General features: G+C 36.0%; 1 protein-coding gene across 4 annotated transcripts; it reads left to right on the forward strand.

The window, feature by feature from the left end:
• The first annotated feature begins 33,740 nt into the window (after positions 1 to 33,740).
• Positions 33,741 to 115,497, forward strand: LNPK (lunapark, ER junction formation factor). 4 transcript variants are annotated; one of them, XM_082690274.1, is made up of 14 exons: positions 34,031 to 34,169; positions 40,458 to 40,546; positions 42,106 to 42,147; positions 43,355 to 43,542; positions 61,831 to 61,889; positions 69,082 to 69,122; positions 75,524 to 75,607; positions 75,689 to 75,740; positions 94,723 to 94,935; positions 103,501 to 103,606; positions 105,033 to 105,103; positions 106,098 to 106,268; positions 107,912 to 107,994; positions 114,480 to 115,497. In XM_082690274.1, the coding sequence occupies exons 2-14, from the start codon at positions 40,520 to 40,522 to the stop codon at positions 114,486 to 114,488; spliced, it is 1,146 nt and encodes a 381-aa protein (XP_082546400.1). In that variant the 5' UTR covers positions 34,031 to 34,169; positions 40,458 to 40,519; the 3' UTR covers positions 114,489 to 115,497. The 4 variants fall into 4 exon arrangements, with proteins under 4 accessions (XP_082546399.1, XP_082546401.1, XP_082546398.1 ...); XM_082690273.1 differs by lacking the exons at positions 34,031 to 34,169; positions 107,912 to 107,994 and adding an exon at positions 33,741 to 33,830; XM_082690275.1 differs by lacking the exon at positions 107,912 to 107,994 and having other exon boundaries at positions 34,011 to 34,169; positions 40,458 to 40,551.
• Positions 115,498 to 144,179: the final 28,682 nt, after the last annotated feature.

The raw sequence follows: 144,179 nt of genomic DNA on the forward strand, positions 1-144,179 counted from the left end.
TTTGTTATATCTTACAGAAAGTTATTAAGAAATCTATTCAAAACTATTGAACTATTCTGGAAATCTGTAGTACAGTCTTTCAAGGCATGGAATTTAGCCATAATTTCACTGTAGAGCAAGGTCCTCTTGAAATGCCATTTTTCTCCCACATAGTCCTGTGTAAACGAGTTTAATTTCTCACGTTTCACAAGTCATTTCAGAACAATTCTGCTGCAGTATCTTCTTTAAAATATTTTTTTAAACAGATTTCCTTCCATATCATATTTTTCAGAATATATTTTTAGCATATATTTATGCTATTGCCATACCGTTATGTTTTGAAATAGGAAATTTTAACATGGAAAAAAGGAAATCTGACAGAGTAAAAAGTTAAACAGCTTATGAAAATGCCAAGGACTGCTCCAGGTGGCGTAAGAGATTGGTGTTGGGCTCTAACTGTGATTTTGTTATTTATTTCATTGCTAAGAAAAATGCTTGTGTAATTCAATTTTTAAAAGAAAACTTGATATAATATTAGCACCCACAACCTTATTAGTAGTAGAGCCAATTTCAGTAGGGACATGGGAACAGGCAAAAGACTCATGAATTATCTTAATTTTGAATATGTCTATTACATTGATCTGCTATTTTTGGTCAGAGATTTTCCTCCTCTGACTCAGTTTCTTTTGCTTTTACAGTTATTAATTTGAAGGAATAGCACAGTCTATTTGGGGTTCCTTCCTTCCCCTGCTCTGGGACATACCAGTAAACTACACTTTGTAAGAAACAATGTGATGATAATGTGGTAATATGATGATCGCAGGATATCAGGACTTGGCGAATAGGAAAGAAAATAGACTTTAGCTGCAGAGATCAATTAGGAGAAGGGAGCCCAAGATTGGACACAAGAAGCAGCACATAAAGTTGTCTTCTTTTTCACAAAAATATGAGCTTATGGGCCGCACAAGTTCCAAATGAAATATACAGACACATTTCCTGAATTTCTGTACTGGTCTTTATTTTGAAAAGTCATACCCATTTTCTGTGTGTCAAGTTTCTTGGCAGTGATTGAGAGGAATTTTGGCACATGAGCAATGTATTTGAATGACAGTATCAATGAAAATATGGCTGTTTTCCTTTATTAACAACCAGTCAATTAAGTACCTCTAATTTTCCCAAGATAACTAACAATGGAACTTATAGCTGAGACTTGTAAAAATTTTTTAACTGTAAACACACACACACACACCACAACAACAACAGCAGCAGCAGAAAAAAAGAATCCTTGCCTTGAGTTGAGTTTGAGCATTTCAAAGCTAGTATTTGCAAACTCAGAAAAAAGAGCCTTTCATTAATCCACGATTTTGGAAACAGTTAGTCTAACCCACAACCACATACAAATACAAAAATCCTAATGGGACTATTTTCTTACTAAGCCTGTAACAGTTTACATTCACCTAATGGCCTGGGGTTATGAGCAAACTACTCAATTAGAGAATTTAGGCTGGTTGCCCACATATTTTAGAGCAAATTATCCTTTCACAAATGCAGAACCCCCTATATAAAACGCCTAACCAGTATTTCCTGTAAAAAAATACTATTCCCTAAATTCCCACCTTGAACCTACTAAGAATTTCTCTTTTTGCTAGGGCAAAGATTTTATGGAAATATTTGTTTTTATATCACATACCTTACTGTTGGTCTTCCTGTGGGCTTGTGTTTTGACCTTAAAGCAGCTAAGAAATTATAATCAAGACACTTCTAAATAAGATATTTCTTTTCTGGGTACTTTTGCTGAGTACTTGAGCTAAGAACCTTAAGTTGGAAGGCAAAGCTCCTGCCAATTCTTTGATAACAGATCTTCTGCTTGGGGGGTTAAATGAATTTCATGGTTATCCTTAACACTTACTATTTCTTCTTAGGCCTCTTTCATTTAAAAGGGGGTCGGTGCTTCCAATCTATAAACACCCATTAAAAGTTCTCCACCCTTTTTACTTGGCTGCTGGTCTTAATTGTCTGCAGATGGGTGGGTCACTGCATTTTTATTTCAAAGGTAGATATTTGCAAAATGTAAACGAGCCTATTAAAAGTTCTAAAATCAAAACTCTCCACATCCATTAAAGGGATCCACGTATGAATGGAGATAGAACGCATTCTGAAAATGTCTTTTTGTAACGAACATTTTCACCCATTTCTAGGTAAAATTGTATATCTCCACCGATGTTTTACACATGTATCTGACATAAATACTGTGTTGTTAGAGAGGTATTTAAAAATTTCAGGCAAAATTTGGAAATAACGTGTTTGTAGAAAATTATTTTTTCTTATATTATCGTTGATAGATAAGAGCTGCCACATAACTTATCCCACGTTATACCTTTTTACTGGGTTGAAAAGAAACAAAAGCACTTTTTAATATTTTAGACAACAAAATTGAAATTCAATACAATAGAGAACTGCGGTACTAACCAACCTATTTTTATTGCACTGAATATAAAATCTTAAAATGTGACAATTTTTGGTTCACCTACTAAATTACTCTTTTCTATCCTGGTAAAATTCCTTTTTAAAAAGTAAACCTCAATTCACAGTTGCTTGTGACTGAGAACTGAAACCTGAGCTCGTTGTTCTTGGCACTGGGGTGTTCTGGCTTATCTTGCCTAAGGGACTGACAGTTTATCTCAGATTCTACGGTTTCTTCCATTCTTCTTTCACTAGCATTTCCCCTAGTCTTGCTTTTCATTAGCCCACCCTGATGGCCAACCACTTCTAATCTATAAATTAAACAGAAGGAAAACACAAAACGGGGCTTCTTTTATCTCTGGAAGTCAACCCCGCTACAAACCCAATTGAGTTTGATTTCTCTGGGTCTAAAATAAAATAACCCAAGTAGCACAACGTATTTGCTAGAGGACCTGCACCAAAACCCAGCCTTAGATAGTCTTTTTCTTCATCTTACCACGGAAGATGCAGTGGGATTGTTTTGGACTATTTTAGTCACTTTGGTTTTGATCCCCATAATCTGTACCCAGTAGTCAAATTAAGGTTTGACATCTGACAACTATATTTCCTTCATCCTTTCTCTAAATGCAATGAATAATTTATTTAATTTTAGGGGAACGGTGTTCTCTCTAAACTCCAGTTTTAATATACTGATTACAGTGACAATATTTAAAAGGTGGTCCAGTCTTTGAGACCCCATTTTCCTTTTTGGCTTAATTTTTCTTGTGACAAAAGGAAGCAAAAGTTGGGTATCTAAATAGAAACAAACAAAAAGACCCAATTTAGGCTACTCTCCTTTAGCTTGCAAAAATACATTTACAAGCTCTCAACAAAATTTTATTTTTAAAAGCCATTTTAGTATTTGTTATCTTTTTCTGAGTAAAATAAGCTGATGCCTTTACATGTGGATCTTATTATGTGAAAAGCTGTCTAAGCCTGCTATTGAACATAATCATATGAATTACGAACTGTGACTTTATTTCTTTTATAATCTTTGTAGTTCTTGCCATTACTTTTACATGTCTATGTCTGGCATTATGTAGCTTTGAAACTATGCCAAAAATATTTATTGTCGTATATCTGGCATTCTCCTACTACGTGGCTGAGTTTGGTTTCCAAGCTGGGCAAAACTTATTAGCAGATACAGTTCTTGGCATTTGTTCGGAAAAAAAAAAAAATCATAAGTAATTTTAGTACCCTCCTGAAACACAACCTTTTGCACTCTTTGAAACATGTATGGAGTTGAAATTCCAATGCTTGAACTATCTTCTTTTCCAATGTTGAGTAATTTTTCTGTTATGGGTCACATAAAATAGAACAAAAATAACCACAACAAAAGAAACAGAAAAGATTGACTCTGTGGTTACAGGAACCAATTATGATAAAAAACAAAATACATATGAATACTTCTTTTGCTAATCTCCTTGCAGCTTGACTGGTAGAATTCTGTGAGGAAGTGTTAGGAAGATAGTCAGTTCCCATACTTGTTTATTATGCTCAGCACAGCACGGCCCTCTTCATGAAACTTGTCCTCAGTATATTTTTGTGTAGATAGAGTGAACCATTAGTGCTATTAAAGATGTTTTTAAGGTATTATTAAGATGTTGAGGGATATTTCTATTTCTTATAAAGATTATTGATTTTAGAGAGAGAGAAAGAGAACACACTTGAGCAGGAGGAGGGGCGGGGAGGGGGAAGAGGGAGAGAAGCAGACTCCCCACCCAGCCCAGAGCCCAATGTGGGGCTCTATCTGAGGAACTTGAAACCATGACCTGAGATCATGACCTGAGCTGAAACCAAGAGTTAGACACTTAACCGACTGAGCTACCCAGGTGCTCCTAAAGGATATTTCTTTCTTTTCTTTCTTTCTTTTTTTTTTTTTTAAAGATTTTATTTATTTATTTGACAGACAGAGATCACAAGTAGGCAGAGAGGCAGGCAGAGAGAGAGGAGGAAGCAGGCTTCCCGCTGAGCAGAGAGCTCCATCCCAGGACCCTGAGACCATGACCTAGAGCCAAAGGCAGAGGCTTAACCCACTGAGCCACCCAGGCGCCCCTAAAGGATATTTGTAAAAGAAGGTAAAACCAACTTATACAAATCTAAAATGAACCCATATCAAGTATTTTGCTTAATGCATTAATTAATGAGGGAACCAATAGAATGTTACAAGGAGAATTCAAAGAACTATATACACGTGGGCAATATGGAAAGCTATAACATTTATAAACAAAGGCAAGACTGATCTATATAGAGAACAATAATCAATTGTGTTCTACTAGATATACTTTGTTTGCCTTTTATTGGGACAAAAATATGAATTATCCATTTTCTATAACTTATAGAGTAATAAATAATAATACTTGTACCATGTGCTTCAAGTGGTAAAGGTTTTATTATTTTAAATTTAATATAAATTATATTATTATAAATTGTTCTGTAAATATTCATTAATTTTGATTTTGATTTTGGTACTATAAATCAGAAACCCATTTTTAAAAATTCTATCTTATTGAGTCACTCATAACAAAACCTAGCAATTCTCTAATACACAAATAAGTTTAATATTTACATACTTCAATATTGTAAAATTACTGTGTTACATAAACTTCTGTGTTAATTTATTAATTAGGATCATAAAAGAGAATTGTTGATGGTTACAATTAGTAGAGTCAAAGCTAACTCAGTTGTTCCTTCTGAAGTCCTCTCTCCTATCCCACGGTACCCTTGTCCAAAACAATTATTTGTGATATATCTGGCCCCCAGAAAGATGTTACTTTTCAGCATTTTAGTTAATTTAGAATCCATGGCCTCTTGTATTCTGAAATACTCTAAGTCTCTGATGGGTTTCCCAGGGCTCAGTATCACTGAGCACATTTGCTGCCTCTTCCCTCCATTCACCTAAGTGTATTCCTTTTATGTTCAAAGATACACTTAGAAGAGTGTTCACTTTTTTTTTTTTTTTTGGTTGTTGTTGTTTTTTAAGTAGGATCCACAACCAGTGTGGAACCCAACACAGGGCTTGAACTCATGGTCCTGAAATTAAGACCTGAGTTGTTATCAAGATTTGGATGCTGAACAGACTGAGCCACCCAGGTGCCCCCAAATGCATTCACTTTTTGAAGTTTGTAGAAATCCACATCACAAAAGCTATATATGTATACATATATATGAATGTGACCCTAGCAAACAACAAAAATACACATTTTAGTTTTTTTTTTTTTTTCCATAGTAGTAATGATAGCTATGAGCTAAGTCATTCACACTTGACCAAATACTCCTTTTGATCTTAGGTGTGGAGCCACTAAAAATAATCCAGCACCTTTAACACTTTACCTTGTGTCTTAGATCAGGTTTCCTAGATGCAGGCCATTAGATGAGGATTCCTATGCAAGTGATTTACTAAGAAAGTACTCCTGGGGGAAAGCAGTAAAGGGAAGTGGAAAGCAGCACAGAAAAGATAGTCAAGCAAAAATGAGTCTCAGGCCAACTCCTGTAGAGGGTAGCTTCACCATGTGCCTGCACGGGAACTTTGGGAAGAAGTCATGCCTCAGAATTGTCCTGACTGGAGGGGTCTTTCATACTCCTGCACCCATCAATCCCCCTTGGGTGAAGTAGAATGGTGGGGGGAGTAAATTCCTAGGCACTTTCCAGTGTTGGCATGGTGAGATCCTGTTCCCCTAGGGTATTTCCCCCAAAACAGCCCATTGTTTGCTGCTGGAAGCAGAAACACACAAAGAGGTAAAAAGGGATCTGAAGGGTGCCTGGGTGGCTCAGTCAGTTAAGCAGCTGCCTTTGGCTCAGGTCATGATCCTGGGGTCCTGGAATCGAGTTCTGCATTAGGCTACCTGCTCAACAGGGATTCTGCTTCTCTGTCTGCCCCTCATCCTGCTTGTGCTCTCTCTTTGAATAAATAAATAAAATCTGAAAAAAAATTAAAGGATCTGAAGATTTTGGGGAGAAACCCTGATAGTGTTTGCTCATACTGTATCTGTCCCCTAACATCTATTTTCTTCTTCCTGGGTACATGGTTAGGCTACATTTCCCAGTGTCCTTTTTCAAGTGTGGTCCTGCAACTGTGCTCTCATTAACACACAGAAGAGAAGTGATGGGTGCCACTTCTGGACCCAAGATAGCTCCATCCATACTATCCTTCCCCTCCCTGTTGGTTGGAACTCAGAGTGACTCAGCTTTTATACTATAAAGATAAGGACAGTGACCTAAGGTTTGATGGTGCAACGTGATAGATGGCCTGGGGTCTCTCAATGACTTCACGGAGCAGAACTTCTTGATGATCCAAAGCAGTCACACTGGAATGTAAGGTAAGAAGTAAACCTCTTTTCAAACCCACTTAGTTATTGTTGGGTCTCTAGCACGGCAGTCTGGTCTTTTTCTAATTACTACAAGATACTTTATTCTCATCATAAAGTTGTATTATAGATCCATTTTTTAATTATTCTTGATTTCTTTTATTAGAATGCATATTGTAACATTGTAAGAGAGCAGGAGATATGCTTATCTTTTTCTTGCTGACAAAAAATACTTAATAAATAATTATTTAGGGAATAAATGAAAGTGCAGTTACCTTGTATGTTACCTTGTATTACCTACAATAATTAAAATTTATAAAAGCACAGTTCAATTAAAGAGCTTGCTATAATACTAAGTTAGGAGTGTTATAGAACAAATGGAAAGGGTTTAATGAAAAGTAATCCAAATGATTAATGAGATAAAATATTGATATATTAAAGATGGATAGAAGATAAATGATATAACCTTGAAAAAACAAAGCTGAAGGGCACCTTGGAAAATGTCTTTTCGAACTGGAAAGGTGATTAGAAAGAGGTTGCCGACCAACTGTTTTCCATGTCTGCAGAGGAAAAACTAGCAGAGAAGAGCTTAAACTGACTTGACAGAAATAGTGATTAAACATTAGAAAAGGCTCCAGAGTAATATTGTAGAATCTCTGTCCCTGGTGAATTTTAAGGACAAACCATCTGTCTTAGACATTTCAGGCAGAGCCTTGCAGGAAGAGAGAGGTCTGGATTAAATGACTCCTTGATCTGGCTCCCTTTCAATTCCAGAAGTCTGTGCCACTCTACAGGGCATCAGGGGATCTGGCAGTGACATCTTTCACTCCAGTGACTGGCCAGACTGATGAATAGGCATTCCCATCTATAACTTGAGAGAGTTATTTCTCCGCATGAAGCTGATGGGGTGGGGTGGGTCATAGGGAGTAGAAAGACTAATTTTCTAAAATAATGATATTAAAAAGTTTATTTTGTACATAGAACTCTAAGATACTAAGTAATTTCCATATAACCAATACAAACTGGAAAAGTCCTAAGATTTTGACACCTTTCAAGTGCATGGTTTTATTTAATAAAATTCACTTAAAAAAAAAAAGATTTTATTTATTTATTTGACAGAGATCACAAGTAGGCAGAGAAGCAGGCAGAGAGAGAGAGAGGGAAGCAGGCTCCCCGCTGAGCAGAGAGCCCGATGGGGGGCTCGATCCCAGGACCCTGGGATCATGACCTGAGCTGAAGGCAGAGGCTTTAACCCACTGAGTCACCCAGGCGCCCCAGTAAAATTCACTTTTATAGCAATGATGGAAAGGCAATGATTTAATGTTGACTTTGAAATGACACAGAACAGAGAGTAACACTACTTAATATCCATTTACAGTACTTATTTACATGGGTATTGTAACACTAGCAACAATTCTATTTGTGAATTCTGCACGAAAACTTATACTATATTTATATTACTCATCAATAATAATCTTAGAAAGTCCCTAAAGACAAACTTTCATTAGGAAAAATTTTCTTAGTCTTAGAAGTTTGCATTTTCATTACTGAATAATATGGAAGCTATTGTTTTAAAGGAAAACGTTTTTCCAATTAAGGTATATATTTTTTGCATTTCGACACTGAATCATAAAAAAGACAATCATAACGAATGATATAGGGGCACCCAGGTGGCTCAGTTGGTTAAGCGTCTGCCTTTGGCTCAGGTCATGATACCAGGGACTGAGATCCAGCCCTGCATCAAGCTCTCTGCTCAGCAGGGAGTCTGCTTCTCCCTCTGCCCCTCCCCCCACTCATCCTTGCTTTCTCAGTCTCTGTCTCTCTGAAATGAATAAATAAAATCTTAAAAAAAGATGAGGGGTGCCTTGGTGGCTCAGTCATTACGTGTCTGTTTTCAGCTCAGGCTGAGATCCCAGGGTACTGGGAGCGAGCCCCATTGGGCTCTCTGCTCTGTGGAAGGCCTGCTTTTCCCTCTCCTACTCCCCCTGCTTGTATTCCCTCTTTTGCTGTATCTCTGTTAAATAAATAAATAAAATCTTAATAAATAAATAAATAAGATGAAGGATGTATATATATATTGTGGGTATTTCAAACTTTACTAATAGATAGTTTCAGCGAAACTTTCCATGTTTGTTATAAATCCAAACATAAACTTTTTCTTTTTTTTAGGATTATTTATTTATTTATTTGACAGAGATCACAAGTAGGCAGAGAGGCAGGCAGAGAGAGAGGGGGGAAGCAGCCTCCCTGCCGAGCAGAGAGCTCGATGTGGGGCTTGATCCCAGGACCCTGGGATCATGACCTGAGCAGAAGGCAGAGGCTCTAATCCACTGAGCCACCCAGGTGCCCACAAATATAAACTTTTGAATTCTTCCAGAAAAAGTGGGAAACCCTGCTTTTATATTCTAAGATGTTGTAGTGATTGATTGATTGACTTAGTTAGTTTAGTTAGTTAAATCGTAGACCATAATAAGTTACACCTCAATGGGAGGTTTTTTTCACTGAGGGGGGAAAATCTAATCAAATTTAGAAGGAAATACTGACTCCTTTTTATGTAATGAATCTTGAAAGTAAATGTTGCTCTTAAACACATGAAGTGATGTTCAACCTACCTTATAATTAGAAAAATGCAAAACTACAATGAGATACCATTTTTAAAAACATCACACTGTCGAAAATAAAAATGTGACCATACATTGCATTGTCTAGGGTGAGGAATGTGATTTAGTGCACTCTCTCAATGGAGGGTAATGGGAAATAGCTATTGAAAGGATAAGTTACACATATCCTTTACAGATGTATACTGACACACAAAGATACGATGCATACACAAGGTTTTGGACTGCTGTGTTGTTTGTAGTGATACGAGATCAGAAACAACCCAAATGTCCCTTAATTGAAGAAAAGATGAAGAATGATACATTCTTTCTGTTGAATGCAGCCAGTAAGACTGCTGAGAATTGATTCTTAAGATATATGCAGTATCATGTATAGAATAAACTACTCTGTGTGCAAAAAATAAAAAAGAGAAATAAATATATCCATATATTCATAAAATATATCTGAAAAGCTACCCAAGAACTGCCAACAATGGTTGCCTCCAGGAAGGGGAATTCTGCATCCCGAGGCCAAGGTGAGAGAGAGAGACTTAATTTTTCTCTTTGCGCTTTTGCAACCTTTGAATTTTGTATCATATGCATGTATTATGCATTCAAAAATAAACAAAATGGGGTGCTGGCTGGCTCAGTCGGAGGAGTGTGTGACTTTATCTCAGGGTTGTGAGTTCGAGCCCCATATTGAGTGTAGAGATTACTTAAATAATTAAAACATTAAAAAAATAAACAAAATAATTAAGAAAGGGAAATACTGTGAATAGTATAACAATTCATTTATTCTTAATTTGAGGATTTATTACATTTAATACAAAATTATCTTCTATTTCAAAAACGTAGAATTAAGGCAATTCCAAAAATTTTTAGACTCTGTTCACACTTTTTGTGTGGGTTATAATGATGGATTATAATTAATATTTAAAATATGGAAACACACCTCACAACAATTTAAAAATATGCCCTATGTGTATATGTAAAATATGCCCTATGTATGCCCTTTTCTCCTTCACCCTTAAAGTATGAGGACCTTGAAGCTAGGGACCCTGTACTCATTCACCTTGAAGAAGCTTCTTCTTTAAAAATTTTTTAATTATAAAAAATTTTTTTTTAAATTATAAAAGTAATATATATTATACATATTTCAAATTTGGTAGTTGTTTTCAAATTGACCTTAAGCAACTGCCAATTTATACTTCCACTAACAATGTACTAGAGTACAGATTACAGATCACATCTCAAGTAGAATATTTGAAGTATTTTACTCTACCATCTCAGAGGAATGGTCATAAACAAATTTGACCAAATGATTTAGATGGAAAATAAGAACGACTTATTGATATATAGGTAGAATTCCTAAAGGAAGCATAAAGTCTCTGAAGTGCTCTGAAAGATCCATTCTGTCAGAGCTTGAGTGAGAAATTTAAACAGCTTCAGTATATGAAAAAAATGGAGTAGCTCATTCTCCAGTGATGTCATCTCAACAGAAATTACTGAAAGATTTCCAAAACACTAAGTTACTTCTCAATAGTATGAACAATATTTCTAAGATATGACGAAGGCACTTTGTTCAGATTCACGTATTGTGGAGGGTCAAGCTTTAATGCTATAAAAATTATTATCAGGAGTGTTGAAAGATGGCATCTATAAAGACAACTGAATGTAATGAGAATACTTTAAATTTGCTATGAATCATTATAAAGAGAAATAATATTCCAAAGTGTTCCATCAAGTACTTTTTCCTTTCTTTGTTTACTTCAAGTTTTGATCACCAGTGAGCCATGCTGGAGCCTATAGCAAAGGGAAAAAAATCAGTAATTCTGATCCTGTCCTTATTTACAATTTTGATATTTTATTCATCATGAATTCATTTGCACTGATTTTTAAAAAATATTGAATTAAATTATTATTTATATTGATTACTGAGTCCTTTGACACCTCTCTAAATTTTGGACGTGAGGCAAATACCTCAGTTACTTCATCGTACTTCCTGTCCTGATGTCCCCCAAATCACAAAGTGTTGTCAGAAGAGAAATAAGTAATTTAAACCTTCTCTTAAGCACCATTTTCCCCATGTTCCCAATATTCTATGAGAGGATATTAAAATAAGAAAGAAATTGGTAGAATTTTCTATCACTTGATAGAATTGATAAAATGCTAATTAAATTTTTTTTTACAAAGTCAGCAAGGTATATTTTCTTATTTTATTATATATATTTATATTATATTATATTATGTTTATTATATATATTTTATAGATGAAGGAGAGGCTCAAAGGAGTCAGTAATTTGCTTGTGACACACAAACAACATGTGACCTAGCTAAGACTGAAAACTAGATTTGTCTTTTACCAGAGTCCCATTTCTTTTCAATGTACAAGGTTCTTTCTCAGGGAATTATTGACATTTGAATCAAGCCCTGAAAGAAGGATAGGGATTTGCCAGGAGCAGAAAAAGGAATAAGACAGCACAGGCAGTGGTGGAAATTGTGGTTAATGCCTGGAAGTAATGTCCATGGACAGATAGATTTACCATGAAGCTGGGGAGGCTGATGTGTCATGACTCCTTGGAAGAAACCGTTACAAAGCTTCTGGACAGGGACTGCAATGATGTGTTCACAAGATCATATGTTGTCTGCTAGATTTGCCCAAGTAAGATATTTAAGGTCAGTCAGCGAAGATTGCCGTATCTTTCCCTTCTGGCTTTCCCTCCAATGCATTTCCCCTTGTATTAGGTGGCTTTGGAATTGCTCAGGCACTTTGGGGATGCAGGTCAGGGATAGTTGGAGGTATGATTTTTGGGGTTTAAAGGGACGTATTTACATGATTTATAGCCACTCCTGTGGCTAGACTTCTCAGTGTAAGAATAACTTCTAGGCTTACTCCCATTGCCCATTCTGATGCACTTGGCATGGTGGTATGAAAGTGCAAGGTCAAAGGCTATCACAAAATGAGTGGGATCTGGGTAGGGAATAAATTGTTAGTGGAGCAGACACAAAATTTGCAATATATGGAGCCAGAAGCTAGTCTGCAGAAAATTCTTTCAGTCATCAGACAAGTAAAGTTGTAAGTGGAGGATTGAATTCTCATTAACATCTAGTGAAATTCAAAGTTCTTTCCTATAAAAAATATACTTGATAATGAGGCATATGCAATTATACATAATTCACACTTTTTTATGGGAACTGTGCAAAATAGTTTACCAAAATTTTTCTGTTTTTAGGGTACATATCTGTACTAAAATAACAAGCATTCTGTGTATTTTCTGCATCCCAATGTATTATAAGTTCTTTTAGCCTAACTGGTTTATCTTAACCTGACAAAGTCTTGTGGTTTAGGAGAGTAGGCATGGAAAGCTAACATTAATACAGTGAGACAGTCAGAACACACAAGTGTTCCTGCACTGCACATACTATCAAGAAACCCATGTATGTAATAGGAGTGATAGCCTACACATTTTCCAGTTCATCACAATATAGTAACAAATTTAAAAATGCATTTGTATTGCTCCTTCCCATATTTTAACTTCAGGGTTTTAACAAGTTTTTTTTTTCTAAAGAATTAATTAGTTATTCTAACATTCAAATTTATCTGGAGGAAAGTATTTTTTTGGAAGCCAAAGATTTAGATGGAAGTTTCACAAAAGCCTCAAAACATCAAAAACTATCTTATTATATTGGGATTTATGAAAACGGTCTAAATTGTGCAGGAAAGAAAGCATTCATGAAGGCCAGGAAAATATACATTATGAAAATTACAACAGAAGAGTTAAAGATTATGAGACTCAGGACACTTCCAAAGAAGAAATGAAAATAGCAGAAGAAATAGAAAATAGTAAAGCAAAAACAGAATTGTGTAGTCAACGAAGGTTGGCAGCAGCTTCAGGCTGATGACTTTATTTACTTGCCCATATTTTGGAAGAAGTTTTCTTTTTTAAAGCTTTTATTTAAGCTCCAGTTAGTTAACATACAGTATAAGATTAGTTTTAGGTTTACAATACAGTGATTCAACACCTCCACACAACAGCTCGGCCTCATCACAGCCACTGTTCTCCTTCATCCCATCGCATACTTCACCCATCCCCCACCTTCCCTTTGGTAACCATCAATTTGTTCTGTACAGTTAAGAGTCTGTTTCTTGGTTTGCCTCTTTCTCTCTTTTTTCTCTCTTTTTCTGTTTCTTAAATTCCACATATGAATAAAATCATATATTTGTCTTTCTCTGACTGACTTATTTTGCTTAGCATAATACTTTTTAGCTCTATCCATGTCATTGCAAATGACAAGATTTCATTCTTTTAAAATGTTATTTATTTATTTTTTAAAGAGAAAGAGAGCATGTGTGTGAGTGTAGGGGTGTGGAGCAGAGGGAGAGGGAGAGAGAGAATTTATTTGTTTATTGATTGATAATTACGTTCAATTAGCCAACATATAGTAAGTACATCATTAGTTTTTGATGTAGTGTTCAACGACTCACTAGTTGTGTATAACACTCAGTGCTCATCACAACACGTGCCCTCCTTAACACCCACCACGCGGTTACCCCATCCCCAACCCCTTCCCTTCTGTAACCTTCAGTTTGTTTCCCAGAGTCCAGAGTCTCTCATGTTTTGTCTCCCTCTCTGATTTCTTCTAATAGAGAATTTTCCCTCTCTTTTCCTGTGGTCCTTTGTGCTATTCCTTATGTTCCATATGAGTGAAATCATATGATAATTACCTTTCTCTGCTTGACTTATTTCACTTAGTATTTATCCCAAAGATACAGAGGTAGTGAAAAGAAAGGACACATGCACCCCAATGTTCATAGCAGCAATGGCCACAATAGCCAAACTGTGGAAGAAGCTGAGATGTCCTTCAGCAGATGAATGGATAAAGATGATGTGGTATATATATATATATATAATGGAATATTATTTAGCCATTGGGAAAGATGAATACCCATCATCTGCATCAATATGGATGGAACTAGAGAGAGAATTTTAAGCAGGTTCCACACCAAGCACGGAGCCTGCCCTGGGGCTCCATCCCATGACCCTGAGGATCATTATGTGAGCCCACAGCAAGAGTCAGACGTTTAACCTATTGAGACACCCAGGTGCCCAAGAGTTCATTTTTTTTTTAATGTACGTGTATACATTTTCTTTATCCATTCAACAGTCAATGGACACTTGGACCGTTCACATAGTTGGGCTATTATAGATAATGCTGCTGTAAATATGAAGGTGCATGTATCACTTTGAATTAGAACTTTTGTATTCTTTGGATAAATCATAGCAGTCCAATTTCTGGATCATAGGGTAGTTCTATTTTTAACTTTTTGAGGACCTCCATACTGTTTTCCAGTGAATAGACATTTTTCTGAAGAAGACATACAAATGGCCAACAGATACATGAAAATATGGTCAACATCAGCCATCATCAAGGAAATACAAATCAGAACTACAATGAGATACCACTTCACACCCGTCAGAATGACCAAGTTCAAAAACGCTAAAAACAATAGTTGTTGGAGATGATGTAGAGAAAGGGAAACCTTCTTGCACTGCTGTTGGAATGCAAACTGGTGCAGCCACTATGGAAAACAGCATGGAGGTTCCTCAAAAAGTTAAAAATAGAGCTATCCTATGATTCATTGACTTTAATAAGGACTGTGGTCTTTCATTATGGCCTGTTACAAAAAGTAATGTCACCCAATACTTTACTTTTTTTTTTTTTAAGATTTTATTTATTCATTTGACAGAGATCACAAGTAGGCAGAGAGACAGGCAGAGAGAGAGGGAGGAAGCAGTTTCCTTGTTGAGCAGAGAGCCCGACGAGTGACTCAATCCCAGGACCAAGAGATCATGACCTGAGCTGAAGGCAGAAGCTTTAACCCACTGAGCCACCCAGGCATCCCCCCAATACTTTAATTAAAGACTTTTTCCCTTCAAAATTGTGATTCTAATATTTATATAGAATCAAACAATATAAAACAGGCAAAGGAATGTTTCTCAAAAGGATATTTAAAAATATTTTAAATCGTTATATTCTTGAGAGTCTCTTCTAAGGCAGGAAAAGGTAATACATGTTGTTTTGTTTGTAAATTATTTTCAGCAAGCCAGACTTCGCTTACACTGGATGGGTTTTCAGACGCAATGAATATATTGAAAGTCCTCAAAACCTGTGGTTATTCTAGACAACACAAGATGACTAGAGTTAATAGGAGAATATACATATAATGAAAGTGTTAACAAATAAATAAACCAGACGCCAGATACTCTCCATTGATGTGGAGTCCGTTGATGTGTCCAACACTGATTAGTTTGCCATTATTGTTCTCTACTGCTGTGACTGAAAACTCAGTGTATGGCTTTAAACTTTTTTTTACCAACTGAAAACCTGCCTGTGGCTTATCCAACAATGGGAAATAACTTTTTGACAACAGTAACCTGCAGTTGAAAACACCCATGCCGTGTTGTCCAGCAACAGGGCTGCTGTGAAAGGTGAGGAAAAGGGCTCCTAGCGCTCTTTAAAGATATTAATAAGTGTGCAGGATGTTCACCATGTGTAGCTCATTCCTTTAATCTGTAAAAGAAAAATCTGCCTCCACAGTTGTTAACCACATTGGCATTTACAACAGCTATTTGCCTCTCAGTTTCCTCTCATCAATGGAGTATTTTACATACATATATCAACTTGGATTAAAAAAAAAAAAGGCTATGTAGGGGTGCCTGGGTGACTCAGTTGGTTAAGCGTCTGCCTTCGGCTTGGGTCATGATCCCTGGGTCCTGGGATGGAGCCCCACATCCAGGGTCCCTGCTTAGTGGCGAGCCTGCTTCTTCCTCTCCCTCTGTCTGCTGCTCTCCCTGCTTGTGCTCTGTCTCTCATTCTGTCAAATAAAATCTTAAAAAAAAAAAAGTCCAAGTATAATATAATGAGTGGTCCATTATAAAGCTTTTCAAGCCTTGCAACACAGGCCAAAGACATTTTATGCACTCTAAAACATATTTCTCAAAGATTGGGAAGAAAAACCGCAACAGAAAAAAAAAAAGCAAAAATCTTACTCAAAAAGTTGAAAAAAAAATATCTAATTTTAATCGTAATTCAGAAGGACATTTTGAAATGTTTTCATGAGACATTTAAGAAATTGAGTCACCTGGGGCACCTGAGGGACTCAGTCCATTAAGCATGAGACTCTTGCTTTCAGCTCAGGTCATGATGTCAGAGTTGTGAGATGGAGTCCCACATGTGGCTCTGTGCTCAGTGCACCGTCTGCTTGTCCCTCTCTCTCTCCTCTTCCCCCGTTCATGCTCTTAAAAAAAAAATTCATCATTTTAATAAAAGTTTATTTATTTTAGAGAGAGAGAGAGGGAGAGAGGGCGCACCTGGGGGAGAGGGCCAGAGGAAGAGAGAATCTTAAAAAGACTCAATGCTGAGTGTGGAGCCTGACAGAGGCTCAATCTCACAACCCTGAGATCATGACCTGAGCTGAAACCAAGAGTCAGTTTCTTAATCGACTGCACCATCCAGACATCCCAGAAGGGCACCATATTTTCTTATCTTTAAATCTATTCATAAAGAACTAAAAATAATTTCAGATAAAAATTAGTGGAATATAAAATCGATGTAAAAAATGGTACACAATCAATAAAAATTATTCTGACAAATAACAAAAAAGATTTCAAGTCATCACCAAATGCAGGAATTCACTAGAAGGAAGAGATACATTTCAAAGATAAGTATTGAAAAGGCTCTAGGATTGTCTGATAATCCAACTAATGAGAGGAGGGAACTATATGAACATACTGAAAAAGGATTTAAAGTTCTTGATTTGACTCAAAATGGTTACTCTGAAAAAAAAATAATATAAAACTGGGTGTGATGCATAAACAATGAATCTTGGAACACTGAAAAAATAAAATAAAATAAAATGTAAAACTCATGCCATTAGAACAAGGACATCAAGGATGAGTAGTAAGTTTCATTGATTAAAAGAATATTTCAGATTAATTAGTGCACAAGGACACTTCAAAGTCCCAGACATCTTATAGCACATTCTAAGAAAGCTAATAAATAGCTTTATTTAGATAGCACTCTCTCTACATTTGACAGCCATTCTAAAAATTTATGATATTAACCCAAAGCTGAAATATTTGCCTGAACTGTCTATAATGCAAAAAAGTTTTTAATCAACCAGAAGACTGAATCATCTTTCTACTTTTTATAGAAAATGATATTACAGGGGCATCTGAGTGGCTCAGTCAGTTAAACATCTGGCTTCAGCTCAGGTCATGATCCCAGTGTCCTGGGATCCAGCCCCATGGCAGGCTCTCTGCTCAGCGGGGAGTCTGCTTCTCCCTATCCCTCTGCCTGCTGCTCCCCCTGCCTGTGCTCCCTGCCTCTTTCTCTGTCAAATAAAATAAATAAAAGCTTTTTAAAAAAAGAAAATGATATTACAAAATCATTGTTACATGGAGAGACAATTAAAAAGTATGCAGGTTCAACTTTTATGGCCAAGATGGAGAAGGACTACTAGACCCTAGCCCTCTGATGATTACAGCTAAAATCTCTCTCTAGACAAAATACAAAACCCAACTATTTGAGGACTTTGAAAAGGAAAGGAAAGCAGACAGATTGGGGAAGAGAGTCAAAACCTGGAGAAGTGAGCTGTACGGGGGTGAGTTTCCCATTTTCCCCCTCTTTTTGCTCATGGTCTTAAGCCAAGGGTGGGCCCCTGGCAGAGCTGGGGCATTCATACAGCTAAACTCAGAGAAATTCTTCTTGTCCAGAAGACCAGGGAAGGGGATCCCTGTGGGCCAGAGAATGTGAGAGTAATACTTTTTCTTTCACATCCTCTTAGAACTAAGGAAAACAATTTGCTTTCTTTTTCTTTTTTTTTTTTTTAAGATTTTATTTATTCATTTGACGGAGATCACAAGTAGGCAGAGAAGCAGGCAGAGAGAGAGGAGGAAGCAGGGTCCCCACTGAGCAGAAAGTCCGATGCTGGGCTCCATCCCAGGGTCCTGGGATCATGACCGGAGCCGAAGGCAGAGGCTTTAACCCACTGAGCCACCCAGGTGCCCCAACAGTTTGCTTTCTAATACTAGTTTATTATAAAGAATACAACTCAAAGCCAGCCCAATGGAGAGATGAGTAGGGAAAAGTATGGGGCAGACGGGATGGCACAGAACCACCATGCCCTCTCCATGCCCTCTCCAGGCTGGCCACACTCCCAGCACCTCCACTGTTCACCAATCTGGAATCTCTCTGAATCCTGCCATTTAGAGGTTTTTCTAGGGAGTTTTAAGTATTATATAAATATCAGGCTTCCTTCGACCCTCACTTTATAGTACATTCAAAAAGAACTCAGAATAGATCAAAGAACTGAAGGGTTAAAATGACGAAACTCTTAGAAGACCTATGGTCCAAACATAAAACTTTTGTGTGTCAAAGTACAATATCAAAGGAGTGGAAAAATAACCCATAGAATGGGAGAAAGTGTTTGTACATTATATATCTTTTAAGGGTTTAACACATGGAAAATATAAAGAAACTCTAAACTCAAGAAGGAGTACTCTTCAGGTTTAAAGATTTTATTTATTTGAAAGAGAGAGAGGAGCAATCCAGGAACCCTGGGGTCATGGCATGAGCCAAACGCAGACACTTAACCAACTGAGTCACCCAGGTGTCCCTCCTCAAACTTTTTAAGTTGTTCACAATTCAGCTGCATTCAGATCGGCATAGAATTTTATTTGTGTATTCTATCTGTTATAGGTGGAATAATACAGCTTGAACAAGAGGTTTGGTTTAGTATCTACTGGAAAATTAGCTCTTAAGTTTTATTTTTTTAAAAGATTTTATTTATTTATGTATTTGACAGAGAGAAAGGTCACGAGTAGGCAGAGCGGCAGGCAGAGAGGCAGACAGAGAGAGAGGCAGGAAGCAGGCTCCCTGTTGAGCAGAGCCCCAGCCTGATGCGGGGCTCCATCCCAGGACCCTGAGATCATGATCTGAGCTGAATGCAGAGGCTTAACCCACTGAACCACCCAGGCGCCCCAGCTCTGGGGGCTTAAGTGGGTAGGAGAAGAATAAATGAAACAAGATGGGATTGGGAGGGAGACAAACCATAAGTGACTCTTAATCTCACAAAACAAACTGAGGGTTGCTGGGGGGAGGGGTTTTGGGAGAAGGGGGTGGGATTATGGACATTGGGGAGGGTATGTGCTTTGGTGAGTGCTGTGAAGTGTGTAAACCTGGTGATTCACAGACCTGTACCCCTGGGGATAAAAATATATGTTTATAAAAAATAAAAAATTAAAACAAAACAAAACAACAACAACAACAAAAAAAAAAAACGAATTGTATAGTTAGGATCTCCAGTTGTCTAATTTCAGAGATTCGTCAAGGAAATCAGTCCTACGTTCTTTCTCATGTATTGGTTCATGTCTTGCAGCTGCAGATCTTTTCTTCCATCTTCATTTTTTTCCCCTTTCCCCTCTTTCCTCATTTCTTAGAACTTTCTTTTTCATTTATCTCCTCTCTTTTTCATTCTTCCTTCAGCTTTTGCCATTTCCTCCACCACCCCCACCCCCACCCAGCCACCAAATCCCTGGCATTTTCCAATTCTCTCTTTTAATAAGACATTTTTTCTATATCCAGTTTTCCATTGGTGGTCACTTTGTAAATCATCATGACCTAAATCCTGTTAGCTACTGCCTACACATGTTTTACTAAGCTCCTGAGGGCAGAAAATTTGTCTTTCAATATTTTATGCTTTGTAAAACACCATATACTCCTGTAACTCCTATTAACAATAAATCCCAGTATAAATTAGCAAACGTTACATCTTCTTTGTTTTATGTTTAAGCTTTAAATGCAGAAGAGTGAAGACTCAAGTTTCCCCAGGTACCTGATTTGTCACAGGTATCATTAAGTTTTAGGTAGCATTAGAATGCCACCTTTTGGAATTACTGGGCACCAAGACAAGAATTTATTTTAACTTAGTTTATATATAATTTGTTCCAGAATAAGCAAAAGAATTTTTTTTCTATTTTAAGAAGAAAATGCTGCTCTCTTTTTCAATAACTAGATTGAACTCACATAGCATTGTCTACATGCCGGGATACGTTGGGTTCTAGTTTTAAATCTTTCAGAACAAATGGCTCTAAGATTATGTCTTAATGATGAGAGTAGGAATCTTTACTATTCGACTTGATAAGTGTCAATATCAAAATATACAAATATTTTCAGAGTTATTTCACACCAGTCTAGGCTCTATTTCCTCAGTTTTTTATTGGAACGTAGGAACCACACTTAGCACATATTTACTTTAGAAAGTTTGTGATGCACAGGTCCCACCTTGAAGTGAGTAAATGTTGAGGACCTGCACTGTTCATTCTGCGGTACCCCAAGTTCTTGGCTTTTGGTGCTGTGCTTTCCCCAACTTCTTGTCCCACTGCTCCAAGGTATTACTTATCTTGTCTCCCAAGCCCGCCTTCAGGAGGTAGCTTCCAGGACTGCCTCTCTCTTGGGCATTTTTAGTCTGGATTCTAAAAGGCACAACAGGGGCGCCTGGGTGGCTCAGTGGGTTAGGCCTCTACCTTCGGCCCGGGTCATGATCTCGGGGTCCTGGGATCAAGCCCCGCGTCGGGCTCTCTGCTCGGTGGGGAGCCTGCTTCTTCCTCTCTCTCTGCCTGCCTCTCTGCCTACTTGTGATCTCTGTCTATCAAAGGAATAAATAAAAATCTTTAGAAAAAAAAATAATAAAAGGCGCAACAATTGCCAGCCACAGGATTTGAAGAGTGTGACCTTTCTGGTATCATCAAGTCTTACTTGATGAACCACCGAAAATATTTTGCTTAATAAGGTGTGTATTGGCCACAGTGATTTTTTTATTATATTGTTAGCCACCATACAGTACTTCATTAGTTTTTAACATAGTGTTCCATGATTCATTGTTTGTGTATAACACCCCGTGCTCATTGCAATACATGCCCTCCTTAATACCCATCACTGGGCTCACCCATCACCCCCCTCCTTCCTCTCTGACACCCTCATTTTCTTTCCCAGAGTCCATAGCCTCTCATGGTTCATATCCCCCTCTGATTTCCCCTCCTTCAGTTTTCTCTTCCTTCTCCTAATGTCCTCCTTGCTTTTCCTTATGTTCCACATATGAGTGAAACAATATTATTGTCTTTCTCTGCTCGACTTATTTCACTAAACATAATCCCCTCCTGTTACATCCATGTTGATGTAAATGATGGGTATTCATGCTTTCTGACGGCTGAGTAATATTCCATTGTATATATGAACCACATGTTCTTTATCTATTCATCTGTTGAAGGACATCTCGGCTCCTTCCATAGTTTGGCTATCATGGCCATTGCTGCTCTGAACACTGGGGTGCCTGTGGCCCTTTTTTTCACTCCCCCTGTATCTTTGGGGTAAATACCTAGTAGTGCAATTGTTGGGTCCTAGAGTAGCTCTATTTTTAACATCTTGAGGAAACTCCATACTGTTTCCCAGAGTGGCTGTACCAGCTTGCATTCCCAGCAACAGTGTAAGAGGATTCCCCTTTCTCTGCATCCTCACCAGCATTTTTTGTTTTCTGTCTTGTTAATTTCAGCCATTCTAACTGCTGTGAGATGGTATATTATTGTGGTTTTGATTTCCCTGATACCAGGTGATGGGGAGCATTTTTTCTTGTGCCTTTTGGCCATTTGGATGTCTTCTTTGGAAAAATATCTGTCTGTTCATGTCTTCTGCCCATTTATTGACTGGATTATTTGCTTTTTGGGCGTTGAGTTTGAGAAGTTCTTTACAGATCTTGAATACCAGCCCTTTATCTGTACTGTCATTTGCAAATATCTTCTCCCATCTGTGGGTTGCCTTTTAGTTTTGTTGACTGTTTCCTTTGCTGTGCAAAAGCTTTTTATCCTGATGAAGTCCCAGAAGTCCATTTTTGCTTGATTCTCTTGCTTCTTTCAAGACATGTCTCCAAAGGCTAATTGAACATAATAATAAAAAATTTAAAAAGAAAGGTATGAATTAGCTTTCTTTTGATGCCATAAAACATTAACACAACTCTAGAATCTAAACATTCATTTATTCTCTCACAGTTCTGTAAGTCAGAAGTCTAGTGACTCAGCTGGCTCTCTGCTTTGCGTTTTACCAGGTTGAAATCAAGGTATCAGCAAGTTGTGTACCTTTCGGGAGACTCAAGGGAGATTTGTTTCTAGGTTCATTTAGGTTGTTGACAGAATTCACTTCCATGCATGCAGTTGTACGACTGAGTTTCAGTTTGCTTGCCAGCTGTCAGCGAGGAGACATTCTCAGATGCTAGAACGTGCCTACATTCCTTGGTTTGTGCTCCTTTTCCTCCATTTTCAAAGTTAACCACAATGGGTCAAGTCCTTCTCTGAGTCTCTGACCTCCTCTTCTACCTCATCTTTCGACTTAGTTTTCCTCTTCTGCCAAAACTGACTCCAGCTTGAGAAATTTCTCTTTGCAAGGGCTCAAGTGGTTAAATTAGGCCCACCTAGATTATTCAGGATAATTTTTTTTAAGTAATCTCTACACCCAATGTGGGGCTTGAACTTAAGACTCAGAGATCAAGAGTCAGATGCTCTACCAACTGAGGCAGCCAGGTGCCACTATTCAGAATAATTTATAACTTTAATTATATCCATAAATGTCTTTTACAGCAGTACCTGGATTAGTGTTTTACTGACTAACCAGGGGATGGCAATCTTGCAGGGATATCTGGAATTCTGCCTACTATAAAGTATGAGACCTATATGATGAAAATGACAATTTTTTTTGGAGAATGTATAAAGACACCTGAACAAATATAGAGTTATGCAATATTCCAGGAAGGAAAGGCTCATGTGGAAGGATATTATTACTCCTGAAATTAATACACACAACTAAAGAAAGTTTTATAAAAATCTAAATGATATTGAAGGGGTTCTTGATAATCTATTTCCAAAGATAAAAAGAATAAATTTAAAAAAATGACATTTGAAGGGAAAAAATCTATCTCCCAATTCATTTTATGAGGCTAATTAATGTAACTTTTATGGTCAAACCCAAAGAAGGACATTACCAGAATGAAAAATTACAGATCAGCTTCATTCTTTCTCATCTATTGGTTTGTGTCTCACAGCAACAATTCTTTTTTTAAAATTTTTTATTTTTCAGTGTAACAATATTTATTGTTTTTGCACCATACCCAGTGCTCCATGCAATCCGTGCCCTCTCTAATGCCCACCACCTGGTTCCCCCAACCTCCCACGCCCGCCCCTTCAAAACCCTCAGATTGTTTTTCAGAGTCCATAGTCTCTCATGGTTCACCTCCCCTTCCAATTTCCCTCAACTTCCTTCTCCTCTCCATCTCTCCTTGTCCTCCATGCTATTTGTTATGCTCCACAAATAAGTGAAACCATATGATAATTGACTCTCTGCTTGACTTATTTCACTCAGCATAATCTCTTCCAGTCCTGTCCATGTTGCTACAAAAGTTGGGTATTCATCCTTTCTGATGGAGGCATAATACTCCATAATGTATACGGACCACATCTTCCTTATCCATTCATCCGTTGAAGGGCATCTTAGTTCTTTCCACAGTTTGGCAACCGTGGCCATTGCTGCTATAAACATTGGGGTACAGATGGCCCTTCTTTTCACTACATCTGTATCTTTGGGGTAAATACCCGGTAGTGCAATGGCAGGGTCATAGGGAAGCTCTATTTTTAATTTCTTGAGGAATCTCCACACTGTTCTCCAAAGAGGCTGCACCAACTTGCATTCCCACCAACAGTGTAGGAGGATTCCCCTTTCTCCACACCCTCTCCAACACACGTTGTTTCCTGTCTTGCTAATTTTGGCCATTCTAACTGGTGTAAGGTGATATCTCAATGTGGTTTTAATTTGAATCTCCCTAATGGCTAGTGATGATGAACATTTTTTCATGTGTCTGATAGCCATTGGTATGTCTTCATTGGAGAAGTGTGTGTTCATATCTTCTCCCATTTTTTGATATGATTGTTTTGTGTGTGTTGAGTTTGAGGAGTTCTTTTTAGATCCTGGATATCAACCTTTTGTCTGTACTGTCATTTGCAAATATCTTCTCCCATCCCGTGGGTTGCCTCTTTGTTTTGTTGACTGTTTCCTTGGCTGTGCAGAAGCTTTTGATCTTGATGAAGTCCCAAAAGTTCATCTTCGCTTTTGTTTCCTTTGCCTTTGAAGACATATCTTGAAAGAAGTTGCTTGCTGTGGCTGATATCGAAGAGGTTACTGCCTATGTTCTCCTCTAGAATTCTGATGGATTCCTGTCTCACGTTGAGGTCTTTTACCCATTTTGTGTTTATCTTTGTGTACAGTGTAAGAGAATGGTTGAGTTTCATTCTTCTGCATATAGCTGTCCAGTTTCCCCAGCACCATTTATTGAAGAGACTTTTTTCCACTGTATATTTTTTCCTGTTTTGTCGAAGATTATTTGCCCATAGAGTTGAGGGTCCATATCTGGGCTCTCTACTCTGTTCCTCTGGTCTATGTGTCTGCTTTTATGCCAGTGCCATGCTGTCTTGGTGATCACAGCTTTGTAGTAAAGCTTGAAATCAGGTAACGTGATGCCCCCAGTTTTATTTTTGTTTTTCAACATTTCCTTAGCAATTCAGGGTCTCTTCTGATTCCATACAAATTTTTGGATTATTTGCTCCAGCTCTTTGAAAAATACCAGTGGAATTTTGATCGGAATGGCATGAAAAGTGTAGATTGCTCTAGGCAGTATAGACATTTTAACAATGTCTATTCTTCCAATCCAAGAGCATGGAATGGTCTTCCATCTTTTTGTGTCTTCTTCAATTTCTTTCATGAGTATTCGGTAGTTCGAGTACAGATCCTTTACCTCTTTGGTTAGGTTTATTCCCAGGTATCTTATGGTATCTTTGGTTAGGTTTATTCCCAGGTATCTTGGTGGTATAGTAAATGGAATCGATTCTCTAATTTCCCTTTCTGTATTTTCATTGTTAGTGTATAGGAAAACCATTGATTTCTGTACATTGACTTTGTATTCTGCCACATTACTGAATTGCTGTATGAGTTCTAGTAGTTTGGGGGTAGAGTCTTTTGGGTTTTCCATATAAAGAATCATGTCATCTGCGAAGAGAGAGAGTTTGACTTCTTCATTGCCAATTTGGATACATTTTATTTTTCTTTGTTGTCTGATTGCTGTTGCAAAAAAGCAAAGGACTTCTAATCCTATGTTGAACAAGAGTGGTGAGAGTGGGCATTCTTGTCATGTTCCTCACAGCAACAATTCTTTTGCTCTGTCTTTATCTTCAGTTTTTCCTCTTTCTTCAGTCCTTAGACAAAATATGAGAGTCTCCCAGATCTTAAACAAAATATTAGCACACCAAATCCAGGAATATATAAAAAGGAAAATACACCTCATGGAACAGAGTATCAAGGTCAGAAACAAATCCACACATATATGATTACTTACTTGGTTTAGGACCAAGATAGCACTGCAGGATAAGGTACAGAGGACAACCTGTCAGTAAGTGGTGCTGGTTTAATTTTCCACATTGAGGTTGTGGGTAGGGGTAGGGAAACAAAAGGTGCTGTCCTTTCACCATTAATAAAAAAGTTAACTGCAGGCCTGCTTAGAACTAAATTTTAAAAGCAAAACAATACAATTTTAGAAGACAACAGAAGAGACTATCTTAATGATCTTAGAGTAGGAAAAGATCTCTTAAACAGGATACAGGCACCATTGCTCAAAGGAAAAGAGTGATAAATTTGATTCCACTAAGAATTTTTCATCAAAAGACATTATTAAGAGAGTGAAAAGGTAAGTCAGAATGGGAAAAAAAATATTTGTAACACATGTAATCAACCAAAGACTTATTTCCATATTCTATAATCAATTAATAGACATCAATAAGGCAATCAACCCAATATAAAAATGGGAAAACACCTGGGAAAACACATGGGGAAGTGCTTATATAAAAAGAAGCTATTCTTCATTAAAGTAAGGGAAATGCAAACCAGTAGTTCAATAAGTAGGTATTACACATCCATTCGATTAGCAAAAATTAAAATGTTGGACAATTCAAGTGTTGAGGAGAAGGAGCAAAAGAAATGTTTTAATGTCACTGTTGGTTATATAAACTGGTAAAATGTATTTAGCATAGCCTTCAAAAGCTGCCCTTGAATCAGGAATTCCATACCAGGGTAAAGATTCTATAGAAATCTGTGTTTTTGTGTTCCAGGATAAACACACACACACACACACACACACACACACACACACACACACACCAGCATTGTTCATAATAGCCCAAAGCTGGAAATAGCCTAAACCCATCAAGAGTAGAATAGATGAGTAAATTATGATATTTCCATGTAATATAGTAACCTACAGCAACAAAAATGAACTAATAGATACATGTACATGGGTGAAACTTAAAGACATAACCTTGACCAAAACAATTCAAGACATGAGAAATACTCTTTGATTCTATTTACACAGGAGTTCAAAAACAAGCATAAGCTATATTTTTAAGAATGAGTAATTAGGGGGGCACCTGGGTGGCTCAGTGGGTTAAGCCTCTGCCTTTAGCTCAGGTCATGATCTCAGGGTCCTGGGATAAGGCCCTAAATTGGGCTCTCTGCTCAGCGGGAGCCTGCTTCCCCCCCCCCCCCCGCCCCCTGCCTGCCTCTCTGCCTACTTGTGATCTCTCTCTGTCAAATAAATAAATATATTTTAAAAAATGAGTAATTAGGATGAAAGAATGTGAAGAAAAGCAGAAAGTAAATAGGCTAATAATCATGTGAGTGGTTATCTCTGGGCATTTGGGGGTTATAAGGGAAGAGGTACACTGGGTCCTTACAGGGTATTGGCAGTATTTTGCTTTTTGACCCTGCGGGGTCACATGAGTGTTTGGGTTATAGTTTTCAAGTAGTACACTTCTTTTTTATGAACTTTTCCTTGTTTGCCAAATTTCCATCACAAAAAATATCCAATCTTCTTTCTTCCCCACACTTCCTGATTCTTCTGGTTAGAAGCATCTACAGTGCCTCATAGAGACTTAGAGTTGTTATAGTAAGACTACAGAGAGTACAAACAATTTAGTCTTTAAAAACAGAAACACTTCTGAAGTAGGTTCTCAAGGATAAAAAAAGCTTTGACAAGAGTGAAACATAGCATTTGACCCTATTTTCCTTCTAGTTCTGTCCAGATTAGCTTAAAAAACTCCTGAATTGGGAGGAATATATGCATTGTAACTCTGAAGAAGATTGGGGATGGGGCAAGACAGGGAAGTATGAGGCTTGGTGGGAGTGGTGGAGAGAGCAGTGTGGCACCTGGCTGGCTCAGTTGGTTGAGCATCTGACTCTTGATTTTGACTCAAGTCATGATCTCTGGGTCGTGAGATGGAGACTTGCATCGGGCCCCCTGTTCAGTTCATAGTCTGAGATTCTCTCTCTCCCTCTGCCCTTCTCCCGACTTGCTCTCTCTCAAATAAATAACTATAAATTATTATAAATAAATAGGTTTCATTTATTTGAGAGAAAGAGAGAAGGCCTGAGTGGGGGTGAGGGGCAGAGGGAGAGGGACAAGCCGACTCTGCTGACTGGGAGCCTGACGTGGGGGGTTCCATCTCCATCCCAGGACCCTGGGATCATGACTTGAGCCAAAGCCAGATGCTTAATAGACTGAGCCTCCCAGGCACCTCTAAAATTTAAAATAAAGAGAGAGAGAGAGAGAGAGAGAGAGAGAGAGAGAGAGAGACAGCATCAGAGTTAGTGGAGTGCCATTTTGGTAGACACGGCCACAGCAGGAAGCCTGGGCTAAGAGCTTTCCTGCTGTGTCTTTCCTGTCTGCATATGTATCACCCAGTGAAGAATCCAGCTTGTCTCTGAACCGCCTGGTGGAGATCCTAGGACACCTCTGTCAGAGACAGTGGGTGAGATCTTAGACCTCATGGTACTGTAGTTTATTTTCCCTCTTTCCATTCCTCTCATCCCTTCTACCTCAGGCCCAAGAGTCTTTTTAAATTTAATTTTATTTATTATTATTTTATATTTTATTTACTTATTTGACAGGAAGACATAGAGAGAGGGAACACAAGCAGGGGGAGAGTGAGAGGGAGAAGCCGACTCGCTGCTCAGTAGGAAGCCTGATGCGGAACTTGATCCTAGGACCCTGGGATCATGACCTGAGCTGAAGGCAGATGCTTAACTGACTGAGTCACCCAGGTGCCCCATGAGTGCCCACTTTATTTTATTAAGTGCCTTGATAACTCTTATGTAGGTGACCTCTGGCACTGACTACCATTACCCAGAAAAACTTCCTGATAAGAAGAGTCACCAGAGACACTTGTTATCAGCACCACGCTCTAACCAACTGAGCTAACCGGCCACTTACCAGAGACACTTGTTAAAAATCCAAATTTCTGGGCTCCATACCAGACATGTAGAATTAGAATCTCCAGGGAAGGGGCCTGAGAATTTGTTTTTTAAGCCAAGGCCCAGGTGACTCACAGAGAATTCTGGGAAATAGCTTTAAAGACTTCTACCTTTTATTTTGTTTTCCATAGTGTATTTACAAACAAAATATTTATTTATAAATAGTATTTTCTTTTTACATTTTGAAAAAATAAGTACCATGTTGAAAAGGAAAGATTCCAAACTGTAAAATATATATATATATACTTCTCAGTGCTGGACAATAGATCTATTTACACATCATCTCTCTCCTTGAAGTCACAAAAACATCTTAAACTCAACAAGTTCAAAATGAGATCACCATCTTCCCTCAAACCCAACTCTCTTCCAGTGTTTCCATATCTCAGTGATAGCATTATTATCAACCCACCACGCCTAGCAGAGATCCCATCATCTCAGACTCCTTCCTCTTCTTTAACCCCCAGTCCATCCGAGTACTAACCAGGCTCAACCCCGCTTAGCTCCTGAGATCAGACGAGATCAGGCGCATTCAGTGTGGTATGGCTGTAGACATCAGGGAGATTCAAATTAAAACCACATTGAGATACCATTTTATACCAATTAGAATGGCTAAAATTAACAAAGGGTAACCCTCTTATACCATTGGTGGAAATGTAAGTTGGTACAGCCACTTTAGAAAACAGTGTGGAGTTTCCTTAAAAAATTAAAAACAGAGCTACCCTACGACCCAACAATTGCTCTACTGGTATTTACCCCAAAGATACAGATGTAGTGAAAAGAAGGGCCATATGTACCCCAATGTTCATAGCAGCAATATCCACAATAGCCATACTGTGGAAAGATCCAAGATGCCCTTCAACAGACAAATGGATAAGGAAGAAGTGGTCCATTCACACAATGGACCAGCCATCAGAAAGGATGTATCCAACTTTTGTATCAACATGGATGGGACTGGAGGAGATTATGCTGAGTGAAATAAGTCAAGCAGAGAAAGTAAATTACCATATGGTTTCACTTACTTGTGGAACATAAGAAATAGCATGGAGGACATTAGGAAAATGGAAAGGAAAAGTGAAAGGGGGGAAATCAGAAGGGGAAATGAAACCAGAAAAGACTGTGGACTCTGAGAAACTAAACTGAGGGTTTTAAAGCGGAGGGGATAAGGGGATGGGTTGGCCTGGGTATGGGTATTAAGGAGGGCACATATTGCATGGAGCACTGGGTATTATATGTAAACAATGAATCTGGGAAAAGTACATAAAAAACTAATGACATACTGTATGATGACTAATATAGCATAATAAAAAAATTTAAAATAAAAAAATAATCCCCAGTCCACTTCACTGATGTGGGTAACAAAAGCCGAAAGATTAAATTTCTGTACTACTTACAGCCCACTGACAAGTCCTTGAAACAGGCAGAGTAATCTTCCTCTAAGAGCTCACCTGCCTCAATGTTGACACTTTGCTAAGGGCAAAAGGCAATCTTAGCCTGACCCCGCAGGATCTTATGAGTATATATACTTTTAACATACAGAGATTCCTTTGGAAACATCCTTTATCTCTACCCCTCAACATATATATTAGCAATCATACTCCAAGCATAAGGCCCCACTGATACTCATCTGAAGGGTCTCATGACTGAGTTATAACAGTAATAAATGACCTTTTCTTAACAATAGATAGCCCCCTCAGGGTCCTGGAAACCTTATTTCCAAAATACCTTGACGGCTTGTACTGTCCCTAACTCCCTCCCAACTTGAAAGTTTGTAACCAGCTACCCCTCATGACCTCCCACCAACTCTTTCTGACCATGGGTCCTGTCCCTGTGCTTTAATAAAACCACCTTTTTGCACCAAAGATGTCTCAAGAATTCTTAAAAAAAAAAAAATTTGACAGAGACACAGCAAGAACACAAGCAGGGGGACTGGGAGAGGCTGAAGCAGGCTTCCTGCCAAGCAGGGAGCCCGAAGCAGGGCTCAGTCCCAGGAACCTGGGATCACAACCCGAGCTGAAGGCAGACACTGAGCCACCCAGGCGCCCCTCAAGAATTTTCTTGACCATTTGCTCCTAACCCCAATATTTCCACGTCACCCACCATATTTAATTCCATCTTCAAATCTTCTATTTTACTTCCTAAATTGTTCCATTTTCTCTACTTGTCTTTATCTCCTTGTGCCCACCCAATCCATTTGAAATACCACCAACACTAACTACCACCCATAGACCCTAATTGGCCCTGTTCATATTCCCCCATTGCAGTTGGAATGAGCTTTTCAAAACACAAATCTGTTCAGGTTAATTCCCTTCTCTGTTTCTCAAGAAAAAGACAAACTGTCTCAGTATGGTCGGCAAGATCTGGTATCTAGTTTCATACTGTAACACTCCCTGTGATTCTCTGTGCTAGCAGCATTGGGCTTTCAGTCTCTCAGGCTTACAGTGTTCTTCCCTGACGAAAGGTCTTTAGACATGATGTTCTCTGTTTCCTTTTCTTCATTTTTTCAGTATCTCATCCTTCAGATCTCCAATCCAGTATGACTTCAAGGAATTTTTCCCTAATGTTTCTGACCAGTTTAATGAATGACCCTCTTATAAGCTCTCATAGCACATATGTCTTGCAATTTTCATTTATTCCTTTAAATAAGTGTGGTTTACTTATTTGTTGAATTAGACCTTTTAGCATTCCTTTAACTAGAGTAGTTTGTTTCCTTTCTCATCTTCTCTGGTGTTTTCCTTTTTTTAAAATATTTTATTATTTAACAGACAGACACAGCAAGAGTGGGAATACAAGCAGGTGGAATGGGAGAGGGAGAAGCAGGCTTCCCGCTGAGCAGGGAGCCTGATGCAGGGCTAGATCCTGGGACCCTGGGACCATGACCTGAGTCCAAGGCAGACGCAGAAGTATAGTGTTACGACTAACGACTGAGCCACTGGGTGACCCTTCTGGTGTTTTTTCCTGATTTCACTTTCTTAGAATCTATCCCAGGACAGTTTTAGGATTAGTAGGGAATAATTCTTTAATATCTGGACTCAGCTGAAGCACCACCTTCATTGGTTTTCCATATCCTCTCTGGCTGCTGCTGCTTTCTCATTTTTCACTCTCTTGAACATTTGCCTCTATCATAGTACTTATTTACCCTGTATTTTTTGGTTTGTTTTCTTGAAGGTTTCTCTCACTAGTGTTAGCTGCTTTAGGGCAGCTCTGTTATTTATCTCTGTATCCTTACACTTAACACAGGATTTTGTCCTCAATATTTGGTCTTCCCTCACTGCCTGACAAAGTGTTTAATATAAAGGAGGCAGACATATAGTGTTACTTTCAACAATATACATATTTCTATTCAATTTCCCCATCTGAAAAATGATACCTAAAAAGTTGTTTGATTTAAAGTGCTACTGATTCAATACATCTCACCCTCCCCTTCTCAGGCCTAGTCTCTCCTCTTCTGGAGCAATTAACTAGGAATTTTGTCTCAGGATTAGGTATTTGGGATATCTGGCACCTGGCTAGTTCTTCTTTGTTTCCCCCACCCTGTTTCTTTCCCCCTTTACAACAGACCATGATGGCTCAGTTAAAACTAGAGAACAAATCACTAGCAAGTAGAAAATATTTCTTCCCTGTTCTCTTAGAAAAGGATACTCCTGAGGTGAGGAGATATATTTGCATTAACTGCACAGGCCTTTTAAAAATATGCTTTGAAATAGCAAAGGATGAAAAATGAATGGTTAAATTTTCATATTGAAATAGATGAAATGTTTTCCTATTTTCTTCTAGATTTGTAAAATACCTGACTCAGAGTGCACAAGAAGTAAACTTTGGCCCCCCCTCTTCCCTTCATCCTTTCAAGCTTACAAAGCTGTAACTAAAGATTTAACAGTGAGGATAAAGAACTCCACAGTGAATTATCTGGTAGCTCCCAGTATATTATTCTTACCAATCAGATCCTATGTTCAATTTCTTAAAATCTTTAAAAAAAAAAAAGGGGGGGGGTGCCTGGGTGGCTCAGTGGGTTAAAGCCTCTGCCTTCGCCTGGGGACATGATTTCAGGGTCCTGGGATGGAGCCCCACATGGGGCTCTCTGCTCGTCAGGGAGCCTGCCCCCCACCCCCACTGCCTACTTGTGATCTTTGTCAAATAAATAAATAAAATCTTTAAAAAAAATCCTATGCTCAATTTCTTACTTCACCTTACCTGGTTGCTTTGCCAAAGTTTACATGTAGCACATGAAAACAATGCCACTCTTCAAAAACTATGGAAAATTTAAAAACATGTAGGTAAATAAACAAAATAGAAAAACCCCACGAAAAATGTTGACACAAAGGGTTAAAACATGTCCCAGAGGTAAACCATGACCAAAGCTTTTGCTTGCTTTTCAACCCTTCTTCACTGTTTACCTTGTGTGGTTCAAGATCTTTTGTTATTTAGACTTTTCACTTCCAGGTGACTAGGAAATCGAACGCTCTCTAGCCAATGTTTCAAATCTGGAGTAAACGCAGCCTGGGTGGTTTATTCGTGGGCCCACGTATCACGACCTCTTGAGTTCAGAGTTTTAAGATAGAAAACTCGGCTTATGTTATCTAAGGGTTTGATATCATCATCATCTGGTATTTGAAGCTTACCACACACGGGTGAGGTAAGCGTCCTGTCATCAAATGACCCTTTTTGACGTCCACGAGTGATGAAAGCCTCAAGCACTTCTGGAGTCTAGGCTGAATTTTCTCCATCGTTTTGTTTGGGAACCGGCCTCTTCTAAGCTGTGTGGTTTTATCAACTTGCTCTGCGGCCGGCTGCATGACCGCGGATCGTGGGATCCTTTAAGGAGGAGTCCTTGCCAGACGCACCCATCTCCACCCTCAACCCCACTCGTCTCTCTCCCCCGGTCTAGGACCACCAGGATCAGTTTCGGGGTTGTCTTTCTCCAGTGAGAGCTGGGAGAACAGGCTTGCAAAGAATAAGAGGAGGCAGAGGAAAAGAAGTAACAGTTGCGGTAAGACTCATAATCAATGGCAGTATACACCCCCGAGACGCCACGATGAGCACCCTACTGAGCCGCGGAAGCCAGAGGGACAAGCGCCCTCCGGCCAACCGCCCGACTGGCCCGCCCCAACTGCCCGCCCCGGTCACCGTCACGTGACCGGGGAGCGGCGCGCGCCGGCCGTGGCGCCGATTGGCCCGCGGCGGGAGCGCGGGGTTTGATGGGAAGGAGTTGGCCGGGCCCATCGCTCTGTCGGTGGCGGCTGCTGCCTGCTTTGGAGGCAGGCTGCGCGGTGGCCGCCGAAGCTGGCAGACGTGGACGCAAGCGCCGGGCTTTGCCCGCTTCTTGCAGGTAAAACGTTCAAAATGAGGGCAGTTGGGAGGGCTTGGCAGGGGGGAAGCGCGCTGGGCTCTTCTCGGGGAGATAGCTCCGGTTTCCCTGCTTGCCTCTCCCGGGCGCCCCCGCCCCATTCCGAGTGGCCTGAGAGCTCTGCGGCGGCTGCTAGTGCGACTCCCGCCGGGCTGCGCGCTGACCAACGTCGCCTCCTGCTCCCCTTGATTTCCCAGCAAAGTGCCAGGGGTGACTCTGGCCACCACCCGCCCCCACCTCCCGCAACGGGAAGGTAGTTTCCCAGCCTTGTTGTCAGAGAGACCGCGGGGTGAATAGGTTGAGCTGAGCATCGGCTCTTTGGCCCACCTATGTCGAGACGAAGGGTCAGAAGGTTCAACGCTAAGCTGTCGCTTGGAGTATTTTGTCCATCTCTTTTTGTCTGAGTTGTGCGGAGGCGCCACGAATTGGACGGGTCGGGAGAGACGGAAAACTGTCAGTGTCATGCTGCTCGGCCCAGGCATGTGGGCGTGGACTACGTGGTGCTTAGAGAAGCCTGTCTGCGGCTGTTGTCGTTATTTGAGGGAAGGTGGGCGGTGTAAGGGGTGGAGGAAAGGGCGAAGTTGCGTAGGTGTCACAGGCGCGTCCCAGGAGAAGAGCAGATCTGAACGACATCAGTCGTTGAATTGATGGCTGGCTCGGTTGGTGGAGTATGGGACTCTTAATGGGGGAGGTGGGGGTTGTGAGTTCGGGCCGCATTGGATGTAGAGATTACTTAAAAATAAAAATCTTTAAAGAATAGTTTAATTCTTTAATATTGTGTATGACGATTGAGAGAGTTGGTATTAGTGAACTCAGTTTTGCTGATGGTGCCCTCATGGTAGTAAAACCCGTGACTCACGGAGTTTTCCATGTTCCGCTTTTCCCAGTTGGCGTCTGGTTTATGTCAATTGTTTTCTCCTATCTCTTTGGCCTGGGTGTCACCATGAATATAACTGACCCTGTTCAACAGCAGTGTGTGTGCATGTGAGTAAGCTTGGCTTCAGGCATGTGTTCAAACTGGCAGGGAATGGCAGGGAGCGATAATCTCTTGTTCTCAGCAGCCCCCATAGTTCCATTTCAGGAGGAAGTTGATTTTGAACACGTTTTTAAAAACAAGAGTGCATTTAAAATTAGAATGTTAAGTTTCTCTGTCACCTGTTAAGATTAGCTCACCGCTCTTAAAAAATTTACGGTGTTTATATATTTTTAACTTGATAGAGAATCTAAGAAGTTATATGGCTATGAACCAGACATGATTTAATATCCAGATCTTTCTACTTAAATAGGCATTTTTGGTAGTGTTTAGTTCAGAATGAACATCAACTTACCATGAAGACCATGGTAAATCAGCATATAATAAAAGTGCTTTTAGAGGTGTACTTCTTTTCAGTAATTTTATTTTTGATCAATAAATATGGTGATTTAGGATATTTCAGAATTGCTTTTTCAGTTAGAATAGTTGAAAGAGTTCTAGAACAAATCACTTTTTATCTTGAATAGTACAATAGAGAGGCACTGTTGATGGTGACTGAGTACTTTGCACTTAGGTTTGGAACTTGATAAACATAAAAGTTAACTTTCTTTGCTGTTTTAATGGAAGAATATGCAGAGTATATATATTTTTTATATACTAGAGCACATGAATACAATTTCCGTTAAAATACAAACTAATTTATTTTTCCAATTTTAAAATTATGAAAATAGGTACCTTTTTTTTTTTTTTTTAAGATTTTATTTATTTGACAGAGAGAGAGGGAATGCAGGCAGGGGGAGTGAGAGAGGGAGAAGCAGGCTTCTGGCTGAGTAGGGAGCCAGACCTGGGGCTGGATCCCAGGCCTCTGGGATCATGACCTGAGCTGAAGGCAGACACTTAGACTGAGCCACCCAGGTGTCCCCCATATAGGTACTTTATAAGAAGATAGAAAGGTTCTGTGTGAGGATTATTGTCTGTACTACATGTGCTTCCTGATAAATAATGATAATAATGGCTAAGATTTATTATGTGCTCACTACTTGTTGGACACTGTGCCAAGTGATATTTAATTTCATTTTATTCACACAACAGTTCTGTGAAGTGTAGATATTTTCGCCACTATGTAAATGTAGAAACTGAGGTTAGAGAGTTTAATTTACCTCAGATCACATTGTTAGTATGCATCTGAGCCATATTTTGATTCAGACCTTTTTTACTCCATTATTTTATTTCTTATAAAGACTTATTTATTTTAGAGAGAGAGTGGGGTGTGGCGGGGGAGTTGAGGAGCAGAGGGAGAGAGAATCTTAAGCAGACTCTGCACCTTTCACAGAGCCCCACGACCTTGAGATCACAACCCCAGCCAAACCAAGAGTCAGACGCTCAACCAACTGTGCTATCCAGGTTCCCCTCCATTATTTTAATATGATTTGAAGTGAGCTGAAAATTTGAGAACAACATGACCCAAGGTTTTAAATTCTGATGCCCAAACCTGAGTGTGAATATCAGTTAGTAGGACACATTGAAATAATATAGTGGGTATTATTATTTATTGAAAAACACATTGGATGTATCCAGCTCTTAAGGTCATGTCAGATGCCATTGTGATATCAGAGTGAAAAGAGACGACATATTCGTGGAAGAGTTCTTGGGGATAAGCCATTTGAGACTGAGCAATCAGTCCACTCAAGGGCAAACATTGATTTATGCTTCAGAAAGAAATGCTAGTTATTTGCTTCTCATATATCTTGGCGTGTGTTGGAAGAGATGGACTAGGAAAAGGCAATGGCCACAGCAGTAAAAACAGTTTGTTTTGAGAAATTAGTTATATGTTGGGCACTGCTGTAAATACTTTCAAATGCATTATGTCATCATTTCAGCCTTTCAAAATTTAAGAGTGTCCTTAACTATCCCTCTTTTCCTGAGATACTGAGTAACTGAGAGGTTAAGTAACTTATTTGCCCAAGGTTTCATAGTAAGTAATGGGCCACAGGAATTGGAGGTTAAGTAACTTATTTGCCCAAGGTTTCATAGTAAGTAATGGGCCATCTAAGATGTTCGTGTGGCAAGGAGGGAAAAAGTGTTTGAAAATAGAAGAGGTATGAAATTAAAGCTATATAGAAAGACTGAGTGTTATGTTTCATATCTGTTGGAAAGTACTACCATTACATGAGTATTATAGCAAATCAGCTTCTTTAATAAATACAGGAATTTGGAATTTTAGGAAAATTGCTGGAACAATGAGGGTTAACTCATTCTTTGATTATGATCCTGAAAGCATGGATAGGCATTTAATGACTATTTACCCTAATGTTTTAGAGGACAAATCTTAAAGCATAATACTCTGTTTCAGGGATCTTAAAGACTAAGCCATAGTTTGAGTCATTAACTTCAAAACAATTCTCCAAGCAAATAATTGATGTCAAGGTTGGTATTAATTGCAATATTATGCAATATTTCATATTACACTTAAAAAGTGATGTGCAGTAAACAAGTAAAGGCAGTACTTGCAGACTTTCAATACCAATTCTGCCCCTTGCAGGTGCTAGCTGCCAAAATGATTTGGCAAATCATTTAGCTTCTCTTCCATGCAGATTTAAGCATTCAGATTTAATCAAATGAGGAGTTGGGCCACATGATACACTGTACCAACACTGTCTCTTGTGTTTATAACTTACTTTCCACTTCAGTAGCTCTGTTTACCAGTGATTTGAGAATGTCAGAGGTGCTTTCATGTATTTGATATATAAATATTCCAATCTAATTTATACAAAGCAAACTTTAATTTTGATTTTATGTTATCGAGAATAACTGTTTGCTTCATAAAAAGCCACAACTAAAACCCTGTGTCTGGCTATGCTACTTAGTATTTTTGGAAGCAAATTTCTTCATTTCCCTAGCCTCAGTTTCTGACATTTATAAAATGGGATGATAATGGTATCTAAATAATAAAATTCATGTAAAGCATTTGTTTAGGGCATACCAGAGATAAAGTATTTATCAAATATTTAACTGGTATCTTTACTGTTGTCATTACTTTTTTTAAATGTTGTCTTAAAAAATTATTTATTTATTTATTTTTTAGTGAACTATACCCCCAACATGGGGCTTGAACCCGTGACCCCAAGATCAAGAGTCCCATGCTCTATCGACTAAACCAGCCAGGCACCCCTGTTATTACCTTTAAATATTAAAAATTCCAATTTTTAATATGTATACACTTAACTCGGAGGCATATAACTGTTACAAACCAAAATGTGTAGGTCAGTTATGTATAAAACACTGTGCTAGTTACCATACAATTAGTTCCCAAACACTATATACTTTTAAAGTACCAAGTTCAATGGTTCATATAAATCGCCTCCAAACCAGTCACCTTTCTTGGTGAGTATTTTTAGCATCTTAAGAAGGTTTTAAGATCTATTTAATGTTTCAACTGAGAGATTTATACTTCTATTCATTAAAGTTTCTGGATTTCCTACCACTGCATTTTAGAAATTTGAATACTGAGTTAATATTGAAGGATTAATAGTTCTTAGGTTGCAATTTAAATGTGACTTGTAATATTCGTTTATAAACACCAAAACTTTTTAGGACAGTTCATAGCTATTTCTGGTCCTAGAAATCACTTTGTAAAGTGGAAGTATTTGTAATTAGGATCTTTGTTATTTTTCTAAACAAGAAAGTCCAAGATTGGTATGCCTTATGCTAATTCTAATCTGTAAAGAGTGTTGTGGAGTGAATGTATTTCCTTAGAACTGGCGTCATTTTTAATTACATTAATGGTCTTAAAAAACCTGAGAATTATGGCGTAACTTCTTTTGTGTGTGGAATGAAGTAGTTTTATACACTGAGAGTATCTAACTATTTCTGGTAAAAATATGTAAATTTGAAAGTGTACTTTCACTATTTCTATATAAAAGAATAAAAAAGATCCATAATTTTGGGCTGCTAAGTTGATTTAGAATCTAAGATGGCTGATACATTTTCATCCACATGGTAATATTGTAATACATTTCAGAGTCATAGAAAAATGATTATAAGAAGGACATAGATACACAGCTAGCTCACATGAAGGTCAACTGGCTTTAGAGACTTAAACACAATTTTTTTTTTAAGATTTTATTTATTTATTTGACACAGAGAGAGAGTACAAGTAGGGGGAGTGGCAGGGAGAGGGAGAAGCAGGGTTCCACAGAGCAGGAAGCCCAACGTGGGCCTCAATCCCAGGACTCTGGGATTATGACCTGAGCTGAAGGCAGACACCTAACCAACTGAACCACTCAGCTGCCCTAACTTAGACACAATTTCAAAGAGAAATGTTTGAGTATTGGATCAGTAGTGAACAGACTGGAAGTCTGAAGATAGGGTAGTTTGTGTGGTTTTTGTTTGTCTCTCTCTCTCTTTTTTTTTAATTAGAGAGAGAATGACAGAGGGAGAGGAAGAGACAGAATCCCAGGCAGGCTCCATAACCAGCACAGAGCCCAACTCAGAGCTCCCATTTCACACCCTGAGATCATGCCCCGGCTGAAATAGAGAGTTGGATGCTCAACCCACTGAGCCCCCCAGGTGTCCCTGAAGATAGTAGCTTTGAATCCTGTTACTTCTGAGCCAATCGCTGAATGTCTTTTCCCTTAATTTTCTTATCTGTAAAATGGTAATAATGAAGGCTATCCTGTGAGAAGTGCTGGTATATTAAGTCTAATTTACAGAAAAGAAAATTAAAGCTCAAAAGCATTAAATGATTTGCTCAAGCTCACTAGTAGTCTTGTAACCTTTATTTTCTTAGTCAGAATCCATGGGCTTTCTGTTATTACTTGTAAAATAACATTATTCTAAACATTGTAAGATACCCCTAATTCTGAATAACTAGTTTAGTTGGGAGACAGCTGAATGATGGAAACGTTGTATCTAAGAATGTAGAATGAAAGTAGTATGGTAAAACTTTTCTTACAACATTAGGGGACCTATTTTATTTATTTTTCCCACTCACGAGGAGACTTACTTTAAAGAACAGCAAGTTGCAAAGTGGTATGAATATACACTCCTAAAATGCCTTGCCTTTTTAAAAGCCTTTTCAGCTATATTTTCACTTTTAAATGTGTCCTGGCATGGAAGAAGGGATTTCTTGAAGGGTAGATTTTATCCCAAGACTATCTGAACTAAACTTCCACATAAACGGAGTTCAAAGAAATTAATATTGTATAGTATTTTAGGCAGTATTGCAACATCTAAATTTTAGAGTGGGTATAGTGTGTGTTTAACTTAAATTTTTTAAATACTTGCTTTATTTCTAGTTGTGAATTCCTTTGGACAATTGATGATATTTATCACTGTGCTCATCTTCTACACATAAAAGATGGGTGGATTATTTTCTCGATGGAGGGTAAGTTTTCTTTACATCCAATTCTTAGTCTAATATAAAGTGTCATATAAACCTACTTGTAAAGTCTCCTTTGTGCTATAGCCTTGAGTAGAGCTTGATATTACCCCTAATTCTATTTAATTTTCTTCTCTGATGAATTAGTTGTATATTTGGACGTTAATAGTTCTACTTGCTATATAGGTATCTTAATGACTGTTTAACATGATTATGTCACTTTGACTTGTGGATTATTTTAATTTATTTATGCATTCACATGCAAATGGTTGTATTTTCTTGTTTTCTTCTTATATTGCTTACATTTCAATCTTATTTGAAAAATAGTTGAAATTACTGTTATTGTTGAACTATTTGAAATTATAGTTGTATGCTGTGTAACACTTAATGTTTTTATGGGCTATATCTTTTATTATGTATTTGCTGAAGTCATACTAAGTATACTTTTAGGAATTAAAGCTTAAAGAAAATTTGAAATGCAGTTTGATTTTATTGGTTAAGGCTTTAGAGGAAGTATCTCCTATTTAGTGCTATAAAATATAAAATATATTAATAAATGTTCTTTCTAATATGAGAGAGGATAGTGTAGTCTCAGAGAAATTACTTTGCTTATTTTTAAGTCCTTTTTACCATAAGGAGTCTTGCAATACTTGGTAGACTAATTTTGGGACTGTTATGGAAATGCTTTGTTTTGGATTGATATTCTATTGACTCTCTGCTCCTCCCTTTAAAACTCTATTACAGTTCTGCTTGAGGAGCAAATTTGTTTACCTTCCCTTTGTCTTTGTTAGGTTGAACCATATGAAATCGCCAATATTCAACTGTTTTGACTTACATAAAAAGCAATTTCATATGGTTCAACCTAATGTTAAAAACTCTTATGGGAACTATAATGAATTGATATCCACTGCCCTCTTATGTTATTGAGTATATAATTGGTATTGTATGAGACATTTTGCATGAGATAATTTGGCTGGTTTTTATTGTGGGTGCATAAAAAATATTTTTAACAAACTGTGCTATAATGAAGTATTCTTAGATGTCTTTTACAAATCTGATCTTCAGAAAAATACTTTAGGAATTCAGAATGAAGGTAACCTGTTAATTTTGACTTTCAGAGTCCTAAGTGAACTTTTAGCAATAGTAGATCAGACCATCTTTAGTCTTGAGCTTTTAAATATATGATTTCTTTTGAATAATCATATCTAAGAATAAATTTTTCTTGGAGGAAAACTTTCTCTATAAAAGCATGTTCTATTGGGATTAGGAATGGTAGAAATTAAAAAAAAAATAAGAATGGTAGAAATTGAGCTGTTGGAGTTGAAAGCACCTTTAGGACTAAAAACCCAAGTAGGAAAATGCTTACTTCTGTAACCTTATGTAGTTCTGTTTATAATTATAATTTTATTTAAATCTAAATCTCATTAATAAACAAGAATACATATTACTTCAGATTTGAAAAAACTTATTTTTGAATTAAAATGTTCTTTTATGATTTTATAAGTCAAAGTGTTTCTAAGTTTGCAGTAACAAATTTTAATGTCTTATATCTGTTTTTATAACAGACAAAACCTTCAACTGTAGAAGTTCTGGAAAATATAGATAAGGTATGATTTTTGGCTCTGGGGTGTTTTAATTCATCTGGGTATTGCATAAATATTATTTTAGTATATTATTTTGGAGACTGGATCTGGCTTGGGAATTTAGAGATGATATAGAGTAAGCCTGAGAACTTTAATGTTATATTATCTAAAAAAAAAAAAAATCAGAAATCTCTCAGGGACTTAAGAAGTCTGTATCACTAGAACCTGTTAGTATGAAATTAGATTAGATGTATAGAATGGTGTAAAACAATGTTGCAGATGGGATGAAGTAGATTATAAAATAGTCTGCAACGTTTTATCAGTCCAAAAACTTCATAAACTTCATTATCAAAAGTGCCTATTGCTTAGGAATATCAAGAGTGGTGAATAGATTGAAAGAATCTAGTATGGGTCAGTGTTTTCATTTGTATTAACTCTTTCTTTTTGTAGCCAGATTTTTAAAATTAATTGATTAATTTCTAGCCATTTTTTTAGACCTTATACAGCGAGAATTATTATTTAGTTTAAGAAGTACTATTTATTGGTGTCAATTCCATGCTTGATCTTTGCTAATTTGGTAGGTCAAAAATAGTATCTTAATTTTTTAAAAATTTATTTTTAAAGATTTTATTTATTTGTCTAAGAGAAAGAAAATGAGAGAGTGAGCATAAGCAGGGTGGGTGGCAGCCTCCCTGCTGAACAATGATCCTGACATGGGGCTCCATCCCAGGACCCTAGGATTATGACCTGAGCTGAAGGCAGATGCTAACCTACTGAGCCACTCAGGCATCCCTTAATTTTGCATTTGAAATAGTGATTTGTTGGGGCGCCTGAGTGGCTCAGTCCTTAAGCATCTGCCTTCGGCTCAGGTCATGGTCCCAGGGATTGAGCCCCACATCAGGCTCCCTGCTTGGTGGGAAGCCTGCTTCTTCCTCCCCAACTCCCTCTGCTGTGTTCTCTCTCTCTCTGCCAAGTAAATAAATAAAATCTTTAAAAAATAAAATAAAATAAAATAGTGACTTGTCAGAGTAAGCATTTTCATGTGTTTTTAACTTTATTTCTAATTTTCTTTTTCATATTATGTTCTTTTTAAAAATATTAAGATATATTTCATTGACTTTTCAGAGTTCTTCATATATAATTGATCATTTAAAAATTTTTTGTTACTATTTTGATTTCTTTATGAAATTTGAGATTCAATTCAATAATATAGAACAATTTCTCTTAACAGGAAATTCAAGCATTGGAAGAATTTAGGGAAAAAAATCAGAGATTACAGAAATTATGGGTTGGAAGATTAATTCTCTACTCTTCAATTCTTTATCTGTTTACATGTTTAATTGTATATTTGTGGTATCTTCCTGATGAATTTACAGCAAGACTTGCCATGACACTTCCATTTTTTGCTTTTCCATTGATGTAAGTAAATTGTTCTTTCAGTTGACTTTCCTCTTTTTGACCGGTTAAAATGTATTCAGTATCTCTTTATTGTGAAATAGTAATGTTTCATATTGAGTAAATTTGCTTTTTTTCCTTTTGCAAAGCATTTCTTTAAAAAAGTAAACCACCTTTGTGTGTTAAACCTTAATTTACAATTCAGCATACCTGAGGAATATGACTCAGTGACGTTAGTAATAATGGCTCTATATGGGAATCTTTTGTAATTCTCTAATAGATGGTCCCCCCCCCCTTCCCTGGCCAGGCATATAGGGCAAGGAGTGGGCATTTCAGATTGTGGGTAGTTGTGAGAGAAGGTTTGTAAAACAAACAAACAAAACAAACAAAAAACTGCCCCAGTGATTCTGAATATATTCCAATCATCCATTCTCTTTTCCTCTCTTTTCAGTCACTGCTATAAAGCAACTGACCCTTATAGCAATATTTTATAATATAGCATTTTACCGAAGGTGTGTCATGTTTGAGACTGTGGAGAGACAGATGAATAAGAAATTGGTTCATTCACTCTATAAACATTTATAAGTAGCAGTTTTGTAGGTGTGGGAATATAATGGTTTATGGTATACAAAGATACAAAATCTCTGAATGTAGATCTTAGGCAGCATACATTAAGTAATAAGTATGATGCATATCATGAAAGAGAAGTGTCACATGCTATGGGAACATTTAACAGAGGCTCTAACACTATCTGTGGTGGAGGTGGGGGTCAGGGAAGTCTTTGTATTCATTTTCTATTGTTCCCACAAGTTTAGCAGCTTAGAGCACACCCACCCATCTGTTGTATCACAGCTTGTGTAGATCAGAAGTCCAGGTGGCTTGACTAGGGTCTCTGCTAAAAGTCCTGCAGGCCTAAATCAAGGTACTCAGTCAATTGGACTGGGATCTTACGTGGAATCTTTTAGGGGGAGAATCTTCCAGGTTTAGTCAGGTTGCTTGCTGACTTGTGCCGCATCTCTCTGACTTCCAATTCTGCCCTCAGCCCAGAGAAAGCTCTGTTTCAGGGTTTAACTGATTATATTAGACCCATCAGGATAATCCAGGATAATCTCTCTTGCTTAGAATCAGCTGAGTAATACTTAATTATATTTGGGAAGTCCTTTCACAGCAATACCTAGATTACTGTTTGATTGTATAACAGAGGATGGAAATCTTGGGGAGGAAGAGAGATAGCTTTAGATTTATGCCTACCAGAGCCTCCCTGAGGAAATGGCCTTTGAGTTTGAGACCCAAAGGATGATTATGTGTTGCAAGGGTGGTGTGACTTGGTGGCTAACCCTTTAGGTGGAAGGAACAGCATATATGAAAGCCATGAGGGGAATAGAGAATGGTAGGTTTAAAGAATTGAAAGAAGGCCAAAGACTGGTTTATAGGGAAAGTCTGGGTGGTTAGGCAACGAGAATTTCTTGTGGGCCTTATAATGCATGATAAGGATTTTAAGACTTAATCTAAGAGTAATGGGAAGCCATTGAAGGTTTTTTTTTTTTTTTTTTAAGATTTTATTTATTTGTCAGAGAGAGAGAGGGAAAGAGAGCGAGCACAGGCAGACAGAATGGCAGGCAGAGGCAGAGGGAGAAGCAGGCTCCTTGCCCAGTGAGGAGCCCGATGTGGGACTCCATTCCAGGATGCTGGGATCATACCTGAGCCGAAGGCAGCTGCTCAACCAACTGAGCCACCCAGGCGTCCTAACCATTGAAGTTTTTAATGAAGGAATATGATGTGATCATACTGTTATTTTGAAAATATTGAGGCTACACCATGGAGAATAAATTAGAGGGGAATAAGAATGGTTCTAAAGCAGCAAGTTCGGTTATTACAGTTGTCTGGGGAAAAATGAGTGACAGTGGAGGCAGGAGAGTGGAAGAGAAGCAGATGGGCTGAATGAGACTTGAATGAGTATTGAAGTCTTAGGAGGTACAATTGAGATAGTGTGGAGAGGTTCTTGGTGATTCAGTGGGTGTGAGGTGAGGGGGAATAATTGCATCAAGGATAGAATTTAAATGTATGGCTTGGGAAATTTGTTTGATGGTAGTGTCATTTGTCTAAATAGGGAATACCATCTAAATAGGGACTCCTATGATGAAGAACAGGTTTGCTCACTGAGACTAAAATACTTGTTTCTATTTAGACAAGTAGAATGATTAAGTATGAGTATGAAGCTCAGGAGATAAATTTGAATGGGAGATATTAATTTAGGATTTGGCAGCTTATTAATGTTAAACAGCTACCATCTGTTCATTCGGTAAATATTGGGCACCTGCAGTGTGTTCAGTCTTGGGCTAGACCTTCGTGATTGAGAAATTAGTGACAAGATCTCTGCCTTCATGGAGCTTACATTCTATGGGGGACTGAACAGATAAAAAATGAGAGACAAGTAAACAAAGAAGTGCAGTGAAGAAAATAAACAGGGTGATATAGAGAGGAACAGACCCTCTTTTGAGAAGGTGGTATTTGAGTTGAGAACTAATGTATGAGAAAGAACCAGCTTGGAAAGAGTTGGAATTTATGGAAGATTGATTATATATACAGTATATAATAGCATATGAATCCATAGAGAGATGTAAGAACAGATTATCCTCAAAGTATTAATGGAAATTCTCTTTGGGTAGTCATTCTTAGTAGTTGTTTCTTTCCATATGGTTTTTTGGTATTGTTTGAATTTTTTACATCAATATGTTCTTCAAATCCTAAAAACAAAAACTAAAACAAAAATCCAAGAGTTGAGGGAAGGTCTTTATAGGAAGAGAAAACGAAAATACAAAGGCTCTGCATGAGGTAGGAGAGAGCATGACTAATCTGAGAGTCAGAAAGATCAGTGTATATGGAATGTGTGATGGAGAGAGAGTGAAAGGAGGTGTGCTTGCAGAATCAGAGTATCTGGATCATGGGAGAGTCATGGCCTAGGAGTTTGTATTTTATTTTGAGTGAAATGGGAAGCTTGTAATGGTTTTGGTGGAAGAATGGCATGATGAGATTTAAGTTAAGAGGATCATGTGTGCTGCCTGTGGAGACTGAGTAGAGGAGGACAGGGGCAGAAACAGGGAGATCAGCTAGGAGGCTGCTACAGGAGTTTAAAGGTAAAGATGGATTTAACATCCCAGTAGCAGTGGAGGTGAAAGAGATGCCAGTATTTCAGAAATACAAGTGAGACAACTTGGTATGAGGAAATGGAAGGTAAGGGAAAAGAAGGAATTGGGTGATATTCAGGTTTTTTGGATTTGATATTTGGCAGGTGTCTGATCTTTCTTAGGGACTGCTGTAGTAAAAAAAAATTTCATTTGTTTAATCTTTAGTACAGGGCATATTTTCAAATTGGAACTGGAGATCACAAAATTTTAGCTTTGTATATAGATAAAAGAGCCAAAAATTGAGTGCATGCATATTACCAAATAAAATCTCTGCCGTTTGCTTTCTCTTTTGGAGTTTTTTGGAATGCACCTTATCCCAGGTGTAACAGTAGATTTTATAATGCTGAGCTCCTTTTCCTTGTTCATTTCTAGTGTTTTATAAAAAGAGGGGAGAAAAATTTAGAAAGGGAATAAATGTGATATTTACTTGACTGAAGCATCCTTAAAAACTTAGAAAAAACCTCAGCTGACCTCCATTTCCATATCAAAATTGACTTTTTAAAAAATATTTTATTTATTTATTTGATAGACAGAGATTGTAAGTCGTCAGAGAGGCAGGCAGAGAGAGAGAAAGGAGGAAGCAGGTTCCCTGCTGAGCAGAGAGCTTGATGTGGGGCTCCATCCCAGGACCGGGCGACCATAACTTGAGCTGAAGGCAGAGGCTTTAACCCACTGAGTCACCCAGGTGACCCCAAAATTGATTTTTTGATTATGAAATATTTTTATCTAGTTGCAAAAGAATGTCTTACAGGGAACTTTACTGTGCTAATTCTAATGGCTTTTCACAAACTGATCTACTGGATCTGGTATGCTGCAGAAGACTTTTGGGCAAGTAAATCATATACTAATTGTTTTTAAAAGTAGAAAAACACAATTTCTTTCTTTCTTTTTTTTTTTTTTAAGGTAAGACATTGTTCTTTATTTTTTCTTTCTTTGCAAATATACATATATCAACATTCCCTTAGTAAAGGGAGTTTTTGGACCTAGAGTCCTTCCTACAAATAGCAAATATTTATATACACATACATACACATCAATTTCTTTAAAAATGTTTATTATTTCTTCAGGGGTACCTGGGTGGCTCAGTGGGTTAAGCCTCTCTGCCTTCGGCTCAGGTCATGATCTCGGGGTCCTGGGATCGAGCCCCGCATTGGGCTCTCTGCTCAGTGGGGAGCCTGCTTCCCTTCCTTTCCCTCTGCCTGCCTCTCCGCCTACTTGTGATCTCTCTCTGTCAAGTAAATAAATAAAAATCTTTAAAAAAATGTTTATTATTTCTTCAGTTGGATCTTTCTCCTATTTTGAGTATGAGGCTCTATTAGCCTTACTGTGTCCTCCCTGTTCTGCATCACCTGCATCTAGTATTTCTTGATTTGTTAAGCTTCAGAGCCATTTCTCACTTAGTCTCATTCACATTTGTGACCTGGTTCTCAACTGCTGCAGCTTCTGTTTCACTGAGCTCTTCACTTTTGGAAGCACAGGCCAGTCCTCAAACAAAGAATAGAATTGTCCTCCTGATTGATGACAGTCAAAACAGCATGAAATAAAATACAACAATGAGAAAGTAGATGTTGTGGTATGTAGAAAGAAGACTTACCACAGGACATTTTCTTTTGTGTGATCTGTAGTCTTAGCTTATTCCTGGACTTTTTTCTTTGGAAACAAAAATTTTGTGGTCTAGACTAGTGTTTACTTAAAGAAATGGAAGTGGAAAGAGCAGTAAAATGTAGTGTTTTACTTAACACTGTCAATGCTGATTAATAAAGCTTAGAAATCTACCTGATAACTGCAAAAAGTGACTGTTATTTCTGCATTCCAGATTTCCCAAATGCTTTTATTGGACAGAGAAGTCATAGATTCAGTACTGAGCGTATATTATGTAATCATAACTATCTTCAAGTTATCTTTTGTTATACAATATCAATATTCTGTATAAGGTACTTTGATTTTTACTATATCTTCTTTCCTTCATATGGAGGAACTTGGTATGATTCCAACCTATTATTTTTTTGCCTTTCAGATTCAATAATTAACTTACATCTCTGATCAACTATTTTAGTATATTTCAATATATTGAAATATATTTCAACTATTTCAATATATTTCAACTATTACTGAAATAAATTACAATCTAAACGCTGAACCTATTTCATAAGAGTCATTAAGGCTATGGTCCATGGTGAGGGAAGGTTTGGATCATAGTTTAAGTTTTGTATTTCTTGATTATGCTGGCAAGTATGCATTACTGTGGGAATTGGTTCATTTTCTAAGAGTGAACAGCCATTAAGCTTTGTCTCTTAACCTAACTCTATAAGCAGTCTTAGACTTTACTCCTGGATACTTTATTCTTTTTTTTTTCCCCCCAATTATAGCAGGTTTTTAAAAAATTTTATTTTTTATTTTTTATTTCTATTCAGTGTAACAGTATTTATTGTTTTTGCACCACACCCAGTGGTCCATGCGATACTTTATTCTTACAGATTGTAACTTCCTAGAAATTTCATTCTCTATAAGATCATTATAGAGGCTTATTGGCATAAAACATTGACCTTCCCAGAACATTTAACCATATTTTCCTTCTGTTTTGTTTGTTTGTTTTTCTAAATTCCTCTTTAAATGGAGTTAGGGAAAGAAAAAGTTCAACAAAGAAACTGAGGAAGGTTGTCTTATCCCTGTTTTTTATGTTTTCTTTTTGTTTGTTTGTTTTCCTACTTGAATTGAAGGCCATTTGAGGATAGGGCTTTGATCTTACACAGCTTTCAATGTCTCCTTTCTGCCCCCCTCAGAACTAACTGGCAAAATATATTTTCTCAATCCATCTAGAAGAGTTGACAGGTATAATTTGACAAACCTTTTGAGGAAAGTTAAACATTTCTTTCATGGCACTCTAATAAGAATACAAAGTATCTGTCATCAACCAAAGTTGGTTCTTAAAGGAGAAGGTATCTGTGAACATCTCTTTGTTATTTACTCAAAGAGAATATTTACTAAGAGGTTTTGGTAGGTAAGAAATCATTTTGCAAGCCATCACTTTTGCAATGTTGATAGATATTTGAATATTGATGGTTATTCACTTAATAGAATTCTATACTGAAAGAATTATGTACTGAGATATAATTAAGAGACAGATCCTATTCTTAGATGGGAAGATTTAGTATTATTTTGAGATCAGTTCTCCCTAGATTAATCTAAAAGTGTGTGTTCACATTAAAAATACCAACAGTACTTCAAAAATCTGGGCACACTTTTTCCATACTTTTTAAAAAAGATTTACTTAGTATTTGAGAGAGAAGGGGGGAGGGGCAGAGGGAGATGGGAGAGAGAGAGAATCTCAAGCAGACTCCCTGCTGAACATGGAACCCAATGAGGGGCTCAATCTCAGAACACTGAGATCCTGACCTGAGCTGAAATCCAAGAGTTGGACGCTCAACCGAGTAAGCCACCCAGGTGCCCTTCCATACTTTTTAATGAAAAATAAACACATAAAAATTGTTCTGAAAATTCTAAAAAAGGAGAGGAATAAGGAGCAGGGGTGTGCCAGGCATTAAATACATTATAAAACTTCATTAATTAAAAGTTTGCTATAGAATATAAATAGTGTATAAATTAAAAGTTTGGCACAGTGCATAAATAAATAGTGTATGAATTAATTAGAAGTTTTCCATAGACCAAAGAGACACAAGAATCCAGAAATAAAGTCTCAAAGGAATTTTTGTATATAATATGTATATAGTATGGTATGATCTATATGGTTTTTATATATGATAAAATGACATTTCAAATCATTGGGGGAAAATGGTGTTGGGTTATACATATATATATATGTAAATTAAAGTCAATTAAAGAAAAAAAGCTTGATTCCTGCCTTGTTTCTTATAAGGAATAAATTATTGTTACTAGTTTGTCTGAATGTGAAGGTAATTCTTCCTAAAGCCTTTGATAGTTAAACTGACAAAGTAGTCAACATAGTTATAAATATTGACACATGTATATCTTTTAATTTTTAGCTTTATATATTGCTAAATCTCCTCTAAAAACAGTAAAATGGATGGGGGTGATGTGATTGTTGAAAAAATAGCACCTGAGTTTGTCAGAAAGTGCTTCATATTTGAAGGTTGATGAAAAACCTTCATGTTTTGGGTGGAGGTTTATGGAATGTTAATCCTTTAGTACAAGTGAGGAAGGTGTGATTATGTTGATTGAATTTTAGATTTTCTGCTATATTTTAACATCTACCATTTTTAATTTTAGTACAGTAAAACACTAAATATTAGGGATTTAAAATATTTACTATAATTAAAATGTAATTTTGTTATATTGAGGTTACAAGTATTCCCTGTTAGTATACCTTTGTAATTTTATGGTGTAAGTCACTAGATTATGTATAACAGAAATTCATGCTGTACTAATGTTTCAAATAGTATCATTTTCATTCAGAAAAGAAAACCGGGATGATTTGATGAAATAGGTTAAGGGAGAGTTTTTAGTATATTCTAGAACCGATTGTATATATATATATATTTTTTTAACTTTTTATTTTTTATAAACATATATTTTTATCCCCAGGGGTACAGGTCTGTGAATCACCAGGTTTACACACTTCACAGCACTCACCAAAGCACATACCCTCCCCAATGTCCATAATACCACCCCCTTCTCCCAAACCCCCTCCCCCCAGCAACCCTCAGTTTGTTTTGTGAGATTAAGAGTCACTTATGGTTTGTCTCCGATTGTATATTTGAACTTACTAATTTTCCATACTAATTCTGTATTCAACTACAAGAATCATCTCGTTTTTTAAAATTTTGTTTTGTTTTATATTTTTTTTTTCAAGATTTTAGTTATTTATTTGATAGCAAAATCAGGGTTCCCACTGAGCTGGGAGCCCAATGTGGGGCTGGATCCCAGGACTCTGGGATCATGACCTGAGCCAAAGGCAGGTGCCCAACCAGCTGAGCCATCCAGACACCCCCATCTTGTTTCTAATAAGTTTTTCAGTTGATTTTTTTGAGTTTATAGTTACTGGGGCACCTGGGGTGGCTCATTCAGTTAGGTGTCTGCCATTGGTTTAGTTCATGACGTCAGGGTCCTGGGATCAAGCATTGCCTTGGCTCCTTGCCCAGCTAGCTGGGAGTCTGCTTCTCCCTCTCCCTCTGCACATCACTTGTGCTTTCACTCTTGCACTCGCAAATAAATAAATAAATCTTAAAAAAAGTTTGAGTATTCAAACATTTGTTAACAGCAATAATTTTACCACCTTTCATATTTTTTATCTGATTTTTTTTTCTTTTGGCTTATTTTGTTGGCTCGTACCTTCAGGACAATGTTAAGTTATTGAGAAAATAGTGAACATTCTGAATTTGTTCCTTGGGAATGCTTCTGATGTTTCCCCTTATCATGGGAATTATTTTGACTTTTGCATTGGAACATTTTATCATGTTAAGGAATTTTCCATTCAGATTTAGTTTTCTTTTTCATCAAGAAAGATTGTTGAATTTTGTTAAATGTTATTTCATTGTCTATGGAAATAGTAATTTGATTTTTTTCATCTTATATCCCTTAATATGATAGATTATATTACGTACTGAATTCAAAGATTGAAATCCTGAATTCCAGGAAAATTTCTTCTTTCATAGTTGTAATCATTTTATATAAACATTAAGTTTTTATTTTTTAATGCTTTAGATTAGTTTAAATAGTACTGGCATCTGTGCTTTGTAAGTTTGGTAGTATTCTGAGCTTGGGGTTTTTTATGGCGTGTAGGTCTTAACAACTTTTTAAATTCAATAGTAGTTAATCTTTTTGGTTTTCTGCCTTGTCCAAGGTTTGTTTTGTTAAAAATATATGTAATTACTCATTCTACAGTTTTAAAGATTTATTTCTTGTGAGAGAGAGAGCGCGTGCGGGCACGCATGAGCAGGAGCAGCAGAGGGAGAATCTGAAGTAGATCCCATAACTGAGCCTGAAGCCTGATGTGGGGCTCATCCCACAGTCCTGAGATCATGAGTCTGAGATCACGACTGGAGCAGAAACCAAAAGTTGAATGGTCAACTGACTGTACCATCCGGGCACCCACTCATTCTAGTTTTGAAATGTATTTCTGTAGAGTGTTGTAATAGTAGTAGTCATTACTGTCAGTAATTTAATTTTTTTTTTAATAGGGCACCTGGGTGGCTCAGTTGGTTAGCTTCTGACTCTTGATCTTACCTCAGGTCTTGATCTCGGGATCATGAGTTCAAGCCCCTCATTGGCTTCTGTGCTGGGCATGGAGCCTAATTAAAAAAAAAAAAAGCTAAAAATTTGTTTTGTATCTGTGATTATTGCTTCCTTATTGTTTGTTATTATGTATATTTGTACATTTTCCCTTTTGTGATTGTTTTCCTTAGTTGTATTTATATCTTTTTTCTCTCAAAGAACCAGCTTTTAAGAAATTATTTCTTTTTATTCTTTTTTTCCTCTTAGGCTTATTTCATTCCTAAACTTAAATTATGTACATCATACATTTATTTTTTTCTTTCTTTCTTATTTACTAACAATAAATAAATTATATGTGTATTTGAGGTCATGATAGTTTCTGATCACTGCTTAATTTTATTCCACATGTTTTGATATGTAGTGATTTACTTTGATTATATTCTAGATATCATGATTTTTAAAATTTAGTATTTAGAATTTAAGCATTTTTTTTAGGTGACAAATGTGTGTTTGTATGTTTGGCTTCTGGTTTAGTTACTGTTTCTAGTTTTGTTGTATTACTTTCAGAGCATATTGTTTAATAATATTTCTACTTCTTTGAATTGAATTTTTTTTGGTCGTGTGCTATTTGGTCAATTGTTGCCATTCACAAACACTTGAAGATACATATTTTTTTCCCCAGGTACATAGAGCTTAATAACACCAATGAACGCTACCTTATTATGTTGTATAGTTCTTTCGTATTCTAGTAATTTATTTCAACCTCTCTCTGTTCCGTTTTGCTTTATGAATTTTCCTTTAAAAGAAACCTTTTTATTTTGAAATAATTATAGATTCACATGAAGTTGCAAAAAAACCCCAAAAAATGTACAAGCACGTCCTTTGCATCCTTCACCCAGCCTGCCCCAGTGGTAAGATCTTACATGAGTAGTAAAATACCACTACTGGGTAACTGATGTTGGTTCAGTTCACAGAGTCTATCAGAGTTTACCAGTTTTACATGTACTTTGTGTGTGTGTGGGTGTGTGTGTGTTTTATTTCTATGTAATTTTATCACATCTGTAACTTCATGACACTACTCCACAATTCAGATTCAGAACTATTCTAAAACCACAGGACTTGAAGTGCCTGGCTGGCTCAGTTGGTGGAGCATGTGGCTCTTGATCTCAGGGTCATGAGTTCAAGCCCCACGTTGGGTGTAGAGATTACATAAATAAATGAATAACATACAAACATACATGCACACATACCACAGGGCTCCTTTTTGCTATCTCTTTGTAGTCATACCAACCCTCCTCCACCTGCCCCATTCTTAACCCTTCTACCCACAAATCTGTTTTATAATCTTTATAATTTTGTTTTTTCAAGAATTATAAAATGAGGTCACATTGCATATAATCTTTTGAAACTGGCTTTTTTCATTTGGCATATTTTTGAGATCCATTCAAAATGTTAAGTGTATTAATAGTTTCTTTTTATTGTTGAGTAGTATTCTGTGATAATGACATACCATGGTTTGTTTAACTGTATACTTGTTGAAGGACATTTGGATAGTTTCCAGTTTTTTGGCTATTACCTAATAAGACTTCTGTGAACATTTGTATATAGGACAGGAATTTGTTTTTGTTTGATCTCCCTGTTGTTTAGAGTCTCTTTCTTTCTTTCTTTCTTTCTTTCTTTCTTTCTTTCTTTCTTTCTTTCTTTCTTTCTTTTTACTAAGGAGATAGAGTCAGCAAGAGAGCACAAGCCAGTGGTAGGGGGAGAGGCAGAGGGAGAAGCAGACTTCCTGCTGAGCAGGAAGCCTGATTTAGGGCTCCATCCCAGGATCATGACCTGAGCTGAAGGCAAATGCTTAACCAACTGAGCAACCCGGGGTCCTCTGTTTAGAGTATTTCTTTCTCTTTTTTTTTCTTTTAAGATTTTATTTTATTTATTTGACAGACAGAGATTACAAGTAGGCAGAGAGGCAGGCAGAGAGAGAGAGAGAGAGAGCAGGCTTCCCTCTGAGCAGAGAGCCCGATGCGGGCTCAATCCCAGGACCCTGGGATCATGACACTGAGCCACCCAGGCGCCCCTAGAGGATTTCTAAGAAGAGAAGAGGGAAGTAGAAATTATACCACTGTCAAAGTAGGAGTCAGTAATAGTATCTTTAATATCTTCACAAAACATGCTGTTCTATTTTCATAAATTATATTTAACTATTAGGAAAGCAAAACCTTTATTGGAATAACTAAGATGGATTTCTGAAGTACCTTTTCCCCCCTAAACTTTGTTTTAAAAATACAAAAGGATTTCTTTTAATTTAGCCTTAAAGATGAATGCACTACATATGTTCTGCTGCTCAAGTCTTGAAAGAAGTGTGTGTTGTTTGATAGCTCATTTTCTCCAGCAGCAATTCTGATAAAAACCAAAAGGAGAACCTGTTGTCTGCAAAAGGGATTACTGCGTTTTATTTTGAAGTAAGGGAGTATATTTCAATTCTTGTAGTTTTCACACTTTGAAAAGTATATATGCTTCTAAAAAATATCAAAGAAAATTTACTGATTTTCTACGGAATACTAGTCACTTTCTCTGCAATTCCTTCCCATGTTCTCTGTTTTCCTGTACATTTTTTTCCCCGTATATCATCTCTGTGCTGCCACTATTTCAGTGGGTTTGTAGTGGAGAAATAGTATGAGAGTTTCCTGTTGTAGCATCTTTCAGTGTTATGAGCAGTATGTCTAAACTCTTCTCTCCCTTCCCTTGATAAGGACAGTGCTCAGTGCCTTTTTTAATGCTTAGATAGTTGTCTGAGTCATAAAAACGAGTCACCACAACATAAAAAACATATTTTGATTATCTATTGCTGTAATAAATTGTTCTAGAACTTAGTAACTTAAAACAACAAATTTTATTATCTCTCACAGTTTCTGAGGGGCAGGAAGGAATGTGGAAGCAACTTAGGTGGTTCTAGCTTAGGGTCTTTATTTATATACAAATTTCAGTTAAGCTGTTGGCTGGAGCTACAGTTACCTGAAGGCTTAACTAAGGCTGGAGAATTTACTTCTAAGCTCATACATGTAGTTTTTGGCAGGCCTCATCTCTTCACTGGCTCTCTGCCACAGACTTCTGTTTTTTGCCACATGGGCCTTTCCATAGAGTTCCCTCATGTCCTCATGGCATACCAGCTGGCTTCTCTTAGAAGAGAAAAGAGAGAGAAAGATGGTGGGTGGAAGAAGAGGCCTAACATGGAAGCTGCAGTCCTTTATAACCTAATCTTGAAGTGACATACTATTACTTCTGCCATATTCTATTGGTTATACAGACCAACACTGGTAAGAGGACTACACAAAGGTGTAAATATCAGGAGACAGGGGTCACTGGTGACTTGCAAGCTAACTCCCAAGAATAGCAATGATGTATTTTAGAGTGAAGAAATAACATGAATTCAGATTCAATGTCTTCCTGCCTGCCTGCTTTCCTTCCTTCCTTCCTTCCTTTCTCCCTCCTCTCTAGAGAGGGAGAGAGCACAACTGCGGCAAAGGCAGGACTGGAGAGGCAGAACGAAAGAGAATCTTTTTTTTTGTTTTTTAATTTTAAAAATTCTTCATTTAAATTCAATTTAGTTAACATATAGTCTATTTTATTAGTTTCAAGGGTAGAATTTAGTGATTCATCAGTTGCATATAATAGCCATTGCTCTTTTACATCAAGTGCCCTACTTAATACCCATCACCCAGTTACCCCATCCCTCCACCAGCCTCCCTTCCAGCAACCCTCAGTTTGTTTCCTAGAGTTATGGTTTGTCGTCTTCTCTGTTTTCATCTTATTTTATTTTCCCTTCTCTCCCCTATGTTCATCTGCTTTATTTCTTAAATTGTACATATTAGTGAAGTCATATGGTATTTGTCTTTCTTGGACTGACTAACTTCTGTAAGCATAATACCCTCTAGTTCCATCGATGTTGTAGTAAAAGGCAAGGTTTCATTCTTTCTTATGGCTGAGTGATATTGCATTATGTATAAATATATATTTATATGTAAATATATGAGTATTACAAATAAATATAAATCTATATAATATAATATAATATTGCATTATATAAAAATATATTTTTATACAATATAAATATTTCATATATATATATATATATATATATATATGGCTCTTTCCATAGTTTTGCTCTTGTGGACATTGCTGCTATAAACATTGGGGTGCATGTCCCCTTTCTTATAACTATTTTTGTATCCTTTGGATAGATACCTAGTAGTGCAATTGCTGTTTGGTAGGGTAGATCTATTTTTAATTTTTTGAGAAACCTCCATACTGTTTTTCAGAGTGGCTGTTCTAGTTTGCATTCCTACCAGCAGTGTAAGAGGGCTCCCCTTTCTCCACATCCTTGCCAACATCTGTCATTTTCTGAGATAATTTTAGCCATTCTAACCAGTGTCAGGTAGTAGCTCATTGTGGTTTTGACTTGTATGTCCCTGATGCTGAGTGATGTTGAGCATTTTTTCATGTGTCTATTTGTCATTTGTATGTCCTTAAAGAAGTGTCTGTTCATGTCTTCTGCCCATTTCTTTTTTTTTTTAAATTTATTTTTTATTTTCAGCATAACAGTATTCATTATTTTTGCACCACACCCAGTGCTCCATGCAATCCGTGCCCTCTATAATACCCACCATCTGGTACCCCGACCTCCCATCCCCCACCCCTTCAAAACCCTCAGATTGTTTTTCAGAGTCCATAGTCTCTCATGGTTCACCTCCCCTTCCAATTTCCCCCAACTCCCATCTCCTCTCTATCTTCTTCTGCCCATTTCTTGACTGGGTTTTTTTTTGTTTGTTTGTTTTTGGGGTGTTCAGTTTGATAAATTCTTTATGTATTTTGGATACCAGCCCTTTATCTGATAAGACATTTGCAAATATCTTCTCCCATTCTCTTGGTTATCTTTTGGTTTTGTTGACTATTTCCTTTGCTGTGCAAAAGCTTTTTATTTTGTTGAAGTCCCAGTAGTTCTTGTTTGCCTTTGTTTCCGCTTGCCTTTAGAGACCTGTCCAGCAAGAAGTTGCTGTGGCTGAGAACGAAGAGGTTGCTACCTGTGTTCTCTTTTAGGATTTTGATGGATTTCTGTCTTGTATTTAGGTCTTTCATCCATTTTGAGTTTATTTTTGTGTATGGTTTAAGAAAGTGGTCCAGTTTCATTCTTCTATATGTGGTTCTTCAATTTTCCAAATACCATTTGTTGAAGAGACTGTCCTTTTCGCATTGGATATTCTTACCTGTTTTGCTGAAGATTAGTTGACCATAGAGTTGAAGGTCCATTTCTGGGTTCTCTATTCTGTTCCATTGATCTATATGTCTGTTTTTGTGCCAATACCATAGTGTCTTTACTACAAATTTTTAATAGAGCTTGACATCTGGCACTGTTATGCCACAAGCTTTGGTTTTTCTCTTTCAACATTCCTTTGGCTATTTGAGGTCTTTTCTGGTTCCATACAAATTTTAGAATTATTTGTTCCAGGTCTGTGAAATATGTTAGTGTTATTTTGATAGGGATTGCATTGAATGTGTAGATTGCTTTGGGTAACATAGACATTTTAACAATATTTGTTCTTCCAATCCATGAACATGGAATGTCTTTCCATTTCTTTGTGTCTTCCTCAATTTCTTTCATAAGTGTTCTATAGTTTTCAGAACACAGATCCTTTACCTCTTTGGCTAGGTTTATTCCTACATATCTTACGGTTTTATACGATGTAAATGGGATCAATTCCTTGAGTTCTCTTTCTTCTGCTTTATTGCTATGTAGAGAAGTGCAACTGACTTCTGTGGATTGATTTTATATCCTGCAACTTTGCTGAATTCCTGTATCGGTTCTAATAGTTTCTTGGTGGAGCTTTTTGGGTTTTCTACATAGAATATCATATCATCTGCAAAGAGTGAAAGTTTGCTTTGCCAATTTGGATGCCTTTTATTTCTTTTTGTTGTCTGATTGTTGAGGCTGGGGCTTCCAGTACTGTGTTAAACAACAGTGGTGAGAGTGGGCATCCCTGTTGTATTCCTAACCTTAGGGGAAAAGCCCTCAGTTTTCCCTGTTGAGGATGATATTTGCTGGGGTCTTTTGTATATGACTTTTATGATACTGAGGTATATTACCTCTCTCCCTACATGGCAGAGAGTTTTTTTCATCAAGAAAAGATGCTTTTTCTGCATCTATTGAGAAGATCATATGGTTCTTATCCTTTTATTAATGTAGTGTGCCACGTTGATTGATTTGAGGGTGATTTGAACCACCCCTGCAGCCCAGGAATAAGCTCCACTTGGTTGTGGTATATAATCATTTCAGTATACTGTTGGATCCTATTAGCTAGTATCTTGGTGAGAATTTTTACATCCATGTTCCTCAGGGATATTGGTTGTAATTCTCCTTTTTAGTGGGGTCTTTGTCTGGTTTTGGGATTAAGATAATGCTGGCCTCATAGAATGAGTTTGGAAGTTGTCGTTCTATTTCTATTTTTTGGAACAGTTTCTGAAGAGTAGGTATTAATACTTCTTTAAATGTTTGGTAGAATTTCCCTGGGAAGCCACTTGGCCCTAGACTCTTGTTTGTTAGGGATTTGTTTGTTTGTTTGTTTGTTTTTTTAACTAGTTCAGTTTCCTGCTGGTTATGGATCTTTTCAGGTTTTTTATTTTTTTCTCCTCTCAGTTTTGGTAGTTTATATATTTCTAAGACTTTATCCATTTTTTTCCAAATTTAATTGCTAATTTATTGGCATATGATTTTACCTAATATTCTCTTGTAATTGTATTTCTTCAGTGTTTCTCTTTTCTTTTTGATGAGTCTGGCTTGTAATTTATCGATCTTACTAAATTCTTCCAAAGATCCAGCTCTCTAGTTTCACTGATCTGTTCTTTTGCTTTTTATTTTTAAATTTCTGTATCATTGATTTCTGCTGTAATCTTTATTATTTCTCTTCTCCTGCTGGATTTAAGCTTTATTTGCTGCTCTTTTTTGAGTGTAAGGGTAAGTTGTGTATTTGAGATTTGTTTCTTTTTTTTTTTTTTTTTTGAGATTTGTTTCTTAAGGAAAGCTTGTATTGCTATATACTTCCCGCTTAGGACTACCTTTGCTGCATCCCAGAAGTTTTGAACTGTTGTGTTTTCATTTGTTTCCATGAATTTTATAAATTCTTCATTAATTTCCTGGTTGGCCCACTCATTCTTTAGTAGGATTTTATTTAACTTCCCTTTCAAATTTTTTCTTGTGGTTCAAGTTTTATAGCATTGTGGTCTGAAAATATGCATGACATATGATCTCAGTCTTTTTGTACTGGTTGAGACCCGATTTGTGATGTAGTGTGTGGTCTGTTTTGGAGACTGTTGCCTCTGCATTTGAGAAGAATGTGTATTCTGCTGCTTTAGGTTGTAATGTTCTGAATATATCTGTGAAGTCCTTCTGGTCCAGTGTGTCATTCAAAGCCCTTGTTTCCTTATTGATCTTCTGCTTAGATGATCTGTCCATTGCTGTGAGGGGGAAATTTAAAGTTCCCTACTATTATTGTATTATTATCAATGAGTTTCTTTAATTTTGTTATTAATTGCTTTATATTAATTGCATAAATATTTATAATTGTTAGATCTTCTTTTTGGATAGACCCATTTATTATGATATTATAAATATAATAATCTCTTTTGGTTTAAGATAATAGTTTGTGTGATACAAGGATGGCTACTCCAGCTTTCTTTTGATGTCCATTAACATGATAAATGGTTCTCTACCCTGTCACTTTCAATCTGGAGGTGTGTGGATCTAAAATGAGTTTCTTGTAAGCAGTATATTGATGGGTCTTATTTTTTTTTAATCCATTTTGATACCCTCTGTCTTTTGATTAGAGCATTAAGTCCATTTACATTTAGAGTAATTATTGAAAGATATGAATTTAATGCCACCCAGGCACCCCTAAAATGTATTGCTTTTATGAAATTATGAATGATGTTTATATATGTTTCACCATGTTCTTTGGAGAAAGAGGTATTTTGCTATAGTTACATTGAATTTAAGAGATGACCTTAACAAATTTGTGATTAGGATCATTCTTTAATTTACTTTTAATTATCATTTGATGTTTTACTAATATAAGTCCCAGAGAATTCTTCTCATAAAATATTTAAAAGGTGGTGCTTAGCTAAGTTTACTTATCAAGTACTTAGTTGAAGATAGGCTTTTTTCTTCTAGATAGCTTATTTTGTTTAGTAGGGAAGATCCTTCCAATGTTAAATAATAAGGAAGTAGTAGCAACTTGCATTTATTTATTTATTTTTTTAAAAGTTTTTTATTCATTTATTTGACAGACAGAGATCACAGGTAGGCAGAGAGGCAGGCAGAGAGAGAGGAGGAAGCAGGCTCCTTGCCAAGCAGAGAGCCGGATGTGGGGCTCAGTCCCTGGACCCTGGGATCATGACCTGAGCTGAAAGCAGAGGCTTTAACTCACTGAGCCACCCAGGTGTCCCGCAACTTACATTTATGCAATGTGCTGGATTTGTAAAATGCTTTTCCCTCAATGCGTGGGAATGGACAGATTTTTGGAGTTGATGCTTACTTAGTTAGAGGGGACTGTCTAATTTCTTTTTTGAGGGAGGGTTTCATAGACTCCTTACAGAGTGATGAACACAGTGGTATCTCCAGAGAAATAAAGTTATGCACACAATGGCAATTTCATAATTCTGGGGAACCCTCAGAAAGTCTGTGGATTTTAGGTTGAGAACTTTTTTGAATGCAGATGTAGATCTCTGATGTTTCTGAAAGAAAGGAGTACTTCTGATTTTCAAAATATAAAGGGAAGCACTGTACTGAATTCTAAGTGGAAATGTGTATTTGTTTTCATTTTATGTCTTCTAATTCACTTATCCTAATAATGGTTTTTGTTTCTGAATTTTGCTTCCTCTGTAGCATCTGGAGCATAAGAACAGTGCTTATTTTCTTCTTTTCCAAGAGAACAGAAAGAAATAGTAAGTTTAATTTCTAAATTCTTATAAATACATTTAAAAAAACACCTTCTGATAGTGCATTGGTTTGTTACTGAATGGTAGGTTGTGAAACAGGATATTGAAATGAAAATCTTGTAAATATTGAAGGGTTGTTTACTATCAAGCATTTTGAATAATCAAGAGGATTCTCTTTTGTTATTTTTGTCTTGTTCCTTTAGATTTTTTTTACACAAAATAACTAATTTCATTAATTCATCTCTTAAATTGAGAGAAATTATTTGTTAATCTTTATGCAAAACTTACATTATTATAGAGTAGAATATACTTAGACATCTTTTGATTTGTACTATTAATTGTACCATTCTCTTTAACCTCATAGCTCCTAGGCTTTTGTTTTTATGGAAATATGCAAATTATGATAATATTTCCTTCTGTATTCTGTGTATGTATAGATTTTAAAGATTTTCAGGTCTTAAAAGTATGAGTTATAATTTAACAAAGGTATATAAATTTTATTTAAATGAACTTTATATGTGACTTCTTTATTCTTTTCTTGTTTAACTTTTCACTGTGGAAAATTTCATATACAAAATTACATACACAAAAGCAGGGTGTAAATAGTGTAAGTCCTCATATGCCTATCACACAACATAAACAACCATCAACTCATGGTTAGTCTTATTTAATTTTTAACTATCTACTTATCTACCCACTCTATTATTTTGAAGTATATCCTAGTTATATCTAGGATATACTTAAACATCCATGACAGATGATTAAAAAAATAAATTATATAGTATATTATCATTAATGTAATACAATACATTATCCTATCTGAAAAGGAATTCTTAATATCATAAAATGTACGTATTTTGTTTGTTTAATTCAAGATCCAAATACGGTTCATACAGATACATGACTTTCAAACTGCCCCCCTGAGTTACGGCTTCTCTCCAACTTGGTTTAGGCTCACTGGGCTAGCCCAGTGACCATTCTTTGCAGATACCCTTGATTCCTTTGCCCCTCTTTTGCATCCTACTTGTCTGGCAAAAACTGTACCTTCTTTAAATACAATTATGTGCTTAATCTGTGACTGGCAAGACTCTATCCTGGTTAAAACTTTCATAAGCTTGATCTTTCCCTGCATCAGAAAAGCTAAATTTATTAGAGGAAAATCATACAGCATACTGACCAGACTTATTTTTTTTTTAAAGGTTATTTATTTATTTATTTGAGAGAGAGAACATGAGTTGGGCTGCGGAAGAGCAATGGGAGAGGGAGAAGCAGAGTCCCTGCTGATCAGGGATCCTGATGTGGGGCTTAATTCCAGGACCCTGGGATCATGACCAGAGCCAAAGGCAGATGCTTAACTGACTGAGCCATCTAGGTGCCCCTGACCAGACTTATTTTAAATCTATATTGTAAATATTAAAGGTATACTCAGTACTGTTGCACAGTCCTATTTCATAGTTTCTTAGAAAATTCACTTTTTTCTTTTTAAGAGTATTTTTTGAGTTGGTATTTCTCTTCAAATAACTAATACCTGCCTTCCTGCAAATAAACAAAAACCAAACCAAAATAAAACCAACCAATCAACCAACCAAATAAAAATTCAAAATTCATAAAACAAGCAAAACCCCACAAAAATCTACCTGGTCACTCTCATGTGTGAGTCTCACTTTATGGAGAAAATAGATATAAACAGATGAGAACTACCTCCACCACCAAATATATCAAGTTAGCTCCATCTGTTACTCAGTGTGTTGGCATCCTTCTGTGGTAGTCTGAAAGACTGACCTTGATTCCATCTATGGCTAAGCTCTCCATTTATGCTTTGGATTTTGGATATTCTGGCCATTTCAAGAACATTGTTCTTGCAGTTATCTCTTCCTGCCATTATCCTCTTTTGTATTAGCTATTTCTATTTGATTGTCTCTATTGGTATATAATCTCCCTTCCATATAAACAGCTGGGGGAAATCCCTGTCCTGACTCCATATTCCCTTTAATCTACCATGAGTTTCTCTCTCCCCTTCAAAGTCCTGTCATCTCTACCTCCAACATTATTTCAGATCTGACCACTTCTAACCTGTTTTACTATTACTACTGTTCTAATTCAGGTGATCATCATCTCCTACTTATACTAGGAGTGGCTTCCTAAACAGTCTATTTTTGAGGTATATTTAGTCGTGTCTTTTCTGTTTCAGATTCTCTATTGATTTCCTGTGGCAACTAGAGTAAATCTGAATTATTTTATCCTACTTTCTGGCTTATGCCCATTCTCTAACTTCATCTCTTTCTACTCTACATTTTTTGCTTTTGCTCCAGCCACATTGGCTGTCTTTTTGTCCTACAGATAAGTTTTAATTCTCTGAACATCAGTTTCCTAATTTGTAAAGTGGAAACCTATATTATCATCATCATAAACATAAAATGTTTAGGATGGATTATTATGAGTATTAAGTGAAACTGTATGCCAAAATATATAAAAATTGCGAAGTATTAATTATATATATGGGCTGATGGTGCTGATTTTTCTTTTCTGTTCCTATTCTTTTTTATTTTTCTTGTTTTTTAAATTTTTCTTGTCTTATTTAATGGGTTAGGACTCAGTATAATAGTGAATTGAAGTGGGAATAGCAGACTCCTTGTCTAGTTTCCGATACTCAGTGAAAAAGCTTTTACTTTTTATTATTAAGTATTATGTTTGCTATGGTTTTAAAAAATATTGATACTAAATATCAATATTTTTCAAATATCAAATATCAAAAAGGAAAATAAACATATGATGTTGTTTCCCGTGATATTTGATAGTATGGTAAATACCAGGAGGACAGGAATAAGTTTAAAACAAATATGCTCTCTGACCTCATAGAACTAACAAAATAGTAGAAAATATAAGAAAACTTATTTTAAAAGAGTGCTTGGAAACACTTTTCTAAGGAAATTAAATGTATGAGTATTTTAACTTAGAAATAGGTACATCAGGACATGGTTATTATATAAAGGGGTTGCATTAAAAATTTACTTCAGGGATCCTTTTATTTTAAAAAATCTAATTCATTTGAATAGGTATTACATGTACATTTAAAGTAGACATCAGAAAAGATTATCTTACTGTCCTACAAATATATTTTTTTAGCATCAAGTCAGCCTGAAGCTATTGATTGTGTCTTTGTTTTTTGTTCTGTTTTAGTTTTATTTCCTTTGTTTTTTGCTTTGGACATAATATAGATTAAGGGTTCGCAAGCTATAGCCTGTGGGCCAAGTCTTGCCCACGACCTTGTACAGGTCATGATTTAAGAATGACTTTTAGGGATGCCTGGGTGGCTCAGTTGGTTAAGTGGCTGCCTTTGGTTCAGGGTCCTGGGATTGAACCCTGCGTCAGGCTTCCTCCTCCCCAATGAGCCTGCTTCTCTCTCTGCCCCTCCCCCTGCTTGTGCGCTTGTGCTCTCTTTCTCTCTCTGTCAAATAAATAAATAAAATCCTAAAGAAAAGAATGATTTTTACATTTTCAAATCATTGAATAAATTCAAAAGAATATTTTGTGACATTACATTTATATGAAATTCAGATTTCTGTTTTTACTGGATCAAAACACTGCCCATTAATTTAAATGTTGTCTGTAGCTGCATTCATCTTACAGTGGCAGAGTTAAGTACTTGTAGCAAACTATATGTGGTGCTCTCATCTCAACACTTGAGACTGTTGGAGAATGTACGACAAATGATACAAATTTATAAGTTGACATTTCATGTGCCATGTGCCGTATGTATTGTGACAATTTTTTTTTTTTAATTATCAATGCATACTCAACATGTAAAAACAACAAAAGAAGAGAAGATTGGACTTTGAATGTTGCATTTTTAGGGCATAGTGGACTGTGCTAAAAGAATACAAATATACATTGACATTACCATTTTACCATGAGTACTTAACTCATGATACTCCCAACTCACAGAAAAGCAATGGTCAGAAAAAGTAAAACATTTAAAATGGAATATCTCATCATAGCTGAATTTCTTCATAAAAATTAAAAGTGAAAATGGAGCTTCAATGCAGTAAGTTTCTGGGTGGCTTATTAGTGAAGCAGGGAAAGCCATTTATTTACCAGTGGTGAATTAATTGAATTCTGTTTGATTGCAGCAGCTGAACAGAATTGTTCAGAGAAGCTATACTTGCTTAGTTAGTAAGTAGCCTTTTGGCATGAACAATTTGAAGAACTGAGAATATTGGAAGCAAGATAGTTAATTTTAAAACATGGTAAATGATTCCAAGTGATCTTCCTTGGCTCTGATACTCCTCAATTGTAGTTTATTTGAAGAATCAATTTTGAGCTTGCAGTTACTGAATTAACTTCCACATAAAATCTCTATAAAACAACTCTAGGACAGAATATCTTCAAAGTTGAAAAAACACCAGTTCAGTACAACCTGAAGTGGAATCTGCTAAGGTGTGTTATAAATATTGGTGGTAAAATATTTCCAAAGATACACATGGCCAACAGACACATGAAAAGGTACTCAATATCATCAATCATCAGGGAAGTACCAATCAAAACTACAATGAAATACCATCCCACACATGTTAGAAAGGCTAAAATCTAAAAGATAAACAAGTTTCAGTGAGAAAGAAACCCTTGTGCACTGTTGGTGCGGAAGTAAATTGGTACAGCTGTTGTGGTACAGCCGTTGTGGGGAATAGTTTGGAGGTTTCTCAAAAAATTAAAAAGAGAAATACCATATGATCCAATAATTCAACTAGTGGGTATTTACCCAGAAAAAATGAAAACAAAACAAAACAAAAAAAACAGACTCGAAAAGATGTATGCATCCCTATGTTTATTGCAGCATTGTTTACAATAATCACAGAAGTAACCAAAGTGCCTATCGATAGACAAATGGATAAGGAACATGTTCTGTGTATATAAATATATCATATACTATGGAATATTACGCAGCCATAAAAAAGATGAGACTGCCATTTGAGACAACATGGATAGACCTAGAAGGTATTATGTGAAGTGAAATAAGTCAGACTGAGAAAGACAACATATGATTCTACTCATAAATGGACTCTAAAAAAAAAAAAACAAAAAAAAAAAACAAAAAGCAGAATCAGACCTGTAAATAACAGAGAATAAACTGATGATTGACAGAGGAGAGGAGAGTGGGAGATTGAGCAAAATGGTAAAGGGGGGAGGGAGATATAGGCCTCAAGTTATGCAGTGAGTAGGTCATGGGAATAAAAGGCACAGCATAAGAAATACAGTCAGTGATACTGTAATAGTGATGTAACAGGACAGATGGTAGCTACACTTGTGAACATCGCATAATGTATAAACTTGTCAAATCACTAAGTTGTATATCTGAAACTCATGTAGCATTGTGTGTCAACTATATTAAAAAAGTGTGGGAAGCAGAAAAAGGCTTATTTGGATTAATGTACAAACTTGTGAAATTGTAAGGTGTTTAAATTTTGTGGTTACTCATTGTGTTATGTGACAGCGGGTACTTTGCCAAGCGTAATTGAACCTACCATGTGTTATTAAATTAGTAGTGTCAATGGGAACTTCATTTACACTCATGAACTTAACCATTGTCCATTATGTGAACTTTCATCAGAAATAGAAGCTGACTATCATAACCTGCCCAGCCCCACAGCAGTTTGATGGCTCAGCAGTGGTAAAGTTTTATTGTGATATTTTGAGCTCAGGGCCTAGAGTGTAATATTTCTGCATGCAACCACTGTGATTGAATGCTGACTGGCTTTGGAAAATTAGCTTTTGCTGCAGAGTTGATAATGGTTCTTAATGAATTCAGCCTAAGATTGCAAGACAAAACAGTCCTTATGTGCAAAACCTATACGCTATAAAGTCATTTTGGAAACAAATATCATTGTAATAACACAAAGTAATTTTTTAAAAAGATTGTGAAAAGTTAAAACAAGAAGCACAATCTCCATTCCCCCAGAAATTTGTATCAAGTATATGATCTGAGCTCAAACAATTGTTCCAACAGTGTTTTTCACACTTGATCTTGGCCAAAAAAAAGCAATCCAGCAGTGATTTTCAGACTTCAAGAAGTGCAAATGAAGTTTCCATATTGCAGAATCCACTTAACTGTACAATTGAGGGGCTTCCACTTATTTTCAATTGGAAGTGTTTATTTTCCAATGTAATGATAAGAAAAGGCAAATATCAATAGAAGAATTAAAGAATTCTATAAATGCTTTCCAAACAATGAATATCCTCAGTTAAAATCATGTGCTTGTCACTTGATTTCAGTATTTAGCTGTACCTATACATGTGAAAAAACATTTTCAAAAGTCAAATGTGTAAAATCTCATGACAGATCAACATTAAGGTATTAATATTTGCAGTCAGTTTTGATGATAGGGAACAGCAACTTGAACCTCATTTAAGTGAAATGTTATCTATTTACCCAAAAGAAAATAATTTTATTCTTTTCAATGATAGACCTATGTTACAAAAAATTGAACTTAATTATTATTATATTTGAATTTTGTCAGTAAAGATTTATGGAAATTTGTTCATTCTTTTGCTTTAAAAGTACTTATTCGATTTTGCCTTTTGGCCAAAATTCCAGTATTTACTGTCTGGCCCTTTATGGAAAAAATTTTCTGACTTCTCGATTAAGGAATAAATATTTCATTGCTCTTCTCTAACTATAGATGACTACTCTCTTTTCACATGTTAGCAGACTTTTTTTTCCTTTTAATAGTAAGTTGGCTAACACATTAAAAACTAAAATATTGAAAAATTACAGTAAAATCTTTGTATAAGTTTGTCTTTGGATTTTTACATAAATAGTATACTTTGATTTGGGTATTCAGATGTTTGCTATCCTTGAACTTTAATGAAGAAATAGTAATTTTATTTTTAAATTTAATTAAAAATTATTAATTACTTAAATTCTATTTGATAAAATGTTTAGGTCTTTTTAAATTTTGAAAGGTGTTTTATTCTATGTAAAGTCAATTTTTTGCTACTTAGCTTTGTAATATATAGGCAACAGTATGAAATATATATGTGTGAAGATTGAGATAATTTTTATCTGTACACATCAGTGAGAGATTCTAAAATAAGACAGTTTCCTTGTGGTTGCTTAATATATATCTTTTGGCATACTGTTTTTAAGATATCTAAGTATCTAAATATCTGATTTAGCTTTGATTTAAATCTTGTTTTCTAGATGAAGCATTGGATGATTTAAAATCCCAGAAGAAAAAAATAGTAAGTTAACTTATTTAAAATTAATTTATGTAAAACAAATACATTAAGAACTGAATAAACAATGTTTATCTGTTATACGTTATGACCATCCAAGTAACAAGTATGGATAGCATTTTAATGATGAAGCTAAATTATGAATATTTTGCTAATTAATTATGATTGACAGGAAAAAGTAGTTATGTGGACTTTTTTTTGAGTCTGGGAATCTATGCAGTTGTAAGCTGAGAAGCAAGTAAATGAATCATTGGAAGGTTAAATGAGGCAGAGGGGTAAAAAGGTGGGTATCCAAATTGATTGTTAGGGTTAAAAAAGGATCAAACATCTACATATGTCACTTCTCACGTTTTCTGGACAGAATAAGGCTAGGTAAGGCTAGGAGAGAGGGGGATCAAGAAGATTGGTTGTAAAAGTCAAATTTAACATGAAAAGGCTGAAGAAAGGGGGAAAGAAAGAATTTTTTTTCTTTCATTTTCTATCAGCAGCTCTGATCACATGGGTATCTCTTGTGGGGCCAGTTAAATGTTTGGAAAGGGGGCCAAGCATAAGAGAAGAAGGGCCCTAGCTATTTATAGGGCATTATCATACCCTCTAATAAGTGAATTGAACTTGGTGTTAGGCTTGAATTTACATATGCCTTTTTATATAATTATTTTTGAAGTATGAAAATGATAATTGGTAACAGTGGCTTGTTTTGTAGAAACTTAATGAAATTTAATCAGATGCATATGATCAGTGTATTTTAGTGTAACATGTAATAAGTAACGATTATGAAACTAATAAACATTATGAAAGTTAAGATTAGTGTAAAAATTGTTCTGTGAGGGCACAGGGCTGGCTTGGTTGATAGAGCATGTAACTCTTGATCTTGAGGCTGTGAGTTCAACCCCCACATTGGGCCTAGAGCTTACTTAAAAAAAATTGTTTTTGAATTGGTAATAAAAGACACTGGTCTTGAGAGTTTAAGTGCTTGAAAAATAAAAAAACTTTAATTGTGAAAGGATTTCTTATTTGTTTGAGCTTCTTCATTGTTCTGTGATTTACCAACATTGCATTGACATTTTTAATGGTCCTGAAACATAGAGATATTCCCTTATATCTTATTATATTTCTTTAATTCCATGCATTATATAACAGCCATAAATTCAAAGTGAGGAAATACTGATAGAAATTGTGATATGATTAGTTTGGTTTGCTTAAAAAGAAGGGCTGATAGAGGTGATCAGAGCTAAACGCTACTTGTATCAAAATGGAGAAAATTTTATTAATATAGAAAATATAAGAAGGAAGACAAAGAAAAAAAAAGGAAGAAAATTTAAAAAGAAATTTAAGTGAAGAGAATCTGATCCAATATCAGTGCTGTCACATGACCAGAAAGCAGAATCTTGGAAAATAGGTGATTGGGCAAAAAAGAGTAACAGAGCATACTTGGAAAACTGAAAAGACAAATTAAGCTATTTACTTCTTTAATAACCCTCAAAGGAAGGACAGCATAAAGCTGCTTCATCTAGGCCTCACAGTTGGAAAATTCACTTCAGGGCCAAGAGTTGTCTTTATCTGAATGGTTCAAGCGGTGTCAATATTACAGAATAGTTTAATATGCCATATTTCTTGCAGTATGATTTAAGAAAAATAAGTTGGCTGTTCCAACTCATTTTATTAATTAGGGAACAATTTGCATTGACTTGACTATTGTTGGTTATGATGGTTACTACTGGAAACTTCATCCCTGGACTTTATTACTCAAGCCCTTAACAGAGCTACTTTGTTTGAGTTGCTTTACATTTACTTTGTTTAGAACAATAGGTGTTAAGGGTGAGTTAGTAAAGGAGCACAGTGCTTGCTGATCATTTTGCTGGTAATGAGAGGAAAAAGAAGGGGCACTACTTTTGAACAAAAACTAAATGTAATAAAAATTGATCTTGCTCATGGATGTTTAAGTTTAAACTCTACATTAGCTTTGAAAATACTTTTATTATTAAATTGCCTGTAGGAATATAACTATCAGTCCAAAAGTATTCAGCTCCTATCCTTCCTCTTTCAATAACAAAATGAAAACCAATTATATTTACTACTTGACATTTTATTAAAGGTGGTTTCTGTAGGGATGCATCTCTTTATTCTGAATAGATTTGTAAAATAATACATAATTCATATAAGTGTAATTTTAAGAAAGAACATGAACTATTAATTGACTAAAAAGTTAAATCACTTAGGAAAATTAATATTTTTTTTTAAAGATTTTTATTTATTTAACAGACAGAGATCACAAGTAGGCAGAGAAGCAGGCAGAGAGAGAGAGGAGGAAGCAGGCTCCCAGCTGAGCAGAGAGCCTGATGCTGGCCTTGATCCCAGGACCCTGGGATCATGACCTGAGCCGAAGGCAGAGGCTTTAACCCACTGAGCCACCCAGGCGCCCAGGAAAATTAGTATCTTGACAATGATTTAAATCTAAGAACTTAATGTAACTATTTACTTATTAAAATAAAACTAAAAATCTCTAATTATCTAAAAAACTCCCTAGTCTAGATGTGTACATTTTGCTACTCAAAAAAAATTCAGCTTTTGAAAAAAAATTAGCTTAATCGATAATCCCTTTGCATCCATGAGCATTCCATCAACACAGTTCAAAATCAAGATCCATCAGAACATGAGTCGAAATTTAAGTGTGTTCATGAAAATACCATACTTTTCCAAGAATAGTATTTCTTTTTTTCCTTTATTTTGAGATTTTATTTATTTATTTCAGAAAGAGAAAGCCTGGGCCTACTCACAAGGGAGGTGGGGGGTGGGAGATGAGCAGAGGGGGAAGGAGAGGAAAGGGAAGGGGAGAGAATCTCTAAGCAGGCTCCAGAGGCAGGGCTGAATCTCATGACCCTGACATCATGACCTGAGTGAAAACCAAGAGTCGACCTCCTGAGCTCAGCTGACTAAGTGAGGTACCCTGGTGCCCCTCAAGAATATTATTTCTATGTGGTAATTCCTTTCTGGCATTTCTCAGGAAATTTGTGTTTTTCTGAATTTTGAGAAAAATCAGTTGAGAAATTAGGAACATAGGGGGAAGTGTTATAATTCTCTGAGTAGTATAGCCTAACAACTAACTACAAATGTTACTGCTTCAAAGAAATCCGCTACTGCCAGTTGAAAGAAAGAGCAAGAAATGCTGACATGCTGAGCTATAGGTTAATATGGACATTTGTGGGAACAGGACAGGAGCATGCAGTAGAGAGGTCTTACAGTCTAATTAATCAGTCCGTCTTGCTTTTGTGGCCATATTTTATGGGTCCCATTTCTTGTCAATGGTGAATTATTCTTATAGGTAAGTAATAATAAGCTTATATACATGATAAATTTTATGTACAATCCTATGAATGACATTCTATGAAATAAATTTTAGAAGTAAAAGAAGTACTTAAATTAGCAAGTTCAGCATGTAATTCTGTGTAGGGCTGTTGACCTCACTAGAAGTTTCAAATGCTATATTTATATTACCCAATAATTTTTGCTGCCATTTTCCAGTATTTGAATATTCACTGTAGGCTACAGATCTTTGTAAATACTTTAGTAGAAGAAATGCAGAGAGAAAAGATGTGACTATTATTGTGGAATACTATGTGAAATCAGAAAATGATGTAAAATCTGAACTAGTAAAAACAGTATTGATTTCAGCAGTATAACCAAAATCAGGGTAAGCAGACAGTATTTTCATCATTGTAAAAAAGATGAGTTTATATAATGCAACATGTACCCTAATGCTGTGTGTTGAAGATGGTTTGGGGCACATTCCTAATAATTTGACGAGTACGTAACAAAAGAAATTTTTCTATATCTAGAATATTTGGCACAAAGCAAAGATCAAGAATACTGGATAGAGCAATTGATGCTCTGTTTTAAAATTTTATTTCAAGAATGATAATTTACATATTAAATATTTGTAGGATTACCTTTTAAAATTAAAAATTATTTTCTGACATTTGTATTCATGTTCTCTTCTTTTAGTGTTATCTATGATGAAATGTCTGTATCAAGTAGAAATAATTTTTACATGTCATTGAAATACATAATCTTGTCAAAATATTGATTCATAATAAACTATGTTTATTATTTGCTTTTTTAAATAAAAAGACCTGAAACTTTTAGTATAATTTATCATAGAACAATTTAAAAAATTAAAAAAATTATGAAAAACACAGTGCAACTTATATTTTAGGGAGTTTTGAGAATCTAATTTTTCATTCCTGAATCCTGGGATGAATATGTTGAGTATTGGAAACACTGCTGTTTTCAGAACCATTCTGTATAATTGGGGTATCACTAACGATTTTGTGTTTTTGTGTTAGGTACTGTTAGAGACTCTTTCTCATATATTATTGTATTTAAAGTGCCTAACGGTGCTATGAAGAAAATATTAGTGTATCTGCCTTACAAAAAGAGAAACTGAGGCCAGTGGAATTGCTTGGTCTTTCTACATAATTAAGAATGGAGGTGTGCTTTGAACCCAGATTTTTTCTTACTTCGGAGTTTAAGGTTTATGTTTTTGCACTTATCAGAATGTCTCTGTTTAAAACAAGTTATTCACCTAAAATGTTGTATGGATACATGTGTTAATTAAGCAATTATGTGAAAAATTTTTGCTAGAAGTACTAAAGAAAAGGAGAATAGATTTACATCTTTTAGTGCTTTAAAAAATGACTTTATTGAAGATACTTTACATGAACATAGACATAAAAATGAATACTTGCTGAACAGTGTACGAAGTGTTGCAGTCATTTGTTGAAGTTGCATTTTGGTTTTGAGTTTCGTGCGTTGTTTTAAAAATCACAGTGTTACCTAATCTTTTTAAGCCTAGCAGTCATCTTCATCTAGATCTGTGTTGTCCACATTAGTGGCCAAAAGCCCCATGTATCTTTTAAATTTACATTGTTTAAAATGGAATAAAACTACAATTCCATTCCTCAGTTGCACAAGCAACATTTGTCACATATGGCTTAGTGGTTACTGCATTGTGAAGATATAAGCCATTTCCATCATTACATAAAGTTCTATTGCCACAGTGTTGGTCTAAAACATTAAAAATTATTGGATTTAATTCATTGATATTCCATGTAGATTCCTTGTAGACTATGTAGATTTAGGGATATATGATATGTCCTTTTTTTAAAATCCTGATTACCAGTTTTTCTCAACTCTAAAGTTTTCTTTACATTTCCTTTACATTAGAACATTAAACTTGATTGTTTTGAGAATTTATTATAATTTTGAAATAATTAGGAAAATGTTTTATTTTCACTAAACCAAGGTTAAATTATTCATCTAAGCACGTAGCTTCTTAAATGTTGAATTGAATTTTTAATAAGGAGCCCATTAACTACTGTTGGGTAGCATATTTTTAACTGTATTTTAAACTTGGTAAATGTGCTCCATGTTGTATTCTAAAATAAATGACCTTTTGAATAAATGTGACATTTAATGAATCTAAGTGGCTGTCATTGGTCACTGAGAAGGAAAAGGTCCCATTCCAATTTTTACAAAGCATTTTCTTCTACACATTAGCTATTTGTCATAATACAACTGTCTTATACTAAAATTAAACTTTTTCTGATACTGGGCCATAACTGCTAAAATGATACTTTACTGGTTATTGCTTTTTAAATTAAACCCTGACTGACTTGAGTGTATTGTAAATAAAATGCTGTAATAATGAACTGTTTTAATTACAGCCCCTAGTGTGTGTATAGAACTCAGTAAAATTTTTACTTAAATTCTTACTGTGGTTTTTTTCCCCTCTAAAGTTGTTTGAATCTATGTAAAAAAGGGGGAGTTTCAGCTCTTAAAGTCATTTGAGCAAATTCCATGGCTGTTCTCCCAGTTAGTGAGTTTTCACTGCATTTGCAGCAAGCTAATTGCTTCTGCTAATAAATAATCTAAAATCGATGCTGACAGCAGTTAATTGGCACAGAGATTTTATTTTGTAAAGCTCTTGGCTAACGACCTTCTTTAAATTAATAGCATTAAGTGCTATGAGGAAATAAATCTGAGGAATTGCCTGTCATTTGCTTGTCATGTCTAATAACTTCCAATAATGATGGCTGATAGATTTTTGCACATTCCATTATTGAAGTTGGTGCATGTAATTATTCTCCTCATTATATGTAAACAATTAGCAGTATTTGGTATTTCCTTGCAGTAAAGCTGTTAAATACAAGTAACATATTAGAGGTTAGAAGCCATTTTAAAATGTAGATTTTAATTATTTGACTGTAGGAAGTCTTTGGTGCTATCTGAATATATTGTATGCTGTTTATTTTAAGCATTGTACTTGATCACTTTTGGAATAGGACTTATAAAAGTAAGTTGTGTATATGTTTTAAAGTGTGACAATTTACGGAAATTTTTGTTTGTAGCTTGAAGAAGTCATGGAAAAAGAAACTTATAAAACTGCTAAATTAATTCTTGAAAGGTTTGATCCAGACTCAAAGAAAGCAAAGGTAAGGTTGTTATATCATTCTAATTTATTGTAAATAGCGCATTGTAGTAGGTCACTGTAATAACATTATTGTAATTGACAGGAGCTTGAGCCGCCATCTGCTGGAGCAGCTGTAACTGCAAGACCTGGACAAGGTAAATAACTTTGTAGAAACTGCTGCTGCTGTTGGAAAGATCCATATTTATCCAAGTGAGTTCAAAAGTGTGATAGAGGTGTGTAGAAACTTATGTAGAATTCTTTTGTGTTAATTTATATTTGGTAATATGGGTTATGACTTGGAGTGGGTGGCAATAAGTTTATTTCATTTTGATCTTTCAGGAATATGTTGAGTAAAGATGTTATCTGTTGAGATAAATATGTAATTGGTTTTAAGCTTTTGAAATTTAAATAATTTCACCAGTATTTTGTAAGGTTTTTTCCCCCCCTTTCAAATGAGAATCTCTTAGCATACCTTATGAAAATCCTTACAGGGGCACCTTAGTGGCTTAGTTGGTTAAACATCTGACTCTTGGTTTTGGCTCAGGTCATGATCTCAGGGTTGTGTATTGAGCCCTGTATCAGGCTCTGCACTCAGCTTGGAGGCTGTTTAAGTTTCTCTCTCCCTATCTTTCTGCCCCTCCCCTCCATGCTCTTGCTTTCTCTTTCTCTCTCAAATAAATACATCTTAAAAAAAAAAATTCTTATATTTTTATGATTTATTTTTGATGAATTTAATGAAGATTTTTGTCAGGCTTGAAGTTTCTTCTAAACACTTTTATTTAGGAAGATAGTAAAATAATTTAGAGATTTAGAATTTCTAATAATTTAGAAAGAATTGGAATTACTGCTATATAATAATATTAACTTGATTTTTGAAGCTAATCAGATTATTAGTGAAACCATCATTTTTATATCATTGAATATTATGTAAAAGTTAAAAAGTTATTATTTCAAGTGGCTACATGAAGTAATTCTAAGACTGACATGTGAAAAGATATTTTTGAGTTTGCATTGGCTTTCCTCTTTGTTCTTTTCTCTATACTATAATAATATAGTTTATAAGGCTTTTGTTGCAATTTAGAATATATTATTTTTAAAAATGTAAACTTCTGTTCTTATAAATCATCAGAATGGTAGCTTGGTTTATAATGTTAGGATGACATTTAGAACTTGGAAAGTCAATTCTTTTATAAATGTCCACAAAGACCATGGATACTAAATGAGCCATAAGAGTTTTAGTTTTTCTAATTGGCTGAGCTATATGGGAAGAATCCCACCCACTCCAATTTTCTGTAAGTAGGATTTGGTTTATAGAAATTAAAATAAATTAGATACTTACACTGAAACTGCTGCCTTCATAATCCATTTAAATTTTTCTGTAATTTATACCACCTAGTAATTTCAAAAAGAGTGTTTAGTCTATAGGCCAGGTTTCTATAATTTTTTAAAGTATTTTGTATAACTGGCGCCAACTTTTAAAAAATACTTTTTAAATAACTTTAGGAAATAGATTTTTAAAATGTGATTTTTGCAGAAAGCTGTTGCTATTACTTAAAAAAATCTGTTTTCTCTCATTAAAAAAAGACATACGACCTCTTTACTGACATTCATAAGTATTTATTAATATTTAGGCAACATGATTTCCTTGAAGAATTAAATTCATTTTTGCTTAGAAGCTTTTGAAACCCAAATACATTTTTTCCTTCTGATGTCATATTATAGTTATTGAAAAACCATTGCTGGTCTCTCTGCTCTTGATTCTTGTGGCACTGCTTTTGGATATCCTTTTAGGGAGAATTAACCCTTAGCTATAATATAAATGAATTGTTTATTTAAAAGAACATTTTAAATAATCTTAAGTGAAAACACCATGGAGAATACAGAGAGGAATATAATATGGTTTTTGATCTTAAGCTTATAAGCTATTTTTTTTTTTACTTTAAAAAATATTTCTTCTAGAGTGTCCTATTCTAGTATGACTAGTAGTTCTTCCAGGTCTGAAGTAATTAATTGGTGTTCAGAATTTTTTCCTTATTTAAAAAATTTTAAATTCTATCTCAACTCATTCTACTTTTTGAGAATTATATTTGAGTTTTGTTGTTTTAATCTTTTCAGATCTCTTTTAGGTTCCTATTATTTTGTAGGTGACAGTCATACCTTCTATTTATGTTTAAGTTCTGTGTTCCTGTGAATTTAGCCAAATATTTGTCTGTGCTTGAACCATTATTCACTCATTCATTCTTTTCCTTCCTTCCCCTCTTTCTCCTCTCTCCCTCTTTTACTCCGTTTCTTGTCTTTTACCTGTTTCTGAACTGGAATAAAAAGGGGGGGAAAGTACTAAATGTGAATGTTTGTGTATACATATCCATATAATACAAGAGAGCTAGTAAAATAAATACATATATATGTTTTATTAGCTGTCTTGCGTGATTGCTGAATGAGAACTGTGATTCATGTGTATAAGGTGTCTTTCATTTTTTATTACTTAGTGCTAATGGTATATATTATACTGAGATTGATTATAATATTTGAGAATAGTATTCTTTGAGTTGCTTAGGTTTAGCACTGAAAGGAGTGTGATATTTACAGACAAAATACTAACCTGCCCATCTCCTCCTTTTTAATAAACTTAATCTTTTAGAATATTTTTAGATTTACAGAAAAATTACAAAGGTAGTACAAAGAAGTCCCATATACCCTTGTACCAAGTTTCCCCATTAACATCTTACATTAAAATAGTACATTTACTAAAATTAATGAACCAATATTGATTCACTATTATTAACTTAAAGTCCATAGTTTCTTCAGATTTCCTTAGTTTTTATCTCATGTCCTTTTTCTGTTTCAGGATCTCATCCAGGATACCACATTACATTTAGTTGACATGGCTTAGGCTTTTTTGGCTGTGCTGGTTTCTCAGACTCTCCTTGTTTTTCATGACCTTGACAGTATAGTCCCGACCCCTTTTTGTAAGGAATTTTTATTAGTGGGTGCTTAATCTTAGGAAATCAGTGTTATCATTTGATATGAAGGAATAAATGAACATAAAAGGTAGATATGTGTGTATATATACATATTTACATTTAATAGAATGATCTGGTACTTCAGTGTTTAGCATTTATTCTAGTTCTTTAGGAGTCATAGACTGAGAGTTGGGAAGGCTTTGTCCTTAGATTAAAAAGTGCCTTTGTCTGTTAAGTGTCCAGTTCTAGATCTCAGCTCAGGTCTTGATCTTAGGGTCATGTATTAGGTCATGTATAGGGTCATGGAGCCCTGTATTGGGCTCCATGCTGAAGTTTGGATTTAGTGAAAAAATGGAATTTGCCAGTATAATTTTCTGAATAGATTTCTGGTGAATAAAGAAATTGAGATATTTAGGATTGGTAAGAAATTACATTTCTTTTCAAAGTTTTAATTGGCCTGCAGGAATAAATTTGACGTCTATGTACTAATCTCTGGTTTTGTTTTGTTTTGTTTTGTTTTCCCAATAAATGTTTACTTGAGTGTGTGCTCTCTGCCAGGCATTGTTTTAGACACTGGGGACATATTAGGGAATAAAACAGACAAAAAACTGTGTGTGTGTGTGTGTGTGAGAGAGAGAGAGAGAGAGAGAGAAATAGCCATATATATATGTTTATATATAAAATGTTAGATGGAAGAAAGTAAAGAAATAATGGTGAATAGGGAGTGCCTTGGGTAAGGTGGGTGGGTTGAAGTTTAAAATAAGGGTTGTCAGGGAAGGCCACATAAATAAATTTCATATCTAAAAAAAGATATGAAAGGAGTGAGGAAATGATCAGAGATATGAAAAAAGTGAGGGAATGCTCCATGCAGATATCTGAAGGGAGAATATTGTAGACAAAGGAATTTTCAAGTGCATAGGGTAAATAGACAGGAGGCCCAGATTGCTCTGGAAATAAAATGACCAGTATGGCTGCACTGGATTGAACAATGGAGAGACTAGTAGGAGGGGCAGTAAGAGAGGAAAGAAAGGATCATACCATGTAGGGCCTTATGGAGTATAGATCGTTGTAAGAATTTCAGTTTTCAGTTACTTTAAAAAAATTTTGGTTTTTGTTTTGAGCAGAGGATTGACATGGTCTAAATTATGTTTTAAAGGGAAGGTTACGCTGTTGAGGCTGTAAAGGGAGCAAAGGTAGCAGCTGGGAGACTACTTGGAAAGCTATTGTAGTAATCTAGGAAAGCATTGATGTTGGCTTGGGCCTTGGTTCAGTAATAGTGAAGGTGGTTTTAAGAATTAGTCAGATTCTGCGTATATTTTGAAGTTAGAACCCAAAAGAATTCTTGATAGATTGGATATGGCATGAGAGAAGGAGGAATCAGATAACTTAGAATTTTGACCTGAGTAACTGGGAAGATGGAGTTGTCAATTACCCATATGTTAGAAATTGCAAGAGGAGCACTTTTTGCGGAAGAGAGGAAGTTGGAGGTGATGTGGTGAAGAAAAGGGTTTGATTTGGGACATGTACATTTGAGATGCCAGACATTCAAGTAGATATTTTAGGGAAGCAATTGAATGTAAGTCTGGCAAACAGGAATTATCTGGGTTGGAGATAGAAATCTGGGTATCATCAAAATGTGGGTGATATTAAAACTGTGAGACTGAATGAGATTACCAAGGATGTAAATATGGAGAAAAAAGATAAAAGAACCAAGGCTGCCCTGGAGCACTCCAACCTTAAGATGTTGAGAGTAATGTGGAAGAACCATAAAGAGAAACTGAGAAGTGGTCAGCAAGAGCAAATCCTGGAGAATGTTGGGTCCTGGATGCTAACTAAAGAGAGTGTTTCAAGGTAGTGATCACCTATGAGAAAAACTGCCAATTAGGTTAAAATGGAGAATTGAACATTGGTTTTTAACAGTGTTGAGGTCCATAGTCACCTTGAAAATAATGATTTTGGAGGAGGAATGAGGGCAAGAGCCTGATTAGAGTGGGCTTAAGAAAATAGGGGAGTAGAGAAGTTGGAGATGGAAGAGGCTCTTCTTTTGCATAAGAGGGAGTGGAAAAATGGATAGCTGGATGGGAAGCATTATGTGTATGTGGGTGAACATATGCTGCATGAAAGAAATAGCATGTTTGTGTGCTGCTAGGAATGGCCTAGAAGACACAGAATAATTGATGATGGAGAGAGTGGACACAGTTGATGGAAAACTGTCCAGGATGAGGCAAGAAGGGATGGGATTTGGTGTACAAGTGTGGGAGTTAGCTTTTTTTAATTTATTTTAAAAATTTATTATTATTTTTTATAAACATATAATGTAGTTTATCCCCAGGGGTACAGGTCTGTGAATCGCCAGGTTTACACACTTCACAGCATTCACCATAGCACATACCCTCCCCAATGTCGATAACCCTACCTCCCTCTCCCGACTCCCTCCCCCCATCACTCCTCAGTTTGTTTTGTGAGATTAAGAGTCACTTATGGTTTGTCTCCCTCCCAATCCCATCTTGTTTCATTGATTCTTCTCCTACCTCCCAAACCCCCTATGTTGCATCTCCATTTCCTCATATCAGGGAGATCATGTGATAGTTGTCTTTCTCTGGTTGACTTATTTCACTAATCATGATACCCTCTAGTTCCATCCACATCATCGCAAATGGCAAGATTTCATTTCTTTTGATGGCTGCATAGTATTCCATTGTGTATATATACCACATCTTCTTTATCCATTCATCTGTTAATGGACATCTAGATTCTTTTCATAGTTTGGCTATTGTAGACATTACTGCTATAAACATTCGGGTGCACGTGCCCCTCTGATCACTACATTTGTATGTTTAGGGTAGATACCCAGTAGTGCAATTGCTGGTTCATAGGGTAGTTCTATTTTCAACTTTTTGAGGAACCTCCATGCTGTTTTCCAGAGTGGTTGCCCCCTCTTGCATTCCCACCAACAGTGTAGGAGGGATCTCCTTTCTCCGCATCCTCACCAGCATGTGTCATTTCCTGACTTGTTAATTTTAGCCATTCTGACTGGTGTGAGGTGATGCCTCACTGTGGTTTTGATTTGTATTTCCCTGATGCCGAGTGATGTGGAGCACTTTTTCATGTGTCTGTTGACCATCTGGATGTCTTCTTTGCAGAAATGTCTGTTTCTGCCCATTTCTTGATTGGATTATTTGTTCTTTAGGTGTTGAGTTTGCTAAGTTCTTTATAGATTTTGGACACTAGCCCTTTATCTGATATGTCATTTGCAAATATCTTCTCCCATTCTGTCTGTTGTCTTTTGGTTTTGTTAACTATTTCCTTTGCTGTGCAAAAGCTTTTGATCTTGATGAAATCCCAATAGTTCATTTTTGCCCTTGTTTCCCTTGCCTTTGGCAATGTTCCTAGGAAGATGTAACTGTGGCTGAGGTCAAAGAGGTTGCTGCCTGTGTTCTCCTCAAGGATTTTAATAGATTCCTTTCTCACATTGAGGTCCTTCATCCATTTTGAGTCTATTTTCATGTGTGGTGTAAGGAAATGGTCCAATTTCATTTTTCTGCATGTGGCCATCCAATTTCCCCAACACCATTTATTGAAGAGGCTGTCTTTTTTTCCACTGGACATTCTTTCCTGCTTTGTCAAAGATTGTTGACCATAGAGTTGAGGGTCTATTTCTGGGCTCTCTATTCTGTTCCACTGATCTATGTGTCTGTTTTTGTGCCAGTACCATGCTGTCTTGATGATGACATCTTTGTAATAGAGCTGGAATTGTGATGCCACCAACTTTGGCTTTCTTTTTCAATATTCCTTTGGCTATTTGAGGTCTTTTCTGGTTCCATATAAATTTTAGGATTATTTGTTCCATTTCTTTGAAAAAAAATGGGTGGGATTTTGATAGGGATTGCATTAAATGTGTAGATTGCTTTGGGTAGCATAGAGGGAGTTAGCTTTTGATGGGAGCATGCATAGTTTGTCAGTAGTAAGGAGTGAAGACAAAGGACATGCGCAGATATAGGTAACTGGTGGGAATTGTCTTTTGATTGTATCTGTATTCTTAATGAGAGTGAGAATGGGGAAGATGATATTGGGGGCCTGAAGAGAATATATAAAATAAATCTCTAGTGGAGTGAGAGTAAATGGATTAGAACAATGTAGGAATGCCAGGGGACACTAATATCCACTTAAAGTTAATTGTGAATCTGGGGCATCTGGGTGGCACAGTTTTTTGGTTAAGCATCCGGCTCGGTCTCAGCTTAGGTGTTGATCTCAAGGTCATGAATTCAAACCCCACAGTGGGCTCCCACTACTTATAAAGAAGGAAAAGAAGGAAAAGGAAGGAAGGAAAAGAAAGGAAAGAAAGAGTAAATTAGGTAACAGTCATGAATTTAAAGCATGCTTGTACATGTTTTCCAGTTGTGTTTAGTTCTGTGGATACATGTGTGAAGTAGGAAGAGAGTTGGTCTTAACCAGGGTTGGGGTTTTACTTAATGGATTAAATAAAGTGATAAAGGGGCAGAGGAGGTGAAATTGTTACAAGGGAGTGACTATAACTGTGTTACGGGATCTAAGATGATCATGAAGGAAATAAGGACAAGAGGGGAGGATGATGGACAGTCAAAGGTGTTGGGAATGTTAATAGAGGGGTCTGCAAACTACAAGATATGTTTGATATGGCTCTTGACCTTAGAATTGGTTTTACATTTTTAAAGTGTTCTTTTTAAAAAAAAATAATTTTTTCAGTGTTCCAATACTCATTGTTTATGTGCCACACCCAGTGCTCCATGCAATACATGCTGTCCTTAATACCCACCACCACTCTCACCCATCCCCCCACCTGCCTCCCCTCTAAAACCCTCATTTTGTTTTTCAGAATCCATAGTCTCTTATGGTTTCTCTCCCCCTCTGTTTTCCCCCAATTCATTTTTTCCTTTCCTTCTCCTAATGTCCTCCATGTCATCCATGTGTTCCTTATGTTCCACAAGTAAGTGAAACCATATGATAATTGACTTTCTCTGCTTGACTTAATTTCACTCAGCATAATCTCCTCCAGTCCCATCCATGCTGATACAAAAGTTGGGTATTCATCTTTTCTGATGACTGAGTAATATTTCATTGTATATATGGACCACATCTCCTTTATCCATTCATCTGTTGAAGGACATCTAGGCTCTTTCCACTGTTTGGCGACCATGGCCATTGCTCCTATTGGGGTACATATGGCCCTTCTTTTCACTACATCTGTATCTTTGGCATAAATATCCAGTAGTGCAATGGCAGGGTCAAAGGTAGCTCTATTTTTAATTTTTTGAGGAATCTCCACACTGTTTCCCAAGAGGCTGCACCAACTTGCATTCCCACCAACAGTGTAAGAGGGTTCCCCTTTCTCCACATCCTCTCCAACATTTCTTGTTTACTCTCTTATTAATCTTTGCCATTCTAACTGGTATAAGATGGTATCTCAGTGTGGTTTTCATTAGAATTTCCCTGATGGCTAATGATGATGAACATTTTTTCATGTGTCTGCTAGCCATTTGTAGGTTTTCATTGGAGAAGTGTCTATTCATGTCTTCTGTCCATTTTTGACGTGATTATCTGTATTTTGAGTGTTGAGTTTGAGGAGTTCTTTATAGAACTTGGATATCAGCCCTTTGTCCGCAGTATCCAAAAAAATAAAAAAGAAGAAAAAGAATATGCAAGAGTAACTGTATGGTTCACAAAGCCTAAAATATTTACTATCTAACACTTCACAAAAAAAGTTTGCTGACCCCTTTAATAACTAATGGGTCATAGATCCTCTTGGAGTTGAAAGAATAACAGGGGAATTAATCTGGAAAAGTGTGGTTTCAGAGAGGGGTGCTTGAACTTGAAAAGGCTGCAGTTATCCCTACTGGCAAGGTTCTAGTATTGGTTATGATTAGAAATCCTTAACAGACTTTCCTATATTTGTTTCAAAAGGAAGCTACATAGGCATTCTTTTTTACCTTTGAACATAACCCTGCATCTCTACTAATGAAATGTTTTTTCTACTAATGAAATTAACAAAAGAAAAGTCAATTGTATTCCCCCACAGCTAAATTTGAAATCAGAGTAAGTATTGTAGAAAAATTTAATGGCTTGAGAAAATGGATTATAATTTCCTTAAGTAGGTTTTTAGAGTTTACTTACTTGTGTTCCATGGCAGATATGGAAGATTAAAGTAGAATCACTAATCTTTATAATCTTGACAGTAAAGGGAATAATACTTCATATTTTGATGTTTGGGGGGATGTATGTCTGATTAAGAAAATCTGGAAAACACTGGTAAAACAGTAAATTCACTTTTTTTCGGGTTTCTTAAGTATCATATCTATACCATTACGGTTATCTGTTGTATAAAAAACACCCCAAAACTTAGTGGCTTAGAACAACCTTAATTTGTTTTGCTCATGAATTTGTAGTGTTGGTAAGGTTTGGCTGAGATTGTTCTTCTCTGCCTCATATCTCTTGGAGCTACCTGATTGGGCCCGGAAGATATACTACCAAGATGGCTTATATACGTGGCTGACAAATTGGTGCTGGCACTTAGTTCCTCTCCACATAGACTTCTCTCATGGGGTCACTTGGAGTTGCTTCAACATGGTGGCTGGGTTCTAAGAACAAGCATCCCAAGAGACAGAAAGTAGTCCAGAAAGCTGGAGCCCCTATATTCTCTTGGTCAAACGGTAACAGAACACAGATTCAAGGGAGGAGACATAGACATCCTCCCTCCTTTATAGGATGGCAAATCAAAGAATTTTGAACCTGTATTTTAAAACTCTACATGTACCTTAGTACAGGTAACAGAGGCATTTAGCTTCCCATCCATATTTCAGTGTTCTTAAATGCCATCATTACCATGAACCCTTCCTGCATCCCATCACTGAATTTAATCTCCCCATTCTTGGACTCTCCATGGTGCTTTGTTGGTTCCTTTTTCTATGGCAATTACCTGGTGTTTCATGATTTTGTGTTATCTTTGCTTGTCACCTCTGTATGCAACTCTGCATTCCATTTGATAGTGCCTTACTCATAGTGGTTGCTTAATAAATGAGTTGAAGGAAATGAAAGAAAAAAAATTTTTTTTAGAATTAACGAATTTTGTTTAAATGTTGTAAAGTAGTAATTTGCCAAATGGAACCTTGATGAACTGCAAGGTGCAGGTTGTTTAAAGTTGAAAGAGGTAGGAGACAAATTAAAGTGGAAATAGATAGTCAAGGTAATGAAAAAAGTAAGTGTTGAGATAAAGAACTATAAAGCAAAACATAATCTGTTTTTAATAGAAATATAATTGGTATACAACATTAAATTAGTTTTAGGTGTACAACATAGTGATTTGATAATTGTGTGCATTTTAAAAGACTCTCCAAGTCACATGTAGTTACCATCTGTCACCAAAGTTAATGCAATATTGTTGACTATATTCCCTATAGTGTACTTTTTGTCCCAGTGATGTCTTTTATAGTTGTAAATTTGTGTCTCTTAATCCCCTTCATCTATTTTGTCCCCCCACCATCATTCTCTGATAACCACCAGTTTGTTCTCTGTATTTATGAGTCTGTTTTTCATTTTATTTGTTCATTTGTTTTTGTTTTTTTTTAAAGATTCTACACATAAGTGAAATCATATGGTAACTTGTCTTTTTCTGTCTTATTTCACTTAGTATAATACCATCTAGTCCCGTGCATATTGTTGCAAGTGGCAAGATTTCATCCTTTTTGATGGTTGGGTAATATTCTGCTGTATGAATATGTGTGTGTGTGTGTGTGTGTGTGTGTGTGTTTGTATGTGTGTATCTGTTTATCTATATCATATCTTCTTGATCATTTGTCTGTTGATGGGTACTTAGGTTGCTTGTATATCTTAGCTATTATAAATAATGATACACTGAACATAAGGGTGCATGTAACTTTTCAGAATATTTAGTGTTTTTGTTTTTTTCTGGTAAATACTCAGAAGTGGAAGTTGTATGGTATTTCTACTTTTAATTTTTAATTTTTTTGAGAAAACTCCATATTGTTTTCCACAGTGACTGCACCAATTTACATTCCTACCAATAGTTTACAAGGGTTCCCTTTCTTCCACATCCTTGCCAACACTTGTTATTTCTTGTCTTTTTGATACTAGCCAATCTAACTAGTGTGAGGCGATATCTCATTGTAGTGTTGATACTTATTTCTTTGATGATTAGTGATGTTGAGTTTCTTTTCATGTGTCTGTTGGACATCTGTATGTCTTTGGAAAAATGTCTACTCAGGTCCTCTGCTCATTTTTAAATTGTACTATTTGTTTATAAATAATATAATCAAAATGTATTCTTAATTTAAAAAGCAGAAGAACAAAATAGTAAACTAAAGGCTAGCAAGTGGTATATATAATTAGCATATTTTTTTGCTTGAAGGTAGCTTATTTGTATGCTCTCAAGTTAGGCTGAAATTCTCAATGTAGCAGGCAACACTTATTCACCTGATTAACAATTTTAATTCTGTCTGCTGTCTTAATTCCCCTTGCATGTGGCATAATATTTATAGGTTCTGAGGATGAGGATGTGGACATGGTTGGGAGACCATTATTGTGCCTGCTACACCATCTAAGTTGGGTGATAGGCAGTTGGAAATTTGATATTAAAATGCAAGCGGAAAGTAAATTTATTTCATAGATGTTTATTAAGCTCATACTCTTGCTAGTTACTTGCCAAATCTTGGGGCTGCAAAGATGTATTTTTTTTTTTAATCTGGGAGCTCTTGGTTCAAAAGAGTGTGCACACCTACATAATCTTAACATACTAAGGACCATAATGAAGGTAGGTACAAATCACAAGGCATTATAAATTTTAGTAACAATTTGCTTTGAGAATGCATTGGGAAAGGACTCTTAAGGTCTACTTCACATGCAAAGATAAGAGAAACAAGTTATTACCTTGAGGGACTGCAAATAGTGCTATATGCCTGAAAAAGGGAGGTGCCTGGTGTTTATGTGAGGGAGGGATAATTATGAAGTATTTTGTATGCAACATTATGGAGTTTGGGACTTTATCTTATATGCAACATGGGAAGCCTCTGCAGGCTTTGCATTTTAGAACATTTTCTTTCTTTCTTTTTGTTTTTCTTTGTAATATGGAGAATGGAAGGCTGAAGACATGGAGATAAGATTAAGATATTATCTAATATAGGAAAGAAAAAAAGGTCTGTACTACATAAAGTTGTGGCAAAGGATTTGCAAAAGAAGAGATTTAGAAGATAATTAAGATTTAAGAGTAGTTTGACAAGATTTGATGATACTAGATTTGGATAGTGGGGACTGGGAGGAGGGGACAGATATCACCTAGGTTGGTTTTTTTTTTTTAAATTTTTAAAATTTATTTATTTTTTTTATTTTCAGCATAACAGTATTCATTATTTTTGCACCACACCCAGTGCTCCATGCAATCCGTGCCCTCTCCAATACCCTCCACCTGGTACCCCGACCTCCCACCGCCCGCCACTCCAAAACCCTCAGATTGTTTTTCAGAGTCCTTAGTCTCTCATGATTCACCTCCCCTTCCAATTTACCCCAACTCCCGTCTCCTCTCTAACTCCCCATGTCCTCCATGCTGTTTGTTATGCTCCACAAATAAGTGAAACCATACGATAATTGACTCTCTCTGCTTGACTTATTTCACTCAGCATAATCTCTTCCAGTCCCGTCCATGTTGCGACAAAAGTTGGGTATTCGTCCTTTCTGATGAAGGCATAATACTCCATAGTGTATATGGACCACATCTTCCTTATCCATTCGTCCATTGAAGGGCATCTTAGTTCTTTCCACAGTTTGGTGACCGTGGCCATTGCTGCTATAAACATTGGCGTACAGATGGCCCTTCTTTTCATGACATCTGTATTTTTGAGGTAAATATTCAGTAGTGCAATTGCAGGGTCATAGGAAAGCTCTCTTTTTAATTTCTTGAGGAATCTCCACACTGTTTTCCAAAGAGGCTGCACCAACTTGCATTCCCACCAACAGTGTAGGAGGGTTCCCCTTTCTCCACATCCCCTCCAACACATGTTGTTTCCTGTCTTGCTAATTTTGGCCATTCTAACTGGTGTAAGGTGATATCTCAATGTGGTTTTGATTTGAATCTCCCTGAGGACTAGAGATGATGAACATTTTTTCATGTGTCTGATAGCCATTTGTATGTCTTCATGGGAGAAGTGTCTGTTCAAATCTTCTGCCCATTTTTTGATATGATTATCTGTTTTGTGTATGTTGAGTTTGAGGAGTTCTTTATAGATCCTGGATATCAACCTTTTGTCTGTACTGTCATTTGCAAATATCTTCTCCCATTTCGTGGGTTGCCTCTTTGTTTTGTTGACTGTTTCCTTGGCTGTGCAGAAGCTTTTGATTTTGATGAAGTCCCAAAAGTTTATTTTGGCTTTTGTTTCCTTTGCCTTTGGAGACATATCTTGAAAGAAGTTGCTGTGGCTGATATCAAAGAGATTATTGCCTATGTTCTCCTCTAGGATTCTGATGGATTCTTGTCTCACATTGAGGTCTTTTATCCATTTTGAGATCACCTAGGTTGTTGGCAGCTGGATATATGTTAGTGTTTTAATCAAGATAAGAAACATAGAATTGGAGTAGTAGGTTTATTTAGAAGATAATGGATTTGCTTTTGGCTTTGTTGAATCAAGTGACATCCAGGTGGTATGGTTTATAGGTAATTGATTATTTTATATGGAGCTCAGGAGAAAAATTAAGGTTATAGGTACAGAGTAGGAACGATTGGAATAATAGAGGATATTTCTTCAAACCGTGGGATTGACTGAAATTGCTCAGGGTGAGAAAATAGAGTAAGAAGGCTATGGCAGAACTCCAGGGGACATTAACACTTAAGAGTAGAAGGAGAAAGGAGGAACTCAGGAAAAAGACAGAAGAATGATTAGAGTTAAAATCAGAATTAACTGGTGTCTAGAAAGTTGAAGTATAGTAGGGATGGCATCTGCTGTCATCGTCTGCAAAGGTTCAGGTTAAGTAGAAGACAAACGAAGTCATCGAATCTGATAGGTTGCAGAGTTGAGGCACTGTTGTAATAAAACCTGGGATTTGTATCCTGCCTCAATCTCTTATTTACTTTGAGACTTTTGAAAAGTTCCTTAGCCTCTGAGCTTTGGTTTCTTCTTTTGAAAACTGAGGGTTGGAATTATCTCAAAGAGTTGGTCTAAATATTAGGTGGCATGAGTAAACTCACATTAAGCACCTATTATAGGTCCTGGCAGATAACAGGGATTTGATAAAGAATAGCTGTAACAGGGCGCCTGGGTGGCTCAGTGGGTTAAGCCGCTGCCTTCGGCTCAGGTCATGATCTCAGAGTCCTGAGATCGAGTCCCACATCGGGCTCCCTGCTCAGCGGGGAGCCTGCTTCCCTCTCTCTCTCTCTCTGCCTGCCTCTCCATCTACTTGTGATTTCTCTCTGTCAAATAAATAAATAAAATCTTAAAAAAAAAAAAAAAAGAATAGTTGTAACAGTAATGGTAATAAGTTTGTTGGTAACCAAACCAGTGGTGCCTTAAGTGGTAAGTGATAGTGTGGTATCTAAGAAGGAGGACAAAAAACAGATTGTGTTAGGTCCAGGAATGAAATGTTGGGGAAGTTTTCTCTCTCTCTCTTTCCTTTCCTTTGCCTCTATGGGAGGGAAGTAGGTATGGTGTCATTTTGTTATTAAAAAGTCATCCACCTATTGAAAAAACAATTTAAGTAGAGAAGTAGGGCAGAGGCTGAATTTAAAGTAGCTTATTATGAGTAGGTTATATAGAAGATGATACAGTCAACATAGACCTTAGAAAAAAATTTGAAAGCAAAAGGAAGAGATGCCAGGTGCATGGTCTTTATTATTTTGATTATTTAAAGGAATCATATAAATTTAAACAATAGAGACCAGAATTTTCATAAATTTCAAAATAGAAACTCTCCTGAAGCTATATCCCCACATCTCACTTAACTACATTTAATAATCACTTACAAAGAGCCAAATTCACCCTAAATTTAAGAATCTTCACTTTTGCAAATGTGAATCATTCAAAGACTTTTTCTTGATGCTTTTTCTTACAAGGCTTAGCACTGGACATAATGTTGAAAAAAACCTTTGACCAGTGCTAGGGAAAATACAAGGATTGTCTTTGTAGTTTTGCCACCGCTCTATAAAGAAATTTGAAACCCAGAGTGGATAGGGAACTATCCACCATAATACTATGGTATTAGCTAGGATGAAAATCCAGGCCTCCTAACTGTAGTGTGGTATTCTTCCTACTATAGCTTAATATCAAAACGAAGCTAAACCCTCTACAAGTATGTAAACAATCAGTATTTAAAAATCTGATAAATCAAGAGAATTATTTGTGTTATAGAATATTTATTTCAAGAATTATTTGAGAGCAAGCTAGAGTTAAGCTAGATTTAAGTTTTTGCATAAATTGTGAATTTATACATTTAAATACATTCACAAGTTTAGGAAAATATTTAATTTGTACATTAATATTTACATTTTATATAAATTCTAGATTGGTTAGCTTTTGATTTATTGTGATCTCTGTGATCACAGTCTCTATTGTGATCTCAACCTTTAGATGAATACTACTTCTTATAGTTTTTGTTTATTAAGTACTTATGAAGTACCTATGCTTTGGTTAAGCCCTTCGCTTTGCTTACCTCATTTAATCTTTGTAACAACTATTAAGTGGTAAGTATTGCTATTACAAGGAATCTGAACTGAGTTTTCTCAGCAACTTGGAAAAGGCTGCATGTATATCTAATAAAAAGGATAGAGCTGAAATTTAAATCAACACACCTTGATCCCAGAGTCTGCTTTTTTTTTTTTCTTTGTAGTTTCAAGTTTTTATTTAAATTCCAGTTAATATACAGTGGAATATTAGTTTCAGGTGTAGAATTTGGTGATTCATCACTTACAGTACAACATCCCAGGCTCATCACAAGTGCTCTCCTTAATCCCTATCACCCATTTAACCCATCTCCACCCCCTCCCACCCACCTCTCCTACAGTAACCCTTAGTTCTCTGTAGTTAAGAGTCTGTTTTATGGATTGCCTCTTTTTTCTCCCTTTATGTTCATCTGTTTTGTTTCTTAAATTCCACATGTGAGTCAAATCATATGGTATTTGTCTTTAATTTATTTCAGGCAGAGTCTATGCTTTTTAACAACTATCTTGTTTTATCATTATTTTAACTGACTGAGCCACTTAGGTACCGTTTTATCATTATTTTACATTTTGTTTTCTTTTGTTTATTGTAATATAGAAGTTTTAAATCTCATTTAGATTCTATTTGCTTGTTTTGAATTTAAAAATACAGACACTAATAAGGATGTTGAAACATCCTCTAGTCAAGAATTGAACTTACGCAACATTCCTTATGATACTTTACCAGATTGATGTGAAATGCTTCGTAAATCTTTTTTGTGGAATGGTATTTTACATTTAAATGCAGGAAACGTTAACTATAACCAATATAATACTTTGTTGAATACCAGGAAATTTTTAGAGTAGTTATATTACAAAGCATTTGTGAATGGCAAATAACTAAAAGTAAATAAATCTTAGATGTTTTAAATTGAGACTACCAGATTCTATTTCATAACACCTTACCAAATATAGATTTGGTGTTGTATTGCTAGCTGTTTTCTCTTATTGATATGTAACTCTTTGTTATGTGCTTTTCCTTTGAAAACAATGGAACTATGTTTTCTCTCTTTCCTGACTCTTTTATATCATTTTTCTCCTTTTTCTGTTTAAATTTAGGTTCGGAAATTGTTAAGCCATGTCTCTTTGGTAGAATGCTAGACATGGTGTCCTTTGTTAACCTAGCTAGTTATAGACCTTAACTTTCAGTAGTTCATGAGTGATATGAGTGATGTATGGTAAAAGGGTACTTTAATTAATATTCCCAGGGTAGGTTCACAACCAGAGAAAGCAGTTTCAAGTCTTTGTTCAAGAAGTGAAAGAATAAATTAGTTTTAATATAGTTTGGTGCATGTTAAAGTTTTACTTTATCTGGATGAAAAATGTCATTTTTTGGGAGTAATCTTACCTGAAAATTGGCTAAAAAGTGATTTATAGTATTTGATACCTCGTTTTTAAAAGATTAATTTAAATGACCCAACCTTAATATAATTTCATTGATCTTAGTATCTTTTGCAACTTTTTTTTTTTAAAGTAAGCACCACTGTGGGGCTTCAACTCACAACTCTGAAACTGAGTTGTCTGCTTTACCAACAGAGCCAGCCAGGTGCCCCTCGCTACCTTTTGCAGCATTTCATAGCTTTCCCAATGTGTATCCACCTTTTAAGAGTTCCTTTGAGTAAAGATAATTAAGTAACCAGCTAATTTGCAGGAGCTATTAGGATACAATTAGGTAAAATCTGAAAATTTCTAAATAAACTGCATGAAAAATAGCCAGATATAGAGGTAGTTCCATTTATATAAAGATGATCTGCTTGTAATTTATTATTTTAGTGGCTAGGCTAGCGACTAAATTAAGAGCCAGAGGAAGATTAGTTGGTCTTGGTAATTACAGCCTACTAACTGGTCATTTGAAAATACTTTGTGTGAAAACACCATCATCTGAGATATTATATATTTGATAAATGTGAACTATCAATACAGACATCATTTAATCTATTAGTTAATATTATTATCCTTAATTTACAGATAGATGTTAATGACGTTAGCCCATCTGAAGTCTTATAATGCTGTAAGCTACAGCCAGATTCTAACCAAACTTTTCTGTTAGGTTGTAGTAAACTGAAGCCTGATGCTAGAGCTGTACTTTTAGTTGCAGTGAACTTTTCATGAAAATCTTTAACTGTCAAATAGAGTCCAAATTTAAAATATTTTGTTTCTAGATGTATGCAGTTTTACCAGTCATGCCAATTAAAATTTAACTTGTTTAGTATCAGCCTACTGTTTCAGGATTTGTGATAATTTAAGTTAATATGTAGAATTAAAAAGTAATAAGCAGGGCGCCTGGGTGGCTCAGTGGGTTAAGCCGCTGCCTTCGGCTCGGGTCATGATCTCGGGGTCCTGGGATCGAGTCCCGCATCGGGCTCTCTGCTCAGCAGGGAGCCTGCTTCCCTCTCTCTCTCTCTGCCTGCCTCTCCATCTACTTGTGATTTCTCTCTGTCAAATTAAAAAAAAAATTAAAAAAACAAAACAAAAAAAAGTAATAAGCACTTCTTGAGATCTTACCATCAACATTCAAATAAGGTATTGGTGGGAAGGGGAAATGATAGAATTGAATTTTGTTTTATGGAGTAGGGGATCATGAAACTTTTTGTAAAGGATCAGACAGTAAATACAGTAAATGACTCTGACAGCCATATGATTTCTTGTAAAGAAATCTTCTTACAGCTCTTCTCCAGCAGCTATAGACAATATATAAACAAAAAAGCATTGTCGTGTTTTAATAAAACTAAAAAAAAGGGGTGGGGGCCTGGATTTGGCACATTTACCAGCCCCTGTTACAGAAAATCTTGTAATTTCTGCAACTAAAAGATAAGATTTATTTATGATGATACTGTTTATGCAGAGTGGAAGTTTTCCTTTACTGAATGTATTGGCAAAAAAAAATTACCAAAAAGACAGTAAGAGTATAAAGGAGATTGGGAATAGTACCTAATAGTAAAGACTACTTTTTCAGCATTTCCGTGACTGCTTAAATTAAGTACCTCATAAATTATTTCATAATTCTGGAATATACTTATTCACTCATATCTTAGAGTTAACATTTTTCTTGTCTTGAAGAAAGCTGCCATTTTCATCAGAGTTTTCACAAATTCTGATAAACTTACTTTTCTTTATCATAAATTATGAAAGTTTACCATAAAAAGGCATCACACATAATTGGGTGATGATTTTATTTTATTTGAATTTATTTTGAAAAGTGATATCTGTAGATAGACTTAGATCAAGACTTTTGTTATATGTAGTTGGAAGTGTAGGATCAGAAACAGAGTAATCCATTATAGTCAGTTTTCAATGTCACATCTTACAAACTTTTTATTATCAGAAGTTTTGACCCTACAGATGATTTCTGGTGCTACAGAACTTTATTAAACATGAATCATTTTGTGGTATTGGCCCTTACGGATATGAAATCAAAATGCACTTTTTAATTCTTATTCTCAGAGATTCGTCAGCGGACTGCAGCTCAGAGAAACCTTTCTCCAACACCACCAAACTCTAGCCAGGGCCCTCCTCCACAAGTTCCAGTATCTCCCGGACCACCAAAGGATAGTTCAGCCCCTGGTGGACCCCCAGAAAGAACTGTTACTCCAGTCCTATCATCAAATGTGTTACCAAGACGTCTTGGATCCCCTGCTACTTCAGTGCCTGGAATGGGTAAACAGAGCACTTAATGTTATTTACAGTTTATATTGTTTTCTCTGGTTACCAATAAAATGGGCCATTTTCAGGCAGTATGGAAATGGCATTTCATTTGGAAATAGCAGAGCAGTTATCTGATTAAGCAGGAGTTCCATATTCAATTAGCCATAACTCTTTACAGCTGGCACCTTGTGATACTGAAACCTATTTCTTGAGCTCATTTAACTGTTATGGCTTCTTTGTTTAAATGGCAATAAAACTTTGTAGTATTCTGTAGTCAACGGTATAGCATATCTTTTTATATTCTGCTTTAGAATGGCTCCAGATTTATATAAAATGGGAATAGAAGAGAACACTTCTGGAATATATTCATGCTTTTTGCTAAGCTCTTCACATATATTTTTAAGCATGACAACATATTCCAGGAAGACTATTTCTGTATTGTGGTATACAATACTATTGTTGTTAATATTGGCTGGTAGATTTTTCTTTTTCTTTTCTTTTCTTTTTTTTTTTTTTTTTAAGATTTTATTTATTTATTTGACAGAGAGTGAGAGAGAGAGAGATCATAAGTAGGCAGACAGGCAGGCAGGCAGAGAGAGAAGGGGAAGCAGGCTCCCCGCTGAGCAGAGAGCCTGATGTGGGCTCAATCCCAGGACCCTGAGATCATGACCTGAGCCGAAGGCAGCGGCTTAACCCACTGGGCCACCCAGGCATCCCTCGATTTTTCTCTTATTAAGCTGTCAGACCTTAGTATTTTCTGACAGCTACTTTAGCATAAAGTTCTATTAAATTAACAACTGCCTTTTCTATTTCATTTCTTTGGATTCTCTTTTTTCAATGTAGATCTCTTTTTTCAAGGTAATCTCTAGGGGAAGATCACATTTTGGGAGTGTAATTGATTATATTACCCTGAAACTTTATTTTGGAGTGTAATGGGACATGGAAGTCTAATACTTCAGCAGATTACATTATTTTGTATAAATTTCCATGTCAGATTCTTGAATATGATAGTAAATTATTTACTTATTTTAGGATATTTAATTCTAATTTAAATTACCTTATTATTTCATGACTAATTCCTAACATAATTTATAATGATTTTGAGGCTAGTCAGTAGTTGATATCAGGTATTCAGGGCACTTATAATAAAAACAATCTAAATGTTACTGTAAGAGTGTTTTTTCCCCCTGCTTTTCCTTTAAAGAAAAGGAGCATAAGATTTTAGAAAACTAAAAAACTATTAATTTATAAACAAATTAAATCTGGCTACAAATGAAATGTACATAACTTTTAAAGTAGTTATTGAAATAAATGCTTGTAAACTTGACATATAATGATGTCACTTAAGGCAGCCATATATTTTGTGAAATTGAGAAAAATTAAGTTGATTGAAAATTATTTATCTTTCTCTTGTTATTTGATATACCCATAATTTGTGAAGTTCTTAGTGGTTTAATGGAAGAACTTTTTTTGTGTGAGAATGCGTGAATTATGTACATTTGTCTATCTGCGTTTTAAGGAAATCAAAGTTTAGCAACTTGTATAAAGTAATAAAAACTGTATTGCACATAAAGAATAGGGCTGTAGAGGGAAAAATGGCCTAAATTTCATGATCATGTAAATAAAACATATTTTACTAAAGTTTTTAATTCATTTTCCATGTAAAAGACCTAAGTTGTGCATTGCCAAAAATATGAATGAGTTAAATGATTTCTTATAGAGAAGATTAATAATTCATTTTTTCATTATGCCATATTTGTGGAAGAGAATCAATTTAATGTGTATTACCACAGGGCTCCCATATGTTTGAAAATTAATAACCAGCAGGTACTTGATAATTTGCCAAGCTGTGTAAAAATGACCAGTATTCCTACAATGATTGTTCTTGATGTTTGTATTAATTACTGTTATCTATAATGGCATAGATATGAGGATATGTTATTTTAAAAGTTATTAGTATGCACAGCATTTAAGATATTTTTATGAAATCTGTTGTTTTATGTATCCAGATTCCTTTATGGACATTTTCATTTTAAACATTCAGAAGTTAAATATTCCAGCAAAAGTGAAATTGACTTAAATGCTTTCAAGATATCATTTGGCTTACTTATTCAAGTTGAAAATTTGATAATGGGGGATGACACTTAATGTCTGCATTCAAATTTATTTTTTTATTGTAAATGATTGAATGTTGTTAATACAAGTAAACAATGTATCTGATGAAATCTGAAAAATGTTCTTGATTTGTTATACAAAGAACTTATTCTAAAACCTAAATTTCATTTGTTAATTGTTAAAATTTTGACATCATTTGCCCTTTTTTAGATGGCAACAACTTTTAGGTTTGTGATTATTTACAAGGCACATCTCTTTTTATTAGCCTTTAAAATATTAATACAGCATTGCTACTCTGAAACTATTCTTGAGTACTTTAAAGTTTTGTCACAGGTTTTTTGAAAACCTTGTATCCTTATACTGTAAGGCTTAATCCTATAAGGGCTCTTTTTGTTGCAAAGTCTTTCTATGAGGTCTCTGTGTAAACCTTCATTGCTGCCTCTCTTATTGTTTATCCTGCCTTGCTTTATAGAGGCAAACATCACTTACTTATTTTATTCTCTCACTTTCTTCTCAGTGCTGTCTTCTGTGTTGACACTTAGTTCAGAGTATCTCCTACAAACAGTTCTTTCTCAGTTTTCAAAGATTGTGGAGTTTCAATTTATAACTCTTTATTTTTGTTAATGTTTTTATATGATGTAAATCATTAATTAAAACTAGATTATTCTTCCTCTCTCCATTTGTCTCTTCTGATATTGCCTAGTTTATGACATGAAGACAGTATATCTTTTTAGTTAGATCTTCAGTTTTTCTTAGCAGTGTTTTGTAGTGTGCAGTATATAGTTTTTACACATTTTCTTGGTTATGTGTGTATATAATTATTTACACTTCTTGAGCCTATTGCAAATGGCTTTGTTTTACTATCTCCAGTTATTCATTGCTAATATACTTAGAAATACAATTGATTTTTGTATATTAGTCTTATATAATCTTGCTAAACTTATTAGTTTTTTATTAGTTTTTTAGTAGATTTTATAGTATTTTCCATAGACTATCACATTGTGAATAAAGATAATTTTTCTAATCTGGGCTCCTTTATTTCTCATTCTTGCTGATTACACAAGCTAGAACCTTTGGTAAAATGTTGAATAGAGGTGGCAAAAATAGGGGAGACTTTCGGGCTCAGTTGGAGCTTGTCATGCTTCATCTTGGGGTTATGAGTTTAAGCCCAACTTTGGGTATAGGGATTACTTAAAAATAAAATCTTTAAGGGACGCCTGGGTGGCTCAGTGGGTTAAGGCCTCTGCCTTTGGCTCAGGTCATGGTCCCAGGTCCTGGGATCCAGCCCCGCATCAGGCTCTCTGCTCAGCGGGGAGCCTGCTTCCTCCTCTCTCTGCCTGCCGCTGCCTACTTATGATCTCTGTCTGTCAAATAAATAAAATTTAAAAAATAAATAAAATCTTAAAAAAAAAAAAAGAAGTGGAAAAGCAGACCTTCTTCCTGATTGCTGATCTTAGGAGGAAAGCGGTTACCTTTTCACCATTCAGCCTGGTGTTAGCTGTAGGGTTTGTTATTTTGTTTTACATAGATAGCTTTTATCAGGTTGAGGAAGTACCCTTCAATTTCTAATTAGCTGAAAATTTTTTTCAGTAAGGGAGGGTGGATTTTATCAAACATTTTTAATGTATTTATTGAGATGCTCATATAGGGTTTTAGTTTATTTTTTGTTATAACATCTATTAATATAGTGAAATACATTGATTGATTTTTAAATGTTGGACTCCTTGCTTTCCTGGGATAAATCTGACTTAGTCATGGTGTTTTAATTTTTGTATATATTGTTGGGTTTGATTTACTAAAAGTTAGTAAATGTTTACATCAAGTTAAAAATGTTTACATCAATATTCCTTAAGGATATTGGTCTGTAGTTTTTTTTGTTTTTGTTTTTTTTGTTTTTTTTTTTCTCTTGCAGTGTCTTTTTTCTGGTTTGGGTATCAAAGGTATAAGAAGGTAGTCTCTCATCTTCAATTTTACAGAAAGTTTTGTGTAGAATTTACATTATTTTTTCCTTAAATGTTTGGTAGAATTTGCAGGTGGAAGCATCTGGGTCTGGTGTTTTCTTTGTGGAAGGTTGTATTATTTTTTTATTTGTTTTTAACTAAAGATTCAATAGAACAAAATCTACAGACTATTATCTCTTAGGAACATAGATAATAAAAAGTTCTTTATAAATTTTAGCATGTTGAATAATTATTTCTTGTTCAGTAACCTGTGATAATTTGCTAGTCTTTCAAAGGATTTCTCTATTTCATGCAACTTTTGAGTATATTGGCATAAAATTACTTATAATATACTTGTAAACAATTTAGATTTATGCCATTTCTCTCATTCCTGATATTAGTATTTTTTATCTTCCCTTTTTTTCCTCCTGTTTAATCTGACTAGAGGTTTATCAGTTTTGATATTCTCAAAAGAACCAGATTTTCTCTATTTTTGTATTTTATATTTTATTTTTACTCTTTATTATTCTTTAATCCTGTTTATCTTGGGTTTCATTTGCTCTTCCTTTTTAGTTTCTTAAGGTGGAAGCTGAATTCATAAATTTTAGATTTATCCTCTTTTATAGATGTTTTAGTGTTATAAATTTCCCTTTACCTACTGCTTTAGCTGCGTATCATAAATTTGGTATATTGTTTTTTCATTAAATACTTTCTGACTTCCATTTTAATTTTTCTTTGCATCCTTGGTTATTTCAATGGATGTCAGTTAGTCTCCAAATATTTAGAGATTTTCTTAATGTCTTTCTGTTGCTGATTTCTAATTCAATTCTGTCATGGTCAGAAAACATAACTATGTATTGTTTAAATCTTCTTAAGTGTACTGAGGCTTGTTTTATGTCTCAGAATATCATCCGTCTTGTTAAATGTTTTATATTTACTTGAATATTTATATTCTGTTCCTGTTGGGATAGAGTGGCTATAAATGTCAGGATAAGGTGGTAGCACATAGTGTTGTTCAGGTCTTCTATATCATTACTGATTTCTGTGTTTATTCCTTCAGTTATTAAGAGGAAGCTGTTGAAATCTCCAACTGTACTATTGTGTGTGCATATATATAAATATGTCTGTAGTCTTGTATATATATATACACAAGTATATATATATATATATATATAACATATATACAACATATATACACACACAGTGTAGATATGTATCTATGTAGTTTCTGTTAATTTTTTGCTTTATGTGTTTTGATGCTCTCCTATGATACACATATATATTTAGAATTATTATGCTCCCTTGATGAATTGACTCCTTTGTCATTATAAAATTATTGTTTTTATCTCTGATAGTATTGTTTGCTCTGAAGTCTGTTAATACAGATACTCCAGATTTCTTTTGATTAGTGTTAGTATATTTATTTATATATAGTTTCTATCATTTGTTTATTATTACTTTTAAAGAATTTATTTATTTTAGAGGGAGTGGGAGAACACGAGTAGGGGGAGGGACAGAGGGAGAGAGAGTGCCAAGGGGACTCTACACTGAGTGTGGAGCCTACCATGGGTCTCAAGCCCACAACCCTGAGATCGCAATCTGAGCTGAATCCAAGTGTTGGAAGCCCAGTCAGCTGAGCCACCCAGATGCCCCTCTGTCATTTATTTTTAACGTATTTGTGTCTTTGTATTGAATTTTTTTCTTGTAAGCAACATATATCAGATCTTGCTTTTTTATTCTGACAGTTTGTGGCTCAATAATGAGGATGTTCAGACTATGTACATTTAACAGGATTGGTATATTTGAGTCTGAGTTTAAATCTTGTATTTTATCTTTTTTCATTGCCTAACTAGCTATATTGCTTTTTCATATTAGTGGGTCTTTTGGGGTTTGCAGTGTATTTCTTTAACTTACGACAGTTTATCTTCAAGTAATATAACACCAGCTCACAAACAGTTTGAGAATCTGACAACAGTATACTTACATTTCTCCTCTCTTGGCCTTTGTGCAATTGCCTTACATTTTACTTCAATATACTTAATAAACCCTACAACAAGGATTATTTTTCCTTTAAGCTATCAATTATTTTTTAAGAGTTTTGGATATTTACCCACATGGTAACCATTTCAGTTGTTTCCTTTGTACTACCTGTTTCTGTGTGGTGTCATTTTTCTGTCTTTTAACATTTTTATAGTGCAGTTCTGCTAATGATGAATTCTTTCAGTTTTGTATGCTGAAAAGCCTTCATTTTTCTTTTCTTTTTAAAAAAGATTTTATTTATTTATTTGACCGGCAGAGATCACAAGTAGGCAGGCAGAGAGATAGGCAGAAAGAGAGGGGAAGCAGGCTCCCTGCTGAACAGAGAGCCCTATGCAGGCCTTGATCCCAGGACCCTGAGATCATGACCTGAGCTGAAGACAGAGGCTTTAACCCATTGAGCCACCGAGGCACCCTTGCTTTCATTTTTAAAAGATATTTTTATTAATACAGAACTCTAAGTGATAGTGTTCTTTGCTTCACTCTCTTTTGGTTTGCTTATTTTCCGGTGAGAAATCTGTCATTCTTACCTCTGTTTCTCTGTATAAAATATATCTTTTTCTGACTATGCTATGATTTTCTCTTGATCACTGGTTTTAAGTAATTTGATTGTCTGTGCCTTGGTGCAAAATTATGTTTCTTGTGCTTAGGGTTTGTTGATATTCTTGGATTTGTGGGTTTATAGATTTCATCAAATTTGGAAAATTTTTGTGCATAATTTCCTCAAGTATTGTTTTCTTTTCCCCCTTTATAGACTCCAATTATATCTATATTAGGCTGCTTGTTGTTGTTCCACGGCTTGCTGATAATTTATTTAAAAAATTTTTAGGCTTTCCTTTGTGTTTCATTATGTATGGTTTCTATTACTGTCTCTTCAAGTTTACTTCCGCACACCCTATGATGTCCAAACAGCTATTCATCCCATCTGCAGATTTTTCACTCTAGACATTGTAGTATTCATCTATAGAAGTTCGGTCTGGGTCTTTTGAATTTTTTTCCATGTCTTGACTACCACAGTGAATCTTTCCTCTAGATTCTCAATCATATCGAATGTGGTCATAATAAATGTTTTAATATATTTGTATATTAATTCTATAAACTATCATTTCTAGGTCATTTTTGGTTGATTTTTCTTGTGGGTTTTATTTTCCTGCTTATTTGCATGTCTAATAATTTTTCATCTGATATCAGGCATTACAAATTTTATCTTATTGAATGCTGGATGTTTTTATGTCCTTATACAAAGGTCCTCTGACTACATAATCCAGTAACCTGTGAGTTATGATGTTTTCCACTTTGGCTGGTGAGAACATGCAGCACTTGGGCTCCATGTGAACACTGTTACCTCTAATATTTGGGGGCAGTTTTTTCTGTGTACTCAGACGGTTTCAATATACACGTGCACTAGCCAGTAAGATGTTGAACAGTCTTGGGGCTCCTCTGTAGATCTTTGGTGTTCTTGCTCTCTGCATTCTCTTTCTATGAACCTGACTTGGTCTCCCCAGAGTTTTAGCTTTATCTCCTCAAACTCAGGGATGCTTATACATCTGAGCTGACTTACCTTTCCTGAGCTTTTGCCTGGAAATTTTCTCCAGGCAACAGGCTGGAGCAGTTACAGGACTCCTCTTATTCTCTTTTGGTCTCTTGGGGATCTTTATCCTACATTGTTTGATACCCAGTGTCTTAAAAACTGTTTCATGATATATTTTGCACAGTATTTTAGTTAATTTAGGTGGGAAGGTAAATTTGACCCCGTGACTCTATTATTGCCCCAAATAGAAGTCCCCTAATTTTCTAATTTGTTATTACATAAGATTTTAAGAGTCTGGACATTTTATTTATTTATTTATATATATGTCCTTTAAAATGTCCTATTACTTGTATAATCCTACAAAAATATATTTAGTTTTATCTATCCATACATGTATATACATATTTTTAAATTTTTAATTTATTTTTAAATTATATTTTAAGTTTTAGTTAACATGCAGTGCAATTCAGTAGAATTCAGGAATTGAATTCAGTGATTTGTCACTTATATACAACACCCAGTTCTCTTCACGACAAATGCCCTCTTAATAAGAGTGTGGGCACTTAAAAATATTAGTTTGGGAGGCGGGTGGGTGAGCCTGGTGGTGGGTATTATGGAGGGCACATATTGCATGGAGCACTGGGCGTGGTGCATAAACAATGAATTCTGGAACACTGAAAAGAAATAAAATAAAATAAAAAAAAATTAGTTTGTACAGAGTCCAACATAGTTTCATTTCTTAATAGTTTATGTTGATGGTTTTGATCTAGAACTTAATTTAACATTTTTTTTGTAGTATAATATTTTTAATGAAAACTCGAATGCTTTAAAGAGATGTATTTTTCTTTTGTTAAAATCTTTCAAAAGTTCTGACAAGCATGGGTAGTACTTGGTAACTGAATTAAAATTTAAATGTATTTTATACAAATACATAAATATTTCTTTATTTACTAGGTCTTCATCCTCCGGGTCCACCTTTAGCAAGGCCCATTCTCCCGCGAGAACGAGGTGCTCTGGATAGAATTGTTGAATATTTAGTTGGTGATGGTCCACAGAACAGGTATGCTTATTAAAGTGGTAGATAAATAAAAATGAGGAAAAAGTTTATTGGTCAGGGCGCATGTGTGTGTGTATGCAGTAGATGTTCTACAGTTCTGTGGCTCCTATTTCCTGATTTTAGAACATAATAGAATATTTTATAGCCCTGCAAAGAGTAATATTCAGTTGTTTTTCAGTAAGAATTTAGATAAAGTATCTAGATTAAAATATAGCAAAATATATAGAGAAAACAAAATAATATTGTATGACATTTTAAAAATTATTTATTTTTAAAATTTTATTTTATTTTTTCAGTGTGTATGACATTATTTTTAGAGAAACTGTGTCATTTCATGAAACTTAAGCTTGAAGAGCAAACAAATAGTAAAAACTTGGTAGTCTGTAAGAAATGGAGTTTTATAGATGTCAGTACTGGAATTGGTGATGGTGATTATTTTAATAACGATGAAGACAATTTACATATGTTCTCAAAATGCTTTTCCACTTATTGTCTTATTTAATTTTTATAATAACCTGAAGAAGATAGGGATGATGTGAGCAGAGCAACTGTCATAGTGTAGACTTCTAAAAAATACTTAGGATAGTTGAGTAGATATTGACAAGGTTATGGTGAATATTATCATTTTAATAAAAGGACTGAATTTAATGTTAGTATTATAAATTATATGTATATATTAGATATATTTAATGTTAGTATTATAAATTATATATAGTATATATAATTATATATACATATATAATTATAAATTATATATTTGCCCCAAATATATATATTATATATATAATTATAAATTATATATGTATATATAATATACAGTTATAAATTGTATATTATTCGAAACAGACAAGTTGTTTCATAGGGCCAAGTATTTTTAAGCGTGTACACAGAGAACAGAGAGAGTATATAAATAGAAAATGAGGAAGATGTATAACTGGGATAGGTATAGAAATCATGATATATGTGAAGTTAACCTTTGGATTGGACTAAGCAAATTAAATTCATTTCTTTATACAGACTTCTCAGAGGTTTTAGTAACATTCATTGTGAATCTCTAAGGAGTTCTATCTTTTCCAGTCGTATCTAGTCACAGATTTGGGGTCTGTCATCCCCAGAAATACATGTTAGGAAGTAACTCAAATTTAAGTGTTTTGTCATTGGATATGTTTCTTTTAACTTAGTAAGGACATATTCATTTAACTTTGCTTAGTTTGTTTTTAATTTGGTATATAAATTATATTTTAAAAGGGCTGAAATTTTGACTGTTATATTTAAAGAGTATTGTTCATTGTTTAGTAAGGAACATCTAAACTGTTACAACATATTCTGCTATGCTAAAAACATAAGTTAGCTGAGATGGCTAAAGTAACCTTTCCATGGGATTTGTCTGCATTTGTAACTGACATGTTCATTTTTCCTTTTCGTATAGGTATGCCCTTATATGTCAGCAGTGTTTTTCTCATAATGGCATGGCTTTGAAAGAAGAATTTGAATACATTGGTAAGAATTATTGGGCAGTTAGATTTAAATATGTTACTCTTAAATATTTCATTCTGTGCCAGTTCCTATATAATGTCACATTGTTTTAGGTGCTATCCCTGTATGTATTTTTCAGGCATATTGTTCTTATTTTAGAACACAGAGCCAAGCAGGAAAAACAATGCAGTTGTTTTTCTCATACAGTGTACAACTTCTAGGTCAGTTTTCTCAAACTTCACTGTGTATCAGAATCACCTGAAGCACTTTTAAAGATTATCATGCTTAGGGGTGCTTGGGTGGCTCAGTGGGTTAAGCCTCTGCCTTTGGCTCAGGTCATGATCTCAGGGTCCTGGGATTGAGCCGCTCATTAGACTCTCTGGTCAGTGGGGAGCCTGCTTCCCCCTTTCTCTCTGTCTGCCTACTTGTGAACTCACTCTCTCTCTGTCAAATTAAAAAAAAACAAACAAACATTATCATGCCTACGAAGAGTCTGTTTTTCTGTTTTAATTAGTCTGAGGGGAGGGGGACAGGCTTTTTTTTGAAGTACCTCAGATGATTCTCATGTGCAGCTACTATTAAAAAAATATTGCACTTAATTAATTATGCTACATTTTCTCAGGCAAGTGAGCAGGGTTCTGGATTTTAAAATACCTAATGATTGTAGTGACTAGAAGTGGAATTTCTGTAATACATTTTAGATTAGTATAGATTGTTTTGCTATTAGATAACCTGCCATGTAACTTAGGATCTTTTCTGTTTTAAAATTAATATTCTAATTCTAATAGTAATTAGAAAAGGTGCTTGAAAATTAGCTTTTGGAGAGCACCTGCCATATTATTAAAACCAGAAGTAATTTCTCAAGGGATAAATAATTTTTGAAGGGTTCTTTGACTATTTTGCAAAAGTAATATTGAAAATTATCTCATTAATCCTTGAATTTATTTTGGTTTGTGTGTGTGTGTGTGTGTGTGTGTGTGTGTGTGTGTGTGTTGTTTTTTTTTTTAATTCTCTGCAGCTTTTAGATGTGCCTACTGTTTTTTCTTGAATCCTGCAAGAAAAACTAGACCTCAGGCTCCAAGACTTCCAGAGTTTAGTTTTGAGAAGAGGCAGGCAGTGGAAAGCTCAAGTTCAGTTGGTCCTTTGCCCTCAAGAAGTGTGATTTCATCAGAGAACCAGATCAGTGAAGGTATGAATATGTTAATTAAAAAGTTATGCCTCTTAATAATGTTTGCTATTTAATAATAAAAGCATAATGCTTTTAGGTAAGAATGGATTAATTTATGCATAAATTATGCATAATTTATTACGCACGTATCAGCTATGGCTCTGAAACTCTAGCCTCCTGTGTGATTGGTCTAATGTGCTTCAGTTTTAAAATGTTGGTTATACTGTGCTAAGTAGCATCTAGCAACAGCTAGGTAAACATTGTTTTTGGAGTGACATCTTCATGTAACTGTTGGGAGATTGGACTAGTAGTGTTTTCATGGAATCATTTTTTCAATTTATTTAAGTGAAGCAGATTATAAGAATTATGCAACTACTTATAAGACTAAAATTCTGATAGGATTTATAATTAACATTGGTGAAATAGGTTTGTGCCTACCACTGGAATTGGTAAGGTTACTGGAAGCAGGAAACTTTGGAATCAGAAAGTCATCCTTGTATTGATGGGATAACTATGTTGATAGGACTGGTAGTCCTTTGAAACAGTTTTTTGGGGTCTGCAAGATTAATGTTGATAATGGATGCCTTTGATGTAAAACAACCTTATTTTAGAGAAATAAAATTTATCAGAATTCATTGGTTTTTGGAACTCGTCTTCTAATTCTGTTTTATGACTTCTTGAGGAAGAATCATGAAAAAATGGGGAAGAGTTGGAAGATCTGACTATTAATTGCCAACTATTTCTGTTAATCTTAGGTGGGGTGATGTTTGTTGAGCAGCTCTGAAGGATGAAGATGCTAAAATTATGGCTCAGGCCATGATATTTTGGTGCTATGCCTGATATAGAAAAAAAATCCATATTAGAAGTTTAGTTCACATAGTTTATCATCCTTTTAATTTCTAGGAATTCTCATTTATATATATTTGAGTTCTTTATACAAGTGCCAAGTAGTGAAAAAATTGCTTTAACTGAGAATGACATGAGACAGTGAATTTTTAGATATGAGAAGTTTAGTATGAAAATTTGAGAACCTTTTTTCTTTTTTTAACTTGAAGAGTGAACCTAAAATGTGTGTGTTGATTTGGGCTTCGCTTTTGGCTTACTAACATTTATCAAAATGAATTTGAACACAGATAGTCATGACAGAAAGCCCTTGTTCTTTCAACATGGAATCAATATCTTTACCTTCTCCAAGTCTGCGACATCAACTCCAAACATAATCACAAGTTTTCTTCTGCTTAAGTCATGCTCTGAGCTGCATGCTGTCACATGCAAATCACCTGCCTTGCTATTGCTGCCTTTTGGGACAGAAAACTAAAGAATTTCATAGTGAAGATTCCTAGAAGAAAAATTGAAGTCCTTTCCATGAGTAAACTTGCTTATTAAAAGCTAAAGTGAATATTTGAAAGCTAATAAGAAGGAAGGAAGAAAGGAAAGGAAAGGGGAAAGGGAGAAGGAAAGGGGATAGAAAAAGAAAAGGGAAAAGAAAAGAGAAGAAAAAACAGGGAAGGAGGCAGGGAGGGAGGAAGAAAGGAAGGAAGGAAAACAGCCAACAAAATAAAAGTCTTGGTAAAGAGTCCCATGCTTTAGTATCTTCTGCTAAGATTGAGATGAATAGTTAGCAAACAGCACCTAGCTATACCTTTCCTTCTCATCAAATCTAGGAGGAACAATACCCCCAATGTCACATTTTCTATCTGAAATCTCCAGAACGAAGTCTAACTGGTTCAAACTCAGCCCTAATAAGGTAATATTAATAGGTGAAGACAAAATCAGAGGCAGGGTCTAACAACTCTGTAGGGCAAGGAACTGAAGAAACAATTACATTGGCTAAAATAGTCTTTGGAGTAGTAACTTTTTCATACTTCTACTTGGATTCATCAAAAAGGCTGAGAACCTTTTACTTTAGCTTTCAGAAGATTGAAACTTTTCTCCAAGACTACTGTCTCACCACTATGATATAGTTACCATTTCCAAGTAATTAGCAAGTATTCTCGTGAAAGATGAAGCTGCATTTGTTTTGAAAGCTGGTGGCATACCTTTATGATTATTATACTGAACTATTAAGTAAGACCGTATCATCTCAGTCATCTCTCTGTACTGACAGCCAGTGTAAGCAAGGTCTTAGATTTCTGATTTCTGCGTTCGTGATACATATATATAACATAATATATAACATAATATATAATAAATTTATTTTTTATAAATAATAAAATATATAAATATATAAATGCCGGGAAGTTTTTATATATGTATTATATATCAATTATATATTTTGCATATAATACATTAATATATATTATATATTTAATATATAAAATTTATATAATTTATATAATATAATAAAAATAAAATAAATAAATAAAATATAAATATAAATTTACATAATAAAATTAAAGATTTTATTTATTTTTGAAAGAGAGAGAGAGAGAAAGCAAACACAAGTGGCGGGCGGGGCAGAGGGAGAAGCAGATCCCTGCTGGGCAGGGAGCCCGATGTGGGACTCGATCCCAGGATCCTGCGATCATGATCTGAGCCGAAGGCAGATACTTAGCTGACTGAGCCACCAAGGCATCCAATTTTTATATTTTTTAAAGTAGTGAAATAGCTCCTTGATAGTGGCAGAAACTGTAGAGATTAGGTTATTGAAGTCACAGAGGAAACAAAAAGATAGCTCTCTTCCATCTGAATTTTCCTTTCAACAAATATTCTGTATGTGCTTATATGAATAATCTTGAATCATTAGAAGCAACCTTTTTAAAAAAGAACTATGATGCAAGACTTTGAGTTTTGTCTTGATTCTGCTAGTGTAAGATTTTGCATTTAGGATGAGACACAAGGCTTTTGGATCATTCTTTAGAACAACTTAAGAGATATTGGAGTTTTCATCAAAAAGGGAGACCTAGAAGAAATTTCTCCTATTAATTACTCATTTGGATTCCTGTAATTTTCTTCTAGAACTGTGTATCCAGATGCTTTGGTAATACTGTATAAAAGAAATACAAGGGACACTTGGGTGGTTTAATTAGTTAAGCATCTGCCTTCGGCTCAGGTCATGATCCCAGGGTCCTGGGATTGACTCCCATATCGGGCTCCCTGCTCAGCAGAGAGCCTGCTTCTCCCTTTTCCTCTGCCTGTCACTCTGCCTACTTGTGCTCTCTATCTCTCTGTCAAATAAGTAAAATGAGATCCAAAAAAAAAAAAAAAGAAACACAAGAAATTAGGATTATGGATTCTCTTTTTATGTAAGAGCATACTAGATATGGTATGCCAAAGTAATGAACTACTTTTAAGTTATTTGGTTTTTTTATGGCTGAGTAGTGAATCTCTGCTAAGCCACATTAAAGTGCTTTATCAGTTTTGCTTTCCTAAAATATGCTTTCCAAAATAATTGATATGTAGCATTCTTTTTTGTTAACTATGATAAATACTTAGAATAGGAGGTTTCTACATTGTTAGCATACCTATAGAGTGATTTTAGGCTACCATGTTTGAAAAATGTTAGTATTGTTTTAATTATTCAGTTGTATTTGTCTAGATCTTATATAATTATTTTTTAAAAAGATAGCTTTCATTCAACTGGAAATAATTTTCTAATAATAAAACCTATGGCATTTAATCAATACTATCAAAAATATGGGGTAATTAAGTGATGGGCATTGCATTAAGGAGTGCATGTGCTCTTATGAGCACTGGGTGTTATATGCAACAGATGAGTTATTGAACTAGTGATGCTAATGCTGTACTATATCTGAAACTCATGATGTACTATATGTTGGCTAATAAAATATAAATAAAAAAGGAAAAAAATAAAAAATACCAAAAATAGCAAGTAAAATTTATATAAGGTGAAATTTATTTTTGTAATCTGATTTTTGCTTTTTTCTTTCTTTTAAGCAACATATTGTTCCTGTTAGGTTATGTTGAACTAGAGAAAATTCTGTTTTTACTATTGTTTGTTATGATGCTCTAGGAAATTGAACTATTTGATAATGTAAATTTTGTTGAATTATGTATTTACCAGATCCAAAAAGCTTACACCTTTATTGATATTTAATTATGTATAGCTTCATCAGGATACAAACATGCCTATAGTATCTTTTTGTTTGTTTGTTTTAGACCTAGAGATCTTTTGGTCTTTTGATTCGCTTTGCTGAAGCACCTTCACTTAATAGTTTTACATTATTGCCTGATAATGACATTTCTTTCTTAACTAATGCATTTGTTCTCCAGTGGTAAATAACAGTAGCACTATTAAACAGTATTCTGTGTGCTTAGTATGAGTTATTCTCTCATAGGTGGTTTTTATTAAATTAATTTTATTCATTGAGCCATAATGGGTTAAATTTTGAGATGAGATTCATGTCTTTGTTCCTTAATGTAAGTTGGCCATTTTCCTTAAGCCAGAAAGTCACATAAAAACTGCTTTGCTTAAGACCTGTGAGTTCAAAGACAGACTGTTCATTTTAATTGAACAAATTCTCCTTTGGGTAAGTTTTATAATCTACACATATAGTGGGTACTGATGTGTTAGCAAGGCAAAAGTTTGATGCATAAGCAAGACAAATTTTTGTTATTGTAAAACGGAATAAAAAGTAAGAATCTAAATGAATTCACCAAAATATGAAGGATTTTCAAAGGCATAAACTAAATAGAATAGTCCCCCCCCCTTGGAAATCATGTATTTCTAAAGGAAATACATGAATTTGTTTTGCTAGACCGTTCTCGAATTTTCAAAGAAAACTATTTTTTTAAGAGAGAGAATAAAACCTAAAAGGTAAGGTGATGTTCATACATGTTTTTGCATGTGTGTGGTTTATAGATGAGGCAGTGGTATTCATTATACAGTTAATACTCAGTTTTATGAGTTTCAGTTCCAAACAACTGTAAGCCAGTTGTTTACAATTTGGTAGAAAAAGCTTTTTCTCTAAAGAACATTGGGGAGAGGGGCAGGGGGCAACAGTGGGAAAAGGAACAAATTCCATAGGTCATTTTTGTTTTTTAACATTGTGATATATTGTTTTCTTGACATTATAGATGCCAAAGTTGATTTAAAAAATTTTCTTACTGATGGTATTACGTTGGTTAACTTTGTTTTAATTTTAGTCTTAAACTGATGTTGCATGGGGGAGAAGAGGCCTCTTTAATTAGTGTGAACACAAGTGCTGGTTTCTTTCTTATGACTTTATGTCCAAATATTGACATCTTCTATTATATTATCTTATACCATCAAGCTATTTTAAACTATAACTTCACAGAAAAAATTAGCTGTTTTTATTAGAATAGGCAAATGATATTCTCCCATAGAAAAGTAAATACTTTTGGAATACATTTAATAATCTTATTATAAAGCTCTGTATTTTAGTTCTTAGACATGTAATTCTCTGTTAATCTTGCACACCTAATTCACTTAAATCTTATTTGGATGACTTGAACAAAATGGGTTTGGCATCCAAAAATCAAATATCTGTGTCATTTAGACTGATGTCTGCTTCATAGGCATCATAACACATACCAGTTTTTCTGTAGTATTACAGTTTTTAAAATGACTTTTCTGCAGATTAACCTGGGGGTAGAAAAGTAGTCATTAATAGGCTTTTTCATTATATTCAAGCCTTATGCATCATTTCACCAGTTTTTAGTCTTCTGTATTTTCTTTGACATAAAATAAATTATTGACAAGCAAGCATAATTTTCTAATTATGATAGCCCATAGTATTTCTTAGAATTCATCTTTATGCATTTAAAAATGTAACTATCATAGTACTTCTTTTTGTATTATCTGCCTCAAGACACCAGAGTTTTTTAATTTAATTGGATTTGACCGATGATGTGTCTGTTTCTGAAAATAGTTACATCACAGAGCTTTATTGTGATAATCTATGAACTTGAGTACTTCTCCTGTTCAGTACTGAGGCATTTGGTCAGACAGACTATAACTAATTATCTGAGTCTCTATTCACCTAAACACATTTATTGGTGAGTTGAGTCCCAGATTCTGAGCTTTTTGTCTTTTCATTTCGTAGGACTTTATTGGTTTGTCTCAGAAGGCTTTCTAAAATATAACAAATTGTAAAGTTCTGGGCAAGTCAGTATTGCCCAATGACCAGAGAGTTGTGGAAAACTTTGACTCTTACCATTCTACCCTGCATAAATTCTGGGAGGGTAGAATTACAAATGGTTGGCGACTCCTGAAGCTTTCCACTGAAGAATTTGCTTGCCCTTGTGGCAGAAATGATCCGTACATGTCCAGAGAATTTCATTTGTACTTTCTGCTTTTCCTTTGTGCACTGGAACATTCAAATAACAAAACTCAAATGACCTACTGCTTTTCTACCTTGATTTTTATAAGATTCCAAGTGGTACTGTGATGCCATTACTGCAGTGTATTTTCAGTTCAACTTAAAAATAGCATTTTTGTGACATTTGACACAAGTAGGATTTGTGAACATTCCTCACTACATTTTGTGATCCTATGAATTTTCATACAGTAAGACCTCACTAAATTGGATGTCCCTGACTGGAATTTTGGCTTTTCATTTTATATATGAAAGAGGGAAGGAGGTTGTAATTAATTCTGTAAACTAGAGTCTAAGATGTCTGTTTAAAGTAATAATGATTTTTTAGTATTTTAATTTTTTTTTAATTTTAATTTTTTGAGAGCTACTTCACTCTCCAATTGTCTTTTTTTTTACACTTTTTTATAAAGATTTTATTTATTTATATATTTGACAGATAGAGATCACAAGTAGGCAGAGAGGCAGGCAGAGAAAGAGAGAGAGAAAGGAGGAAGCAGGCTCCCCGCCAAGCAGAGAGCCCGATGTGGGGCTCGATCCCAGGACTCTGGGATTATGACCTGAGCCAAAGGCAGAGGCTTTAACCCACTGAGCCACCCAGGCGCCCTGATTTTTTAGTATTTTTAAAGTCTTGGCGTGAGTGTGTGAGACTTAGATAATTTGTATTTATTTAAACTGATAATGGTAAAACCATGAATTTGTAAGATGTCTACTTCCTTGTGTGCATATAGCACATAATTTCTTTGCAAATCTGTTTTTATTTAGCAAGACTCTGACCTGTACTGTAAATGAACTAAACTTGAACTTTTTACTAGTGTAGATTGGCTTTTTCCTTCAGATTTTTTGAAGTAATAATATTTGTAGTATATCATAAGGGATCTTCTAGGAGCATAGTAAAATTTGCTTATTTGTTTGGCTGATGTGGTTTAACCATATTTCTCCTAGCAAGGATGTTTTTTACTATTTATTATAAAAACAAAAGCTAGATTTTTATTTTTGACTTGGAAATTGGGAGGCCCAAAGATTTCTGCTTCTGACATTCCTTCCCTCATTTTATTCTTTAAACTTAAAAAAACTAAAGGGACTTTACTGAGTAAGGTTATTATTATTAAGGGATTTGAATTTAATGAAACTCAAAGGAAAATTTAAAAGGAGTAAATTTTTAGATAGGAACCGAGACCCTCACTTAGCTTCCACTATGGAGGCGGGCAAAAGACCCTTCCCTTTCTCTTCCTTGTATTGTAGGTATATTATATTAATATAATATAATCTAGGAGCTAATACATTGGCTTTGTTTACTGGTCTTATAAATCTGCATATGACCCAGAGATTCAAATCCTGAGAACTTGTGTTGTAGAGGGATGGGGGGAAACTTGTCATGCCTTTGGAAAAGGTGGATTCAGACCATCCCAGTCTTTGGATAATAGAGAGGTAAATCAGTGTGGGAGATAGCACTGCCTGTACATGCACACGCACATGCATACACACACAGGCGTATACATTTATTGTTTACAGAGTTGTCTGTGTGCAAGGGAGACAACTCCTTCAGGAAACGTAATCTGGGAGTTAATACATTGGCTTTGTTTACTGGGCTGTTGTCTTATAAATCTGTTGGGACTTCGTTTGATATATTTGGACATTTAACTTTTAAATGCATCTTTAGGAAGGTTCCTAAATTCTGTGAAAATTCCTAAATTTTAGAGAAATATAGAGCTTTAGATAAAAGTATGTTTATAGGTTTGTTTTCTCCAAGTTGTTTTTTCCTTCATTCCACCAATTCTTGTATGTAATAGGGAGTTAAGTACGTATTTTAAAAGATTTTAAGGATTATGTTAGACCATTCTCCTGTTTCTTTGTCCGTGTGTGTGCATATCTTTTATCTCATTTAGCATTTTAACTTTGGAAATCCTAAAGTCTTGACTCTTTATCTTTTCAGAATCTGTAGAAGAACAAGATGTTCTTGATAACAGTACAGAGCAGACAGATGAGAAAATATCAGATACAGAGGAGACAGACCAAGGGACTGAAAAAGTATCTGGCACAGAGGAACCAGAGGAGAAACAAGAGGCTGAAAATGAGGACACCTCAATGAATGAAGCCAAATCAGCAGTCCCTAGAGCTGATTCTACTCCTAATCCTGAACTCAGTGGAGAATCTTTGATGGCCATGTAGTAAATGCTTCCACGTGCCTTCAACTGGATATTTATAGTCTTGTTGATGTCAGTTATCGCTTCCTAGGTGGTGCTTTCTTTTTTCCCTCATAAGGATATATGCTTGATATCATTTGAATTTAGATTGCTTGGCTATTTCAATATGTCAGAGTTGTAGCTCCTGGATGTTAAATTAAAGGCAAGTGATATCAGTAAAGTAAGAACCTTTGGAATGTATAAAGACCCACACTGTTTAGCCAGGTATTAGATGTTTTCTTCCATTCTAAAAGTAAACAGAATAGCATTCTTGTTTTCTCTGTGTGTGACCTATAAATAATACCATTTTGACATAGGAAGAACTTTGGTTATGAATAAGTTCTAATGGTGTTTATTTTAAGGAATGAAACTCAATTAAGATTTTTAATCATTCATCATCAAAAATGGATGGAATTTTAATTCTTGAGGTATTTGCAGAGGTGATGTCTACTTAGGCATTTACATTAAGTGGTAGGAAAGTTATAACTGTATCTATATAGGCATTGGTACGAATTCTCAGTAAGAATGCAGTTGAACAGTCAAGTGCAGTGTTTCTTCTTTGATGTTTCTTATTTTGCAGCTGGGCCAAAGGCACATGATGTATATAATTAGCTTATGTTTACATATTAACATATAGGAAATACCTCTGCACTTGACTGTACTTGAATTCTGAGCATTATTTATACTTGTAAAATAATGGTGATATATAAGTGAATTTTGTGCTCTTGTGTGTATTTTGTTAAGGAAAATAAAGATGATCTGGCAGCAGTTTCTTTTTGTTAAATATTTAGACTTCTTCAGACAGTGTCTTGGTGGATGGCTTGGCTACCTAAAAAAATCTTAGTAGGAGCAGTTCACAATACAATTAATCTATAGATTCTCCTGAGAGTAAATTATGATGCTTCAGTTCAGACTAATTGCTTTTCAAATTCAGAGAAATAGGAGCATTTAGAGGTTCTAATCAGAGATTAGGGTTTTCTGATTCAGGGAAACCTGAAGCCATTTTTAATTTTTAATTTTGAGAAATAAATAAGTATTGAGAATAAGCAATTAATTACTAATAATTCATTGGAGTTAATCTATGTATTATTAACTGTGAAAAAAAGTCACCCAGAATGGTAATTTTTGGACCTTAAATACAGTGTGGTTATCTTTTTTATCTTCCTTTTATCTTTCTTCTCCATTATTAAGAAAATTGAAATCGAGGTTCGTAGGTATATATATATATATATATATATATATATATGGCAAATATTTCTAAGTTGAGTAAACTAAATACAGTTTATTAAACATTTAATAAAATAACATTTATTATTTAAAAGCTCATCTTTATGATTAATATCTTATATCTGATAGGTATTTTAATGAGTCCAATCTGTTAATAGTCTGAGGCATTATGGTATAGGGACCAGAGTTTTTGAATCACAGAACTGGGTTTAAATTCTAGCTGTGTAGTCTTGGGCAAGTCACCCAGCCTCTCTGAGACTTTTTTCAACTGTAAAATGGGAGGTATAATATCTACTTTTTGGGGTATATGGATGATTAAAAATAATTTATATAATATGCCTAGCTCACTGCCTGACAATTAATAATTAAGTAAATGACAGCATTTTATATTATTGATATCCTTGTGAAATATGGAAGGGCTATAAATTCTTCCTCTTGTAAATAAGGAAATGAAAAAATAATATGGACATATCATTTAGCTGCTCAGAATCAAGCCAGTTTTCTGCATCAACTTTTCTCTGTCATATACATGTATATAAATAAATACATAGATGACAGAAATAGGAACCTGAGACTGGAATATAATCTCTGAATATAATCTTTTTTGGGGAAGGTGGATCTCAGGTTTTGTACATTATTGACTTATAAATGTTTTAGTGACATCATGCTGAGTTGTCTTGTTTTTTTATTTATGTATTTATGTATTTATTTTTGGAGTGGGTAGAAGGACAGAGGAAGAGAGAGGATCTCAAGCAGATTCCCTGATGAGCACGGAGCCTGATGGGAGGCTCAATCTCACCACCCTGAGATCATGATCTGAGTCGAATTCTGGATTCAGATGCTTAATTAGCAGGGTGAGCCACCCACATGCCCCGAATCTTCTTGTTTTAAAACATTCAAATTCTGGTGTGCATTGCTTGAAAATGAGGGGTACTTCAGAGAAATATAATTGAATGATAGAATCAAGCAAATATGAGAAACATCTTTGAAAGGAAAATGGAAGCAAGTTAAAAGGGGATTAGTGAGGTCATTGCAACAGGTAACAGGCTATAATTGTATAGCACCCTTTAAAATAGAAAAGGTTATTCTGATATTATAATAAATAGTGGTTTTGAAGAATGGTTAAATGTTCTATTTCTGATTATTAGGACTAGTGTAAATAAGGAAAAATAAACTGTTAAGTGCTATTAGCTAGAGTGATCTAAACTTCCCTACTTAGAAATGCTCCACAGATATTTTCAAACTCTTCTCACTGTGTTCTGAGCGTGATCTACAAACACGGTCTGACTTCTTTGTCTCTATCCCTCCTCCACTGCGATGCTGTACCTTCCAGGGCTCTCTCAGTTCTGTGATCATGCTAAACCCAGTCCTTCAGTAAGTCTACACTTAAAAGTTTTCTGCTCAGAGAGGGATGCTCTTGAATTCCCTGTCTAAAGCTGGCCTCTGCCTAATACTCTCTGTCATGTCACTTTATCTCTACTAATGGTCCTTGTCACAATATTAGTATTTTATTTGTTTACTAGTTTACTATCTTCACAACACACAGTGTGTGTGCAAGGCTCTTTTTTTGTCTTGTTTACCTGTATCTGCAGGTCTAGCTTGATGCATATTTTTAGGCAAATGAATAATTTAGTTGCTAAATCCAGTGAAAACTCTCAGTTCTTAGCTTATTTCACTGCTTGGAAGTATTGACACTGTTGAGCACTCCCTTCAGTTCGAAACATTTTTTTTTCTTCTGGCTTTGGAGCTCTCACACTCTGGCACCCGCCTCTCAGTGTCCTTTGCAGGCTTCTCTTCCCCTTCCCACCCATTAAATACTAGTGTTCCAGAGCTTCTTCATGGTGCCAGCATTTCTTCATTTGCATATTCTCTTTCTGGAGGATCTCATCAACCCCATGGATTTTTTTTTTTATAGATTTTATTTATTTGACAGAAATCACAAGTAGATGGAGAGGCAGGCAGAGAGAAAGAGAGGGAAGCAGGCTCCCTGCTGAGCAGAGAGCCCGATGCGGGACTCGATCCCAGGACCCTGAGATCATGACCCGAGCCAAAGGCAGCGGCTCAACCCACTGAGCCACCCAGGCGCCCCAACCCCATGGATTTAATTAACACCTGTCTCTCTGATTCTCAAATTTCCAGTCTTGATCCATTTGCTTTCCTTCGGACAGATACAATCCCCTGCCTTCTAAATGTCTTTCACAATCAGTATATTCAAAAATGAACACTATTTTCTCCTTCAAATCTTCAAAACTTAAAAATATGATGTATTTGAACTATACTGACCCCTCTTCCCCTTCCCCCTTTTTCCTACATCTTCACTGTCAATTTCTGTTTTTTCATTTCTCCATCCCATTAACATTAATAATGATAATTAACATTTGCATTCTTACTCTGTGCCAGGCAACGTGCTAACTGTCATATGTGCCTTATTTGCTCTTTGGTATAACCCTGTGAGGATTTTTATTTCTGGATTATAGATGAGAAAACTGAGCTGTAGAGAGAATAAGCAGTTTGGTCAGTGGAAATTCTGTGATTTGAATGCAGACAAATAACTTTAGAAGTCTTACTTTTAATTACTGACTTGCTTCTTCTCATTGAGACATCCAGTATCTCCGCACTGTCTCTTCACTGGTTTCTGTCTCCAGTCTTGCTCACTTGCTATCTATTTTGTGTGCTATAGCGTGAGCCTTTCCCAGTTCTAAAATTTGGGAAAGGAATCCTGCTACACCGTTTCTTAAACCCTTCAGTGATTCCTCATTGTTCTTGGGATGAGGTCCAAACTGACTGGTAGGGCCTACGGAGCCTGTGTAATTCTGCTTCTAGTTACCTCTGGCATTTCTGACCACAACTATTGCCACCATTCCCGCCCCACTTTTAATGTAGCTATCTTAATGTGTTCTGTGGTTTGTATATGCGAAGTTTTTTTCTAATCCCCCAGCTTGCACTTCCTCTGCCTGGGATATTGTCCCACTCACAAAGACATGGGGACCTGCAATAAATAGTTGCCGGATTGCATTCAAATAAGAGTAGTTAGAAGCCAAGTTTGGAAATGTTGCTAATTGTTGTTAACCTATACCTTTTATTCTTGAAATTTATCTTTTTTTTTTTTTTAACTTTTTATTTTTTATAAACATATATTTTTATCCCCAGGGGTACAGGTCTGTGAATCACCAGGTTTACACACTTCACAGCACTCACCAAAGCACATACCCTCCCCAATGTCCATAATCCCACCCCCTTCTCCCTTGTTTTATGCATTAGGTACGCAATATTGTTATGGAGAACCTGATTGAGTTAGGAGAGTTATAGCTTATAGCTATAGTGTGTGTGCGTGTGTGAGAGAGAAAAGGTGAATGGGAGAGATACTCTAATTTTATATTGTATGCTGCATGTCAGAAAGCTGAATGACTTACACAGGTCATAGGGATAGCTAGCATCTGAACCAAGCCAAAACTCAGATCTCAGCTCTTAATGCAGATGCTTTATATTGAACCACCAACTTTACACTGCCAATCGATATTGGTGTTGGAGTTTGGTTACTGTAAAAATGTGATATGTTTTCTTATTTTTTTTCATGCAAATCAGTCAAAGCAAAGAATGGGGATAATTGACACAATTATGAATAGCTATTTTGAAACAATCATGGAGAACAGAGCTGTTTTAAAAAATCAGAAGAAAATAATGGAGGTCACTATATAGTATAACCTCAATTCATTGGAAAAAAATTGTAGAAGAGACTTAGATATAGTTTATGGACTCCCAAAGAGCTATTATAAATAATTCACATACTTACATAAAGATGAATCAAGATAAAGATGATTGTGAATTGATGATCTGCTAAATCTTACCGTTTGTAATTTGACTTGTTTCAGAGTTATTGAAGATCTAAATATATTAACTCCACCTAGCTAATAAGTAAATGTATTCAGGCTCTGAATTTAGAAAAAAAAAAGAAAAATACAGGCATTAGAATATAGACATAAGAATAAAAATTTAAAAATACAGGATAGAAGACTCATTAAATTGTATTGGTCTATAAACTATTAATTTGCCTCAACCTAATTTCTTTCCTTCTCAGAAACAAATGTGTATTTTCTTCAATATTATTTAAAAATGTCTTTTTAAAAATTGTTAAATTTATTTGAAAGTAAATGTCCCCCCAAGTAACCTTTGGTTTGCCTTATTCTGTTTACTTTTCCATTCTCTCGCCTCCAGAGGTCCTGTTATGTGGCTTAACTTACACTACTTGTGGACTTCAGAAGAAAACACTGTCCACTTACATAGCTCTATATTCTTTGATGTCTTTTACAACCTAGATTTTCTGCTTTATGCATTTTTCTCCAGTTTTTTTTTTCTTTTCTAATATTTATACCTTCCTCTTTCTTTGGCAGCAGTAATGGTAGAAGTTGGAAGCAGTTGGAGGAGATTAAAAAGTGTTCTCAAAAATCTCCTTCATAAATTAGATTTTTAAAGTTCTTATTCCAGGATTATATGAGAACAGGCCAAATTTTCAGCTGCCAAAGACTTTTACCAGATCCCTGGCATTTGACTTAGGAAAACTGGGGAAAATCATTCATTTTTGTGAAAATAAATATTTTTATCTTCGTCTGATTTTGAAAGGTGAAGAAAGTAAGGAATTAAATGAACATTGTTTGAATACCTGCTCCTGGTCAGCCACTGCGCTCTAGATACTTTCACATATGTTCTCTTACAACCATGTAAGGAGGTGGAATCCTGGCAAGTGGGAATTAATTCCCCAAGACCACTTAGTTTATTTATGAATGTTGTAAAATGGAATCAGAACCTAGGGTCATTAAGTCCCTGTCCTATTCGCTATCTGTGAGCCCTCTCCTCTTTTGGTAGCTGGAAGAACAGAATAATCCTCTTTTGGATTTCTCATATTTTTGTGATAATGCCAAGTATTGCTGAAGGGCAGTCTTCTCAGCTGAATGCTTGTCAGACTCTCTACTCACCTGCCCCTTGAAATTCTTTGATAATTTATCTCCTACACTACACTATGAACTCCTTGAAGGCAGGGCCTTATCTGTTTTTACTTATCAATGTATTCCTAGTGTCTGGCATGTAGAAGACACAATAAATTAGCTGTTGAATAGTTATGTGCACACACACACCCCCAAAATGGAAAACACTGCTGTAGTCTTAGTGCAGATTTTGTAGTGTGAGCAGTTTTGTAAATCTAAAATTTGAATTACTGAGTAGGGAGAGGGCCAGATAATTTGATCCTCACAATTTAGGCAAACTCCATTTGCTTCCTTTGTCTTTTTTTAAAAATCCAGCATCGATTTTGCTGTAGGAGCTTTCTAAAACAAGCTGGAGGGGAGGAGGGTGAGGGCAGGGGTAAGTGGGTGATGGGCATTAGGAGCGCAGTGGTTATATGCAACTGATGAATCACTAAATTCTACCTCTGAAACTAATAATACAACGTATGTTAATTAATTGAATTTAAATAAAGAGAAAAAGAAAACACAAGTTAAAAAAAATATTCTAAGGTTCATTTGTATATGGCTGACTCATTAGGGGGCTTGCAAGGATCCCCTTTTCTAGCTTTTTCTTCCGCTACTCTCCCTCACATTGTGACCAGAGGAGTATTTGATGCTTTTGAGAGAGGCCCTGTGCCGAGTTTACAGGGTGCTCTTCTTGTTAAAATCTTGTTTCTTTAAGACCCAGCTTTATCTATCATCTTCTCAGTGACCTCTTCCTCAGCTTTCCCAAGCAGTTACTTGCTTTTTGTTCTCCTTGTCCTTTATACATCATATGTAGCTTATCCCCTGATCTCTTGGAACTCTCTGCCTCCCTCGTTGATTATGAATGCTAAGACTGGCTGGGTTCCTCAATTTAGATTTTCTCAGTCTTGCTCTCCTCTAACAAAACAACACAAAACAAAACTCACACCTGGTACGGTGTCTACTACATGTATGTTTAGAGAGTGGGTTTGTAGAAATAAGTGATAGACCGGACTCGGTCAGCCCTATGTCTCCGTGCTACTTCTCTCTGACACGCCTATCAGTAAAGGAATTATGGCTAGAACGTGAGAAGGACTAGCTCAAGATTTGAGCATATGGAAATACAGTGAGCACACAGCGTGGGGAGGATTCATTTGTATCCTTAGTCCCCAGCATAGATATTTAGTAACTGGATGAGCTGAGCTGGAATGACCGAAGGGCTGATGCACTACGCGGGATTACAGGCGGGGAGCTCTTCTCTCACTCACAGGAATCTATTATTTGGGCAAGGTTTCTAAATTGTATATGAAATAATTTGGTTTAATAAACTCCACCATTCTTGATGATCTCTGCATTCCACACCCTCTGACCTCATATTTTTACTCACCCATAGAATGGGGTATTTTAAAAAATTTTTGTTTTTCTGTATATTTTTATTATTTCATTTCTGACCCACTTAATGTTATATCTGATGTTAACATAGGAATTTTCTGGATTAAGTAGGTGCTTTTTTGACATTGTATCTGGTGGAGCCTGGATACACACACACATGAAATACAATTTAGGAATATTTCCTCTTTCAGTATAGAGGCCATTGGAATTCAGACCTTAAAGTTGAGTACTTGCCTCAAAAAATACGAAAAGGTATTGTATACTGCACATGGCAGGTGTAATTAAAATGTCCACTAATACATATTTTATGAATTATAGTCAGCTAAGTTATTTCTTTTTTCTAAAAATGAAATGGGCATTTTGTGCCTTGTCTACAGCAAGAATGCTAAAGGGTTTGCTTATCTGTCAAGAGTTAACACATTTTAGTAAATTATGGTGGTTTGCTTCTTTAAAAATATTTTTTTCCTAGGACCAAAAGGATTCAAATTTTGGAATGAACTTGAATTTTTGATTATGAGTGTTCACACAACCAAATAATACATGGGTGTTTCAAACAGGATGCTGTGAATTTTATAAACTGAGTACAGGCTGAAATAAAATTGATATGCTTGAAACATGTTTTGGGTAGATGATGTGGATTCATTTCAGAACATTTTTTTTTCTTTTGGTTTTTGAAAACGTGGATTCTTTTTATGTGTTTGCGTGATTGTTCTTCTTTTCAATAGGCAATCTCCCATAGTTAGGCTTGATGAAATTAAATAGTATTTTATTTATTTAAAGACAGCCACAATCATTACTGAAGATTGGGCATACTCTCTTTCCTGCTGTTCTCCACCTCTCCCCACCTTTCCACTCTCCCAACCACAAAGGAGAGAGCAGCAAGTTTTAGTAGATTCAGATACAAGCAGTTTATCCTCCCAGCAAATAACGGTCAGCAGTAGTTTGAAGCAACTGTGAATGTCCAGCACTATTTTCAGGACAGGAAGGCACGAAACTACTAAATTGTGTGTTGGAACAGGAGCTCTATGTATTTGGAGTTGGAAGAGGAGAAGCAGGGAGCAGATGACTTGTCTTAACGAGGAAGCTGAATTCAGGGCTGCTGTGTTCCAGATGAGTAACAAGAGGTACGGCGGTTGACACTTAACCGTTTTTAGCAGTGCTCCAATACACATGTAAACAATTCAATTTGTGCATTATAGGTTTTATTGTCTTTGAAGACTGATTTATGTCCTTATTTCTGCATTATCGTCCACAAGGTACTGCCCTCTGTCAGAGGGCCTCTGCTATCTAATTTTTTAGACCTTTGTCTTCATTAGTACAGCAATTTTAGCTTGTGATCATTGTACTAGACCTCATTGATAAGCTAAGACAGTATGAGATTCATAGTGCTGACATCTAACCTTGCCACTGGCTTCTTGACCCCTCTGCTTCCGAAACATGGGTTCATTTAAAAAAAAAAAAAAAACCCACAAAAACCCAAGGTAGATCTCCATCTATTTTTCACATACATTGTGGGCAGTTTAAAGGTTGGTCAGAATCAAATACTGTGCTTTCAAATTTGATAATGTATGAGTACAGAAGGATGACCTTTGATACATAGTCATAAATCAACATGACATGAGCCGTAAATACTGCAATTACCTTTACTACATTGAAATGGGGCTTTTAGTTTTCATCCTTAGAGAAAGTATTGTAAAAACAAAAAAATGCATTGGAGTTCTTATTATGAATTTTGTAAAATTAGGTGTCTTTAGAAGTAGTCCTAATTTATGCACTTATTTTCAGCAGGAGTTTGGTTTTTATACGATGCAGTAGTTCACTACCAGAAGATCTTAATTGCTGACCTGATCATTTTAGGCGGTTGTGGTAAAGCTATTTTGTGTTTTAGAGGTAGGTTATTTTTCAAAAGGATTAAATGCTGCTCCTTTACAAAAGTTTCACCATGTGTGTTTTTGAAGCTATTAAAGTCTGCTCCCAGTGGTCGTCTAGAGGAATATTTAGTGATGACGGGGACCTTCATGTTTTTGCAACATACAGCTGCATATGGCTTCTGCTGGTCTTCACAGGACTTTTGCCCCAGCATGCTAATGTATACATCCATTTCTCCTTTCAAGAGTGCCTCCTATGGACCAGGCACAGGAGATCGAAAATGAATGAGATGTGGTCCCTACTCTCAGGGAGTTCCCAGTCTAGCAGATGTGATTAGACCAATAGCTCAGTTCTCTCTTGAGAAGTCCTAAGGCGGGAAAGCAGTACATTGACCCAGTAATTGCTCCGTGAAATGTATGCTGGACTTACTAAGGCAGGAGACCAGGCTAACATTTGTATTCTGCCACTTTCAGCACTATGACCTTGGGGGAAGTTCCATAACCTCTTTGAACCTCAGTTTCCTTGGCTATAGAAAAATCATATCTAGTGCACGGAGCTGCTGTGAGAACTTAAGAACAGGAAGTCTAGGCCAAGTGTGGCCCAGAACAGAATCTTCCTTTTCTACTTCCCGCTCTTTCATCACCCTCCTAAACATTTCAATCAGCTGGTTTACTGTTTCTTTATACATTTGTATTCTTCTGTGCAAAGGTGGATAACAGGGTCCATGGGCCTCCAGAAATTGCCTACACCATTTTGTATGTATGCACGCACAGTTTTCCAGGGAGAGAATCCATAGACCTTATCTCATTTTCAAAGTTGGACCATGAGCCAACAGAGCAGGCAGGCTGCCACTCTCTTCTAGAGGAACAGCGAACTAATCAAAGAGATTACTTATCATTACTGCAATATTTGGATTAATGATGTAAAAAAGCCAATTGAATCTCAAGTATCTTTTCTCTGAGCATTAAAGAACCTTTCAAATGATCCCCACGGCCAGAAGCTACATGCCAGCTACCAGACAGCCATGCCATGTCAGTGGCAAAATGAGTGTAAAAATGGAACTCTTGCGTGCTTTTAGACTGCTGAGAGCTTTATCAGGGATCACATATAGACATGAGAACTGCTTAAAACTTGCCAGTTGGTGACATCGAATTTTGAAAATAAGATGGGGATATTGTAAGGGATCACAAGGTAACCTACTGGGTTTTGATATTATAAATGTTCCACCCCTCTAATTGTTCTTTAATTGTCCCTAGCCCCCGCCCCGAACCTTCTGCTCTTGCAGTGATGTCATAAAGTGAGAGTTTTCCTACCAAAACCTGATTATGTTTTTCTGTCGTGTTTTAAAAAAAAATTTTTTTTTTTTTAAAGACACTTATTTTAGAGAGAGAAATTGGGTGGGGATGGGGAGAGGCAGAGGGAAAAGGTCTTAAGCAGACTCTGTGCTAAGCTCAGAGCCCCAGGTGGACTCCATCCCACAACCCTGAGATCACAAGTTGAGCTGAAACCAAGACCTGGCTGCTTAACTGACTGCACCCCACCAGGCGCCCCCCTTGGTTTTTAGTATAAGAAATCTAAAGCACAGTGGTAAATTTAAAAAGCTGTTTATTACATCGTATCGTAATGCATCAACTGTTTTTCTTCCTTAGGTTTCCTTTTAGTCTTTAGTCCTTTTAGCTTATAACGCTTTATAAATTGATACATGCACAGTTGTATTACACCAAACTGAGTGAGGTGCTCCATGTGGCTTCCCACTGGCCTCTTGTAACTTCCTTCCCATGGGCTGTTGTCAGACTGGAGTCAATCATCCATTCTGAAGCACCCGAAGGCACAGACATCTGATAACTAAGAGGCTCGAACCTTGCACTGTCTACAGACCACAGCGAAGCTCTTCAGTGGTGAGTTTTTTCCTCTGTACTGAGGCAAACACGGACTGAGGGCTCATATGTCTGGCCTTACTCTTTCCCATATTATCTCCTCTTCCATTTCTCCTTCGGAATAGTGTTCACGTTTGTGCATTTGCTTTGTAGGACTAAACATACTGCATTGTAAAATGAGGTTCATCACAGAATTATTTTTGATTGTGGAAAAAAAAGGTGATCAAAACTTGCTGGATGGGAGAGTGTTTAATGCACTTAAATATTTTTTGAAGTATTTTAATTTTTTAATTTTTTTTAATTTTATTTATTTATTTGACAGACAGAGATCACAAGTAGGCAGAGAGGCAGGCAGAGAGAGATGAAGGGAAGCAGACTCCCCACTGAGCAGAGAGACTGATGCGGGGCTAGATCCCAGGGCCCTGAGATCATGACACGAGCCAAAGACAGAGGCCCAACCCACTGATCCACCCAGATGCTCCTGAAGTATTTTTAATAATGTGAGAAAATATTCATGATTTGAGAAAAAAGAAAAAAAATACAGTTTGCACAGTATTGTAGTCTGATACTGTATGCAAGGATATACCAGAGCAAAGAGACTGGAAAGAAAGCACATTTTCATTGTTTGAGTTATAATATCTGGCTTGCTTTTTCTTTTTTAATCTTCTTTTCTTATATTTTCCAAATTGAATATAAAGAATGTGTATTACTTTTAATATTTCTGGTTTTTCAAGTAAAAAATTTTTAAAAAATCTGAATCATCTACAACAAAGCACTGTATTACACAAAGATGTTTAAATTTAAGTTGATAATTCAGTTATTCCCAAACTCAGAACATTTTCACATGTGAAAGTCATAGGAAAGAGTTGATAGTTTAACTTGCAAAGGAAGAGAAAAAAATGAGATTTTTGAGCAGTAAAAATACAGAGACCTTGATTACCTTGGAATAAAGGAGAGAAATGAATGCTTTATGAATGATACAGACTTAAAAATGAGGAAAGAATCTGAGAAGCTTGAATAATTTTCTTTTTCTTCTAGCAGCTTCAATAAAACATGCTAAGCTGGTAGAGTGGCATGAAAGCCACCCCCCCCCCACATTTATATATTTCCTCCACCTACCTTTACATGCACATATATAGACATACACAGCTCATTAATTCCTTTAATTAAGAGGAATGAATCAAAGGTTTTGTCTTCTAACAAGTAGGCACTTTGTTAAATGCAACATGGAACTGTAATCTTTGATCTTCCTTTAAAATATTCCTTTGAAAATCTTACAACTATCAAGACTGCTTTATGGATATTCAAATAATTTATCATTTATTTAATATTCAAATCAAATAAGAATGAATTTCCTGATTTTGAAGATTAAATAGGTAAATTTATAATATATGTAAGATTTTGTATTTTAAATGTCTCATTATGTATAGCAGTGAACCTGGAAGACACTCTGATGTGTTGGTTTCCTACTCGGGAAATCATAATTGACTTAATGTTTGATATATACCCAAGCTGCTATGAGATATCTTAGATACACAGTGTCATTTGATTCTTAGAAGCATTCTTTGAGGGGTGCCTGGGTGGCTCAGAGGGTTAAGCTCAGGTCATGATCCCAGGGTCCTGGGATCAAGCCCCGCATCAGGCTCTCTGCTCAGCAGGGAATCTGCTTCCCCCTCTCTCTGCCTGCTGCTCTGCCTACTTGTGATCTCTGTCTGTCAAATAAATAAATAAAATCTTAAAAAAAAAAAAAAAGAAGCACTCTTTGAAATAGCTAATTTTGATCTCCATCTTACAGATAAGCAAATGGAAATGCAAAGCAATTGAGTCATTCACCTAAAGTCACAGAGTTAGCAAGTGGGAAAGGCAGGGTTTGAAGCTAGGTTTATCCATACGTGATTCACTGTATCACATTCCCTTCCATTCTATCCATTTGTTAAAGATGGCTTTTTACCAGCCCCACTTTCTTTACCTTCTATACGTTAAAGTGATTAAAAATATCCCGTAAAAATTTTCCATAGTTTTGTTTACTATTCTGAGGAAGGTCTTCAAGAATCCCTTTGAGTAAGATGACCACTGCTTAGGGTGCCCTAACTTTGCAAAAACACTACTGGAGATGTTAACTCTTATTTTAGAAGCTGGAAAGGGATATTAGAGTGCTTACTGGCTTCTCCTCCCCTTTATAAGAAACCATGTACATTCTTTCCTCTTTTATCATTGGCTATGTCTCTTCTGTGAGGTCATGCAGAGTTGATTTGTGACAACAGAAAAAATGATTATAAGTTGCTTGGTATATACATTACAATTCTAGTCTTGGTACTAACTGAACTACTAAAACCAACATCTAAATTCTTTGATTCTATGTTGCTTAAAAAATTGTCTTTCCAATGAGATTTTTTACTGAAAGCCCTCTAATACTTTTTGTCTATTGAAAGGTTTTTTTGAGCACACGTCAAATACTGGTTTGGTTTGTACAAAGGATGCAGACTTCTTCTTGGAGTTCAAAGTCACTAAGGGATTAATTCTCCTAGGTACCTTCAACCATCTGCAGAGAATGGTTCTTGGCAAACAGTATGTTCTCCTTGCATGTGTGTTAAATAGTTTCTCAGCAGACACTGCGCCCCAATACAGATGCTTATCCCTAAAATTGGGACTCTTGACTGGACTGAAGAAGCCTTAATTTTGGATTTCCTTATATCTCCACGTATTCTACTGAAGCCGGGAGGAAGGGTATGGACTGCTGCTGCCCACCGCTCCCATCCCCGTGGGCTTTACCTAGAGGTTCAGGCATTGATGACTGGCTGCCTTTTCCCACCTAACCTTTGGCTAGAGGTGCTGGCCCTAGAAGGGCCCAGACTCGTCAGCTGCCTTGTCTGGACCCTTTCCCCCTCCTCTCACATTCTTCCTCTGCAGTCACCCTGTGCTCACCCACCACCAGCCATTGAATTTGGGGTTGGTATCAACCTTTACCTTAGTCCTTGGGGGCTTTTCCATGTATTTTTCATGACTCATGTTTGTTACATGTAACTCATGTGTCATGCTGGCGCTATTCAAAGAGTATGCTTTCTACGAACTTCTAACACATTTTGCTGTCAAACATTATTTCCGGTTGTTTCGTAAGGCAGGGAGGGAAATCATTCAGGGCCATGAGCCTCAGGCCCTCCGAGGACAGGGAGGTGCCATGGGCTGCCTTATTGCTTCCAATCCCATCAACAGCCTCCACCTCTCCTGACACCTCCCGAGAGCAGTCTGGGGCCACCTGCTTCAGTCTTCACAGGGTATGGCATCTTTCCCAGCAGCCCAGGGAGCTCTAGTTTTCACTCTGTGTTCCACAGAACATTTGACTTCGTTTTGCATACAAATGTGTAGAAACTTTTTTTTTTTTTTTTTTAGATTTTATTTATTTATTTGACAGAGAGAAATCACAAGTAGATGGAGAGGCAGGCAGAGAGAGAGAGAAGGAAGCAGGCTCCCTGCTGAGCAGAGAGCCCGATGCGGGACTCGATCCCAGGACCCTGAGATCATGACCCGAGCCGAAGGCAGCGGCTCAACCCACTGAGCCACCCAGGCGCCCCAAATGTGTAGAAACTTTAAAGGATGCATACGTCAATCTGTTTTATAACATATTTCAACACCAGAGGCAACTAATTTGGGTTCTTTCTGATGGATTGGTTTCATAATAAATAAATGCTATGAATGAGAATTTGTAAATAGGTTCATCTGTAGCCTAGATATTGGCTATCTCTGTAGGCAGCCTCTGTTCTCACTCCACACTCCATGCTGTCCAGACACGGACTCCACTCTCAGCTCCCAGCCCCTCAGCTCTCCTCTGAGCTCTCATAGCAGGTGCTCCTCTGCTTTCCTTACAACCCATTCCCAGCAGAAGCCAGAGCAAGCCTGCTCCCTGGGTGGGACCACATACACCTCTGTGTAAGTTTAGAGCATACAACCTGTTGATTTGATACATTTATAAACTGCAACATGATTATGACTGTAGTATTAGCTGCCACCTCCTTCCTGTGGCGACAATGTAAAGATCTACTCTCTAAACAATGTTCAAGTATATGATACAGTATTTATTTTTATTTTTTAAAAAGATTTAAAAAATATTTTATTTGTTTATTTGAGAGAGAGAGAGAGAGAGAGACCATGAGTATGGGGTAGGTGCAAGGGAGAGGGAGAAGTAGACTCCCCGCTGAGCTGAGAGCCAGATGTGGGGCTTGATCCCAGAACCCTGAGATCATGACTTGAGTTGAAGGCAGCCGTTTGAACTAAGCCACACAGGCGTCCCTGTGATACAGTGTTATTGGCAATAATCACCATGCTGTATATTAGATCCAAACTTGTTAATCTTATAACTGCAAATTTGTACCCTTTGACCAGTATTTCCCCTTTCCCCCCACTTCCCACCCTACTCTGTTTCCCTGAGTTTGTCTTTTTATGTAAAGACATACACTATATGTAAATGTATGTCTTTACATAAAAATATATTGTCTTTTACATACATTATATGTAAATGGTATCATACAGTATTTGTCTTTCTCTGAAATTTCACTTAGCATAAGGCCCTTGAGGTTCATCCAGGTTGTTGCAAATGGCAGGATTTCCTTCCTCCTCATTGCTGAATAATATTCCACTGCATGTGCGTGTGTTTGTATGTATACACACACATATATATGATATCTTCTTTATCTATTCATTGGCTAACTGGCACTTATGTTCACAGTTGAGATCCATAGTTCCCCATCTTATTTAGAGTAAAAGCCCAAGTCATTTCAATGGTCTACAAAGTCCTATACTAGCCACCCTCACCCTTTCCTTGCTTGATGCTTCTGTTCTTATAATCTCAACTCTCTTTGGCCTCACTGGCTTCCTTTGCATTCCTCCAACATGCCAACTATACTGCTGCTTCAGAGCCCTTTCTCTTGATGAGCCAACATCTAGGTAACAGAAGAATGACCCTAATACTTTTGTTTGGCTTGACCCCCCCCACTAGGTTTTTACTGAAATATGGGCTTGTCTCCCCTGACCTAACAACACCCTCCTAAAATATCCCTCCATTTTCCTTTCTTGCTTTTTTCCTCCACTAAGATTTTCTATAAGTTCTCTATTATCACCAATATTCAATGGCAATGTTATCACTAACATTGTATATTTTGTATCATTTATTATACTTTTAAAAATTTTTTAATTTTTTATAAACATATAATATATTTTTATCCCCAGGGGTACAGGTCTGTGAATCACCAGATTTACACACTTCACAGCACTCACCATAGCACATACCTTCCCCAATGTTCATAACCCCACCCCCCTTCTCCCAACCCCCCTCCCCCCAGCAACCCTCAGTTTGTTTTGTAAGATTAAGAGTCACTTATGGTTTGTCTCCCTCCTGATCCCATCTTGTTTCATTTATTCTTCTCCTACCTCTCCAAACCCCCCATGCTGCCTCTCCACTTCCTCATATCAGGGAGATCATGTGATAGTTGTCTTTCTATGATTGACTTATTTCACTAAGCATGATACCCTCTAGTTCCATCCATATCGTCACAAATGGCAAGATTTCATTTCTTTTGATGGCTGCATAGTATTCCATTGTGTATATATACCACATCTCTTTTTTATCCGTTCATTTGTTGATGGACATCTAGGTTCTTTCTTTCCATAGTTTGGCTATTGTAGACATTACTGCTATAAACATCCGGGTGCACATGCCCCTTCAGATCACTAGATTTGTATCTTTAGGGTAAATACCCAGTAGTGCAATTGCTGGTTCATAGGGTAGTTCGATTTTCAACTTTTTGAGGAACCTCCATGCTGTTTTCCAGAGTGGTTGCACCAGCTTGCATTCCCACCAACAGTGTAGGAGAGTTCCCCTTTCTCGGCATCCTCACCAGCATGTGTCATTTCCTGACTTGTTAATTTTAGCCATTCTGACTGGTGTGAGGTGATACCTCACTGTGGTTTGGATTTGTATTTCTCTGATGCCGAGTGATGTGGAGCACTTTTTCATGTGTCTGTTGACCATCTGGATGTCTTCTTTGCAGAAATGTCTGTTCATGTCTTCTGCCCATTTCTTGATTGGATTATTTGTTCTTTGGGTGTTGAGTTTGCTAAGTTCTTTATCGATTTTGGACACTAGCCCTTTATCTGATATGTCATTTGCAAATATCTTCTCCCATTCTGTCAGTTGTCTTTTGGTTTTGTTAATTATTTCCTTTGCTGTGCAAAAGCTTTTGATCTTGATGAAATCCCAATAGTTCATTTTTTCCCTTTCTTCCCTTGCCTTTGGCGATGTTCCTAGGAAGATGTTGCTGTGGCTGAGGTCGAAGAGGTTGCTGCCTGTGTTCTCCTCAAGGATTTTAATAGATTCCTTTCTCACATTGAGGTCCTTCATCCATTTTGAGTCTATTTTCATGTGTGGTGTAAGGAAATGGTCCAATTTCATTTTTCTGCATGTGGCCATCCAATTTTCCCAACACCATTTATTGAAAAGGCTGTCTTTTTTCCATTGGACATTCTTTCCTGCTTTGTCTAAGATTAGTTGATCATAGAGTTGAGGGTCTATTTCTGGGCTCTCTATTCTGTTCCATTGATCTATGGGTCTGTTTTTGTGCCAGTACCATGCTGTCTTGATGATGACAGCTTTGTAATAGAGCTTGAAGTCTGGAATTGTGATGCCACCAACGTTGGCTTTCTTTTTCAATATTCCTTTGGCTATTCGAGGTCTTTTCTGGTTCCATATAAATTTTAGGATTATTTGTCCCATTTATTTGAAAAAAAAATGGATGGTATTTTGATAAGAATTGCATTAAATGTGTAGATTGCTTTAGGTAGCATAGACATTTTCACAATATTTGTTCTTCCAATCCAGGAGCATGGAACATTTTCCCATTTCTTTGTGTCTTCCTCATTTCTTTCATGAGTACTTTATAGTTTTCTGAGTATAGATTTTTAGCCTCTTTGGTTAGGTTTATTCCCAGGTATCTTATAGTTTTGGGTGCAATTGTAAATGAGATTGACTCCTTAATTTCTTCTTTCTTCTGTCTTGTTGTCTTGTTATTTTTGTGCATTGATTTTATATCCTGACACTTTATTGAATTCCTGTACAAGTTCTAGCAGTTTTGGAGTGGAGTCTTTTGGGTTTTCCACATATAGTATCATATCATCTGTGAAGAGTGATAGTTTGATTTCTTCTTTGCTGATTTGGATGATTTTAATTTCCTTTTGTTTTCTGATTGCTGAGGCTAGAACTTCTAGTACTATGTTGAATAGCAGTGGTGATAATGGACATCCCTGCCATGTTCCTGATCTTAGAGGGAAAGCTTTCAGTTTTTCTCCATTGAGAATGATATTTGTGATGGGGTTTTCATAGATGGCATTGATAATATTGAGGTATGTGCCCTCTATCCCTACACTTTGAAGAGTTTTGATCAGAAAGGGATGCTGTACTTTGTCAAATGCTTTTTCAGCATCTATTGAGAGTATCATATGGTTCTTGTTCTTTCTTTTATTAATGTGCTGTATCACATTGATTGATTTGCGGCTGTTGAACCAAACTTGCAGCCCTGGAATAAATCCCAATTGGTCATGGTGAATAATCCTTTTAGTGTACTGTTGAATCATATTGGCTAATATTTTGGTGAGAATTTTTGCATCTGTGTTCATCAAGGATATTGGTCTGTAGTTCTCTTTTTTGATGGGATCCTTGTCTGGCTTTGGGATCAAGGTGATGTTGGCCTCACAATGAGTTTGGAAGTTTTCCTTCCATTTCTATTTTTTGGAACAGTTTCAGGAGAATAGGAATTAGTTCTTCTTTAAATGTTTGGTAGAATTCCCCCGGGAAGCCATCTGGCCCTGGGCTTGTGTTTGTTTGGAGATTTTTGATGACTGTTTCATTCTCCTTACTGGTTATGGGTCTGTTCAGGTTTTCTATTTTTTTCCTGGTTCAGTTGTAGTTTATATGTTTCTAGGAATGCATCCATTTCTTCCAGATTGTCAATTTTTTTGGCGTAGAGTTGCTCATAATTGTCTGTATTTCCTTGGTGTTAGTTGTGATCTCTCCTCTTTCATTCATGATTTTATTTATTTGGGTCCTTTCTCTTTTCTTTTTGCTAAGTCTTGCCAGGGGTTTATCAATCTTATTAATTCTTTCAAAGGACCAACTCCTAGTTTCATTGATTTCTTCTATTTTTTTTTTTTTGTTTCTATTTCATTGATTTCTGCTCTGATCTTTATGATTTCTCATCTCCTGCTGGGGTTAGGGTTTTTTCCTTGTTCTTTCTCCAGCTCCTTTAGGTATAGGGTTAGGTTGTGTACTTGAGACCTTTCTTGTTTCTTGAGAAAGGCTTATACCATTATATATTTTCCTCTCAGGACTGCCTTTGTTGTGTCCCACAGATTTTGAACCGTTGTGTTTTCATTATCATTTGTTTCCATGAATTTTTTCAATTCTTCTTTAATTTCCTGGTTGGCCCATTCATTCTTTAGAAGGATGCTGTTTAGTCTCCATGTATTTGGGTTCTTTCCAAATTTCCTCTTGTGATTGAGTTCTAGCTTCAGAGCATTGTTGTCTGAAAATATGCAGGGAATGATCCCAATCTTTTGATACTGGTTGAGACCTGGTTTAGGACCGAGGATGTGATCTATTCTGGAGAATGTTCCATGTGCACTAGAGAAGAATGTGTATTCTGTTGCTTTGGGATGAAATGTTCTAAATATATCTGTGATGTCCATCTGGTTCAGTGTGTCATTTAAGGCCTTTATTTCCTTGTTGATCTTTTGCTTGGATGATCTGTCCATTTCAGTGAGGGGAGTGTTAAAGTCCCCTACTATTATTGTATTATTGTTGATGTGTTTCTTTCATTTTGTTATTAACTGGTTTATATAGTTGGCTGCTCCCACGTTAGGGGCATAGATATTTAAAATTGTTAGAGAACAAGAAGTTGTTGGACAGATCCTTTGAGTATGATATAGTGTCCTTCCTCATCTCTTATTATAGTCTTGGGCTTAAAATCTAATTGATCTGATATAAGGATTGCCACTCCTGCTTTCTTCTGATGTCCATTAGCATGGTAAATTCTTTTCCACCCCCTCATATTAAATCTGGAGGTGTCTTTGGGTTTAAAATGAGTTTCTTGTAGGCAACATATTGATGGCTTTTGTTTTTTTATCCATTCTGATACCCTGTGTCTTTTGATTGGGGCATTTAGCCCATTAACATTCAGGGTGACTATTGAGAGATATGAATTTAGTGCCATTGTATTGCCTGTAAGGTGACTGTTACTGTATATTGTCTCTGTTTCTTTCTGATCTACTACTTTTAGGCTCTCTCTTTGCTTAGAGGACCCCTTTCAATATTTCCTGTAGAGCTGGTTTGGTGTTTGCAAATTCTTTCAGTTTTTGTTTGTCCTGGAAGCTTTTAATCTCTCCTTCTATTTTCAATGATAGCCTAGCTGGATATAGTATTCTTGGCTGCATGTTATTCTCGTTTAGTGCTCTGAATATATCATGCCAGCTCTTTCTGGCCTGCCAGGTCTCTGTGGATAAGTCTGCTGCCAATCTAATATTTTTACCGTTGTATATTACAGACTTCCTTTCCTGGGCTGCTTTCAGGATTTTCTCTTTGTCACTAAGACCTGTAAATTTTACTATTAGTTGATGAGGTGTGGACCTAAACTTATTGATTTTGAGGGGGGTTCTCTGCACCTCCTGGATTTTGATGCTTGTTCCCTTTGCCATATTAGGGAAATTATCTCCAATAAACCTTCTGCTTCCCTCCCTCTTTCTTTTTCTTCTGGAATCCCAATTATTCTAATGTTGTTTCATCTTATGGTGTCACTTATCTCTCAAATTCTCCCCTTGTGGTCCAGTAGCTGTTTGTCCCTCTTTTGCTCAGCTTCTTTATTCTCTGTCATTTGGTCTTCTATATTGCTAATTCTTTCTTCTGCCTCATTTATCCTAGCAGTGAGTGCCTCCATTTTTATTTATTTATTTATTTATTTTTATATTTATTTTCAGCATAACAGTATTCATTATTTTTGCACCACACCAATGCTCCTTTCAATCCGTGTCCTCTCTAATACCCACCACCTGGTTCCCCCAACCTCCCACCCCCCATGGCTTCAAACCCCTCAGATTGTTTTTCAGAGTCCATAGTGTCTCATGGTTCACCTCCCCTTCCAAGAGCCTCCAGTTTTGATTGCACCTCATTAATAGCTTTTTTGATTTCAACTTGGTTAGATTTTAGTTCTTTTATTTCTCCAGAAAGGGCTTTTATATATACTGAGAGGTTTCTCTAATATCTTCCATGCCTTTTCCGAGCCCAGCTAGAACCTTGAGAATCGTCATTCTGAACTCTAGATCTGACATATTACCAATGTCTGTATTGATTAGGTCCCTAGCTTTCAGTACTGCCTCTTGTTCTTTTTGTTTGTGGTGAATTTTTCCGCCTTGTCATTTTGTCCAGATAAGAATATATGAAGGAGCAAGTAAAATACTAAAAGGGTGGCAAAGACCCCAGGAAAATAGGCTTTAACCAAATCAGAAGAGATCCCAAATCGTGGTGGGGGGAAGGGGATAAAAAGAGGTTCAGAAAAAAAAAAAAAGAAACAATTAAAAAAAAAAGAAAACGAATAAAGAAAAAAATATAAAAAATAAAAAATATATATTTTAGATAAACTAGTTAAAAAACATTTAAAAAGAAAAGGGTAAAAGTTAAAAAAAATTAGCAGCAGAAGAAAAAAAATTGAAAAAAAAATTTGAACAACAACAACAACAAAACAAATTAAATTAACTGCAAGACTAATGAATCATGGGGAGAAAGCCATGAGTTCCATGCTTTGCTTTCTCCTCCTCTGGAATTCTGCTGCTCTCCTTGGTATTAAAACCGCACTCCTTGGTAGGTGAACTTGGTCTTGGCTGGATTTCTTGTCAATCTTCTGGGGGAGGGGCCTGTTGTAGTGATTCTCAAGTGTCCTTGCCCCAGGCGGAATTGCACCGCCTTTACAATGGGCCGGGTTGAGTAATCCGCTCCGGTTTGCTTTCAGGAGTTTTTGTTCCCTGAGCGCTTTCCGTAGAGTTCCAGAGGATGAGAATGAAAATGGCGGCCTCCTGGTCTCCGTCCTGGAGGAGCTGAGAGCTCGTCGCCCCACTCCTCAGTGCGCCCTCAGAGAACCGCGCCCAATTACTCCCGTCTCTGTGGCCTCTGGCCGCGCTCCGAGCTCACCGAGCCTGCAACCGGTTCAAGGTAATCCTGAGCTGAGAGCTCACTCCTCGGCTCTGTCTCTGTAACTGGCTTCCCTGTTCTAATACCTGTAAGCTCTGTGATACTCAGACACCCCCGATCCTTCTGTGACCCTGCGGGACCTGAGGCCACGCTGACCCCATGTGGGCTTCACCCTGGTTTAGCCTCTGGAGCGATGTCCCTCAGTGGAACAGACTTTTAAAAGTCCTGATTTTGTGCTCCGTTGCTCCACCGCTTGCTGGGAACTGGCCCCTCCCCCCGGGTCTATCTTCCCGTCGCTTTGGATTCACTTCTCCGCCTTTCCTACCTTTCAGAAAGTGGTTGTTTTTCTGTTTCTAGAATTGCTGTTCTTCTTCTCTTCGATCTCCTGTTGGATTTGTAGGTGTTTGCAATCTTTAGATAAGCTATTTTGCTGATCTCCTGCTAGCTGAAGTAGTCTCAGCCTGCTTCTTCTCTGCCATCTTGACTCCTCCCCCAAAACTGTTTATTATACTCTTAACTCCAGTAGAAAGCAACCATGTTGCCAGAAATTTCTGAATACTTTGTTCCCTGCTCTATTCTCAATATGTAACAGCTGGTCAGTAAATATTTGATTTCTCAGTAAGATTGTCAGTAAATATTTGAATTCTCTTGAAATAATCCATGAGCCCCAGAACGTTAGTAAATAGGCTAGATTTTCCTGGGACTTTTGCAGGAGGGATGGACAAGAAGGTTTTTGTTCAAGAGGTGATTCTCCTTTCAACTCCTTTCTCCTGTCAATTACTCCTGTCCTGAGAATAGAGACCGAATTATTTTGACTTAAGAGAGCTGCTTTCCTAGTGCCTTGGATACCTCTGATAAGCAGGTCCTTTTTAGGTTAGTACAACATGTAATCAAACAAACTAGGTAATAATGTTCATGAGAACCTCAGAGTGAGATATATCATAATGCAAAAGGATTTTGGTTGACAAAAGATTTATGAAAATTCCTTTTAATATTACCTTTAAATGCAATGACCTGTATAAGCATAAACAAGTAACTTAAAATTTTTTCCCTATTGTTCCTGACTTTCAACCACTGACCACCTCCCCCCTCCACCTCTACCACCACCCCCTGGTAAGGTAAAGTCAAATTTATTATCCAAATGAAATTATTCAAGCCATTTATTTGCTTTTCCCTTGTTCTTATTTTATTTCTAGACTTTTGGCCATTTCTCTGTTTTGTTTCCTACCCAGGGTGACAATAAAAGAAGATGCAATTAAGGGGTAAAAACATGGGTTTTCCTTTATTGGGTAAAAAGGAAATTTAAAGGGTCTATATGGATTGGACCTCCATGTATTTCATGAGGACACATAATTGATAGCAATACCAATGCATTAGAAATGATGTTCTCTACTTCCCAGTTTGCACTATTACCACACATGTATTTCGTTAACACACATAAGCAAGAGCAATACACATGTGGTAACAAATGATTTTTCTTGAGTAGCCATTTTGCAAAGGTAGTGAGTGCCTTTTTTTTTTAATCTGCCAGTATATGTAAATGCAAACACCCTTCTGTGCGCGATGGTGACATCTTTAAGTAATTGAAAGCTCAGCATGAAAGTTGTGTCCAGCCTTAAGACCACTCTCAGTTAAAAGGTTAATCCTTCTAACAGTTGAGTAGGTTGCCCTCTCAGACAGATCTCCGAGAAGAGAATTTATTATAAAAGGTACAATCTCATTGGGTATGCGAGGTAAATAACCTCATTAAGAATGGAATATGAAGGAGATGCAGGACTATTCAAATAGGGCAAAGGGGGACCAACAAGGTAAAACAAAAGGCAGTTATGGGAGTCAACCACTGCTTTTATTTTGTATTTCATATTTTGTGCTGAATAAAGCAGATTACAAGGGCAAGCTGCTTAGCACTGAGGAGGGCCCAAAGGAAAGAGGGCTGGGTCAATCCTTTTGGTGAAAAGCTTGTTGGTTATTGATTAACTGAAGAATCCCAAAGGGTGGAAAATGTTGACAAAATGATGGAAAATGGTGGAAATTGTGAGGGCTATAAATAAGAGAATCTTCTGTATCTAAAAAGCATGATAGACCTTGGGCACTAGTTTCCCAAAGGCATGGGTGTCTTCTGATTGATGGCTAGATTAACTCTCCTCTTGTTTGACTGAACTCTCTTGTAATGCTGGAATGTCAAAATAATTACCTGTCTCTGAAAAATTCCTCTTGTACTTGAGGTCCTGAGCTATGGTCTCCTGACATTTAGTGTCTACACTTATTGTCATCTACATCTATATCATCTACAGATATGTGGGGCTCGATCCCAGAACCCTGAACCTCTTATTGGCTCTTTATAAATAGTCCTACTCCAACCTGAGCTTACCTTCCTAGGACAAGCCTTGAAGATGATCAGTTACATCAGCCATATAATATGCATTAAAAAAATGCAATAAAGGGGCACCTGGGTGGCTCAGTCGTTAAGCGTCTGCCTTCAGGTCAGGTCATGATCTCAGGGTCCTGGGATTGAGCCCCACATTAGGCTCCTTGCTCAGCAGGAAGCCTGCTTCATCCTCTCCCACTCCCCCTGCTTGTGTTCCCTCTCTCACTGTGTCTCTCCATCAAATAAATAAATAAAATCTTAACCAAAAAAAAAAAAAAAAAAGAAAAAGAAAGAAAAGAAAAGAAAATGCAATAAAGGCTCTTCTGCTCTAAGAGATATAACTATTTCAAAAAATACTTGCATTCTGCAAAATCACAGGTTTTAAAGGAAAAATAGAGTTAGAAGCAGACCACTCAGAACTTAAGCAACTTTGTAACAAAAACACCAACAAAAGAATCACAAATCTAATAAAAATATTCTCACAGTTAAAAAAAAAAGTCAAGTTAACTTCCTGACTGGAAAGAACTACTATTTACACAGGAATTTTTACCTTTAAAAAAATGTACTTTTTACCACAATTTAAAAAAAAAAAGGAGATCTGGAGACTTGTTGAAATTTTTTAGGCTCATTAGTGTCAAAGTTCAGAAATCTGACAATCTATCAGTCTTACTGCAATGTTCTTTTTCCTTAAGCTTCTTCTACTTTCAGTGAGTGCAAACATATAAAATGCTGCCTATCCTAGTGACTTCTCTGAACTTTCTGGTAACCACTAGAAACAATTCTTGGGGTCAAGAATATAGTTTGCTCAGCACACAATGAAATCCCTTTCTAAACCTTTTTTAGTTACATCAGAGTTCTGAATTTTCAGATGGGGTATTTATTCTCTGCTCTCTCCTCTGCCCCTCACCCAACACTCAGAACTCTTGTTCTGTCCGCAGATGCTTCTGCTTATTCTAACTGGACAAATCACATGATCTTAAGGGTGCTATTTCAATTCAGTAAGTATGTATGGAACGCCTGCTCTATGTGGGGGAAGTGCTAATGAGTTTCTGTTAACTCTCCAGATCAGAAATCGGTGTCTTACCAGAGAACTTCTAGGGACACTGTCTTCACCCAAGACAGCAGCCAGAACGGAATAAGGACTCAAGTATTCTTTAAGTGTCTCTTAAATCTCTTAAGGAACTAATACCGATAATTTGCTGGATGACTTTTGGCTCCAGCAGGCGAGCTGGGTGCCAAGAGAAGGAAATTCGGAGGTTGATGGGCATTTATGCCTCAGAAGCTACCCTTTTTTTTTTTTTAAGATTTTATTTATTTATTTGATAGACAGAGCTCACAGAGAGAGAGGAGGAAGCAGGTTCCCTGCTGAGCAGAGAGCCCGATGCTGGGCTCAATCCCAGGACTGATCCCAGGACTGATCCCAGGACCCTGGGATCATGACCTGAGCCGAAGGCAGAGGCTTTAACCCACTAAGCCACCCAGGCGCCCCAGAAGCTACCTTATTTTGTAACAGGTTTCATCCGTTGCATTCACTTAATGACATGTGTATGGGTGTGTACACGTGTGTGTTCAAATTACTCCACAAAAGATTTTGAAACCTTAAGTGTCTCCACAATTCAGTTTCTCAAGGCCATGTCACAACACCATGAAGCTTGCCTGGAATAGTGAAATTCCCATGAAATTGAATTGATCCTCAAATTATTGCTTAAATGATAGAACAGTAGAAACTTAAGAGCATATTAATGCTAATGGGAATTGCCCTGCTAACGTTGTGCAAGGCCAGCTGAGAAGTGCACTAGACACGCTACAAAAAAAGCCATTATGCTCATCTTTTCATAGATGCATGATTTGTTTTATTCTTAAAACATTTGAGGTTTAAAGTTTTTATACCGTGCTTTATGAATAGAAGTGTAATGAGGTTGAAAACCAAAATAGTGCTCACCACTGTGCCTGGAAATGGAAAAAAGAGAAGCGTTAGCTGAATGCTGCCCATTTGAATCCCTATTTCTAAAAATCCAATTTAATTTTTTATTACTTGTCTCATTAACCCTCAGATTTAGAAAATTGAGTGCTATCTGAGTCAAATAAGAGTGACAATGCAAAATACTTGGAAAAGACTTGTTTTTTCTATTGATCTTCTCATGCCCATCTTACAATTAAAATGTTCTTATGTTATAAAACTATTTTACAATATGTCTGTGATTTATCCCTGACTTGGAATCTACCTGTCTTAAATGTATACTGAGACTTTATTTATGCTTTGAAAATATACTAGATAAAAAGCATAAGTGTTTCTGATATTATGTTTTGTCATCTCCAGCTAAGAAGATTGAAATCCTGAGAAACAATTTTCTGAAGAAATGAAATTGTGTGCCCTCCTGAACCCTTGGGGGAAAATAGCCTCTCTGTTTGCTCAGAATATGAAACAGTAAAACAGTACAAGTAAAGCAGACAGCCATGCCAGGCATGTCACTTTTCTCTTTGTATCGTTTGAAATGATGTTTGAAGATTTTCCTGGGGTTTTATTTATTTATTTAGGACATAACTGGAACAAATAATATTTGCACAATCTTACTGATGTAAGAGTTTCCAAAGCAGATGTATTTATTTTCTGGGAAATGTGAAAGATTGCTTGATAACTCTTGTGTCCTATAACTTTACAGAACATATGTAAAATGGAGAATATTTGGGAAGTTCTCTATAATGATGACATTTCTGAAAATGTGAAAGGAATCTTTGATGTCTCTGTCTCTTGAGTCCTCAGTAGTCTCATTGGCTTCATAGGCTAAGTAGAAGAATACCTTACAGAGGAAGAAAACTTTCTAAAAGGAAATAAATGCAAAACATTGTTTATGTTTGAACGGCTGTATTTTTCAAAGGAAGATGATCACATTTAAAGTAAATGTTTCTGGATATTGTCACTTCTTATCCCTCAGGGTAATAAATATCCCTCCTGTGTTAGACGATAGTCCAGATAATTCAGCCCTGTTGAAGTTGGAATGTAAGATTCTGTAAAATCCAAAGTAACCTTTTGTTTTTACAAGTTGACATAACACAGTGAAGCACGTTTGGTGGCACATCTCTTGCTCTTTTTGTAAGACTGTGGACTTCAGGAGAAGAGATTTTTCTTCTCCTCATTCATGAAGCTGATTAAATCATATAAACAAGATTTAAAAATTTTCCTTTGCAGGTAAGCTATGTTATAAAATTGTAACAGTACATAACTGTGCAAAAATCATCTGTCAGAGGCAGTTTGTAAATAATGAAATAAAAATTATCTTCATATTTATATTCAAATGTTATTTCTGATGCCAAGTGATTTTCTAAGTTTGATTACTCACTTTAATCAACAACTTTGGCTCCAAACAGTTTGGCTCACTCCAAAAGTCTAGACTTGTCTCCAATGATAAAGATAGGTATCACTAAGAATATTCGGAGGCTGTGAAGGCACCCCCCAAAATGGAGTTCCAATGCCACCTGACACATTGGCAGTCCTGGGCTAATGACTTTTAAGGAAAAGCACGTATCTGGCATATTTATTTTAAAATAAGTTACTTTACTGTGGAGTCCTATCTTGTTTACCATTCAGCTTAGGTACATCTCTTCCAGATTCCTTAAGAATGCAGGGCACCGTTGGGAGCTTCTGTGTTTGAAAGCACTCAGGATCACTTAGCCCTCAAAGTTTGGGGATTAGAGAAGAGGGATGGTCTCAAGAACTGTAGGTGAAGCTGAGTCACTTGGCGATGTTAACTCAGCTGTTGGTTACTGATCATTCCTTCTAGGAAGGGGTTACCTGACCTCTATGTATATGTATGGTCTATTTAAAAAATATATGTATTTGTTTATTTAGAAAACACAGCAAAGTATAAAATAATTAGAATATGTATTTTAAAGTATTTATTTGAGTAGAGTTGACACCCAAGTTGCATTAGTTTCAGATATAGAACAATAGTGACTCACCAACTCTACATGCTATATTATATTTTCCACGGGTGTAGCTACCATCTGTCACCATACTACATGATTATGATATCATTGACTATATTCCCTATGCTGTGCCTTCTATCCCCATGACTTACACATTCCATAACTGCAAGCCTGTATCTCCTACGCCCCTTCACCTATTTGCCTACCCCTTCACTGCCCCCCTTCCCTCTGGAAACCACCAATTATTCTCTGTATTTATAGGTCTGATTTTTTTTTTTTTAAGGAATCATATGGTATTTGTCTCTCTCAGTCTGACTTATTTCATTCAGCATTATTCCCACTAGGTGTGTCTATGTTGCCACAAATAGCAAGATCTCACCCTTTTGGATGGCTATGTAATTATTTATGTGCTCATATAGGGATACAGCAGCCCTTATTTTCAAGTTCTCTGAGAGTTTTGGGGGGGTATTTTTAGTGCATTCATTCTTTATGCTCATGTTAGTGAGATCATTTTTGACTGCATGTGGCAGAACTCCAACTAGTTTAAGCAAGAGGGGAGTATTTTAGATGTTTACAGGTTTATCTTATACAACCTAAATGCA

Source organism: Mustela nivalis, assembly GCF_964662115.1.
Source record: "Mustela nivalis genome assembly, chromosome: 11".
Classification (NCBI taxonomy): Eukaryota; Metazoa; Chordata; class Mammalia; order Carnivora; family Mustelidae; genus Mustela; species Mustela nivalis.

What these genes read in the sequence shown, in the direction of transcription:
- LNPK (XM_082690275.1), top strand. Translation starts at nt 34,039, where the DNA reads ATGGGAAGGAGTTGGCCGGGCCCATCGCTCTGTCGGTGGCGGCTGCTG. An exon ending in GCTTTGCCCGCTTCTTGCAG is followed by an intron (nt 34,170 to 40,457) that starts GTAAAACGTTCA and finishes CTTTATTTCTAG; the next exon opens with TTGTGAATTCCTTTGGACAA. An exon ending in CAAGAGAACAGAAAGAAATA is followed by an intron (nt 61,890 to 69,081) that starts GTAAGTTTAATT and finishes CTTGTTTTCTAG; the next exon opens with ATGAAGCATTGGATGATTTA.